Source organism: Anolis carolinensis, chromosome 6 (genome assembly GCF_035594765.1).
Source record: "Anolis carolinensis isolate JA03-04 chromosome 6, rAnoCar3.1.pri, whole genome shotgun sequence".
Classification (NCBI taxonomy): Eukaryota; Metazoa; Chordata; class Lepidosauria; order Squamata; family Dactyloidae; genus Anolis; species Anolis carolinensis.
The window spans coordinates 69656440-69800618 of NC_085846.1; the positions used below are offsets into that span (position 1 = coordinate 69656440).

At 39.6% G+C, this 144179-nt stretch overlaps 1 protein-coding gene across 2 annotated transcripts; it reads right to left on the minus strand.

The window, feature by feature from the left end:
- Nucleotides 1-18252: 18252 nt before the first annotated feature.
- Nucleotides 18253-118152, minus strand: LOC103279150 (collagen alpha-6(VI) chain). Of its 2 annotated transcripts, XM_062958014.1 has the most exons (39): nucleotides 118068-118152; nucleotides 114983-115591; nucleotides 109474-110061; nucleotides 107450-108055; nucleotides 104167-104790; nucleotides 102183-102734; nucleotides 99637-100194; nucleotides 97348-97932; nucleotides 92798-93373; nucleotides 87481-87830; nucleotides 86100-86178; nucleotides 85104-85249; nucleotides 84909-85001; nucleotides 78103-78156; nucleotides 74899-74970; nucleotides 74136-74162; nucleotides 70960-71004; nucleotides 70550-70603; nucleotides 69355-69417; nucleotides 65924-65989; nucleotides 65165-65218; nucleotides 62804-62839; nucleotides 58329-58391; nucleotides 57822-57884; nucleotides 56506-56568; nucleotides 54588-54650; nucleotides 51836-51886; nucleotides 50391-50426; nucleotides 46479-46541; nucleotides 45909-45971; nucleotides 44059-44094; nucleotides 43635-43671; nucleotides 41188-41199; nucleotides 40597-41090; nucleotides 33212-33302; nucleotides 28966-29637; nucleotides 26139-26235; nucleotides 25741-25961; nucleotides 18253-20509 (listed from the first exon to the last, which is right to left on the minus strand). In XM_062958014.1, the coding sequence occupies exons 1-39, from the start codon at nucleotides 118138-118140 to the stop codon at nucleotides 20337-20339; spliced, it is 8208 nt and encodes a 2735-aa protein (XP_062814084.1). In that variant the 5' UTR covers nucleotides 118141-118152; the 3' UTR covers nucleotides 18253-20336. The 2 variants fall into 2 exon arrangements, with proteins under 2 accessions (XP_062814084.1, XP_062814085.1); XM_062958015.1 differs by lacking the exon at nucleotides 41188-41199.
- Between the last annotated feature and the right edge of the window lie 26027 nt (nucleotides 118153-144179).

Sequence of the window (144179 nt, forward strand, 5' to 3'; positions counted from 1 at the left end):
CATGTAGTATATATTTTAACTGATAAGCTATGTAATCATACATACAAGTTCATGTATGTGAGATTCCCATGTCTGTGGCATGGTGAAATTAGTCTAGATTTTGTGTTGTCGAAGGCTTTCATGGCCAGGATCACAGGGTTGTTGTATGTTTTCCGAGCTGTATGGTCATGTTCCAGAATTATTCTCTCCTGACGTTTCGCCCACATCTATGGCAGGCATCCTCAAAGGTTGTGAGGTACAACCTCACAACCTCTGAGGATGCCTGCCATAGATGTGGGCGAAACGTCAGGAGAGAATACTTCTAGAACATGGCCATACAGCCCGGAAAACATACAACAACCCAGTCTAGATTTTAGTCCAAATATTAAAGGAACTATCCAAGCCACCCTGAGTCCCTTCGGGGAGATGGTGGCAGAGTATAAAAATAAAGTTATCATTAATAATATTATTATTATTATTATTATTATTATTATTATTATTATTATTATTATTATTATTATGTAAATATTTTGAGGACAAGCATCAGGACTTTGGATAGCCCTTTAATTCTTGGATTGAAACCCAGAGGAGACCTACAGCTCCACTAATATGGAAACAGTCAATCACTTCTGCTAGCCAGTACAGTAGAGTCTCACTTATCCAACATAAACAGGCTGGCAGAACGTTGAATAAGCGAATATGTTGGATAATAAGGCGGGATTAAGGAAAAGCCTATTACACATCAAATTAAGTTATGATTTTACAAAGTAAGCACCAAAACATCATGTTCAACAACAAATTTGACAGAAAAAGTAGTTCAATACGCAGTGATGCTATGTAGTAATTACAGTAGAGTCTCACTTATCCAACATAAACGGACCGGCAGAATGTTGGATAAGCGAATATGTTGGATAATAAGGAGGCATTAAGGAAAAGCTTATTAAACATCAAATTAGGTTATGATTTTACAAATTAAGCACCAAAACATCATGTTAGACAACAAATTTGGCAGAAAAAGTAGTTCAATACGCAGTAAGGCTATGTAGTAATTACTGTATTTATGAATTTAGCACCAAAATATTACGATGTATTGAAAACATTGACTACAAAAATGCGTTGGATAAGCCAGAACGTTGGATAAGTGAGACTCTACTGTACTGTATTTACGAATTTAGCACAAAATTATTACAATGTATTGAAAACATTGACTACAAAAATGCGTTGGATAATCCAGAACGTTGGATAAGTGAGTGTTGGATAAGTGAAATTCTACTGTATTTATGCATTTGCCATTGTGAAAACTCTGAAAATATTTTTAAATACATCTACTTCATGTGAGCATAGCTGCATGGGAAGAAAGCAAGAAAGAGAGAGCAAGTTTACCATAAAAGTCAACATTTGACCCATCTAGAAAACATGCTGCCCAGGTCAGTTTTTCAAATACAGTAGAGTCTTACTTATCCAACATAAACGGGCCGGCAGAACGTTGGATAAGCGAATATGTTGGATAATATGGAGAGATTAAGGAAAAGCCTGTTAAACATCAAATTAGGTTATAATTTTACAAATTATGCACCAAAACATCATGTTATACAACAAATTTGACAGAAAAAGTAGTTCAATACGCAGTAATGCTATGTAGTAATTACTGTATTTATGAATTTAGCACCAAAATATTACGATGTATTGAAAACATTGACTACAAAAATGTGTTGGATAATCCAGAAAGTTGGATAAGTGAGTGTTGGATAAGTGAGACTCTACTGTACTGTATTTACGAATTTAGCACCAAATTATTATGATGTATTGAAAACATTGACTACAAAAATGCGTTGGATAGTCCAGAACGTTGGATAAGCGAGTGTTGGATAAGTGAGACCCTACTGTATTTATGCATTTGCCATTGTGAAAACTCTGAACATATTTTTAAATACATCTACTTCATGTGAGCACAGCTGCATGGGAAGAAAGCAAGAAAGAGAGAGCAAGTTCACCATAAAAGTCCACATTTGACCCATCTAGAAAATATGCTGCCCAGGTCAGTTTTTCAAATAAACAAATAAAGCTGCAGTTCTATAAAAATAATTGGAAATAAATCCCATTACTTTTGAAAAGACGTAGCTGGGGCTGGTTTGTAAAGCAAGGAAGCATCTTTGCCACATTTCAGCACCAAAGATAGTTGCTGCCACTCACCTGGTAAGAAGAAGGTGCTATTCAGTGCACAACTGCAATCTTTTCAGACCTCAAAAGTTATTGCTACTATCTGTTTACCATCAGATCAACTCCTGCAAGGTTTGCTTGAAGTCCCTAGATTACCTTCCCTTATCTTTTCTAACCTTTCTTTGCTCCAGCATGTCTTCATTGCTGATTCCTCCAGTAGAAAGAAAAGTATGAATTTGCTTCTTCCATTTGTCCCATGAAAATCTTTTACTAACCTGATTTGCTCTTTGGAAGGCAAGCCAATCCTGTAAATTCTTCAGCCAGCAATAGTAGGTTTTTTTTAGGTGGTGCGGGTGTTTTGCAGCTTTTAGCAAGGGCGGGGGAAATAAAACAGCATCCTACTCTAACTTCATCATATCCAATTTATCAGGATCCTCCCATCCTCACCACTCAGTGCAGTTTTGGTTGGCAGTGCAATGCCCACTGAGACGAGCCTCTGCTAAGACAATTTGGACAGGTATCTGAGCAGCGTGTGTCCCTTTCTTGGGTTGCTGCACAGAGACAATAGCTCCAGTAGGATGATCTATCAAGTGATTTTCCTGGTCCACCATTCTTGGCCTCGGACGATGGAGAAAATTAGCTGGATGGTTTCTACCTGGCTCTGTCCAGGAGTGGTTTTGGGCTTGGGGCGAAGGTTCCTTCCTTAATGCTTATATAAATACAATGCATCATGCCGAGATTTATTGAAAAATGAATGCTATGTCCGATTATGTGCTTTAAACATCATATAAAAATATGAACTGCATTTCCATTTCCAACAATAATGTTGGGGAAATGCTATTTTAAATAAGGGATTTTCAGCACAACTTGGATACATTTAATTGCCATGGGGGAAGGGCAAAATGTGTCCATGAGGTCATGCACACCCTCCTGGGACTATTTTTATGACCATCGAATCTTCATACTGGCTGAAATAAGGTGAATTATCTCTTAGAGCATAAAATTGGTCCTTGAACCTGCTGTGGTACCCACATCTGGGGCCGGGCTGTGGCGCAGCTGGCTAGTAACCAGCTGCTATAAATCACTACTGACTGAGAGGTCATGAGTTTGAAGCCTGGGTTGGGTTAAGCCTCCGACCATTAAAAAAAAAATAGCCCCGGCTTGCTGTTGACCTATGCAGCCCCGAAAGACAGTTGCATCTGTCAAGTAGGGAAAATTTAGGTACGCTTTATGCGGGAGGCTAATTTAACTAATCTACAACACCATAAAACTGCCAGCAAAACATGAGGAAAAGAATGAGGAAGAACAGCCACCAATGGACGGTGAAGCAACAGCTCCCCCTGTGGCCGGAATCGTGAAGCTGGAAAGATGTTAAAATGCCTCTGTGTCTGTCTAAAACTGAATGTTGTTTGTCTGTTGACATTGAATGTTTGCCATATATGTGTTCATTGTAATCCGCCCTGAGTCCCCTTCGGGGTGAGAAGGGCGGAATATAAATACTGTAAATAAATAAATAAATAAATAAATGAGTGGATTAAATAAAAGTTAAAATTAAGTAATTACTGTATATACTTGTGATGCCTCATGGGCCTTGTAGTCCTGTTCCTAGTACTATCGTGGCAGATGAAGATGAAAACATGGGGTTTTCGCCGGTTCAACAAGAGCCGGAGTCCCTTCACCTGCCGGATGTTGATGTTTGCCCTCAAGAATTCAGTAAAACAGGCCTTGGGCATTACTCCCCTCCGTTTCCCAGGAAGGAATCTTACTCTAGAGACAGAGGAGTTAGAGAAGCAAATCGGAGGAGTTTACGGATCGCTGCCAAACAACAGGCTGATTAGGCCTGCTTCCCTTGGGAAATTCTAAGGAGTCATGCATCTGGACAGAGTTGGGTTTCGCTTCTCGTTCTCTAGGGAAAGAGATTGTTGGTGGGAAAACGAGACCCAATATAGGTGTTTGGCGCGGGAGATTCTTTGCGGAGTCAACAGATCAGCTTCAGGAGTGAGATCGTGTGTGGACTTCGTAACCCCAGTTCCTTGCCTCCCGGATCACGTATTCAAGTTTATGCATCGCCTTGCTTTCGACCACGGACCTTGTTCCAGGATCCACGGATTACCTTGTTTCTAGTCACGGACCTAGTCAAGAACCAAGTTTATTTCCAGCCTTGTTGTCAAGCTTCATTGGACTTCTAAGACTCTGACATTTCCCCACACTATTGCTTGGCAAAAGTGTGTGTTTCGGTCAAGTGGATTAAAAACTTTGAACTCTAAAATCATTTATTGGACAATACATTTTTGGACTAAATTTGACCTCATTTGAAAGGTCCGCTTCTGAACTATATTCTTCACTTGTTTTTATTGCTTTTATATATTTCCTTAATAAAGATATTGGATAGAGACTGGCCTCCGTGTATGGTTCTTGGTGCCCTGCTGACAGAGGTCTGACAATACTCGAGTATAAGCCTAATTTTTCGGCCCTTTTTTAAGACTGAAAAAGCCCCCCTCGGCTTATACTCCTGGTTGGCTTATATTTGGGTCAGCTTATACTCGAGAATATATTTATTATTTTCTCTATTATTATTGATATTATTACATTTATTATTTTTCTCTATTATTGTTGCTACTATTACATTTATTTTACTCTATTTTTATTATTATTAATACATTTATTATTTCACTCTGATATTATTATTACAGTAGAGTCTCACTTATCCAACACTCGCTTATCCAATGTTCTGGATTATCCAATGCATTTTTGTAGTCAATGTTTTCAATACATCCTGATATTTTGGTGCTAAATTTGTAAATACAGTAATTACTACATAGCATTACTGCGTATTGAATTACTTTTTCTGTCAAATTTGTTGTATAACATGATGTTTTGGTGCTTAATTTGTAAAATCATAACCTAATTTGATGTTTAATAGGCTTTTCCTTAATCCCTCCTCATTATCCAACATATTCGCTTATCCAACATTCTGCCCGTTTATGTTGGATAAGTGAGACTCTACTGTATTGCATTTATTATTTTACTCTATTTATTATTACATGTAGTATTTTCCTGTATTTAGTATTATTATTATTATTACATGTATTATTTAACTCTATTATTATTAAAAGGATACATAAGCACATTTACATTGAAGAAGATGAGAATAATGATTTGATCAGAGTTGGACAGTCTTATCTTAAATTTAAGCTTTATGTAAATATTCAAAAACATTTAACCTACTGATGCCTCAATTAATGTAATTTTATTGGTATCTATTTTTATTTCTGAAATTTACCACCCTCGGCTTATACTGGAGTCAATATGTTTTCCCAGTTTCCCAGAATTCTGTAGATTCTTCTGAAAGTTTTTTTAAGTGCTTTAAAGTGGGAAAGTGCTTTAAAGTGGGAAAAGCTTGGTGCTTTTTGACACCAAGCAACTGTCAAAAAGCACCTCCACTTTAAGGTAAAGGTAAAGGTAAAGGTTTTCCCTGACGTTAAGTCCAGTTGTGTCCGACTCTGGGGGTTGGTGCTCATCTCCATTTCTAAGCCGAAGAGCCGGCGTTGTCCATAGACACCTCCAAGGTCATGTGGCCGGCATGACTGCATGGAGCACCATTACCTTCCCACCGGAGCAGTACCTATTGATCTACTCACATTTGCATGTTTTCGAACTGCTAGGTTGGCAGAAGCTGGGGCTAACAGCAGGTGTTCATTCCACTCTCCGGATTCGAACCTGTGACCTTTTGGTCCGCAAGTTCAGCAGCTCAGCACTTTAACACGCTGCACCACTGGAGGCCCCCACTCCACTTTACCACTCCAGAAATTTGATGGGGAAAAAGAGAAGAGGGGGAAGGATGGAGGATCCCACTTACACAGGGCCCCTGAAGAATGCAGATGTCTCAGATACTTTGCCTTTTTAACAAAGTAGCTAGAAAGGATGGGGAAAATCCACTTGCTTTGCCTATGTCCTTTTCATTCTCTCTGTGCTGAACCCAGGAAGAAGCCAACAGGTCCATTCCATGCTTGTCTTTGCAATCCAGTTCCCCTGACCACCCGAAGTTGGTATGACAGTGCAACTCAAATTTTGAACAAGAAATCATAGTGCGACAAAAGTGGGAAAGGAGGCCAATAATTACTGTTTTGTGTCAGTAGAAAGAATCACTTTTTAAATGCCAAACTGCTCACTGGAGGGAAGGATATTAGAGGCAAGCTTGGAGAAGACAATGATGCTGGGGAAAATGGATGGAAAAAGGAAGAGGGGCCAGCCAAAGGCAAGATGGATGGATGATATCCTTGAAGTGACTGGCTTGTCCTTGTAGGAGTTGGGAGTGGTGACAGCCGACAGGGAGCAATGGCGTGGGCTGTTCCATGAGATCACGAAGAGTCGGAAGTGACTGAACGAATAAACAATAATTAGACAACATCGGAAAAGTGTTTTGGAAAATGGAAATCTCCATAACCTTTTGGAGATTTTATGATCTTTGGAAAGGCATGACCTTGTTAGAAATCATAACTTTTTGGAAAATGATGTCATAACCTTTTGGGAAAATGGCATTCATGTAAGCCGCCCTGAGTCCCCTGATGGGTGAGAAGGGCGGGGTAGAAATGATGTAATAAATAATAAATAAATAAATACATCATGATCAATCATCTGCATATCCTTGCTTCCGCTTTTGTTTCATCACACAATGCCTATTTTCCCCTATTTTCCCTTTCCCTCCTATTTCCCTACAACCACAGTCATACAGTTTTGGTATTCTTGTGAGACCTACCCTCACTTCACAAAATTGAGACTGCAGGGTAAGGATGTTATTGCACAAGGAAGAGTGATGAAAGAATAGCAGTATTGGGCTCATTGTTTTTTTCTTATTAATGAATTAAATTAACAGCCATTTCTCTTCCTCAAAAGGCACACACATGCCTCTTTGTCCATTCCCAAGGCTAGGAAACATAGCAAAGGTATGCTGGCATAAAATATATATCCACAATAAAAGGTTGAAATTGCAAACTTTTTCAACTGGCAAAACATAAGGTACTTTTTCAATTTCAGTTGACATTGCACAGGAGCAGACTGCGATTTTTAGTGATCTCTTGCTGCTGGAATTTTTAATATTCCAAGTCACTTTGATTCTCCAAACCCACACTGTATTACTTTTGTACTGGCTGTACTTGCACGGTGTTTTTCCTTCAGACAGGAAATTCTCTTTCAGAATGCTCATGTCTAGCCACCTAGACAAAAAAATGAATCTCTCAGCAGAGATATCCTTTATTGTACCATCCTTGTTCCTTGTACTGGGGAACTCATGGCATCATGCCACACTCTTGATTACTCAACATTTCATTGGTTGTGTGAAGGGAACCTGTCCTCAGATGACAAGTAGATGTTCAGGAACAGGCACAGGTTCAAAATGGATATGTTTGGGATCTGTTCACATCACAAACTAAACCGATGTGGTTTATTGAGAGGAGAAAACTACTATTTAATCCCACTTTCTACTCCCATCTTTAGGAGTACAATAGAGCCAGGGGTCTTATGAGTTTATTTATTATTTTATTCCATTTTGTTAACCTCCCACCTTTGCCCAGAATGGGAGTTAAGATGGTTTAAGTAAAGGTAAAGGTGTTCCCCTGACATTAAGTCCAGTCATGTCTGACTCTGGGGGTTGGTGCTCATCTCCATTTCTAAGCCGAAGAGCCAGCGTTGTCCGTAGACACCTCCAAGGTCATGTGGCCGGCATGACTGCATGGAGCGCCGTTACCTTCCCGCCAGAGCGGTACCTATTGATCTACTCACATTGGCATGTTTTCGAACTGTTAGGTTGGCAGAAGCTGGAGCTAACAGCGGCCGTTCACATCGCTCCTGGGGTTTGAACCCGGGACCTTTAGGTCTGCAAGTTCAGCAGCTCAGTGCTTTAACACACTTCGCCACTGAAGATATAAGATGGCTTACAACAAATTAAAGTGCAGATATGCTTATGTTAACAAAGCAGATGTGTTCCTGGACTTTACTTTGATAAAGAAGTAGAATTAGCATGGAAAGAATAGGGAAAGATCTCTAGATCACCAAAAAAAAAAAAAAGGCAGCTCCTTTTTTCAGCATGTTTTTATTCTAAACTAAATTTATGCACATGTGAAACAAATTAATCAGGTGCACAAGTTAACAAAAACATTATAAATTAATTAGAGATCACCTAAACACTTTTCCCCCCCCCAAACTCACTCCAGGATTTCCTTTTCTTATGATTTCCATTTTGAGGGTGAATTTTATTGATCTATATATGCTTTTTCAATATGCTATCTAGTTCAATATACATCTGGTTCTGGGTTATTCGCTCCATGCTTTCTCATGTGTGTTTTCCTGCAGTTAGTTCATGGCAAATGGACAAGCTACTGATGAAGCTTTAGGTGGTGACAACTAGCTATGAAGAGTTAGCAATCATCTCAATGAGTTGGATCAATATTACCGTATATACTCGAATATAAGCCGACCCGAATATAAGCCGAGGCACCTAATTTTACCACAAAAAAACTGGGAAATCATTGACTCCAGTATAAGCCAAGGGTGGGAAATTTCAGAAATAAAAACAGATACCAATAAAACTGCATTAATTAAGGCATCAATAGGTTAAATGTTTTTGAATACAGTAGAGTCTTGCTTATCCAACGTAAACAGGCCGGCAGAACATTGGATAAGCGAATATGTTGGATAATAAGGAGATATTAAGGAAAAGCCTATTAAACATTAAATTAGGTTATGATTTTACAAATTAAGCACCAAAACATCATGTTATACAACAAATTGGACAGAAAAAGTAGTTCAATAAACAGTAATGCTATGTAGTAATTACTGTATTTACAAATTTAGCACCAAAATATCATGATGTATTGAAAACATGGACTACAAAAATGCATTGGATAATCCAGAACATTGGGTAAGCAAGTGTTGCAAAAGTGAGACTCTACTGTATTTACATCAAGCTCTAATTTAAGATAAGACCGTCCAACTCTGATTAAATCATTATTTTCATCTTCTTCAATGTAAATGTGCTTATGTATCCTTTTAATAATAACTAGCTGTGCCCGGCCACGCGTTGCTGTGGCGAAGTATGGTGGTATGGGAAATAAAGTATTGAGGAATTGGTGGTAGTTAAGGTAAAGGGTAAAGGTTTTCCCCGGACATTAAGTCCATTATAAATGGGTTATATAGCTGTGTGGAAGGGCCTTGAGTCTACACTGCCATGTAATCCAGTTAAAATCAGATAATCTGTATCTTATAGGCAGTGTGGAAGAGGCCTAAGTGAGGCCTAACTCTGCCTGTCCCCTGGGCTGAGTGGGTTGCTAGGAGACCAAGTGGGCAGAGCTTAGCCTTCTAACTGGCAGCAATTGGATAAAAACAATTATTCCTCTCCCTCCAATTAGGACTTTATTTTTATTTTTCTTTTTGTTGTTGTATGAACGTAGAGGCATGGATGAGGGGTTGTGCTGCCAAGTTTAGTGTTTCTGGGATGTGTGGTTTTGTTGTTTTGTCCTAGGCCGAAATTTCATTACCCTTTTATATATATAGATAGAGTAAAATAATACATGTAATAATAATAATAAGATCAGAGTGAAATAATAAATGTATTAATAATAATAATAATAATAATAATAATAATAATAATAGAGTAAATAAATGTAATAGTAGCAACATTAATAAAGTACAATAATAAATGTAATAATAATAGAGTAAAATAATAAATGTAATAATACCAATAATAATAGAGAAAAATAATACATGTACCGTATATTCTCGAGTATAAACTGACCCAAATATAAGCAACCAGGACCCTCACCCGAGAATAAGCCGAGGGGGGGGCTTTTTTAGAAAAACTAGGCTTATACTCGAGTATATACAGTATGTTAGTTGCCCTTAATTTCTACTGAAGTTGAGTTATGATTTGAATTGGACCTAATCCAACCACTTGTTCGCCATCTGACCTCATGAGCAGGTCCTATTAAGTTCAATGGAGCATCCTAGTCACCTGTATCTTCTGGCCACTACATTGCATTTAGTTTATCTGGTGAAATACCCTTAGCTTCGTGGAATTGAAACCGTTTATGGCTGCATGCTTGACTGAGGACATACTATAAAACAAACAAGGTTGTACTCCAATTCTCATCAGCTCCAGTTGACCTAGCCAATACTGAGGAATGATGGAAGTTGTAATTCAGCAGTCTTTAGAGGGCCACAGATTTGCTATCCCTCTTTTAAAATATCCCCTTCGCTTTGCTGGGTTATGCTCATTTTTTCTCTTTTAGTCAGTAAAACACAGCATATGGAAAAATGATTTTGAGATGCTTTGAGAAATCTGATATCTGGGCTTCTGTGTGCTCTAGACGGTTGGATTTATGAGTTTTAAGCAGCATAAAAATATGAAAAATTCAAGAATTCAGCCTGCTGTAAAAATGTTTATAGGTATCTGCAAGGGATGGTTTGTAAAGCTCATTGATGGCCTACCCATTATGCTGTTATGTGTTTATTTGCTCTAATATTATATTCACCTAAACAGATTTTGATTAGAGGTGGCTCCCCTCCTGAATCATGACTCATGTCTACAGATTTTTGCCTGGGATCCTAGACATTGGGGTAAATGAAGAAATTTGCTCTATAAAAATAGATTCCATTTTTGTTGAATTTACCATTAAACACTCAGTATTTCAGTAAGATTATCAACTATTTAAATAAAGCTTTATTGCTTATTCAGATGACTTGCAACTGAGCACATCCATGTGAAGTAGTGGAAAAATGTTAAATTCCCAGCAAAGCAGTCTCTCCAAGTAATGGAGGGAAGCACATACAGTAGAGTCTCACTTATCCAACACTCGCTTATCCAATGTTCTGGATTATCCAACACATTTTTGTAGTCAATGTTTTCAATACATCATGATATTTTGGTGCTAAATTCATAAATACAGTAATTACTACATAGTATTACTGCGTATTGAACTACTTTTTCTGTCAAATTTGTTGTATAACATGATGTTTTGGTGCTTAATTTGTAAAATCATAACCTAATTTGATGTTTAATAGGCTTTTTCTTAATGCCTCCTTATTATCCAACATATTCGCTTATCCAACATTCTGCCGGCCCATTTATGTTGGATAAGTGAGACTCTACTGTAATAGCTTTCATTTTCTAAATGATAATCTGTTAAGAAATAAATAAATAAATAATTCCAAATGGTCAGTAAGTAAATGGTACCAATATATGGTGGAGCAAATGGAATTTGAAATTATGAATGTGAAACTAAATGTAAAAACTAATGAAAATAGAACAAGAGAAATTGAAGAAAGATGGTCAAGGGTGAAGAACTATATCATGAATTAATCTGGAGATCAAGCCATAAGAAATAAGATACAAATGTTATATAGTATATAGGATGGAAATGGATAAAGATAAAGATATAAAGATTGTCTCACAAAGAAACGAATATGTAAAAAGAAAACAATCCTCGTTTTGGTGGTGGGGATTGTAAATGTTTTGTATGTCTATGGTATGTATTTTTTGTGTTTTAAAAAAATAAAAAAGTATTATAAAAATAATAAAAATCTAATTTTAATTTTCTAACACCAGTTATCCTTTCATAGATATTATTTACACACAATAATTTTACTCACTTATTACACACTTCCATTCAATGACCTTAGATCTCTAGATGTGATTTGCAAAAGAGATTTTGGTTTGACCATTATGTTTTTAGAGGTTCTGAATATTGTTCCAGAAATCTAAAACCACTGTAAAAGAAATGCCTGTAAAAACTGTCATGCTTTTAACAAATCTGCTTCCCCGTTCACTCTAGTCCAGAAAGTTTTCAGTCACACTTACACATATTAACCCTTTCTCACCGAACCATTAAGTATTATGAGACTTTTAACTATTGGAAGCAAACTGTGACAATTTTATCCACATTTCAAAGTAGAAAACCCATTTATTTGAAAGAAATATGCCAGTTTCCTCTAGCTAGGGAAAATACATTTTGCAGCCTCTGGTGTAAAATACTGTCAAACTCAAAGCAGATAACAAGGTAGCTGTCTTATGCATATGTAGACTACCAGGCATATCTAGGAGATTACATCTGTACGCTGCAGCTACTCCACTAGTACAAATTAGGAAAAATTGGGAAAATATCCACATTTTTTACTGACTAAAATGTACATCGTCATTCCATTGAATTCACATATAGCAGTTCCATTGAGTCTTCTCCAGCAGCCCCTCCCACCAACTTTAATTTCTATTCCACTTGACACTGAGTTGGGGGTAGCCAGTCAGCCAGTCACAGCTCCATCATGTTTTATTTTCTGGTCTGGAACTGATGCACCAGCTGGGCTACATGCAACCATCAAGTTGGATACAAGGCACTGCCCTAGTGGGAGTAGTGTTCTGCCAAACTAGCCAACCAACTGGCCTATTCAACTTTGAACATGCTCATTGACTCCTAGGGTGTGTTTGTTATTTTTACTATCTTGTATAACTTTTGGTTTCCCCCCCTTTTTTGTCTTAGGTTGTTTGTTGTTTTAAAATAATAATAATAATAATAATAATAATAATAATAATAATAATAATAATAATAGCATATCTATCTTGTTTGCTGTGTCATAATAAAATAAAATAATAATAATAATAATAATAATAATAATAATAATAATAATAATAATAACCTGCTTTGATTGAAGTCAAAAATCAGAATCTCCTCAAAGCACAGCAGACAAAAAAACAGTACAAGAAAACCGCACTACAAACTAGAGCTGACAGCTGGCACAACAAAACATTGCATGGAAAGTTCCTTGACAAAATTGAAGGAAAAGCTGATAAGGAGAAGACCTGGCTCTGGCTCACAAATGGGACCCTGAAGAAGAAGACAGAAGGCCTGATCCTTGCAGCCCAGGAGCAAGCCATCAGAACAAATGCAATCAAGGCCAAGATCAAAAAATCAGCTGATGACCCAAAATGCAGACTGTGCAAGGAAACCGATGAAACCATTGATCATATCCTCAGCTGCTGTAAGAAAATCACACAGACAGACTACAAACAGAGGCACAACTCTGTGGCCCAAATGATCCATTGGAACTTATGCCTCAAGTACCACCTCCCAGCAGTAAAGAACTGGTGGGATCACAAACCTGCAAAATTATTGGAAAATGAGCACGCAAAGATACTGTGGGACTTCCGAATCCAGACCGACAAAGTTCTGGAACACAACACACCAGACATCACAGTCGTGGAATAGAAAAAGGTTTGGATCATTGATGTTGCCATCCCAGGTGACAGTTGCATCGATGAAAAACAACAGGAAAAACTCAGCCGCTATCAGGACCTCAAGATTGAACTTCAAAGACTCTGGCAGAAACCAGTGCAGGTGGTCCCGGTGGTGATGGGCACACTGGGTGCCATGCCAAAACATGTCAGCCGGCATTTGGAAACAATAGACATTGACAAAATTACGATCTGTCAATTGCAAAAGGCCACCCTACTGGGATCTGCGCGCATCATCCGAAAATACATCACACAGTCCTAGACACTTGGGAAGTGTTCGACTTGTGATTTTGTGATACGATTTTGTGATACGAAATCCAGCATATCTATCTTGTTTGCTGTGTCATACAATAAAATAATCCTACCGCTCCATCTCCTTGAGAGAGCTCAGGGTGTTTTCTAGCATGTACAAAACAGTCAGTTATGAAAACAACATACAATGGCATGAACAAACAAACATAATAAAAACAATATCATAAAACATCAGTAAAAACAGTTCAATCTAAAATGAACACAGTTACAGTACCAATCAACATGAAGGAGTCCAATACAGAAATCAAGGCTGCGCGGTAAAAGATAGGTAAAGATTGTACTTCAGAGTATCATAGGACCCGGGGGTGGATAGTGTGTAGAGCAAGGTCAACATGTTGAACAGCCAACTAATCTTGCTCAAAGACCTTGTGGAAAGAGGGCAATGTAGGGGCTTGCCTGATCTCTTTGGGGAGGGCATTCCAGATCCAGGGGACCACCATCGAGAAGGCCCGCTCTCTTGTTCCCACCAGCCGTACTTGGGATAGTGGTGGGAGTGAGAGTAGGGCCTCCCTGGAAGATCTGAGGCTCGCTCCATATTATAGAATGTACAAGGACATTCTATAATATGAATGTACAAGTTGTACAGGACAGAGAGAGATACGGTGATGGCAGGGTTACATGTCCTTATAGAGCAATGATGGGCAACCTTTTGCGCTTGGTGTGTCAAAATTCACCAAAAAACCTAGCATGACTTGGGTGGTGTGTCACTTCGAGAAAAAAACCATAATTTTGCAATATGTATAGTTTAAATAACAAAAATATATAATTGTAATATATAACTGTATTTAATAAATCAAAAACTATTTACTGCCATTATTTCCATGTACAACCATCTATGGTACCTCTTGCAGTTTCCACGCTGATTTATCTCTATTCTAGTTTTAATGTAGTCATGAATAATGAATATAATAATAATAATAATAATAATAATAATAATAATAATAATATAAAATGATAACATACTACAATAATAATAGAATAATAATGTGCATAATTCCCATGGAGTAAACAACAAAACCAATCACACCAAATTTGGCCACAAAAGACATAGTCATCCAATCAATCTGCATGGCTAGGCGTGTCAGTGTTGACACGCATGTCATAGGTTGGCCATCACTGCAGTAGAGCATCATACATTAAAATTCCAGTTGCAAAGTGTCAGGAAATACCCTACTCAACTTTAAAAGGAAGATGCTAAAGTAACAGGGCCGGCTAGGCGGCTTTACTGCAGACTAGTGGTCCCTGTTCAAGTGGGCCCTGGTCAAAGTGGTCCCTGGTCAAAATAGCCCAGCCAACTTGCATTGCAGTAAACAAATCACTCTAACGTTCCCTTATTTTTTTCTGGTTTTATGGTTCCCTGAACTTAAGCATGCAGCTTGGATTCATCTTTTGATTAGCTCTCATTTTGGCTTTAGACCTGTTTAGGACTAGTTATCCAATTTGGAACTCAGAATGTGTATGACCTGAGATTTGCCTGGTTTTCCACTGTTTTCGCCTGTGAACTGTGACTGCATTTACCCGGACGAAGTGAAGTATCTTGCATTTGTTCCTGTTGAAGGTCATTTTGTTAGTTTCGGCCCATCGCTCTAGTCACTTTGGAATCACTTTGGAATCATTCATCCTTATCACTGAAAATGAATTTTGGATCTCCTAAGGAATCTCAAGAGCATTGTCTTAAGGGTATATGCTTAGAAGAGCCTTCCTTAAGCACTTCTATTGCAAAACGATTGTGCTTCACCTTTATTAGTGTCAGTAAAATCTACAGTCTTTTCAGTTCTTCACCCCTTGGACCTTGGACTGGAACTCAACTCGGCTTATCTCTTTGCTTCCAAACTCGGCTTGGCGTCGTTCCTGTCTTTGTGGCTGTCTACTGTTGCTGACTACTGGCTTTGTTTCCGACCCTGACACATTCTCCTTATCCCAATTTCAGACCGGCTTGACTACGTTACAGCGTTCTGCTCCTTTAACTCCTGGCTCGGCGTTTGTCTCTGCAGCGGTTTGCCGCTAACTCTTCAGCGTCTTCCAGTTTCGCTTGTTTTTGCCGCTCACATCAAAGAGCTTTTTAGCCCGGTTTGGGTTCTTGTTTCAGTTTGAAATCGCTGTTGTACTTCTGGGTTTTGGAAAAGTTTTTGGGGCTTCATAATTGTTTGCCTTTGTTTGTTTTGCCATTTTAAGCCCATTTTGAGCTTTTGGGCTGAGTTCAAGTATTCTATGTTAAATCTGGATTACATCTCTGGTTAATCCGGATTATATGCCAATTAATGCTTTTGTCGTTTTTCCTGTTTTGACTGCCTAATAACACTGAAGATTAAGTGTTTCAAGTCTCTGTTAATTTACTGAACTATTTTTGGACTATTACTTTAATAAACTATATTTTGGCTCTCAGTTGGCGTCTGACCTTTGACATAACCATTCTATGTTTATTTGCTCTACTGGACAAACTGAAGGACAAATTCTATGGAAGCATTTCCCTTATTACCCAATTTTACCCAATTTTAGAAAAGTATTTTTCTTATTTCCCAATGTTACCCAACAAAACATTGATCAGATCATAATAGCAGTGTTCAAATAATACTATTTCTAAAAGATCAATCCTTTCACCTTCTTAATGCTGAATTTAAAATTGTGTTGATATTTTTGGAGGAGGCATAAAAAGGTCTGGATAATAATTATTATAACTTACAGGAAAATGAGAGTGTTATTTTAAAAAATAAACAGATTGATACAATGCAGTTTGATGAAAAATCCACTTTATTCAAATATATATTTATTTCTGGACAAAAAAACAGAACTATTAAGGATCATGTGCTTGAAGTATTTACCACAGCATGTAATCCCACTTCTGAGAAAAAGCCAGAGTTTCTTCTAATCGAGGCAGTGTGTCAATGATATCCCAGATTTAATACAGCAAATATTTGAGGTATTGGGTTGTCGTATGTCTTTCGGGCTGTGTGGCCATGTTCCAGAAGTATTCTCTCCTGACGTTTCGCCCACATCTATGGCAGGCATCCTCAGAGGTTGTGAGGTATGGATAAACCAAGTAAGGAAAGGAAAGAATATATATCTGTGTAGAGTCCAGGGTGTGGCAAGAGTCCTTTGTCACTGGGAAGCCAGCATTAATGTTTCAGTTAATCACCCTAATTAGCATTGGAAAGGTTTTTGTCTCTTGCCTGGGGGCATCCTTTGTTCAGTCCTCTGCCCTCAGAGTGTTGGTTCCCATCTACTGTTCCCATCTACTGTTTTGATTTTAGAGTTTTGTAATACTGGTAGCCAGAGGCAGAGGATGCCTGCCATAGATGTGGGCGAAACGTCAGGAGAGAATACTTCTGGAACATGGCCACACAGCCCGAAAGACATACAACAACCCTGTGATCCCGGCCATGAAAGCCTTCGACAACACATTTGAGGTATTGTGTTTTGTTTTTGCTGTTTTTCCTGCCTAGGGCACACACCTTGTTGTTCTGAACTACTATCAAGTTTTATTTATTGTGTTCTTCCTATTAAATAACAGTCATACCATCACAAAAGCATTAACTTTTGTGGACTATTCTGATATTAAAAATAAAGCAGAGGGGTGAGTGTGTCACAGCACCATTCAGAAATAAATCCCATTGATTTCAACAGGACTTACTACTTTAATGTATTCTACTAGTAAATAAAATATAGGATTGAAGTCTTTGAGCAAAACCCAGTTGTCAATCCCCTTTAGTGGAGACCCATTGAATCAGGGGGTACTTGCTAAAGACATTATCACACGAGGCTCCGAAACAGTTTCTGGCAATGCAAACCCATCGTGCTGAGACTGGAGTATGCCTGGCTAGCCCATGTTTTTATCACACAAAGCCTTTCTGAAAGCACTTCGAGAAAGGTCAGAGTGCTTTCAGAAAGACTTGGTGTAACATACTTTGAGAAAGCTCAAAGTGTGTTTAGCTTGCCACAGCTGCTACGAGGTAAGTCCTCCCGACCTGTGCATTCCCCTTTTTCATTGATGCCCTTCCTTTTTTATTTTTCCCCCCATGAGAATTTCACAACTCCAAAAGTTCCCAGTCTCACAAGACTGAGCTTTTAATCCACCAGAGATACGCTGATGTGCACTTCTTTACTTCTGTGTTTTAAACATACTGAAGCAGCATCGCTGTGAACACTTAACATATTAATTTTAAAAATATCCCCTCCTAATAAATACGGTGTCAGAAAGGATTTTCTACCTTCTGTCTGACACTAACCCTGTGGTCACTCATAAGGTGGCCCTTTTTGCCCTGGCAGCACTGAAAATCCGGGCAAGACTAATCTCCGATATTGCAGTCGACTGTGCTGGGGATGCTTTTAACTAATAGTGGTTATTTATATCCAAGGTGTTCCCTGCTTAAGTTGTAATAATGCTGATCTCAAATGAATCTATTGCACTTTATCTATTTAAAATTTGTAACTCATAATGTGCACTTTGCTTATCCCGCTATTGCAACCTCATTGTTTTAATTCGATGTTTTAATACCGTGTTGTGTTTTTTAAGCTGCTGTGTATATATTATTACTGGTTTTTTATTATTGTTCTTTGATGTTTCATATTTTATTTTATCATTGTTTTGTATCTGATTTTGCTGTAAGCCGCCCCGAGTCCCCTTCGGGGGAGATGGAGGCGGGATATAAATAAACTTATTATTACAGTAGGGTCTCACTTATCCAACATTCGCTTATCCAACGTTCCGGATTATCCAACGCATTTTTGTAGTCAATGTTTTCAATACATCGTGATATTTTGGTGCTAAATTCGTAAATACAGTAATTACTACATGGCATTACTGCGTATTGAACTACTTTTTCTCTCAAATTTGTTGTATAACATGATGTTTTGGTGCTTAACTTGTAAAATCATAACCTAATTTGATGTTTAATAGATTTTTCCTTGATCCCTCCTTATTATCCAACATATTCGCTTATCCCACGTTCTGCCGGCCCGTTTATGTTGGATGAGTGAGACTCTACTGTATTAAAATAAACTTATTATTACTTACTTGGTTTTATCTTGTTTTTAATTATGTTGGTGCTAATTCATGAAATATGTAGTATTTGAAGGGCATATCCTGACATTGATATTTGCAGCATTTTAATGTTTTAATGGTTTATATAGGGGTTTAATGGCATGTTTTATATTGCATTTGATAATCTGGCTTTCATGTACTTGTTTGTTTGTCTTGCATATGAAAGACCTATGGTCTAAGCATCAAATAATTTTTTTGCACACACACACACACTAAAAAAAATTAAAAAATTAAAAAGCATTTTGCAATTAAAAGCATTTTGTGTATTCTGCAAGTGGGGAGGGTAGTTTTGACTTGGAAACCATATTTAGTGACGCCATGCATGATTGTGCGTCAAAATGGTCTTGCAAGGAAAGGAAATGTTTAATTATGAGAGAAATCCGTAACAGCATCTTAGTTCAGCTATAGAGCTGCATAATTACTTAAATTGGCATCCTCCACTTTTTTCTTCTGTATATGTATATTTATACAGTAGAGTCTCACTTATCCAAGCCTCGCTTATCCAAGCCTCTGGATAATCCAAGCCATTTTTGTAGTCAATGTTTTCAATATATCGTGATATTTTGGTGCTAAAGTCGTAAATACAGTAATTACAACATAACATTACTGCGTATTGAACTACTTTTTCTGTCAAATTTGTTGTATAACATGATGTTTTGGTGCTTAATTTGTAAAATCATAATCTAATTTGATGTTTAATAGGCTTTTCCTTAATCCCTCCTTATTATCCAAGATATTCGCTTATCCAAGTTTCTGCTGGCCCGTTTAGCTTGGATAAGTGAGACTCTACTGTATTTATATTTGGATTAGATGTATACTGTTTGTTGTGTTTATATTGTGTATTTTGATATGGCCAATTCACTGATCAATAAAATAGTTTTGTATAGAGCTGCATAGTTACTTAAATTCAAGAAACCAACAGAGTGAGGGGAAGTCATGGCTTTGCAGCCAGAAATTTTCTCTGTCTCTGGAAGTTTAAAGGCCAGCAGATTGGGAACAGGAAACTGTATAGGACAGCCACAGACATAACATGCCTACAATAGACATCACTGGCCGCAAAGTTGCTGCAGAAGTGTCTTGAAATTACTACATGGCTGAGAAACATTGAACACATAACTAAAACAGCCTACACCCACTCCCAAATTTTCTAAAAATGACTTCTTTCCCAATGGTTGCAAATTGGTTTGCTGTGAGGTTAGTGCCATGCAAGGTTTTTTTTTCATTTGTGGCTAAGGATTCCACAATATATGTTACAAGCCTCATGTGATAAAATCTATAGTCAACAATCATATCTGTCATCACCTCAAATAAACAAGCCTGACAACTGAAAGGTAGCATAATTTTCCACTACATATCTGCCAAAAGAAAGATGTGAGACTTCAAGTGCCATCTGTTGTCTTATTATATATACAAATAAAAACCAAAAACAGATAAATATAAATGTCACCTCTGCTTCACAAAATTTGAAACCACTTTGATCTAAAATAGAGACTTTATATTTTGAGTTCTGTTCCTGCTTTAATAGGCAACTAGGAGCACCATTTATGAGTGACACTCTCCACCTTAGGACACCTTTATGCATAAAGCTTCACATTCCGCTCGAGATTCAAACCTATTTTTGTTCCCTCCGCAGCCACCATACCAAAACCGAGAACACTTGGCCAGATTATTATCAAAATACCATTTCAGGGTGTAATCTTCACAATCACCATTGTCCATTTCACCAATGCAAGCATCTAGAAGGAAAACATTTACAGTTAGCAACATGAAATCAAGAATGTTTACGATCATCAGTGTGCAACTGTGTAGACAGCTATAGTACTAGAGATCATGAGTTAGAGATACAGTAGAGTCTCACTTATCCAACATTCGCTTATCCAATGTTCTGGATTATCTAACGCATTTTTGTAGTCAATGTTTTCAATACATCGTGATATTTTGGGGCTAAATTCGTAAATACAGTAATTACAACGTAGCATTACTGCGTGTTGAACTACTTTTTCTGTCAAATTTGTTGTATAACATGTTTTGGTGCTTAATTTGTAAAATCATAACCTAATTTGATGTTTAATAGACTTTTCCTTGATCCCAACATATTCGCTTATCCAACGTTCTGCCGGCCCGTTTATGTTGGATAAGTGAGACTCTACTGTATTCTTAGTGTCTGCCTTTTGTTTTGAAACTCCCTTTAGGATATTCCTGTCCTTGCTATTTTTCCATCAAACAGACAGTGACATGTTTAACCAAACATGCGGTGGAGAATTGAAATTTTTAAAAGCATTTTTAAAAAGTATGTTGTGCACTTTGAAAAAATTATTCTTTTTTTAAAACTGCTTTTATCATTTTTAATTGTATGTTTTAAATTGCTTTAGCATTGCTAGTAATTTAATCCCATTTTAATGCTGATATTTTATATGATTTTACTGTATTTTACTTGTTTTAGTTTGTAAAGTAGCTTGTGTCCCAAATTCACAGGAGATCCAAATAAAATTCATTACAGAAATACTAGGAAGCTAGGGCTGCTAGGAATTGCAGTTCCACAATATCTGGGGTGCCAAACAAGTCTGGCAAATGACATACAAGAAATTGATCGGTCTTAGTTTTGCACCCATTGTCAACAACGATGACATCATGTTTACTGCTTGGAGAAGCACATTCAAAAATGTCAGTGAGCTGCAATGAAGGACCTCATCATACGACTGATTTTCAGTATCGTATGATGCTTTTGCCACAGTTGAGACACAGACCCCCATGCCATCCATCAGTTGACATAGGCTCGTTTCTGACAGCACTTCATGGCACACCTGGAGTGCAAGCATCCTACGACACTGTGCTGGCAACATGGGAGCCTCCCTGTGTTCCATTAAGAATGATGGAGCTAGCGCAAGGGGAAGCCGAATGGTGAGGCTTCCTCACATATGATGAGAAAGTGTCACTGCCAATGAGGCAGTGTGCAGAGTACTGGGATTGCCCTGCTGTCCCATCGGTTCGCCACGGAGGCTAGAAAATTGGTACGTGGGCCCTCATTGATGTGAAGAGATCTGAAGTCTCTCTCTTCTGTGAACTTCTATCACATATTCTTCCTCAATTGGTGGAACAATGAGATGGTCTTATCTTTTCCTCTTCCCTGATCTAAGAGCCCATACAGACATATCCAAAAGCACCAATACTTTAACAGCTAACCAAGAAGCAAGATAGATAATCCTTTTGTAACTGATATTACAAAAAATCAGGGCTCCGTCCTGGGCCCGGTTCTGTTCAACATCTTTATTAATGACTTAGACGAAGGGTTAGAAGGCACGATCATCATGTTTGCAGACGACACCAAACTGGGAGAGATAGCTAACACTCCAGAAGACAGGAGCAGAATTCAAAATGATCTTGACAGTCTAGAGAGATGGGCCGAAACTAACAAAATGAAGTTCAACAGGGACAAATGCAAGATATTTCACTTCGGCAGAAAAAATGGAATGCAAAGATACAGAATGGGGGATGCCTGGCTTGACAGCAGTATGTGCGAAAAAGACCTTGGAGTCCTCGTGGACAACAAGTTAAACATGAGCCAACAATGTGATGCGGCAGCTAAAAAAGCCAATGGGATTCTGGCCTGCATAAATAGGGGTATAGCATCTAGATCCAGGGAAGTCATGCTCCCCCTCTATTCTGACTTGGTCAGACCACACCTGGAATACTGTGTCCAATTTTGGGCACCGCAGTTGAAGGGAGATGTTGACAAGCTGGAAAGCATCCAGAGGAGGGCGACTAAAATGATTAAAGGTCTGGAGAACAAGCCCTATGAGGAGCGGCTTAAAGAGCTGGGCATGTTTAGCCCGCAGAAGAGAAGGCTGAGAGGAGACATGATAGCCATGTACAAATATGTGAGGGGAAGTCATAAGGAGGAGGGAGCAAGCTTGTTTTCTGCTGCCCTGATGACTAGGACACAGAACAATGGCTTTAAACTTCAGGAAAGGAGATTCCACCTGAACATTAGGAAGAACTTCCTCACTGTGAGAGCTGTTCGGCAGTGGAACTCTCTCCCCCGGGCTGTGGTGGAGGCTCCTTCTTTGGAGGCTTTTAAGCAGAGGCTGGATGGCCATCTGTCGGGGGTGCTTTGAATGCGATTTCCTGCTTCTTAGCGGGGGATTGGACTAGATGGCCCATGAGGTCTCTTCCAACTCTACTATTCTATGATTCTATGATCTCTAACTACTCATCTTAGTAGTATCCTGGCAGAGATGTTTAGCACCAATTCTGGATAAATTTCATAATTTCAAGTGAATTATCATAACCCAGACAAGAAGCACTGTTTCTGATCAGCTGCCCATGTCAATGAATGCCAACAACTGGCGCATCTGCTGAAGCTAGGATATGAAGGTCTATTTAACTAAGACAATACAGCTGAATCAAGAGGTACTGTCAGACTATGAACCTTCTGTTCTATAGGAAATGCAGTCCTATTCAGAGTATGCTATCTAACCAATTCGTGGATCCATAGACAACCTTTCATATGGGAACTCTATCTTCCTGGGAACATGTCTATTTGTCCTAATTCCATCCGCAACTGCCTCTAGGCATCTGATTCCTCCAAGTAGCAATGAAAACTATGGCAAAGTGTCACCATCATACAGTGTCACCATCATCCCAATTCCTCTGTTGACGCCTCCTATATGGAATAAAACCATGCAGGATAGATAGAATGCCACAATTGTTATGTCCACTGGCCATTCTGGTTGGGGATGATATCAGCTTTAGTCCACCAGTTACTATCTAGAAGCCATCAGGCTCTAGATTACTCAAAATACAAAACCTCACTACAGCACAAGGCATTAAACGGTGAGTGAAGTCATTTTAAATTTTTGGAAGATCGAAAAGGTTATCAGATGGGAATCAGTACAAGTGAAGCAATCTTCTTGCCATAGTCTTGCTTAATGTTCAAAGAGGGAATCCACATTGTCTTTGGGACTGGCAATGACCTCAAGACTCCCTTTGAATATTTTAGAGTGTCTGCTGGACCTTGGAACATCACAGCATTATTTTATGAACAATTTCATCTAGTACCCGGTCTATGTCCTGCAGGATTTATTTCACAATTACTCCATCTTTGTCTTACAATTACTAGCTTTGGATTTCACTAGAGAAGAATAAACAAATAGCTGCTTGTAACCACAGCTCATAAGTATGTCACAGGCTCATGAAGTCCTTTTCCTTCAGCATTCTTTGTATCCCGGTTAGCTTAATGGAAGTGATTAGAAGCAAAACAAGACTTGGTCAGTCCTGTCATAAAGATATAAAGAAATAAATATATGAGTTTGCAAAAGCTATGGGAAGTCTGAGATGGCAAGCTATCTTTGTGCTGTAGGTTGTTGTCACATAAACAGCAGATATAATCTTGAACTAAACATGGATTAGATACAAGTAGTTTTGTTGTTTTGTTTTTTGGATTTGACCACACAGGTTTCCACCAAAGGAAGGGAATTTTTAGATACAACCCATGATTCCCAATTGATCCAGCCTATGCAGAGGCGGTCCAACAGCGAGGCCAAGTAGGCGGCCACCGCTGGCGCACACCAAGGGGGGGGGCACTCGAGGCGCCCCTGTTAAAACTTGGTGCTGCCGTGGCCCCGCCATCGCCCACTGCCACCTCTATTAAATTTTTCTGCAGGAGAACCCGCTGTGCATGCGCGGATGAGTCCCATTGCCCAAAATGGCCGATTGGACCCTCCAGCGCATGCGCAGGGGTCGCTCGCTCGCTCTTGCGGTGACGTAAGGCACACTGTATGCACAGCGGGTCTCTAGCTCGCGCGGCACGGGTAAGGCACCCAAGCCGCCTGTCCGCGTGAGCGATGGAAGCCCTGTACACCTGATGGGGCTCCTGTGCGCAGGGCTTCCATCGCTCGCGCAGACGGGCGGCTTGGGTGCCTTACCCGTGCCATGTGAGCGGGGGACCCAAAATAGGCGATGGGACCCTTCTGTGCATGCACAGCGGGTCGCTTGCTCATGCGGTGACGTAAGGCACGCAGCATGCTTTACGTCACAGCACGAGCAAGTGCCCCCTTGCGCATGCGCGGAGGAGTCCCATCGGCCATTTTTGGGCGATGGGACCCTCCGCGTGTGCACGGCGGGTCTCTCTTTGCGTGGCAAGGGTAAGGCACCCAAGCCGCCTGTCCGTGCGAGCGATGGAAGCCCTACGCACAGGAGCCCCATTGGGCTCATGTACACAGGGCTTCCATCGCTCGCGCGGACAGGCGGCTTGGGTGCCTTACCTGTGCCGCGCGAGCGAGAGACCCGCTGCGCACGCGAACGAGTCCCGTCAGCCAAAATGGCCGATGGGACTCCTCTGCGCATGCGCAGGAGTTCGCTCACGCGGTGACGTAAGGCCTGTGCTTTACGTCACAGCGCGAGCAACCCCCTGCGCATGTGCAGAAGAGTCTCATCGGCCATTTTGGCCGACGGGACTCATGCGCATGCACAGAGCTTTGCTTACCTCAGTTGAGGCCTTGGTTCCTGCCGCCGCCGCCCCTGCCGGTAAGTGTGGGGCCTTCGGGGGGGGTGCAGCCACTAGGTTCGCCTACACGGCAAAATTACCTAGAGCCGCTTCTGAGCCTATGCACAGTATTTGGGAGTCCATTTGAACAACCACAAGACTAGCAGACACAATATAAAATGAGGCAGATGCTGTGAAATGTGAAATGTTTAGGAGAATGCTCTTCTGGGTGCTGCAATCCACCCAGAATCTTGGCAGAAGAAATGAGAGAAGTGTTAACTTAACAACAGAAATGCTAAAGGAGTAAAGGGATTTGGATTGAGCAGCAGTCTAGATATGCTGAGCAACAGCTCCCAGCATTCTTCACTATTTACTATGTTGACTAGAGCTAGGGCTGTTGAGACTTGCAGTCTAATAACATCGTGAGGACTGCTTTATTCCCCATCCCTGGATTTCATGGATAGATGGATAAAATATGCACACCTGCTATTTTTTGTACTTGCTCAGAACGTTCTTGGTCCTGTTTCCTCCTCCCATCTTGGGCACTAATATTTCTGAAATAATTGTTCTTGTCACGATCATACTCTTCTTCTTTATGTTCCACATGTTGCTTGTGAGCATCCATAATTTCATCTTGAAAGTTTATTTTTGGTAATTCTGATGGCGGGGAAGCATCTCTGTACTCCAATTCTGCGAAAAGAATACTAAAAAGGGAAAAATAGTGTGGAGGTTATACTTCTTGAATATAAGATATATGGAAAATATTATTCTGAATTAATTGATCCAAATGTCAACCCATTTCAAGCTTTCTGTATCTACTAAAGCCAATGTAAATTCTGGCTCTTTATTTCCAGAGGAAAGGAAAAATACTGTGTTGGTACCTATCAGTCTTTGCTGTTAGTTGCTGATAAGTGTCTCCCCGATCCAGAGTCTCACATTCTTCCTGCAGTCCTGGTGGAGGATAAGGGTTTATTCCACCTGTGGAAAAAATGAAGGAAAGAGAAAGAAAAATCAAGATGCCAAAATATTTTTGAAACACTGAATATGGGTCTACCTCCCATTATCATCCCAAATATACAGTGCATTTCCATCCCAAATGTATAGTATTGTATAACCCAAATATCTAGTTCAGTGTTCTAGAGTGAGGGCATTGGCAACATTCAGATGATCTCTCTCCAAATAAATGAATCAAAGTGTGGAACACAACAATTGTCTGCCCTTCCTTTGAGCTTCCCCCATGCCAAATTTGTCATGAAATAGCTAGCTTCTATAAATTTAGGATTTCTGACTTTACAACATGCAATCAGCCCCCCTTATCCACAGATACATCAGTGGTTCTCAACCTATGGGCCGTAGCTCAGCAGTGTGCCGTGAATATGAAAATCCAGTTTGTGAACCTCCTTCATCTTTATTTATTTATTTTAGTAATTTTATTTCCGCTCCTTTCAGCAAAGCTGACGATTGCATTGGATAGACCACATCAGCTCTAGATTATTAAATATGGTTTTCTGTAGGCGAGCAGTTGGCGACTACTGGGTGGCATATGTTCTGTATCAGAAACTAGAGCTGATGTGGCCTATCCAATGCAGTTTTCTGAATCTGCACCCCAAATAACCAAACTGAATCTAAAGTTGGCCAAAAACTGATTCGTAACCCTTTTGGTACTAATGTTGGAGAGCGGTCCCTGGTCAAATGGTCCCTGGTCAAAGTGGGCCCTGGTCAAAAAAAGGTTGGGAACCACTGGTATACATGGATTGAAAGCAAACTTTGATTCTGCCATTTTATTCACCATTTTACTACAATATTGTACATAACGGGACTTGAGCACTGACAGATTTTAGTATCTACAGGAGATTCTGGAACCAAACTTCAGTGGATATTATGGTTTTATTTAAGTTATGCCTTTCTGTCTTATATTCCTGTTTTTTTGGTCACACTGTTATCCAATTAAAGCATAATGGAGAATTCATATTTAAAGCAAGTCATAACCTCTACACTGAAGTCTCTGCAATATTACTGGAATAGGAGAGAAAGAAGAAGAAATCCACCCAATGAGTTCTGAACTGTAATGATTGTCGGAATACAAGCATTGAGAGAGGTCTCCAACTTCAAACAGAGAGGTTCACAGAGTTCAAACTGTTCATAGATGGATGTTTATAGAAGAGGAGTAGATAAAATGTAGCTCTGCCACTCCCGTTAGCACTTGCCGGAATAAATAACACAAAGGAGTTATGGGAATTACAATTTAACAGCGTCTGGATGATCACCCATTTCACCTCCCTCTCAGAAAATTTGGTATCCAAGTTCTTTAAATTTATAATATTTAGCCCTAAAAAACCATACATAAACCTCTTCAACAGTAAATCCAGATAATAGATGCTGCTCAACTAAGACTGTGATTGATGGCTACTTTTTTTTGCTGGGGAATAAAGATTTCACAACAATATAATAAGAAAATATAAATTGGAACCTTGGCCAATGCATGCAAATATCACCCAGGTAATATTTTATTTTGATACTAGCTGCGCCCTGCCATGCATTGCTGTAGCCAATTGGAACTGCAGTGAATAGCCTCGCTGCTTGAAAGCCTGGCCGTTTTCTACATAGGGTATGCTTGCTAGGCCAGGTTGAATAAGATGGAGTAGCCTCGTGTTTTCCAAAGTCTGGCTTTGAAGCTGCAAGGCTGTTCAGTGTTAATCAAGGGGTTGATATATGTGTGGAATAATGTGCAGTGTGGTAGAAAGAACTGTTGTCTGGTTGAGGCAGATGTTGCCATGGATCTCCTTGATTAGCATTGAATAGGCATGCAGCTTCAAAGTCTGCCTGGTTAGTACTTGGAAGAATCCTTTACTGAGACGTGTTAGCTGGGTGTGATTATTTAAGTTGTTTAGCATTGAATGGTCTTGTAGCTTCCAAGCCTGGCTGCTTCCTGCATGAGGGAATCCTTTGTTGGGAAGTGTTAGCTGGGCCTGGTTGTTTCCTGTGTGGAATTCCCCTGTGTTCTGAGTGTTGTTGTTTATTTAGTGTCCTGATTTTAGAGATTATATTGTTGTGTATTGTTATTAGAGCACAGTAATTATTATACATTATATTGATAATGTTATATGATTTGCCTGGAACAGGATTATATGAGGCCCCTTCTACACAGTGGTTTAAAATTCACACTGAAGTGGTGTTTTGTTTTTGTTTTTTTTGCTGTGGCCTAGGAGGCAGCCTGGCTTTGAAGCTGCAAGGCTGTTTAGTGTCAATCAAGGTGGGTCACAAAGGGGTGCATTCCGGTTTTTGGGGTTTTTTTGGCCCCATGGAGGTTAGTGATGTGTAGTTTGTTTGTAAGAACATTGAGACGTGGATGAGGGGTTGTGTTGTCAATTTTCTAGATTGGGGGGGCCTTTAGTTTTGTTGTTTTGCCCGGTGGAGCCATTCTCCTTTTATATATATAGATACTGGAAAATCTTTTTTTTAAAGATAAGGATGAATAATAAGTGGGAGAATCTTGTAAATAAACCATGTGGAAGTCAATTTCATACACAGAAACAGAAAGCAAAACTAAAAATGCAGGCATGAATATGTTTACATACTACTGTCACTAAAATGAACACAACTAAACATGTTTAAACTGCATTATTTAAGCATTAATTGAAAGCAAGGAACCCCTAACATTTAGTGGTATGACACAGAAGGAAGCAAACCAAGTTTCACGTTGCTTACGTTTTAAAAGATTTAAGAAGGCTCGACTAAACTTCAGGGCATATGGCAATTCGGGTTTATTCACCCTGCCGAGCTGCAACAGATGTTGTTCCACGGGCACACTAGACAGTTCTGTCATCTCGGTATCATCAGCTCCACTTCCAAGTGCTAAGGTGAACATGGTGAACCCTTGGCATTTGGCTTCTAGTGACATTTTTCTCAACTTCTCTCTGTCCCAAGAACTTGTCTTACTCCCAAGTAGTGTAACAATGACCCTGTGTTTTCTTGGATTGGGGGCTTCAAGAAACACATTATTAACAGTCCACTCTAGTGCATGACCCACAGCTGATGGCCCTTCTAGCTGGTTTATGGATTCTTGGATATGCATTTTCACCAGGTCTTTACTGCTATATGTAGTCAAGTCAAACTCCAGATGCACTGGGCTTGAGAATCCGTCCACTGTGAAATTTCGTGGGGCTTGTTGCACCAGAGCCACTCTTGCACCACCATCGGACTCTGTGGGGAGGGAGGTTATAACAAAATGATCCACCATGTTGCTCACAAACTCCTTCATGGTCTCAAACTCCTCACTTCCGACATTCGAAGAGCTGTCCATGATGTATGTTATATCCATGTCTATTAAAATAGGGAAATGTGCCGTCATCTCACATTCTGGAGCTGGGTTACACTTATCTGTGGAAGAAACATCAAGCATTCATTAACTTTACAGAGTGACTAAAGGAGTGTATTTATACACTATTTTTTTGCTTTGCTTTACTTTTCAACATTTATCAAACAAACAATTTAGAAATGATATCTCTTTGAGGCAAAAGGTAGACAAAACAAACCCAACCATACTGATTTCCCATATTTTAAGTGATCATATATTGCTGTCCAAATAGTTCCCCCTCAAACTATATCTGGGCTAGTGCAATGATCTGTTAGATGCATATAGATATTTTATTTACCGTATATACTCGAGTATAAGCCGAACCGAATATAAGCCGAGGCACCTAATTTTACCACAAAAAAACTGGGAAAACCTTGACTCCAGTATAAGCTGAGGGTGGTAAATTTCAGAAATAAAAATAGATACCAATAAAATTACGTTAATTGAGGCATCAGTAGGTTAAATGTTTTTGAATATTTACATCAAGCTCAAATTTAAGATAAGACTGTCCAACTCTGATCAAATCATTATTCTCATCTTCTTCAATGTAAATGTACTTATGTATCCTTTTAATAATAATAGAGTAAAAGAATACATGTAATAATAATAATTATTATAATATATAATATATAATATATATTATATATAATAATAATATATTGCACAAGATTTCCCTAGCCGAAAATGATACATTTTAATATATTGGGTTTATGGTTCCCGTCCTCTTGATCTGGTCATGTAAGTGTGATTTATTGTTATAATTGTATTATTTTACGTTGTTTAATAATGTGTATTATTTTGTTATGTAATGTTTGCATTGCTTTTATGACTGTAAACCACCCTGAGTCCCATCTGGGAGATAGGGCGGTATATAAATCAAGTTATTATTATTATTATTATTATTATTATTATTATTATTATTATTATTAATACAGGAAAATAATACATGTAATAATAAATAGAGTAAAAGAATACATGCAATAATAATAATAATATCAGAGTGAAATAATAAATGTATTAATAATAATAAAAATAGAACAAAATAAATGTAATAGTAGCAACAATAACAGAGAAAAATAATAAATGTACCATATATTCTCGAGTATAAGCTGGCCCAAATATAAGCCAACCAGGACCCTCATCCAAGTATAAGCCGAGGGGGGCTTTTTCAGTCTTAAAAAAGGGCTGAAAAACTAGGCTTATACTTGAGTATATACAGTAATCCACAGATTCTTATAGTGTTCTTTTTATAATAACAATTTAAGGAAATAAATGCATTATGTGTTGTCGAAGGCTTTCATGGCCGGAATCACAGGGTTCTGGAACGTGGACATACAGCCCGAAAAACACATAACAACCCCATTAATTATGTTTTTATTAATCATTCTTGTGTTTCTGTCTGGATTTGGCCCTGATGGCAACTCACAAGATTCTTCAACTATATATCATTAAGATGTAAATGATTTCTAAAAAACAGGAAAAAATAAAAACAGAAAAATATGAATATATATATGCTTCCCTCTCCCAACACTTCTGGTGCCTCCATTTTTTATTTAGAACGTTTATAAACAAAAGCTGTAGCCATTTATAGACCAAGGCTTTGTATGCCTGTTCAGTAATAAGGCCCCGGCTGTGGCACAGGCTGGAGAGCAAGCCAGCTGCAACCAGCTGCAATGAATCACTCTGACCAGGAGGTCATGAGTTCGAGGCCCGCTCAGAGCCTATGTTTGTCTTGTCTTTGTTCTGTGTTAAAAAGGCATTGAATGTTTGCCTATATGTGTAATGTGATCCGCCCTGAGTCCCCTTCGGGGTGAGAAGGGCGGAATATAAATGCTGTAAATAAATAAAAATAAATAATAAGACCCACTGAATTCATAACAGTTTCATATTCACAATCACTACTTGGTCACTATCACTAGTAATGTAAAATCTTCTCTTGAGCATTTAGAAGTACAGTTTAGTCATCTAAAGAAAAAGAGTAGGCATCGTAACCAACATAATGAAAACACAGCAAATAGAGAGCTCTGGGTATGAATTATTTTCAGTGCCAGATTCTCTGTAATTCTAGAAATTTGGGGACTGAAAGAAAACTTTACTGGGGACAGAATCCCAACTGGGGGGGGGGGGGGGAGGAGGTTATTTCCTTGCATAGCTACACTTCAGCTTGTACCTAGTTATATTTCATTCTTAATGCATTAATTCCAAGCTCAATCTTACATCTGGGTTCTACAATGATCAAATATTTCTTGATCAAGGCTGAAAATTCATATTAGATTTCTGGGTCACATTCCAGTGGTGCATGAGGCCAGACGCCAAATAATGGGACAAAAAAGGGGGCCGGGCTGTGGCGCAGCTGGCTAGTAACCAGCTGCTATAAATCACTACTGACCAAGAGGTCATGAGCTTGAAGCCCGGGTCGGGTTAAGCCTCCGACCATTAATAGCCCCGGCTTGCTGTTGACCTATGCAGCCCCGAAAGACAGTTGCATCTGTCAATTAGGGAAATTTAGGGACGCTTTATGCGGGAGGCTAATTTACAACACCATAAAACTGCCAGCAAAACACGAGGAAAGGAATGCGGAAGTACAGCCACTACTGGACAGTGAAGCAACAGCTCCCCCTGTGGCCGGAATCGTGAAGCTGGAAAAATGTTTTTAAAAAATGCCTCTGAGTCTGTCTAATGTATGTTGTTTGTCTGTTGTCATTGAATGTTTGCCATATATGTGTTCATTGTAATCCGCCCTGAGTCCCCTTCGGGGTGAGAAGGGTGGAATATAAATACTGTAAATAAATAAATAAATAAATAAATAAAAAAGATCTGGGTATTATAATTTACTCTTACTAAGTCTGAGTTTTGATAAGTTTTTTGGCATTAACAGTTTTTTATGTTAACGTTTTCAAATTGGCGTGGGGGATACAAGAAAAGGGGAAACATTCCTGCTGGTGGTACCATGGCCAAGGGATTGACCATACGGGGAAATCAGAAGGGCAGAACTGAGAGTAAAGAAGAGCAAAATGCCTGAGGTTCTCAACTGTTTTATAGATTTTAATCACCATCTTGACATGACGTTTCTCACAGATGATGATGATGATGATATTTTTAATGCATTGCCTGCCTCTCCATACGGCTCAAGGCAGGGCACAACATACATAAATCATAATACTAAAATAAACTCCATAAAACAGATAGTAAAACATATTTCTACACATATTTAAATACATGGAACAAAAATTAAAACACAACAAACATAGAATATAAATTTATAATTCATAGTTAAAATAAATCTTTTCAATGAAATATAATTAAAGCACTAATGAGACTACTTAATAGAGCCCCCCAAAAGGGGCATTTAATAATAACAACAACAAATCAATCTTTTCAATGAAATATAATTAAAGCACTAATGAGACTACTTAATAGAACCCCAAAAGGGGCATTTAATAACTACTACTACTACTACTACTGTGTTTTTTATTCACCTCTCTTCGAGGCTCATGGTGGGTTACAATATTACTAAAAACACTGATGTGTATATAGAGGGGAAAGAATAATTAAATCTATCACTGATTCAATAACTAATGAGATGAATAAGCTTACCATAACAGAGTGCACAATGTGAAACACTATTCAGGTTTTCTTCCTCCTTGGATCCCCAGACATATAGCTGAAAGTGATTAGTATAATCTGCCTAATTAAATGCAAAAGAAAAAGTTGGGTTGAACATGAGAACATCCATTATAATATTTTTTTATACACATGTACAGACACACATGTATTGATGTTAACTGAGGTCAAGGCAATATTGATTTATGTTAACCCTATGGACCAGAGAACTCCAAGTCATTATTTATTTATTTATTTATTTACAGTATTTGTATTCCACCCTTCTCACCCCGAAGGGAACTCAGGGCGGATCACATTACACATATAAGGCAAACATTCAATGCCTTAACATAGAACAAAGACAAACACAAACACGGGCTCCGAGCTGGCCTCGAACTCATGACCTCTTGGTCAGAGTGATTTGTTTCAGCTGGCTGCTGGCTGCTCAACAGCCTGCGCCATAGCCCGGGCCCAAATGTTCACATCAACAGCCCTGCTGAAAAGTTACAGACTCGGGATCGGGACCTCTCCAAGTCTATATAATGCACTTTTCCTCCCTTCAGTGTTTCTTTATTTTATGCCTTTTGTAATAATAATAACAATAACAATAATAATATAGTAAAGGTAAAGATTTCCCCTGATGTTAAGTCTAGTCGTGTCCGACTATGAGAGGTGATGCTCATCTCCATTTCTAAGCCAAAGAGCCAGTGTTGTCCGTAGACACCTCCAAGATCATGTGGCTAGCATGACTACATGGAGCGCCATTACCTTCCCACTGGAGCGGTACCTATTGATCTACTCACATTTGCATGTTTTCGAACTGCTAGGTTGGCAGAAACTGGGGCTAACAGACCCGGGTTCAAACAGCCAACCTTTCGGTCAGCAAGTTCAGCAGCTTAACTGTTTAACCCGTTGCACCACCATGGACTACAATAATACACTTTATTTATATTCCGCTCTATCTTCTTGAGGGGACTCAGGTCAGATTACAGAACATACATACTGCAAGCATTCAATGTTGTTAATACAACTAAAAAGGACAGGCAATACACAAACAGAGGTAAAGGCATTTCCCATCTTATTTTCTTGACTTCACTTCTAGATTTAATCTAGTTACTAATCCTAGGATTTCATAGGATGGGGTCATGGCAATTCTGTAGAATGGAGTCATGACTATTAAAGTGGTATCAAAATGTTCTTCTAACGGATTAGTGTTTTGTTGGATTTGCATGCACCTCTGTATTTTCACCCTGTGGCGAAGACAAATTTTACTGACTTCTATGGAGGAATGAGAAATTCATGGGAAATGGCTGAAAGGTAAATCAAGGACATGTTATGTGTATTGTACAAGCAACTTCTCTTTCCATTCACCCTAACAATAGTACTCCTTTTCAGAGTTGGCTGAACACCTTTTAATAAGGGTTGCTATTTCGAAACAAGTTCACATACACTTGAATTATGGTTTCCTTTACTGCTCTTTCTGGAGTTTACAATTTGTGAAACCGAGAAGAGGATTAAAAATTTGGCAACAAATCCAAGTAAAATGTGAGATTCTGTAAAAGTCATTACTTTACTGGAGTGGGAGTTAAGCATATGCTTTCATTCACAAGAATGCATGGTATAGCAATTAAGCTCAATAGATTGTATAAGTGTGGCTGTATTATGCCAGGTCCTAAATCCATCAGGGGTTACTTTTCAGTCACTCCGTTGATTTAAGCATTTTTCTATACACAAACAGTACTCTGTTGTTAGAGATGAGGGTAAGCCGGATATGATACTTTCTGAAATTATCATTTTTGATGATGAATGTGATTATAAGCGATCTTAGAGATCCTGGTTGTACATTTAGCCTTATATTTTGAGATTTATTCTACTTTTGTTGATATATGACTATTCCGGGTTCAAGCGCAATTTCACATGCTAAGATTGTGTTTCTTTCTTGTGTTACAGGGGGCGGAGGGAATTGGCATTGAACAATCGTGCTGACGTCCATTTGAATTCATGCCATGACCTTCAACACATCACAAGCACAAGGTTAATAAACGGGTGACCAAACATACTGCAGATGTTTAGCTAATGTGATACCTGGACAGTCTTCATGTGAAGGCACAAAGAGCTGCTTAAGAAAACCATAGAAAAGGGGGTAGGAACTCTATGTCTTTCCAGATGTTGTTGGAGAACAACATCCATCTGCTCCAATCAGTATCCCTGGATCAATGGGGAACTTGTAGTAGTAGTAATAACAATAATAATAATAATAATAATAATAATAATAATAATAATAATAATAATAATAATAATAATAACAACAACTTTATTTTTATACCCCGCCCCATCTCCCCGAAGGGACTCGGGGCGGCTTACATGGGGCCTAGCCCGATAAAACAATCAATATCAGTAACACGACTATAAAACAATTATACCAGTAAAACATCAATAGCAATAAAACAATCGTTAAAATCGGCAAGAAGCATAGTAAAGCAAGTTTAGAAATCTGCCTGTTTCTCCTAATCTGCCATTCTGATTCAGGACTAAAAATGTACATATCTCATTTCCATCATCCAATCAAGGCAATGCTTGGTTAGTGTAATTGGAACTACAGTAGAGTCTCACTTATCCAACACTCGCTTATCCAATGTTCTGGATTATCCAACGCATTTTTGTAGTCAATGTTTTCAATACATCGTGATATTTTGGTGCTAAATTCGTAAATACAGTAATTACTACATAGCATTACTGTGTATTGAACTACTTTTTCTGTCAAATTTGTTGTAAAACATGATATTTTGGTGCTTAATTTGTAAAATCATAACCTAATTTGATGTTCAATAGTCTTTTCCTTAATCTCTCCTTATTATCCAACATATTCGCTTATCCAATGTTCTGCCGGCCCGTTTACATTGGATAAGCGAGACTCTACTGTACATTCTTCCATAAACCAAATCAAATCTTGATTAAATAAATATTACCTATTATGTATTTGAAACTATCCATTCTTGTGGAAAATAGTTAGGTGATTTATGGCAGACCTTGTGAACTGCATATGGTTTTAATCGGTAAGGAATGCTCAGAGGTGGTGTTGCCAGTTCTTTCCTCTGAAATACAGTGTTCCCTCACTATTTCGCGGTTCACTTTTTGCTCCCTCGCTGTTTTGCGAGTTTTCAATTAATATTAATGTACACATTTATAGCGGTATTTTCACTGTTTCATGGGTTTTTGTGGTGTGCAAAGGGTTTTGGAAGGGGGGGAAAGGGAGAAATAAAGGGGAGGGAAGAGAAGGGTTGGAAATAAAAAAGGGTTATTTAGCTTCCATTCTTCTTCTATGCCAGTGTACTGTATATTGTAACTGCTAAAATACAGATTGCATTGTAGTATGTGGTCTGTGGTTTACTCTCCTCCACACATAGAATAAATATAGTGTCCCTACTTTGCGGATTTTCACTTATTGCGGATGGTCCTGGAACGTAACCCCCGCGATAAGTGAGGGAACACTGTATAGCCTACAGCACTTGGAGTTCATTGGTGGTCTCCCGCTCAAGCAGTATTCAGGGCCTACCCTGCTTAGCTTCCACAAGATCAGATGAGATACATTACCTCTGGGGTATTTTAGGCAATGCTGGTAGGATGTGGAGCCAAAATCAGAAAGGAAGAATGTAGCGAGAAAAATTCAATGTGTATCTAACAGAGATTTCTGAAAAATCATCCAAGGTAAAATATTTTCAGTGATTGAAACTAACAGGGTCAACATGCCCCCAGACTTCATAAAGGTTAAGTCCAGTGAAAAGCTTTCTAATTCAGTGCTTTTTCAAAGCATTAAGTGCTGTAAGGAATGATCCCTGGCAAATGGAAAGCAATTAATTTTATTTGCTACATATGTTTAACAAAATACTCCAGTATAGAGTATCTGTAATGAAATTATTGCACACTAATGCTATTCTTCCAAGAATTTGCAGCACTTTATCAGTCACCTCGTGTTTACAATATTTATATGGTGCACCTTACCCAGTCTACTTTTACAACCTCTCCGTTTTAATCCATGTTTTTATTAGTTCTTGTCATTTGTTTTTATTGGCTAATGTTTAAATATTTATCATTGTGCATGTCTTTTGTCTATTGTTGTGTTTTATATTGCTATTGTTTTTATTCGGGCTTGGCCCCATGTAAGCCACCCTGAGTCCCCTTTGGGGAGATAGAGGCGAGGTATAAAAATAGTTATTATTATTATTATTATTATTATTATTATTATTATTATTATTATTTCGTATTTGTTTTTATATAATAGTCCTATCCTGACAAATTCCCTCTCAGTCAATGTGACTAAAGGCTAGTTGTCACAAACAGATGCTGTCATGACAACATTTGTTTCATTGAAAAGGCAAAAAAACCCCTATCCCTACATAAAGCAAACTAGAAATCAAGGGAAACGATATCTAATAACGAATTCTAATAACAATAGAGCTGTTATTAGAATACTTCTTTCTGTTTTAAAAGCATATGGCACTTTATCACTGCTACTTATTTCCATGATACAGCACTTTATGAAACCTGTCCCCACTGGGTTGATTTTAATTACTCTGATTTTATCTGCTTGGATTTTAATGTATTTGTCCATTATTTTATTTTGTGTATTGTTGGAATATTTTAAGTTTATGTTAAATATGTTGTTGTTGTTCGGGCTTGTCCCTGTTGTGAGCTGCCCCGAGTCCCTTCGGGGAGATGGGGAGGGATATAAAAATAAAGTTTATTATTATTATTTATTTATTACAGCCAGAGCCAGACTTCAGTTGGCCTGTTTGGCAGTGCTGCCATGCCAATTACTCATCTCAGCCCTTTTACCTGTATCGCACAAAATGCCATATCTTATCCTTATTTCTCCAGCACTGAATTTGAGGGAAGGCTATTTGATGGAAAGAACCAGTGTGGTGTAGTGACTTGAATGATGGAGCAGGACTCCAGGAGAGCAATGTTCAAATCCCTGGCTCAGCCATAAAAACTCACTAGATGACCTTAGGAAAGTTACCCTTAAGGGAAAGCAATGGTAAACCTCCTCTGAATAAATCCTACCAGGCAAATGCTACGATAGGGTAAGCAGCATTAATGAAAACATGACTTGAAGACCCACAACAACCACAATTTATGATAGAGGCCACCAACTGAACAAAAGTAAACGGCAACTCAATTGAATACACCCAATTTTCTTTGATTTTGGAAATAATCAAGCTTGAGCCTGGTTAGTCCTTGGGTGGAAGCCCATCAAGGAACACCAGGCATCTAAGTAAGGCATGCCTGAAACTGCAAAGCCATTGCCAGTCAGAGACTTACATAAACCAGGTGTCCTACAGATACAAGCAGTTCCCTATGTTCCTAATTCCCTTTGTGTTATGCACTTGGGGCACACCAATTTGGCCAAGATCGAAGCCTTCCAAGTTAAGCAGCTTTGCATTCTCCTGGGACTTTCCAGAACAACACTGATGGCTGTAGTAAGGGCAAGGCTAGGAATGCTCCCAGTAAAAGCTCAAATTTTAATAAGACAATTCAATTACTGGTCAAAGGTAAATCGGATGAATTCCAGTAGACTTCCTTGCCTATGTTTAGAGGATCAAGACCAGCGTGGCCACAAGTCATCATGGGTAGTGGCCTTAAACAGTGAGATGGCTAAAATTGGCCTTCCTTTACAATTTTTGAATGATCTAGGACCTAGGGCAAAACAAGTGCTCATGCTACACACTCATGATATCTATGCTTGTAAAGAAGTGTGTGTTTTTGTTTTGATTTATGGATGACATGTTTGTTTGATTTTGTTTTAGAAGTCATGTTTGGCTATGTATAAAATGGGTAAGTATTATAGTAACAATACATGAGGGAAGGTAACCAGCTCAGCATTCTGAGGCAGGTTACCATAGCAACGGGGGCAGAGCTAACCGCCGTTTGAAGGAAAAAGGAGGGAATGTTTTAAAAACAGGTCAGTCTGTAATGGTAGAATTACAGTGAAGACTGATTCTCAGTTGGAGGGTCAGGGTGACTCAAATGAGGGAATTTGAGTCAATTCTAAAATAAGGTGACTTATTTTAGGCAGTCTGTGATTATTAGTCACAGGAGATAGACTGGTTTCAGGTTTAGGGAAACCAGGGAAGTTCAAATCTGAGTCTGTGATCTGAGAGTCACAGGAGATAGACTGGTTTCAGGAATACGGAAACCAGGGAAGCAGACCTCTAATAGTGCCAGACTAAACAAGTTGGGTGACTTGTTTAGGGTTATTTATAGAGGCTGTGAAGTAAGGGGAAGTGATCCCAGTAAATCCAAGTGATCAGTTAATAGTTTTGAAGGGAGAGGAGAAGGTATTTTGGGAGTTGGAACACCTCAACATCTATTTGTAACAGTTATTTAAGTGCCTTTAAGAAGTTATAATAACCACAAGCTTTGTACATGAAATAAACTTGTTTTGTTCTTTAAACCATCTAAGTCTCTGTCACACCTATATTCAAACTAAGCAACGTTACCATCTGAAGTAAAATAAGTAAAGAAAGATTAAAAAGAATAAATTATCCTCTGCCTGACATCTCCATAACTGGTGGCAGCGGTTATAAAAAAAATCATCGTCCAGACATCTTTACATTTTGGTGGCAACTGTATGGTGGGATAAAAAAAGATTCCTCCCTGCCTCAGTTCTGTGCAATGCTCAATTGGACCCAGCAAGTATAGGTAGGTCTTCTGCCACAAAGTTTTTAGCCTCCCACAAAAATGAATATTCATTTAGAACACTATTTGACTGTTCCAGTTCTGTTACCCTTAAGAAGAATACATACCAGGGCCAGGTTTGAACAACTCTGTATTATGATGCAAACTGGTCGCTACTGTAACATCCCAAGAAATGAGAAATTTTGTGTCTGGGGAGAACAAATAGTGGAAGATATCGAACATTTTTTGATTGACTGCCCAGCATATGCTGAACTTCGACAGAGTTATTTACATCCATTACTATCTAATTTTAGGTCCCTCAACAGAAATGATCTTCTGACAGTCCTCTTGCAAGGACAAGAAAGATCCACCATAATCAGAGTAAGCCTTTTTATCCTGAAAGCTATCAAGAAAAGAGCACATTTCCTGAAAGAAGAATCAGGAAAATAAGATTTTGACGGCAAACAGAAGGTCAGCTGCCTGTCCTCCCATCCTTTTTGCCTTGTTTTTATTAATGTTGCACTTTGAAATAGTCATATGACTGGTCAAACAAATTATTATTATTATTATTATTATTATTATTATTATTATTATTATTTGGTAGACACATTCAGAGTGAGAGAGAGAGGAAGGCATCTCATTGGTTTTAGTGTCCCATAATCTGCCTGATGAAGATTTCCTTTAGATGAGAGTCTGCTTACCAAAAAGGCCTGCCGTACGTTAGGTACTTCGCTGAGGGCAATGACCACCGGCATAATATCTAGAGAACTGAATTCCAACACAGCTGTATTGATGGATGTTGCATCCTGCGATGGGCCAGCGGTGAGAAATATTGCAACTTTCCTCATAAGGACACCTTGACGATGCCGTTTAAAGACATTCCTGGCAACAAACCGCATGATACTTCCAATATTGCGTTGGCCTGAAGATCTCTCCAAAGGAATTCTCTGAACTGCTTCCCTAAGGAGGTTGTCTCTCTGGAAGTCGGAGAATCGGATTAGGTACTTTGGGTGAGTGTTATATGAAAGCACTGCCACCCGAGCACCAATAGGACAGTTGCTGGTGCTTATCTTCATAACCTTCAGCAAAGATGTCATAATGTCTTTCATCCTTCCAAAGGATTCTGGGGTAACATCTGCAGACATATCAAGGGCAAACACCACTTCTGTTGGATATACTGGACACCTACTCATACCTGAAATAAAAACAAAGACAGTAGAATATAACTCTCAGTATGTAAATATCAGGCTTGTCTCTAAACTCTGAAATAAGATCAATGCAAAGCTACTTACCTATACAGCAAGCTAGACGTGATAAAAAAGAAAGTTGTTTTAATTTATCAGATTTGTACATTGAAAAATATCTCAACAAAACCCAAACTCAGCTTGTATAGAGTAGGTAGCTTCTTTTAACATCAAATCAAAAGTCATAGCTTTAGATAAAGCATAGTAACAGCACAGTAAAGGTAAAGGTTTCCCCTGACGTTAAGTCCAGTTGTGACTGACTCTGGGGGTTGGTGCTCATCTCCATTTCTTAGCCGAAGAGCCGGCGTTGTCCATAGACACCTCCAAGGTCATGTGGCCGGCATGACTGCATGGAGTGCTGTTACCTTCCCGCCAGAGTGGTACCTATTGATCTACTCACATTTGCATGTTTTCAAACTGCTAGGTTGGCAGGAGCTGGGGCTAACAGCGGCTGCTCATTTAGCTCCCGGGATTTGAACCTGGGACCTTTCGGTCCGCAAGTTCAGCAGCTCAGTGCTTTAACACACTGTGCCACCAGCACAAGAAGGGGTGAAATTACATTGGTAGTGTTTAGGCCAAAGACTGCTTGGTTCTGAATTAAGCCCAGAATATAAAATCATTAAATCATTCCAAGAAATTTGCCATTAAGGCTTATTTAGTTTTCTTTAATAACTATTTTTTATTCAACAAAACAAAACTACAATCAATCAGACAAAGATGTGTATGGAAAGACAGATTTCACAAAATGAAAGGACCATACCTTTCTTAAAAACATACAACAGACATTTTTTTCTTGATATAAAACACAATCCAAAGCAACAACAAACTCAATCCTACACAATTGTTCTAACCACTAGCATCCCATGCAATCCTACTAAACACATCCTACACATAGAATAATATGTGTAGGATGTGTTTCAGTCTCGCAGTATCTAGCTGTTAGTTTCCATTTCTCCATTTACTATTTCCTTGAAATATTGCTATATAACCGCCTTTCTGCTTTTAATAACACTCTTCTAAGTCAGAAAACCAACAGTAGAATTTTGTCCCCATCTTCAGTGTAAAAAGGTGGTAAATATACATCCCAGTCTTTCTTAAAAGCGGTCAAGGATTTCTCGTTGATCAGCATTGTTAATTTGTCCATCTCAGCTAACTCATATATCTTCAAAAGCCAGTCTTCTTGCATTGGAATAGCTAAGTTTTTCTATCTTTGAGTGAAGGCTTATTTAATAAATAGCAATAGCAACTTGTGCCTAGTTTCTCTGGTTGAATTAGTCTGCAGTGCCTTTCATGTTCTTTGACTCGTGTTTGGGTAGACTCTGCAGGAGTCTACCGGATACCATGCAGCTGTGGACAAGTCTACATAGGGACCACCAAACGTAGTGCCCAAACACGAGTCAAAGAACATGAAAGGCACTGCAGACTCACTCAACCAGAGAAATCAGCCATAGCAGAGCACTTGATGAACCAACCTGGACACAGTATATTATTTGAGAACACAGAAATGCTTGACCACTCCAACAAATATCATGTCAGACTACACAGAGAAGCCACTGAAATCCACAAACATGTGGACAACTTCAACAGAAAGGAGGAAATCATGAAAATGAACAAAATCTGGCTACCAGTATTTAAAAAAAATTCAAAAATCAGAACAGTAGATGGGAAGCAACACTCTGAGGGCAGAGGAGCCCCAAGGACGGCTAATGACTCTGAACAAAGGATGCCCCCCAGGCAAGAGACAAACCTTTCCAATGCTAATTAGGGTGATTAATTGCAACATTAACGCTGGCTTCCAGCTGACAAAGGACTCTTGTCACACCCTGCTCTCCACAGATATATATTTACCTTCCTTGCCTAGTTTATCCATGCCTCACAACCTCTGAGGATGCCTGCCATAGATGTGGGCGAAACGTCAGGAGAGAATACTTCTGGAACATGGCCACACAGCCCGAAAGACATACAACAAATAAGAACCTATTTTGAAGATTCTTCTGAATAAGGCATATACACTCAGATCACAGCAGTGGCCAGGAGTGACTTTGCTAAACTGAGGTCAGAGTGCCAACTATTCCTATTGCTGCAGAATGCAAAATTGGCCAGGTTGACACATACCTAAGTTACATCATGTCTGGAGTACTGTAATACATCTGCCTTTGAAGGGAGCATGAAAATAGTAGTTGGTTTCAGAATGCAACAGCTCTATCGCTAACGGGGGCTGCGTACAGAGAGCTTAAAACTTTCTTGTTGATACAACTATGCTGCCTTCCAGTTGGCATCAGATACAATTTAAGTGGAAAAGAAATGTTTTGAAATATCTTCACATCTCTTTTGACTAAGCCTCTAACTACTAAGGGATCTACTACAGTCAAAGATATTCCAAGATTAAATAAACTCAATGCAAGCACCCTAAACTGAATTAAAATTACATTTTATAGGACACATTGCCTAGTTCCTTAAACTTGTTTTTAGTGCAAAGAGAAGTCATTACTTACGGCAATTTCCTCTAGTAAGGTTAACAAGTTCACAAGGCTATAGATAAGAAAAAAAAAACAAGATGGCTTCATTAACAATGCTATCTTACGATTTTTTAAAAAATTAAGAAGTTTTACTAAATTCAATGTGTTTGTGTATACAAGACAGCAGCTTCAGAACCTGAACATGTGATACGGCTTCCATTGTAAATGTTTATAGCAATTGTCTCACTGGCACAATATCAAATGGAACAAGAGTAGGTTCAAAGTTGCAACTTAAGTTTGCCATTCTTCCCATATAATCTTTAATCCATTGGCTATTTGATAAGAGCTTTTGAAGTTCAGTAGGTAAGACATTCTCTTAGATTTTATTTTGCATTTACTGATTAAGAAATAATCTTGGATATATTTTATACTATATGTGGAAATAGAGTTGATTACATACCGTCATAGCTGTTATGCCTTTTTGGCCTTTAGGGCCCTGAAAAACACGAAATATAAAAACATGAGAATATAAGAAGAATCCTGTTGAATCAAACCAAATGATGATGGAGGCCATCCTTCTATGCTCAAAATGCCCAGCCAGAAATCCACAAATAAGGCACAGGGTAACAGGATCCTCCGGCTCATGCTACACAAATGCTATCACCGAGAAAGCTTTACTAGCTCTGATACTGAGGACAAAACACAGCTATCGTGACTCAGAACTGTCCATGAATCCTCCTTTTAAAATTCATCTAAAGTTGTCCATCCTGCACTAGTGAATCCACAGTTTTGCCCTTCTTAGTAAACTCAGGCAAAGCAAACTGCTGCAGTCTCTCCTCGAGTGTTCTTCCACATTAATATTTTGTGCCATCTTGACTGCTCTTTCAGTCTTATTTGACCATATGTTTCCTGGGGTTAATCTATGAAATATTGGAGGATGTAGCTTTATATATTTACAAAACAGCTACTGATTTTTCTGTATGACTATTTATTAGACTTACGTGCCTTCCTTCTGAGTTATTACTTGGTAAATATGAATAAAAGCAAGCATTGGGAGCAGCCAACTCCCATGTCACTTGTGCAGTGAGTTTGCTCTAATTTTTGAACTGAATTGCTGGATTTATTTTGGGAATAGAGTTCTGACTGCAAACTGAAATTGATATTTATTTATTTATTTATTTATTTATTTATTTATTTATTTATAGTATTTATATTCCGCCCTTCTCACCCCGAAGGGGACTCAGGGCGGATCACATTATATACATATACGGCAAACATCCAATGCCCATAAACACATCGAACCGAGACAGAGACAGACAGACGCAGAGACAATTTAACCTTCTCCTGAGGGGATGTTAGATTCTGGCCACAGGGGGGAGCAGCTGCTTCATCATCCACTCTGACGGCACTTCCTCACTTCCTCATTCCAACCTTGTAAATTAGTTAAACTTGCCTCCCCACTTTTATAAGTGGTACCTTATTTCCTACTTGATAGATGCAACTATCTTTCGGGTTGCTAGGTCAGCAATGAGCAGGGGCTGTTTTTTATTTTTAATTGACGGGTGCTCGCCCCGCCAAGGGCTGGCCTCGAACTCATGACCTCATGGTCAAGGTGATTTATTGCAGCAGGCTGCTCTCCAGCCTGCGCCACAGCCCGGCCCCACTGATTCACTTGGAGTAACTTGGGTCCGGGTTTTCTTCCATACTTTTGTACTGTTACCTGTCCTTTAGATAAAATTCAATATTATTCTCTCATCACAAAAATACCCTTTTTTTAAATTAATTTCAGCGGATTTTTTTCCAAATGCATGTGGATTCAAATATTCTTGAAGAGGTAAACACAATTTGAATTGAACAAACTGTGGAATTTTCTGCCGGAACAGCTCCGATAGCTAGATCAGCTGTTGAAATTTAAGATACAATTGAAGATCTATCTCTTCTGGCAGGCCTACCCAGACAATTTTAATCATGCATTTTAAACTAATGTCTTGTGTCCACTATATTTTCAGCATTGTTCTGTGCATTTTAACATATGTATTTTGTAGAAATGCATTTTAATATTTCTACAAAATACATATATTAATATGATTTTTTCTTCTAGCTACGTTGAAAGCCACCTCACATTACAAGGAGAGGTGGATAAGTAATAAAATGATGATGATGGTGATGATGATGATGATGGTGGTGGTGGTGGTGATGATGATGATGATGATGTGGCTAGATTTATATTGTGCCTTCCTGGTAACTAATATATATATATATAGCATGTCAACTTTGTTTTAGCTATGTTTAATATCACTTCTATATTACCATTCTTCCAAGTGGACCTCGGCTTCCTCGATTCCCTGTTTCCCCTGGCATTCCAGGACTAGCCTTTTAAAATGCAAAGAAATCATTAAAGCTGTCATAAAAGAGTTGGTTAGTTGGTTCAGACTTCATAAAAGACAAGTATAGGAAATGTATTAATCTGGATATTAGATATAGGGCAAAATCTACAACAGATATATGGCATTGCATTAGGTAGAAACTCCCTCCCTATCTTCATTTTCACCTACATACACACTCTGTTGTGTATGTATCCTGAAGATCTATGATTCAAGCCCTAACCAGAATCCCACCAGAATCTTAAGCATGTGCAAGTTCCCCAGTGGAAATGCTTGGAAGCTTTTGTCTGATGCACAATATCAATTTTCAGTTCAAGGTCACTAATGTGATACCATTGTAACGGATTTATATTGCAAATATATTGAGCATGAATGCACATTATGCTTACATATTGTAGGTGTACAATTTTAAGATAATACAGTCTTCAAAATAAAAATAATAAAAATCTTTCTTGAGCAGAAAAGGTCAACATTAATAAGCGCTTATCATCCTCACTCTTTGTCCTCTAGTTCCTTTTGCTCCTTTATCCCCTGGAATGCCAAGGTCACCATCTTCCCCCTACAAAAAAATCAGAAGTAGGATTTTGCAAGAAAGGACTATTTAAGATGTTGTGTATGCACTCAGTGTTCACCATTATATATTTGTTTCTTTAAAAACTACAAAACAACAAAGTTTGAATTGAGGTCATGCTGCAGCCTCACTCCAAATCATGCCTCTGAAACTCCAGTGTTTGCTTTCCTTTACACCAGTGGTTCTCAACCTGTGGGTCCCCACATGCTTTGGCCTTCAACTCCCAGGAATCCTAACAGCTGGTAAACTGGCTGTGTTCAAGTAGAGATCCTACTAGTTGTATTAGAAGAGGCAGGAAGACGACTCGTGAGCAAGACTCTGATGGGGAGCAACAAAGGAAGAGAATCCGGGAAATACTTATGGAACCCACTGATGATGATACCTTTGAGGGTTTTGAAGGAGATTGTGGGGCTGGGAGTCAGGAGGATGGGATGTCAGACTCTGGGAGTGAGGGGATGGAGTGGACTAGGGTTCAGGAGATCCGGGAGATTCTTGAGGAACCCACAAGCAGTGGTACATTTGAAGGATGGCACAGAGAAGATACAGATGGGTCCTGGGGAGTTATGGGTTCAGATAGAAGGTGGTCTGGCTGGAGAGATCGTAGAAGGGCTGTAGCTGGAAGTGGGGCATTGGGCGACTCCAGCTCTGATGAGGATTTGCAGCAACCAGCTCAAGTTGGCTGGCTCAAGTTTGGAGGAGGATTTGTAGATAAAAGTAAGTTTGTTGCTAATGTAACTTTGCAATCGGCAAGGTGTTTTGTTGGGCGCTTTTCGGGATCTCTGTTTCAGAAGACGTGTTTGGAAGACTGCTTTGGGACGTAAGTGTTAACCCGGGTTTTTAAGTGGCAACATGGGCTGGCATTGTGTGGGTTTGTGCTGGATTGTCCTGTGTTGGTTTTATGCATTAGCTGCCGGCTTGCCTCCGTCGCTTTGACTCTTTGTGTTTACCTTGGACTGAAATTCTGTGACTCTGGCTTCTCCCTGATGACTTGGACTGGAACTCGATGCCTGTGACTCTCCCTAATGACGCGGACCGGATGTGGCGGCTGTGACTTCTCCTTTACAACGCGGTTTAGCTTTAACTACGTTTTGGGGCATTGCGTGGCCATTAGTCACTGTGGGTAACTGCTGGTAGCTTTCCTGTGTTTGTTTAGCTCCAATCATGTGATGTCCCATGGACCCCTGGGCCGTGAACCTGACTCCATTGTGGACAATAATGAGGAAACAGGTTTAGTGCCAATTCAGCAAGACTCTGCCCCGTTCCAGATGTTCCCTATTGACAATTCCAGTTCAGTGCTCATTAAAAAGGACCTTGGAACGGAGTCTTCTCTTCCCAGCTCTCCCCCCTTTGATCGGAGAATGTTTGTGCAAACGGACAGACAGGAGAGAGCGGGACAAAGACGAAGTGCGAGATTAGCAGCAAGGGAATCTCTTGATTAACCTATTTTCCCCTGAGAACTCTCGGGGAGGATCACATCTGGTGGAGATGTTTGTTTTAGCTCTTTTCCCTTGGGAAAAGAGTAGTTGGACACCTGCTCTGTGCAGAGATTTGAAGTTCCTTAAAAGTTCTGTGCGCTGGCTAGTCAGCGCAGAGTCAACGAGTCAGTTCAAAGGATTAGCTTCGTTTACAGCCAAGTGTGGACTGCATTTAAGTCCGCTACCTTCCAGTCTTGTCATGCCTTGCCTTGCCGTGTTCCTTGTCTTGTTTCGCCGTGATTCCAGCCTTGCATCATCGTGTCGAGTATCTAGTCTTGTCTTCAATTCCTTTGAACTCTAGTAAAATCTTGGACATTTTCCCCACTCAAACTGTTTGGAAGTTTGAGTGTGTTTTGGTTTTGGATTATAACTTTGAACTCTAATATTATATACTGGACAATATATTACTGGACTATATTTGACCTTCCCTGAAAGGTCTATTGATGAACTATATTTTCTGCTTATTTTTGTTCTAATTTACTAATTCCTTAATAAAGATATTAGACTGTTATTGGCCTCAGTGTATTGGTTTCCAGTGCTCTCGCAGCCAGGGGCGTGACAAACCAGCAGGTGGAGCGAGTTTCCAGCTTTTTCAACTAAATTTGTTTTAATCTGGATTATCTCCCAGGATATAATCTGGATTATCTCCCAGGATAATCCAGATTATATCCTGAGTTTGGATTTTTTGAGTTCTTTTTGGACATTATAATCTCACACTGAAGAGAAAGTGTTTTTAAGCCTCTTTTGATTGTTTCTTAGGCTCCTTTGTGTTGTTTTTGCAATAAACTGAGTTGTTTATATTGGCTGGCGTCTGACTCTTAACAGACTGTGATTTCTGGGAATTGTAGGCCAAAACACCTGGGGACCCACAGGTTGAGAACCACTGCTTTACACCTTATATCCCACCCCATCCCAGAAGTTATTTCATAGCAACTTACAAAATAAAGATTATGTATCAATAAGCAACAATGACTTAAAATTCATTAAAAACTGTCAGTTGGATTGATACTTTGCCATACAAGTTACTTAAGTCCTATTAATTTCACTGGGTCTACTGTAAGATCTCAGCCAAGTATGATTGATAAGAACATGAGAGAGGGCCTCCCCAGTGGCTGCCAGTATTTCCCGGGGATGGGGGGGACTCAGGGCGGCTTCACAACTGGCAATCATTAGATGCCAAAACAACAATTATAAAAACATATTACAATTAAAACAGATAATTAAAACATCAATTATAAAACATCATTTAAAATTACACAAGTCTAGGTCACAGTCCAGGGTCTGGCCATTATCAGACACATAAATAGTTCTTATTATTATTGCTGTATTTGCTGCTCAAATGCCTGGTCCCAGGGCCATGTTCTGAGTTTTTTTCCAAAAGGACAGAAGGGAGGAGGCCAATCTGATTTCACTAGGGAGGGAGTTGCACAAACGAGGGGCTACCACTGAGAAGGCCCTGTCACTCATTCCCATCACTCGTGCTTGCAAACTCCTTTGACAGAACCAAACTACAAACAAAAGGTTTTGAAAACAGCTAGAGCGGATATGCCTAATTTTAAGATGAAGAGGACATGTAAAACAACACCATCTTCATAAACTTTAGAAACACAGAAGGGATGGAACTAGTCTAATCTCCCTCAGGTGGGAGACTTCATGTGCTCTCCGTGTAAGAGTTAGTAAACTCCAGAAATAGGGCCAGGAGATGCAAATATATGGGAGTGATAATGAATGAATGAATGAATGAATGAGTGAATGAATGAGAAATGGGTTTATAAAAAATTATACACCTCTTTTTCTTCTCTCTCAAGTTCCAAACAGGGACAAGGGCATGGGGGATGCAACCATTAATTATATTCTGATAAATATTTTCTTTCTGATAAGGCTTTTAGTATGTCCATTTAGATTAAATTTGAAGGGCCATTGAACATAAATGTAATAGTTATTTTCATCCTTTTCAATGTAAATTGATTGAATTGAATACAGTAGAGTCTCCCTTATCCAACATAAATGGGCCAGCAGAATGTTGGATAAGTGAATATGTTGGATAATAAGGAAGGATTAAGGCAAAGCCTATTAAACATCAAATTAGGTTATGATTTTACAAATTAAGCACCAAAACATCATGTTATACAACAAATTTGACAGAAAAGGTAGTTCAATATGCAGTAATGCTAAGCAGTAATTACTGTATTTACGAATTTAGCACCAAAATATCATGATGTATTGAAACATTGACTACAAAAATGTGTTGGATAATCCAGGACGTTGGATAAGTGAGACTCTACTGTATATAACATATAAACAATTAAGTAAAAACATGAAGCCTTTTCTAGTAACTTTTCACTCTCTAGTGCAAGTATACCTGTGGTCCAGGGTTTCCAGGAAATCCAGCTAGTCCCTGGTATTGGAGATAAAGAAGGCATTTGGTTTAATGTTACCTACATGTGGCTTGTTTCACAAGATAGCTGATTTTTGTGGTTTTTTAAAACTTATTAACTAAATATATTAGCAGTGTTGGCATTGCCTTATCCAAAAGGCTCATTCGCCAATGCTCATTAGCAGTACTGAGGTTTACAGTCTTAAACTGAAACCTTGCTTCTCTTCTAGTCACAACCATTTATCATGACTTGGACGTATTGCAACTTTCATACACAAAGAAATGGTGTGGTGAAGCTGTTTGCTTTGGGTACAGAAAAAATAAGAGGCAAGTCCAAAGAATCTCCTGCTGTTTACCCAAGTTCAGAATTTAAGCACCCCATCCCAGTGCATCAGTCAATTATGATTACACAGCCCAACGCAAAATAATTTTCTTGGTATCTTGGTTTTTAGGCTTATTCCTGGGGTTATTTGGGGTGCTGATTCAGAAAATTGTATCCGATAGAGCCCATCAGCTGTAAGTTTCTTAAGTTATCATGGTTTTTTATGAGTGTGCAGATTGAGACTGGTATAATGGAATATGTTCAAGCTGATAGGGGAAAACTGGTGCCATTTTCGGAATCGGACAGTCAAATATACCCAGAAACAAATTTAACATTTAAGCCACCAAAATGTGTGTTGGCCAGTGTTATTAGTTGTCACAGAAGTTCACTGAACTGCTATAACCACTTGGCTCATGGTCCACAAGGAACATCTACAGAACCTTAAGAGAAATTGATTAAATATTTTCAGAACAGATTGCAATGCTTATTCATCCCTTCCACTAGTTCAGTGATGGCCAACTTATGACACGCGTGTCAGCACTGACATGCCTAGCCATTTTTGCTGACACGCTGCCGTATGCAGATTGATTGGATGACTATGTCTTTTGTGGCCAAATTTGGTGTGATTTCGTCAAGTGGTTTTGTTGTTTACTCTATAGGAATTATGCACATTACACATTTTATATATATATATATATATATATATATATATATATATATTACTGTAGTATATTATCATATTATTACTATTATATTATTATTATATTATTCATTATTCGTGACTACATTGAAACTAGAATAGAGAAAAATTAGCGTGGAAACTGCATGAGCTACCATAGATTGTTGTACATGGAAATAATGGTAGTAAATAGTTATGATTTATTAAATACAGTTATATATTACAATTATATATTTTTGTTATTTAAACTATACATATTGCAAAATTATGGGTTTTTTCCTCGAAGTGAAACACCACCCAAGTCATGCTAGGCTTTTTGGTGAATTTTGACACACCAAGCGCAAAAGGTTGCCCATCATTGCACTAGTTAGAATAGGGTCATTGTACAATGTGTAGACTGTGTCCCAAACCTAATAATCGCATTCCCACCTTTGCTCCCTTCCTTCCTTGTAGACCATATCCATGGTTACCGTCTTGTCCCTGAAAGGAATGAACAAATGAAAAGAAAGTGAATTGTAAGATTTAAGGCATGATAATTATGTAGCATAAGGCAACGGCTTCAAGCAGAAAATTTGAGGTAGCAAAGGATGTTGATAATGATGTTGAAACCACTGACTTCTACCAGGAGTGGCTTTTCACCTCAGGCAGAAAAATATCTTGAGATAGCTCTCCTGCTAAAATTTGTTGGTTTGTTTGTTTAAAACCTGCCTTTCCACTAAGAAAGGGAGTTCAAAAGGGTGAGTATAGGGCATCACAAGTATCAAAACAGTTTATTTATTTATTTGCATCATTTCTATCCTGCCTTTCTCACCCAAGGGGACTCAAGGCAGCTTACAGATCTGGCAAGATTCAATGCCGATAAAACAACAATACAATAGATTAAAACATAGAGCAATTAAAGGCAATTAGGCATTAAAACACATGAAACAATATACAAAACTTTAATCATAGTGCATAAATCCATTTGTCCAAAAATCTTGCACATAATCCATGAACCAGGCCATGTTGAAGCCGTGAAAAATTTATTTGTGAAACGTTTGTGCGCATAACCAGGTCTTTAGCTTCTTTCTAAAGCCCAGAAGGGATGGAGCCTGCTGAATGTTGTTGGGGAGGGAGTTCCACAGCCGAGGAGCCACCACTGAGAAGGCCCTGTCTCTCGTCCCCACCAGTCGTGCCTGTGACGTAGGTGGAACTGAGAGCAGGGCCTTCCCAGATGATCTTAAAGTTCTAGTAGGCTCATAGGAGGAGATACATTCGAACAGGACAGTTGTGAATAAAAGCACTTTAACTTTAATAAGTGTGTATATGGGAAGCAGATGTTTGCATAAATTAAACCCATGAAGAAACAAGACCTACAAAATCTCCCTCCCACAAAAGGTCCATTTCATCCCTTAAATAATATAGGAGAATTTGTTTATTCCAAATGTGAGCAAACCACACACCATAGACATAACATCTTTAATTCTTCCCAGTCTCTAAGTATAGTGCTGAAGTCAGTAACAAATTGTTTGTATTAGAGATAAAATTTGTGCTGGGTTAATAGTTGCAAATTTGGAGACACCCATATTTCATTTCCTCAAAAATGGATTCAAACCAAGTTTTAACACTGGGTCTTTCTACCGGCAGACCTGATTTATTTATTTTGTATCAAAAGCATTGCATAAATAAACAAGTATAAAACTGATAGAATAGAGAGAACACAAGCAGCTAAATAATTTTAGACCAAAAACAGGCAACAGCGACCGCTTTAAAAAGTTCTTCCTCTGTGCATGAGACCGGGCATTGTGGGCAAGCCTACAGATGCTGAGTTGGGGTTGTTGTGTGTCTTTCGGGCTGTGTGGCCATGTTCCAGAAGCATTCTCTCCTGACGTTTCGCCCACATCTATGGCAGGCATCCTCAGAGGTTGTGACCTCACAACCTCTGAGGATGCCTGCCATAGATGTGGGCGAAACGTCAGGAGAGAATGCTTCTGGAACATGGCCACACAGCCCGAAAGACACACAACAACCCTGTGATCCTGGCCATGAAAGCCTTCGACAACACAGATGCTGAGTTGTTTGTTCTGCTCCACAATCTCACAAGGTGGAAGATTTTTCTAGGTAGTGCCATTTAGCTAGGTTGTCTTTTGATCTCCCAACACAACTTCTGAATTTGTTCAAGGATTTCCAAGTTGCCCATTCTTGGTTTGCCCCTGGACGCAGGCCTGTACCGAAGGGGCGGTTTTAGGGGTTCAACCCCCCCCCCCCCCCCATTTTTCAGGTTATAAAAAAAACCTGGTTTACTCATGAATTTTAACTGGTTAGCCAAATCCCCATGCTAAGTCTATGAGACACAAAACATTAAGAGCCCCTCCAGGCACTATCACAAGCAGATATTGACAGGTTTGTAGCGGGTAGGGGTGTGTGCTAGGGGTTAAACCCCCCCCCCCAAATTTTCAACCCCCCCCCCCCCGAAATTTTTTTCTGGCTATGGCCCTGCCTGAGGTAAACCCTCGTGGGGGACCATTCAATTGGGATTTCCTGGTTTAGCTGCCCAGAGGGATAGTCTTGCTGTTGCTGGGGGAACATGAAGAGGAGTGGTGGTTCTCATGAAACTTTCCCTTGATTTGAGTCTACTGGAAAGAGACACAAATCTACATGTAGTGGATGGCTTTCATAGTGTTCAACCTTATTTTTCTCATAGTTGGCAGCAACTTCCCATCGCACATCAGGGAGGAGGGGCAATAGCAGCTAGCTTATAGAGTCTACCAACAGGTAGGTTTAAGATATTCTACATGTTTTGTTCAGTGCTATCTTCACTTGCTTCGCATGGGCAGACTTGTGCCAAACAGGGCAGGCATATTCAGCAGTTGAGTAGGACAAGGCCAGAGTTGATGTTCTTATTAATTAATCTTATTAATCTGTACCCCATGCACTAACAGACCTGATTTTTGGTTTATTGTGGATAATTCAGTCAATTGTTTTAACATAACTTTGCCAAATAGTTTAGCAAAGTGCTACCTGTTCTGATCTCAAAGACTTGCCTTTTCCCTGCATCTTGAAATACATTTACCTGCGTGGTGGGATAGTCCCCAAAAGGGGCATGTATATACTCCTATTTTGAAGAAATATATAATGAATGAAAAGTTAAATCAATCTAGGTGATCTAGTACAGAGACAAAATCAGAAAGGTGAAACTCACAGGTAAGCCTCTTGGTCCAAATGACCCCGATAGGCCTTTTGCTCCAGGATCACCATGTTCACCCTTTTATAACATAAGAGAGACTGAGATTAGTAGCCTGTCAACATTACTAGAATTCCTGTGGACTTACTAAATCAGTTCTCAATGAGATGATAGACTATTTATTTGAATGGAATGGTTTATTTGTACAACACAATGCCTTTCATTCAGAAAAACAGATATCAGGAGGAAAGAGTCTAGTGCTGCCTTCTCCTGACATACTGTTGATGATACTGAATGGTGTTCATCTTTTACATGGGACTAAAAGGTTGACAGTAGGAATAGAGCATGGCAGCTCTTCATTCTAGCATAAACCTACCATAGCTGTGAAAGAAGAATATATTCCTATGAGAAAAGGCAAAAAGGGCGGATCTAGAGTGGCTCATTGTGACGGCGCGAGTGGCGCCATCTATATGTTGGAACTATAAGTTTCAAGATTTGAATTGTTGTATCATGCCTGATTTTGCCCTTACCCTGTAAATGTAGTTGGATTGGTTATTTATATCTGTCAATCAATGTTGTTTGTACCTGTTATATTGCTTACTCAGCTAAACTGTTGGCTCCACCTCTTCCTGAAGTAGGACAGTGTTTCCTCTTTTCATTCCATCAGCAAGTTCTCTTATCGGATGGACGTGAAAGAGAGGCTTGGCTCAAAAAGCCCTTCAAAAGTTACCTCTCAGCATCAATTCTGAGGTTCTTACCCTTGGGACTCACACTTCATGTTCAGGGCCAACCTGAACAACGTTGAGGAGTCTCAAGCGCCTTCACATCAGTCCTTTGGCAACAGAGGAAGACGCTTGTCTTCAGACATAGGTCATTGGACTGAGGCTGGGTTTGCTCCGGCATTCACAGCCAGAGAAAGAGGGATCTGGACAAGCTTCATGGACTTAAACAATCAAAGACTGTAATGTATATTTTCTTTTACCCCCTTTGTGAAGAATAAACCCAGTTTTTGAGTTATCTGCAGTGTTTTGGTCCTTGGGAGTTCCAGTTTCCCTAAAGGAGGGCAAGAAGCAATCCCCTGGGGAAAGATGTCACGTCCATGCCTCTTTCACTAAGAGTACAGCCCCAGGTGCGACGGCACACTCATTGTGTGCGTCCAATTTGAGTGGCCCTTTGAACCCCAAATCCCACAAAGCCCCCCACAATTTTCAGGAAATTCTTGTCCCAAAATCTTACAGAACCCACCCCGGAAACCACAACCACCTCAGAACTGTGTATTAACTCCAAATATCTTCATCTCAAAATGGTGACAGTGCATCACTTCCTGACACCATATTCAAATATACTACAGAAGGAAGCAGAGGTATTTGGTTTGCTATAGAGTGATTGACCCTGGCTCCCATTCAGTTCCCTATCCTCATTTATGTCATTTGAATGGTAGATAATAAAAACAGAATATATATGTTAGCCCTGATTATTTTTCCTAAAAATGCAAAGCAGAATGAATGAAATCTGACAGAAAAGGTCACTGTTATTAGCTCCACAATTTGCCAGCCATTTTGTAGAAGAGCTGAAAAAACTGTTTTCACTCAACATCAGTTTGGTGAGTTCCAGACAACTAAAAGTTGCTGTTTTTATGGGATTATATACCCTAAAAATCCCAAGTAATTTAGGGCATTAGAGTACTTTGAATTGCGTCCAGTTAATGGACTAATAATAAGTGAAATTCATACCAAAATAACAGCTCCAAAGGACTGACATTTTCCAAGTATAAAAAAAGTATTTAAAGCTTTGATCAATTGCTACTCACAGATATTTTTATACCGTTCTCATATTACGGGCGAAAAAATGAAGGCTACATTTTAGTTCACAAGTAATTCATTCAGACAGTTTGTCAAAAGCACGAACGAGTCTTTTTAAAAGAAGGAACTTTTACCTTGTGACCTGTGTGTCCTAGTTTCCCTCTTGCACCAGGTACACCATCAATTCCTGGAATGCCCTCCAATCAGAAACACATATTGAAAGTCATATTTATAAAAAGCAATTCCTGGCTTCTTCTCAAAAGACAAAATTCTTGGCAAAATCTCTTTTCACGGATAATGGCCTTTCTGACCACAACAATCACTGGCAGCCAGTTAAATAGCTTTTATGTTTTCTCTATAATCATATCCAGGTTTCCAACTGCCCCGAATGATGCCTGTTAAATTCACCACGCAGGAAAACAAGGATATGCACTCATTATGGCAGGGATTGAAGTTATTCATTCGTTTTTAAAATTTTAGTCCACATCTGATTAATAGGTTCTCCCAGACTTCAGGGTCTGCCCCTCATATCTGATTCTCGGGGCAAAAGCAGGAGGGAGGGGGAAATGTAATGGTGAGAATGCTGTTTTGAAAAGTATATTGTATGTCTGTTTGCACTTATGAAAGCTCATTTATTTGACTTGTATAACCTCCAACTGTCCTGATTTGTCTTGAATGATCCTCTGCTATTGGAAAAGTTCCACTTTCGCTCTTCTTCTCCCACTTTCCTTCTTTCCTCCTCAGCTTATTTCAGTTACTACAAACTGAGTTCAAAATACAAAAGTAGTTTGCAGTCTGTTAATTTAGGGCGCATCTACATGAGCCATTTAATCCACAACCAGTTTAGGGGCCCCTGGTGGCACAGTGTGTTAAAGCGCTGAGCTGCTGAACTTGCGGACCAAAAGGTGCCAGGTTCAAATCCCGGGAGCGGAATGAGCGCCCGCTGTTAGCCCCAGCTTCTGCCAACCTAGCAGTTCGAAAACATGCAAATGTGAGTAGCTCAATAGGTACCGCTCCGGTGGGAAGGTAACGGCGCTCCATGCAGTCATGCCAGCCACATGACCTGGAGGTGTCTATGGACAATGCCGGCTCTTTGGCTTAGAAATGGAGATGAGTACCAACCCCCAGAGTTGATCATGACTGGACTTAACATCAGGGGAAACCTTTACCTTTACCTTTTTAGTTTAGAGTAGCAATACTCCAGACCAGCCCCCAGTGTCTCCATATCTTACATTGTTCCTTTTATAGCAGAGTAGATTTGGGAGGAAATCTAGTTGTTGCACAGTCAGTACTGGTTTCTGACCTCCACCATGACCAGAAAAGTGAGTTGCAATGGTTTGGTCTGTCTTATATTATTGTATGTCATCAACAAGGTGACAGCCTATGTGCATCCTTGTAGGAAATGATGAAACCTATTTTACACACAAAACAAAAGCATTTTAATACTTACTCGGGGACCTGGCAAACCTTCTGGTCCAGGTAATCCCGGTACTCCTGGACGGCCCGGAGAACCCTGGTAACAAAGGCAAGAATGAGTCAAAGTGTAGCAGATGTTTTATTCGCATTCATCCGGATATGGATCCAAACTTAGTTTTGGAACTCTGGCCAACTGACAAAACTGCCTCAGCTCATAATGCTCAACAAAGCCTATCTGTATGTTATGGTTTAAGAAAAAATATGTTCCAAGCGATTTGTTCTTAGATCTTGAAATGTAGATTGTGTCAGGTCCAATAGTACTTCTAACAAAATGGCCTCTACTGGGCTCCCTTCTATGCTGGAAGGCCTAGAGAACGCCTCAGGCATGCCTAGTACATTAAAACTAAAAATAAGATACAGTAACATTGCAAATATAATAAAAAGAAGACCCTAGCTTGGCAAATTTGGACTCTGGATCTCAGAATCCTCCAAAGGTCTATGCATGTTCCAAATGTTACAACTCAAGACAGTTTCATATTACCTGTGGACCTTGTCGCCCAGCATCTCCAGGAACACCTGGCTCCCCCTCCTCTCCTTGTGCACCCTGTCAAGTAAGACATGAAGAGATGGACAAAATGTGTCCTTTTACAATCTCCATTAAATTCTTGCCAACATGGGAATGTTATGGAAGCCCAAAATCAGCTATAGTCCATGGTATAAGTCCCACAAAACCTAGCATTGAAGAGTCAAGAATGCCCCAGAGTGGGCAGTAATAATTGGGACAGATAGTTTTAGGTGACCCAAAGTTTCATCTCTCCTTTTATATTTATTCTGACTGCTCTGTGTTGTAAACTGATAATGATTAGGAACATTTTTATTTATTTATTTATTTATTTATTTATTTACAGCATTTATATTCCGCCCTTCTCACCCCGAAGGGGACTCAGGGCGGATCACATTACACATATAGGCAAACATTCAATGCCTTTTAACATAGGACAAAGACAAACAACATAGCACCGAGCGGGCTTCGAACTTATGACCTCCTGGTCAGTGATTCATTGCAGTTGATTGCACTGGCTTGCTCTCCCGTCTGCGCCACAGCCCCGGACGCAGACGGGGCTGTCTTCTCTTTCTACAAGATCTCTTTCTGCGCTTCCCTAGGTTTGCTACTTCTGAATCTGGAGACTTTATTTAGGCAATGAAAAGTTTCTTCTCCATTCAATTGCTTCCTCTTAAAGCTACGTTTGACAGCTAAAGTAACAACATAGGAATTCCATTACATTCATTCTGACTTATGTGAATAGACGTAATTCTTTACTATTTGCTTTTTCATTTTCCAAGGAATGTGAATTTTCCTTCTCAATTTTTTCAGTTGAAGAACTACATGGTGATCACTTTCATTACATATATAAGTTCATTGACTTGTTCTTAGATCCTGAAACATAGTTTGTGTCAGGTCCAAAGGGACTTCTAGCAGAATGGCCTCTATTGGGCTCCCTTCTATGCTGGAAGGCCTAGAGAATGCCTCAGGCAAAAGGTAGGTAGTGACAGAAATGTTGCCCCATTCACCACAGTGGAGCATGATGTTGCCTTTGTAATTTATCACAATGCCCTCTCACTATAGCATTTCACCTAGGCATTGTGGGAAAATTAAATAGTAGCTCCATTTATATGGAAGGATTCATGTTTGGCAATAATGATTACAATTTTAATAGAAATTCGGTACAGTGTTCCCTCACTACTTCATGGTTCACTTTTCGCGGATTCGTTGTTTCACGGTTTTTCAATCAACTCTAAAAGGCTATTATAAATGATAAAAAATACAATTTACAACCTAAGGAAGGGAGGAAGGAGAAGCCAAAGGGAGAGAAAAGGAACCCAAGTAGCAACGGGAGGAGAAGGAGGCGATTTATCAACACACGATTGGTTGATAAAGACTTAAAATGGTGTATAACTACTAAAATAATGTATAAATATTAAAATAAATATAACATCCCTACTTCGCAGATTTTCACTTATTGCGGGTGGTCCTGGGACCTAACCCCAGCAATAAGTGCGGGAACACTATATACAGCACCATAGTGGGACACATTACCAGGTGACATCTCAGCCTATTATGCAGTCTTTTGTCCTAGGGCTGTTAATGGATACTCAGAAAGTTTCAAGCCTCTTTATCACTAAATTACTTTAAACTGGTCTTGGGCTAGAAAACTACTCAATTAGAAGATGGGTTCAAACAGAGGACAATATGGGCCACTTATCTACTTTGTTGAAAGAGTGTATTTTTATTCATTGTGGATTGAGCAATGGAGATATAAAAGAGAGAACTTGTATTTCAGGAGAAAATGGAAAACAATGGCCAACAAAACAAGAATCATCATACTTTATGGAGTGATGATCTTTTTTTAAAGCCCCATGAACCTCACAGGTTATTCAACTAATGAATTCTGGCTGAAGCCCTAAAGTTAAAATTAATGTGAGCTGTTTTGAAGGTTTTTATTTAATGACAAATGAGAAAATTAGTAGGAGAAGCCATATTCGTAAATGTTTATTGACACCTAAGGCTATCATTACTCATGGAAATATATGGAAATAAAGAGAAGCAGAGCAGTGCTAAGAAATGATGCACTTTTGATACATGTATAATATTTCAAACATGAATTTATCACAGGTCAGGAGAGTTAAATACTGAAAAATGTCAAAGCCCACAGGGCCATCTAGAGCTCTATAAGAATACTGTCAATGTATGGCAGATCTGCAAACCAGATCTTCAATAAAGGGAATATTGTGCTAATGTTGGCCGAGGAAGAGAGGTAAATGGTGTGCCAAGAGTCCAACCTGGCAGGAAATGTTGGTTTTTGAGGCCAACATCCCTTCATCTCATGACAAAAATTAAGAACTTGAAGTGACTCCTGCTGAATCATACAATAGGTCCTCTGGACCAGGATCATGCAGGACCTTTTACATTGGCCAAATGGATGCTTCTAGGGAACCTAGAAATGGGGCACCTCCAAGGTGACTCATTATATCCCCTGTCAAGTACATTAGCCAGAAAGGTTGTGGTTGTACTTGAGATATTTCTGCCAAGAGAACAATCTTGCTAGCATTCTAGCCCAGTGTGTACGCGAAGCTTCAGAATGGTTGAACTTTGCATCTAAATAAGTGTAGCCAACCTTGGTTACTTTTTAAAGTTCTAATAATTTATGGTTTACCAATTCCTACTTAATATTTTAGCCATAAATAATAATAATAATAATAATAATAATAATAATAATAATAATAAAACTTTATTTATACCCCGCCACCATCTCCCCAACGGGGACTCGGGGCGGCTTACATGGGGCCATGCCCAGAACAATACAATATAACAAAATATAAAACAACACATCATAACACAATTAAACAATACAATAGATAATAATATACATAATACAGCATAAAATCAGAAAAGCAATAAAAACCAGGGCGGGCCACATGAATACTAAGTTAAAACTTGGGGTGAGAGAGAAATAAGAATAAAAACCACGGGGAACAGGGTCATAAGATAGTGGTACAGTCTAGAGGATAGATATAGGAGGGTAGCAACAAAAAGAAGTATATGACAGTTACTCTCCAAAAGCACAACGGAAGAGCCATGTTTTTTTAGACTCCATTTAAATGGCTAGTAATGTGGGGGCTTGTCTAATCTCAATGGGCAGTGAATTCCACAGTCGGGGGGGGCACAGCAGAGAAGGCCCTCTCCCTTGTTCCCACAAGGCGGGCCTGAGATATAGGTAGTGGCAACAGGAGAGCCTCCCCTGATGATCAAAGAGATTGGGCAGGTTTATGATAGGAGATACGGTCACGAAGGTAGGTGGGTCCCAAACCGTTTAGGGCTTTATAGGTGATGGTCTGTACCTTGAATTGGGACCGGAAAATGAACGGCAGCCAGTAGAGCTCCTTGAACAAGGGAGTGGATCTTTCCCTGTAGCTTGCCCCCGTTATTAATCTGGCAGCTGAGCAATGGACCAATTGTAGTTTCCGGGCCGTCTTCAAGGGAAGCCCCACATAGAGCGCATTACAGTAATCCAGTCTGGAGGTAACTAAGGCATGGACCACCGTGGTCAAGTCAGACTTCACGAGGTATGGTCGCAGTTGGCGCACAAGTTTAAGTTGTGCGAAAGCCCTCCCGGCCACCGCCGACACCTGCGCCTCAAGCGTCAGCGCTGAATCCAGGAGGACCCCCAAACTGCGGACCTGTGATTTCAGGGGGAGTGCAACCCCGTCCAACACAGGTTGCCACCCAATACCCCGATCCGACAAGCAACTGACCAGGAGGACCTCTGTCTTGTCAGGATTGATCCTGAGCTTGTTCCTCCTTATCCAGTCCGCCACAGCGGCCAGGCACTGGTTTAGCATCCGAGAGGCTTCCTTGGAGTCAGATGGAAATGAGTAGTGGATTTGCGTGTCATCTGCGTAGAGATGGCAACACCCTCAAAAACTCCAGATGACCTCTCCCAGCGGTTTCATGTAGATGTTAAATAGCATGGGGGATAAGATAGACCCTTGCGGGACTCCACAGGTCAAAGGCCAGGGGTCCGAGCAGGTATCCCCCAGCTTCACCATCTGGGAACGACCCTCCAGGAAGGACCGGAGCCACTGCAGAACCGTGCCACCGAGCCCCATCCCGGAGAGCCTCCCCAGAAGGATACCATGGTTGATGGTATCAAAAGGCGCTGAGATGTCCAAGAGAACCAGCAGGGTCACACTCCCCCTGTCCAGCTCCCTTACTGATCAATTACTGCAGGTAATTTATAGCTGAGAAACAATCTTCTTAAAAACAACTGTTTAGAAATGTCCTTATTTTCACAAAAGCTATTGTTTCCCTTTCAATTACTAATTTCATAGGCCAAGAACAAAATACATCTTTCATACAGTTTTATGTAGAATGACAATGTGAGTTTCCCAATCAAGTTCCAGAAATAAGAGGCCCATAGGAATACATTCAGTAGACTGAGTGTAGTGACTACTCACCTTTAAGCCAGAGGGACCTCGATGACCTTCTGGGCCCTAAAGGAGTGGGGAATAAACTGTTACAGTATCCCAAACTGGAACAATTTTAAAAATAAAGACACAGTACATCTTATATTTGGGGAACATATAAATCTTACAGTCTACTTGCAAATTGTAGAGAATTGTAGTCATCCACTGACTCAATTTCATTAGATACTTTTTATTGATTCACCCTGTATTTTGTACACAGACCACCCAACACATAGATCAACTTTATAGGTTAGAGTGAATCCAAAACAAGAAGGTAACTAAATAAACCTCAAATGACCAAAGAGCTGGGTTTCCTAAAAACTTGAAGATCTGCCTTAAGTTGTAGACACTCTACTTTTCCCAATCTTGAATACCTACCCTGTTTCCCTGAAAATAAGACATCTCTAAGACCTAGTAGAGATTTTGCTGAATTGCTAAATATAAGACCTCCCCTGAAAGTAAGACCTAGCAAAGTGTTGTCGAAGGCTTTCATGGCCGGGATCACAGGGTTGTTGTATGTCTTTCGGGCTGTGTGACCATGTTTCAGAAGTATTCTCTCCTGACGTTTTGCCCACATCTATGGCAGGCATCCTCAGAGGTTGTGAGGTATGGAGAAACTAGGAAAGGAAAAAAAATATATCTGTGGAGAGTCCAGGGTGTGGCAAGAGTCCTTTGTCACTGGGAAGCCAGCATTAATGTTTCAGTTAATCACCCTAATTAGCATTGGAAAGGTTTTTGTCTCTTGTCTGAGGGGATCCTTTGTTCAGTCAATAGCCGTCCTTGGGGCTCCTCTTCCTTCAGAGTGTTGGTTCCCATCTACTGTTTTGATTTTAGAGTTTTTTAATACTGGTAACCAGATTTTGTTCATTTTCATGGTTTCCTCCTTTCTGTTGAAGTTGTCCACATACTTGTGGATTTCAATGGCTTCTCTGTGTAGTCTGACATGATAGATGTTGGAGTGGTCCAGCATTTCTGTGTTCTCAAATAATATACTGTGTCCAGATTGGTTCATCAAGTGCTCTGCTATGGCTGATTTCTCTGGTTGAATTAGTCTGCAGTGCCTTTCATGTTCTTTGACTCTTGTTTGGGCGCTGCGTTTGGTGGTCCCTATGTAGACTTGTCCACAGCTGCATGGTATCCGGTAGACTCCTGCAGAGGAGAGAGGATCCCTCTTGTCTTTCGCTGACTGTAGCATTTGTTGGATTTTCTTTGTGAGTCTGTAGATAGTTTGTAGGTTGTGCTTCTTCATCAGTTTGCCTATGCGGTCAGTGGTTCCCTTGATGTATGGTAAGAACACCATTCTTCTGGGTGGATCTTTGTCTTGACTCTCATGACTTGTTCTTGGCCTTGCAGCTCTTCTGATGTCTGTGGTGGAGTATCCATTGGCCTGTAGAGACTGAACAAAGGATCCCCCCAGGCAAGAGACAAAAACCTTTCCTATGCTAATTAGGGTGGTTAACGGAAACATTAATGCTGGCTTCCCAGTGACAAAGGACTCTTGCCACACCCTGGACTCTCCACAGATATATATATTTTCCTTTCCTAGTTTATCCATACCTCACAACCTCTGAGGATGCCTGCCATAAATGTGGGCAAAACGTCAGGAGAGAATACTTCTGGAACATGGTCACACAGCCCGAAAGACATACAACAACCCTGAGACCTAGCAAAGTTTTTGTTTGGAATTATGCCTGTCAAACAGAACACCAGAGCATGCAGGATTGGTAAATGTACGTACCATAGATTGCTGTACCTGAAAATAATGGTAGTAACAAGAAAATCTTGATAGGATTCACAGTTTGTCTAGTTATGCTGGTTTGTGATGACAACTACTGTACAGTATATAATAAATGTTGGGGGGTTTTGTTCAACAATAAAAGTGAATTCTTCTTCATGGAAAATTAAGACATCCCCTGAAAATAAGACCTAGCACATCTTTGGGAGCAAAAATTAATATAAGACACGGTCTTATTTTCAGGGAAACACGGTAGTAGAGATCTTACCACAACTACTGTCTTCCTTAGGTGTGCTTGTAACCAAACAACATCTGAGGAATTAGGGTAGGAAAAGGTTGCAGCAGACAACTAATCCTCAATTTCTTGATAAATTAAATATAAACAGGGAAAATTACCATAGATCCAACTTTTTAATCTTGTAGCCAAATTAAAGAAAGGAAATAGAAAAATACATCAAGTTCTAAATGGAAATGTTTATTATGTTTAGTAAAGCTTTCCATGTGTTTCTTTAGGCCCCTTCCTTTTTCTGCCCAAGAAATCACTTTGTCTAATTCTAGAGGGTTTTTTAGCATTTGCTTGAAACATCTGCTTCTTCGCCAATAAAACTTTTGCTTACGATTGGACCATCCTCGCCTGGCTCTCCTTCCACACCATCGACTCCAGGTTCTCCCTGCAAAAAAAGAGTGAGATTACTAAATTACATCTGTGTCTTTCCTATATTCTGGCATCAGATGTCTCTAATGAAACCTGACATATAGCTGAAGAAACTCACATGCATCCAACATTCATCATGCAACATAATGTTGTATTCAGTTGTATCAACATTTCTAATTAGAAACAATGAAAACCGTAAAGAGTTGTCATGTTTCAGATTCTAAGTACATTCAATTCAATGTTCCTATGACCCCCACAGATCTGCCAAAATGTTCCTCTGACCCCCATAGATATGCCAAAATCCACACATTGACAGAACATTATGTTTGTGTGCCTCTTTTCTCTCCAGCAATAATGGGACTCATATTGCACCTTCGGGCTGAAATCCAATTTCTGCTCACAGCTAGAACGGACCCATTAAGTTAATGGAAAGTATGTACACTTTGCCAACACTTTGATTCAATGGGTTTATTCTTGTTGGAACTAACAACTGGATTTTAGTCTAAATCACCAGGATTGGGAGGGGAGAAGGCTCTGTTATTTTTATTTCTTTGCTTTTTTTCACAAAGTTATAACCCCAAAACCAAATATTAATATTAATTAATACAGTAATAAATAAGCCAACAATCAAGTACACTATGAGAAAAGAACATCACGTAGTCTTGGAGAAAAGTGCATTATTCTGTTCAGAGTAGTCTTTGTCCTGATTTGGTTTGGATACCTGCCGCCCTGTGTTTCCTTTTGGACCCGGAGAACCAAAGACATTGCTGTCAATTCCATGAACTCCCTGAAAAAGAAAAGAGATCAACATCACTGAAGTGCTTTCAAAGGCCTCTGCTTTACTTGCACAGCAAGAAAAAGGTAAATCACAGAAACAGAATGAATACTCCTTTTCATTTGACCTTTCTATCAAAAACTGCACATTACATCCATGAAGCAATGGAAGGAAATTGTCTTAGAAGGCAATGAATTCAAGTATGTCATCTGTGTGGGTGGCTTGATGACTGGAACTGTAATTTTAAAGGGTGGAATTGTAACTGGTCTGAGACAGTGAGAACAATTGCCATTTAAAATAAGATTTCACTCATGTGACTTTATAGAAAAATACAATTGCAGCTGTGATAATAGAGCATACAATTGTATTCTAGTTCCTTGCAATTTCCAACAATGGGCTAAAGGAAATGATCTATTAGATCTTAAGCATTTCATATGCATCCATGCACTGGAAAGACAGTATCTCTTACAGCCTAGTCATGAAAATATTCAGAGAAATAGCTTGCCAAAGAAAACATGATCTCTAAAGAAGGAACTTGACAGCTTTCTGAGAAGTTGCCCCATATGACCTGCTGCTGGTTCCTAGGCATCCTATAGTGTGATAGGATGAGGTGAAGAAAGTGGAGTCAATGGGCTCCAAGCATTCTTACCATCCCCATCACTGTTTTACAAGGAGTCTCCCAATGACTATCTGAAGTACATTTTACGTGTTATTTTCAGACAATTTTTGCCTGAAAACCAGGGCAAAATATGTGAAAGTGTGTGAATTTGCTCTCCTAGACACCACAACCCCCTCAATCCCCCCAATATATATCTTTTTAATAATCATTGTTGCCCGTACATTAATCAAAAACTATAATAATAAATTATATGTCACTTCTGATTGCCAGAAATGGTCAATACAGTGTTCCCACACTTATCGCTGGGGTTAGGTTCCAGGACCACCCTCAATAAGTGAAAATCCGCAAAGTAGGGACACTATATTTATTTTAATATTTATACATTATTTTAGTAGTTATACACTATTTTAGGTCTTTATCAACCAATCGTATGTTGATAAATTGCCTCCTTCTCCTCCTGTTGCTGCTTGGGCTCCTTTTCTCTCTCTTTGGCTTCTCCTTCCTCCCTTCCTTAGGCTGTAAATTGTAATGTTTTATTATTTATAATAGTCTTTTAGAGTTTATTGAAAGACCATTAAACAGCGAATCTGCGGAAAGTGCACCGCGAAGTAATGAGGGAATACTGTACACACTTTGAAAAAGAAGTAACTGAGTAGGATAGGCCAATTGGAGAGTCAGAGGGTCAAGCACTAACCATTAACTTAGAAACATGGATATCTTATGGGGAGGTGAATTGCTTCCAGACACAGCGGATCATGGTGAAAAGAAAGGTGCTGGTATTTTGGCTGACACATTAATGTCTACCTGTGGGAGAAAGCAGACCTCTACAAAAAGGACAGGCTTTACTTGAACTAGGATGATATGTAATAGAAAGAAAAGAGGTAGAGGACAAAATCAAGAAGAATGAAGGGTTGTAACAATGTTTCTTCAAGTGGCCATCTGTGAAATTTGCACCTGTGATAGTTTCCTGCATCCACACAGGGTGGGCAGGGCTGTAGCCCTATAACTTCAGGACCTTTCTAGAAAAGTTCCGACTCAGTTGTGTGGATGCAGGAAACTATGACAGGTGCGTATTTCACAGAGACCATGAAGAAGAACAATGATAGGATTGTGTACTGATATTGTTCTCTATCTTCCACCATCACTGAGTATGTGTATCTCTTGGGAGATACATGTACTTACACATAGTTCTTATCCCAAAGTCAAAGAAAAACATTCCTTCTTCCCTGCCGTGTCAATCTAAGATATTCATTAAACCTTCAGCCTCCAAACAGAGATGTTATCAGAGCAGAAAATGATCCAGAGGTGTGAAACACCGGGCCCTATAATTCAACTACAGCTTCCATCATCGCCAGTCAGTGGGAGAACTATGAGGAATTGGAATCCAAATCTCTTCCTTTTATTAAAATAAACACAATGGAAGCATAAACTATAACCCATTAGACCTTTTCTTCTGCATCCACTTTTTGTAATACAGATACATTCCAAAAAGGCTAAGACAGGCAAAACAGTGGACTGTAATACAAAGTCTCTCTCAAGAATCCAAGCCCAAAACTAGAGTAGAGAAATTTTCAACTAAAACACCCAGTCCTCTCAATTAGCTACATCTCTTTCAAATTTTCACTTTTGTGACCAATTTCAAAATAGAAAGGAAATCTTGCATCGATTAACTCCTTATGAGACTATGTATGTTACATTTGAACATACATTTAAAAGATGAATATCTGCTGTTGATATATGGCTAACTGGGGATTCTTTTGGGAAAGATCTGGGCATTAAGGCAGGATGGGGGACAGATAGCTCTCATTCTCTGACTGACTTAAATGGAACCCATCCCCATTTAAGTCAAAATCTTCCACATTAAAAGAAAACATTAAAAATGATTTATAAATAGCATATTACTCCTCTCTATATAGCACACTTACAAAATCCTCATCACCCAATTGTTGGAGGGGTTGTGACTATGAAGGGACCAGTATTTAGCCATGAAAGAAGGAGGAGGAGGAAGAAGAGGAGGAGGGGGAGGAGGAGGATAATCTATGTCCCCACTGCATATAATGTGGACTTTGTCTTTGCACAAGGGACATGGTGCTATAGCACATATGGTTTCCTGGGACACTGTCCAGCAATTTAACAAAGTTTCAGCCACAAAAACAAAGTTTCTGTAGTAGAACAATGGCTTTCAAAGTAAAGACAACCCAAGGAAACTGGAAATAAGACTTTCAATCCAGGAACAGATTTCTGTAATTATTAAAAATGGTTTTTATTATAAAAGCTATACAATTTTCCAAAAATCAGAAGATAAGGGAAATGTTCTGAATTTTTGTGAGCTAGCAGTGTTAACTGCTTTCTACCACTGTACCAAGTTGGAAGAGGATAGCTCAAAAAATGAGGGCAGGAGAGTCCTGTAAAGCCCCCCCCTGCTGTTTTTTGCCACTGCGCATGCGCGTTCACCATTAACGAATTGTTTTTGGATATTCCGAATATTCTTAAGTTTTGAAACTTTTTTGGGCCAAATTTTGGAAGTAGTTTCAGAAACGAAGCACCAGCGCACCCTACTTTTAAAGCGAGTTTAGAAACATTTTTTTCATGGATCGCTCAAGTCTAATATTTAATCATAAAGCTAGTTGTAAACATTTTTAATTAATATACTGAGAAATAACTTATCGTGTTAGGGTTTTTTTTTACATTGTTGATATTTATTGATTTTTTTTTAAAAAAACGAATTAAACATAAACATATATAAAACTCCACTCACGATATCTCCTCTTATACCAGGTGGTCCTCGTTCCCCTGGGTGTCCTCTGGGGCCTTCTCTACCCTACAATTGTGCAGAAGAAAGAAACGACAGATGTCATGCACAGAAATATATTACCTGGGGAGAGTATTTACATCCTCCGAACTTATTTATTTTATTTATTTATTTACAGTATTTATATTCCGCCCTTCTCACCCCGAAGGGGACTCAGGGCGGATTACAATGAACACATATATGGCAAACATTCAATGCCAACAGACAAACAACATTCAGTTTTTTTTAGACAGACACAGAGGCATTTTTTAACATCTTTCCAGCTTCACGATTCCGGCCACAGGGGGAGCTGTTGCTTCACCGTCCATTGGTGGCTGTTCTTCCTCTTCTTTTCCTCGTGAGCAGTTTTTTTATGGTGTTGTAGATTAGTTAAATTAGCCTCCCGCATAAAGCGTCCCTAAATTTTCCCTACTTGACAGATGCAACTGCCTTTCGGGGCTGCTAGGTCAACAGCAAGCCGGGGCTATTTTTTTTTTTTTATGGTCGGAGGCTTAACCCGACTTGGGCTTCGAACTCATGACCTCTCGGTCAGTAGTGATTTATAGCAGCTGGTTACTAGCCAGCTGCGCCACAGCCCGGCCCCCTTAATAGTTGAACTTGACCTTCAACTATTAAGATGAGTGGCCATAAACCAAGAAGCCGTACTTCTGCTCAAAGATTATGAGATACATTTAATGCTTACTGGAGGAGTGGCCAAATTGCAGCCTAGAGGCATAAGTGGCTCTCAAAATTATTTCTGGGCTCCCAGAAATATAGGCACCATTAAAAAGTTAATTCTTGATCCTGGAAACTATGACTTGCGTTTTAAATAGGTTTGAGGGATCCCCAGCACCCTTTAACCAAATGTATTAGTGCTTTAAAACCAGGAGTCATGTTGTATATACATTTTATCTTGCTATTAAATTGTCTTAATAAATAGTTCTTTGGGGGGGGGGCATGGGGGGGAGGTCTCAGGCCCACCAAAGTTACCCATCCTTGTTTCTGATGCCTTTCTACAAATGATAACTAGTACAAAGTAGCCTGTTCAGAGAATTAATGACTAATTCACAACAGTTTCCAACAGGTTTGGGATTTTACTTGAAAAACTACATACTTTACAGTGGAATTCAACAAAAGAGCTTAAAATTGGGACTGGTTTTACCCTCCGTCCTGAACGGCCCCTTGGTCCTAGCGATCCAGGAGATCCTCGCTCTCCCTAGGCCACAAAAGAAAAAAGAGAAAGGATATCAAGCGTTGCCTCCAATAATCTAATTTTGAGGAATATGCTCCTCACAGCAATGCATCTCAGACAGAGCCCCCAACAGTTCAGACAACAAAGACAGTATTAAGACATCTGGAGAATGTTTGCATCTGGTCTTCTCTTCAAGCCATTTTGAAACATTCACAAGGTTTAATGCTTCAGAATATTGCTGATTGCCAAGCCTATTCTAGCTATTATAACTTTTTATTATTCAATTTTGCATTCCTTTGAAAATGATATGCTTCCCCAGAACATCTCGAAAAGTGGGCTATACATAAGAATCAAAATCAAAGCTACTGCTTAAACAGTACCTCCTGTCCATCAATCCCATCCAGTCCAATGTCACCATCATGACCCTGTTGAAACATTTTAAAACATGTTTATTATGAAGTTCTTTGTAGCATCAATTGTAAATATAATTTCTGGCACATTGCTGCTGTTATAAATATAGAGAGCACAAAGGCTATTTACGTGTAACTAAACATTCATCACCCAACCAATGGACATTCGGTAAAGTACTGCCAAAGGCCAACATTGTCTCAACCCACCACTAACAGTGATCATAAATAATTGTATTTAATTTAGTGGTACAGCTAAAATAATGTGCAGAAAAAAATGAGGTTCAACATCTGGGATCTGAAGATAGACCGTTTCCTGAAATCCTAGAAAGCCACTGTTCACCAATGTAGAAAATCCTAACCTAGATCAGTGGTTCACAACCTGTGAGTCCCCAGATGTTTTGGGGTTTACCAGCTGTTTACCAACAGTTTACCAGCTGTTAGGATTTCTGGAAGTCGAAGGCCAAAACATCTGGGGACCCACAAGTTGAGAACTACTGATCTAGATGAACCATCCACACTGCACAACTATTGTAGCTGGACCTCAAACAACTTCCATGACTCCATCATATGGAATTCTGGGATTTTAGTTTGGTGAGATATTTGAAATGTTCTGCTAGCAAATTCTAGTGCAACCCCTAGACTATAGGACTAGAACTCACTAGGAAAGAATTCTAAATATCCTTCATCAAACTGTAAATCCCAAAATTCCATAGGAATGCCAGAGCAGTTAAAACAGCATCAAGCCACTACAATTAAGTAGCATAGAGGCACCCTGACATAGAAAGATGGCTTCTTATGTCCCCATTCCATAACAAATCACATCAGGGAGAATATCTAAAGCTGCCAATTTTGGGAAATGCCGTTGTTGGGAAATGATAAAGCACATGTTTTGCAATGCAAAAAAGGCCTAGGTACTACCACTAAATTCTTCAGACAAGCTGAGAAAGGTTCTGCCTTTGTATTAGGCAGTTTCCTTGTTTAAAAGAAACTCTTTATCTGTCCAAAATCATCCTTGAACATCTTCATCATCATCCAGTGCTGCATTTTTAACTGGATACTTCAGGCAAGTTGGGAATGATTCTGCCTTTCTCAACCTGGGGGCCGGGACCCCTGGGGGAGGTCGCAAGGGGGGGGGGGGTCAGAGCGGTTTCCAAAAAACAGCATTTTCTGTTGGTCATGGGGATTCAGTGTGGGAAGTTTGGCCAGGTCTATTGTTGGTGGGGCTCAAAAGGCTCTTTGATTGTAGGTGAACTATAAATCCCAGCAACTACAACTCCCAAATATTTTCCCCAAACTCCACCAGTGTTCAAATTTGAGCATATTGAGTATTGTGCCAAGTTTGGTCCAGATCCATCATTGTTTGAGTCCACAGTGCTCTCTAGATATCAGTGAACTACAACTCCAGAACTCAAGGTCAATGTCCACCAAACCCTTCCTGTATTTTCTGTTGTCATGGGAGTTTTGTGTGCCAAGTTTGGTTCAGATCCATCATAGGTGGAGTTTAGAATGCTCTTTGATTGTAGTTGAACTATAAATCCCAGCAACTACAACTCACAAATGATAAAATCATCTTCCCCCAACCCCACCAGTATTCAAATTTGGGTGTATCAGATATTTGTGCCAAATTTGGTCCAGTGAATGAAAATACATCCTCCATATCAGATATTTACATTATGATTCATAACAGTAGCAAAATGGCAGTTATGAAGTAGCAACGAAATAATTTTATACAGTAGAGTCTCACTTATCCAACACTTGCTTATCCAACGTTCTGGATTATCCAATGCATTTTTATAGTCAATGTTTTCAATACATCGTGATATTTTGGTGCTGAATTCATAAATACAGTAATTACTACATAGCATTTGTTCTGTCACGTGCTGGGCCTGTAACTATTGTCTTTGTATAGGATGTATACTTTATGCCCAGCGGGAAGCCAGGGTGCCTTAAAGAAAGGTTCTTGAGGATTTTCCTGAAAAGGATAGTCATTGAGTCTTTAATGAGATAACAAAATCTTTATTGTTGAACAAATAACAAATCTTCAAGGAGTCAAATAACACTTCAAGGTTTCTTTAATAGACTGTTGGCCCTTTTAGTTTTGTCCCCAAGGGACAGGTGATTAGCTTTGGATAACTGTGAAAACCCTCTTATAACCTCTCTCAGGCTGTCTATCATATGGGCCTAGCTGATGTGGGACCCACTACCGATTCCAAATGCGTCTGGGTATCGAGTGGACCTACCAACCAAGGCTTGTAGATGTTTCAGCTGGGGTTCCATGGATCTGTGGTGCCGTTCTCTCTCCGAGGTTTCTTTGGAAACTCTAGGGCTGTTTCCCTCAGGAGTTGTGAGGCTGAGAGGCTGTAAGCTCTCAGCCAGAGTGTTTGGGACCTTTTCCCCTGGAATTTCCATTTCTGTTTTCTCGGATGTTCTATATCCCCGGATGTTATTGAGATATGAAGCTTTTCTATGGGACGAGGTGATCTACATCCTATAGCTTAGCTTCCTAAGTGAGACTAACTTAAAAATGGCTCTTTCCCTCCCAGAGCCCTGAACAAGGGGCGGAACCAAACTTGATGATTGACAGGCGTCCTGTCCTATGATTGCAAACATTAGCAGCAAGAAAATAAAGTCGGAGCTTCTGGTACAGCCATACCAGCACAGCATTACTGTATATTGAACTACTTTTTCTGTCAAATTTGTATAACATGATGTTTTGGTGCTTAATTTGTAAAATCATAACCTAATTTGATGTTTAATAGGCTTTTCTTTAATCTCTCCTTATTATCCAACATATTCGCTTATCCAACATTCTGCCGGCCCGTTTACGTTGGATAAGCGAGACTCTACTGTAGTTGGGGGTCACCATAACATGAGGAACTGTATTAAGGGGTTGCAGCATTAGGAAGGTTAAAAACCACTGATATAAGGCACTTTCTTTGTCTAAAAGAAAGTCATATCTGATATTCATCCAATTCATCCTTGAACATCATCATCACCATCATACAGTGCTGTATATTTCATGATGTTGGTTCATTTTCCACAAGGTTGCACCAATAGCAGTATTATTGGCAGTATTCACAAAGTGAAATATTCTAGAGCATTTCTTAAGCAGAAGGATAGTGTTTATGTTTTAAAAGAGTACATACCCTGTTTCCTCTGAATCCTCTTTGTCCCTGAAATGTACAAAGAAACTTGTTGAAATCACACCCAAATTCCAAGACAGATCTAATTGAACAACTTTCTTTCTTTCTGTACTGATGCTTGCAATAGAAGAACAAAAGCTGATTCATGCTACACCAACACTATTTCAGTATCTTTCCTAAACATCATTGCTCAGAGAACCAAAACGGAAACCAATTATCTCTCCCCACCACCATCATCACAGGAGCTATATTTTACCGTTCCCCTGGATGTATGACATGTGGGCATCCCCTCCAGGAGTGAAGCATTGCATTCACATTGCATTTATATGCTATATTCACTGGAAAAGGGATATTAAGCCGTCTACTTGTCTCCAAGATGCAAACTAACAAAATGTAATAAGCATATTTTGCTTGTTTGTTTGTCACTATTTTTAAAATTGAACAATAACAAACATACCACAATTGTGGCACCGTAAAGACTAAGCAGCTTTATTTGGCATAAGCTTTCATGGACCACTGTCCACTTCATCCAATGGACTGCTAGACTCTTCAGTATAGATGCATGGAATCACTCATGCAAATGTATGAGGTCTATATTCACTGGGAAAGGAGTATTAAGCCCTCAATCAGAGGGGAATGCACGGAACCAGACAGAGATTCATACTAAAATTGTAAGGAAGAAAATGGAACATAAAAATAAAATGTGATAGCAGCATCAATCTGTATACCTCCTGATAAAACTTCTAATTCATGGCTATTTACTTGCCTTCGGTCCCCTTGCACCAGAGCACCCTCTGTTCCCTTGTATCCCACGGATCCCCATTGTACCTTGGTCTCCCTGATAAAGAAAGAGAAATTAATGGGAATTATTCAGTAAACAGGGATACAATTTTATCATTGCTATATATCATCTTTGAAAATGTGCCTTTAATATATGCATGTTTCCTACCACTATAAAGATGCATCTACTTAATTATTTCAGCATTTATCTCATTGCCTCCTATCATGCAAGTAACTGTCATCTATATAAAATAATTAAACCAAAATATAATGCACATAAACAACACAAAGGGATACAAAAATCATTTTAAAATATTCCATTAAAAAAAAAGAAGTTGTTTCTTACTTGTCAGGAAATGCTTATAAGAATCTTGAACTGAGAAGAATTTAAAACTCGTTCTGCACAAAATTTGTGCGTGGTTATCTTACTCAGAAAGACCTTTGCCTCTGTCTATGTATGCTGTGATGCGGCAGCTAAAAAAGCCAATGGGATTTTGGCCTGCATCAATAGGGGAATAACGTCTAGATCCAGGGAAGTCATGCTCCCCCTCTATTCTGCCTTGGTCAGACCACACCTGGAATACTGTGTCCAGTTTTGGGCACCGCAGATGAAGGGAGATGCTGACAAGCTGGAAAGCGTCCAGAGGAGGGCAACTAAAATGATTAAGGGTCTGGAGAACAAGCCCTATGAGGAGAGGCTTAAAGAGCTGGGCATGTTTAGCCTGCAGAAGAGAAGGCTGAGAGGAGACATGATAGCCATGTACAAATATGTGAGGGGAAGTCATAGGGAGGAGGGAGCAAGCTTATTTTCTGCTGCCCTGCAGACTAGGACACGGAACAATGGCTTCAAACTACAGGAAAGGAGATTCCACCTGAACATCAGGAAGAACTTCCTCACTGTGAGGGCTGTTCGGCAGTGGAACTCTCTCCCCCGGGCCGTGGTGGAGGCTCCTTCTTTGGAGGCTTTTAAGCAGAGGCTGGATGGCCATCTGTCGGGGGTGCTTTGAATGCGATTTCCTGCTTCTTAGCGGGGGGTTGGACTAGATGGCCTTTGAGGTCTCTTCCAACTCTACTATTCTATGATTCTATTGTATGTTGTTGTAAAAAAGGCATTGAATGTTTGCCGTATATGTGTTCTGTAATCTGCTCTGAATCCCTCCAGGGAGATAGAGCAGAATATAAATAAAGTGTGTTATGTGTGTGTGTGTGTGTGTGTATATATATATATATATATATATATATATATAGAGAGAGAGAGAGAGAGAGAAAGAGAGAGAACATATAGAAATATTCTGTACAAAAAAGGGGGAAATTTTGCACAAAATAAGTCCCGAACTGCAAACTAACAAATATATAATACTAGCTTGGGGACCCGGCGGTGCCTGGGTATTTTGAGAAACTTGTGTAGCAAGTTTGGTCCAGATCTGAAGTCGGCTGGGTTCAGTGCTGTCTGTATAAGGGTGAACTACAACTCCCAGAGGCAAAGGACAATCACCCTGAAACCGTGCCTGTATGCTCAGTTGGGTATGATGAGGCAGTGTGCCAAGTTTGGTCCAGATCCGAAGTTGGCTGAGTTCAGTGCTGTCTGTATAAGGGTGAACTACAACTCCCAGAGTCAAAGGACAATCACCCCGAAACCTTGCCTGTATGCTCAGTTGGGCATGATGAGGCAGTGTGCCAAGTTTGGTCCAGATCCGAAGTCAGGTGGGTTCAGTGCTGTCTGTATAAGGGTAAACTACAACTCTCACAGCCAAAGGACAATCACCCCGAAACCCTGCCTGTATGCTCAGTTGGGCATGATGAGGCAGTGTGCCATGTTTGGTCCAGATCCGAAGTCAGGTGGGTTCAGTGGTGTTTGTTTAAAGGTGAACTACAACTCCCAGATCCAAAGGACAATCACCCCGAAACCCTGCCTGTATGCTGAGTTGGGCATGATGAGACAGTGTGCCAAGTTTGGTCCAGATCCGAAGTCGGATGAGTTCAGTGCTGTCTGTATAAGGGTGAACTACAACTCCCAGAGCCAAAGGACAATCACCCTGAAACCTTGCCTGTATGCTCAGTTGGGCATGATGAGGCAGTGTGCCAAGTTTGGTCCAGATCCGATGTTGGCTGGGTTCAGTGCTGTCTGTATAAAGGTGAACTACAACTTCCAGAGCAAGAAGTGAGTGAAGCTACTTGGTCCATCCTACCCCAATCTGCCCCAGGACAGAAAGGGGTTCATGGGGGTTGTGTGTGCCAAGTTTGGTCCAGTTCTGTCGCTGGTGGGCATCGCAGTGGCCTGTGGGAGTCGTAGTGATTGAATCCCATCACCCATGGTCCATTGTCCCACAAATGGCACGAGGACAGGACATAAAGCGCATCATGGGGGTTAAGCATGTCAAGTTTGGGCCAGGTCCGTCATTTCTGGTGGTCACAGTGGCCTGTGATAGTGGCAGCCAATCAGTAAGCTGCCACATATTCCACCGCATACATACATACCCGCATACAAACACTGACTTTTATTATAGATATAGATATAGATAACCAAAAAGAACCATCATCCCAAACAATCCAAACTCAAAGGTATATGGCATAGAACAAAAGGCATTTTGCACCTATTCTGTCTTTCCCTCTTTAATAGGTTTTTGGTGGAAATAAAAATTAAAGAAGCACTGAAAAGATGAGTGATGATTTCAAGTGATGCCTTGAGGACACCCCGTAAAAATCAGCAAATTACACAATGATCATTTTATCCAGGGGCACTATTCTGCCTATTCTTTCTTTAACAATGGATCTAGGGTGAGGAAAAAAGAGGTGGATTTAACAATGGGAAAATATGAAATGATCACATACAGGACACAACATTATCATCCAAAAAGGCAGGGCATTTGCTTCACCCACAAAATATCTACATTGACAAAATCTGCAAAACCTTTCTGTGTCACACAATATGAAACACATACTAAATGGCTCCCTTATAGAGGAATGAGGTCAGGGGTGTTCAGGGACTTCCATATGAGTGGTACAGTGAATCAGCTCTGGGTTTTATTTCAGATTTTTTTAAAAACAAACCAAGGTGCTGAAGCTATTTTGAAGACTCAAAACACTGAACAGATCCTTTAAATTCCGGGATTCACCACAATACTCAGATGGGTGCTACAAGCCATCTCTTGTGGGGAGTTGCTTCATACATGATCTATGTGGTACTTACAATTCCTCCTTCCTCACCAGGATGGCCTGGGGATCCTGGATAGCCCACACTTCCCTGAAAGATAGTAATCAGAAAGAAATTTAATTTCATTTAAATGACACAAGTCCTTTCCATTTATTTTGAAGATGGGAGGTTTTTTGTGTGCTGAAATACACTCAGCTCTTCACTAACCATAGAGTACCCAAGGGGATACCCTTTGGAAAAAAAATGTATATTTCCACCTTACCCAACCATTTATTTATTTATTTATTTATTTCCAGTATTTATATTCCACCCTTCTCACCCCGAAGGGGACTCAGGGCGGATCACATTGCACACATATAAGGCAAACATTCAATGCCATAACACAGAACAGAGAAAATAAGAACAAGAACAAGAAAACCAAGATCATAGTAACTACACCTATTGATAACTGGCACGAACTATATTTCTAGGCGCGAAGATCACTGCAGATGCAGACTGCAGCCAGGAAATCAGAAGATGTTTACTTCTTGGGAAGAGAGCAATGGCCAACCTTGACAAAATAGTGAAGAGCAGAGACATCACACTGGCAACAAAGGTCCGCATAGTCAAAGCAATTGTATTCCCCATAGTAACCTATGGATGCAAGAGCTGGACCATAAGGAAGGCTGAGCGAAGGAAGATAGATGCTTTTGAACTCTGGTGCTGGAGGAAAATCCTGAGAGTGCCTTGGACCGCAAGAAGATCCAACCAGTCCATCCTCCAGGAAATAATGCCCGGCTGCTCACTGGAGGGAAGGATATTAGAGGCAAAGCAGAAGTATTTTGGCCACATCATGAGGAGACAGAAAAGCTTGGAGAAGATCATGATGCTGGGGAAAATGGAAGGAAAAAGGAAGAGAGGCCGACCAAGGATAGATAGATAGAAGATAGATGGACGGTATCCTTGAAGTGACTGGGTTGACCTTGAAGGAACTGGGGGCGGTGACGGCCGACAGGGAGCTCTGGCATGGACTGGTCCATGAGGTCACGAAGAGTCGGAGATGACTAAACGACTGAGCAGCAGCAGAACAGAGACAGAGACAAACGCAGGCACGGGCTGGCCTCAAACTCATGACCTCTTGGTCAGAGTGATTTGTTGCAGCTGGCTGCTAACCAGCCTGCGCCACAGCCCAGCCTTTCAAATGTACCTTTCAAATGTGCAGCACCACCATACCTTTTAATCCCAATGCTGACTTTGCTGGCTGGAACTGATGGAAATTGTAAGCCTACATACATGGAGGGTGTCAAGTTGGAAAGTCTAGTAAACAGAATGAACCTCGTATTGGGGGGAGGGGGTCCAAGACATTCTGTGGCTATTTGAAGCCATGAATAATACTAATGTGTTTTAAATATACCTGGGCTAGAAGCTTACCAAAGAATGACATTGGAGGACCTAGGAGCATGAGTAAGAGAAATCGTGGGTATCAAATTCATGGCTAAGGGGGTTATACTGCATTACAAAATATTCAGGTAACTGTTGTATTCATGTACATCTGACTGGAATGATGCAGTTTTATAAAAGTGGAGGTTGGGGCAAGAAAGGTCCAGATAAATAATTTATTACAGGTTGAGTATTCTTTATCCAGATATAACATTTCCAAAATACTTCAAGATCCAAAATTTGTTCGCATTGGTAGCTGAGATAGTGACACCTTTGCTTTCTGAAGTTTCAGTGTATACAAACTTTGTTTCATGCACAAAATTGTGTAAAATGTTGTACAATGTTCCCTCACTACTTTGCGGTTTGCTTTTTGTGGATTCGCTGTTTTGCGGTTTTTCAATAAACTCTAAAAGTCTATTATAAATCATAAAAAATTAAAATTTACAGCCTAAGGAAGGGAAGAAGGAGAAGCCAGAGAGAAAAGGAGCCAAGCATCAACAGGAGGAGAAAGAGGCGATTTATCAACACACGATTGGTTGATAAAGACTTAGAGTAGTGTATAACTACTAAAATAATGTATAAATACTAAAATAAATATAGCATCCCTACTTCGTGGATTTTCACTTATTGAAGGTGGTCCTAGAACGTAACCCCTGCGATAAGTGAGGGAACACTGTATAAACTTACTTTCAGACTATGGGAATAAGATACACACTAAATATACATGAATTTTGTGTTCAAACTTGAGTCCCATCTCCAAGATATCTCATTATGCATGTATATACAAATACAGATATTCCAAAACCCAAAACACTTCTGGTTCCAAGCATTTCTAATTAAGGAAACTCAACCTGCACCATTCTCTATATATAAAAGAGTGATGGAATCCCGGCGACTGACAAAACAACAAAACTAAAGGCTCCCCAACCTCGAAATTTGATAACACAACCCATCATCCATGCCTCCAGGTTGATACAACAAAAAGAAAAGAAAAATAAAGTCCTAATCAGAGGGAGAGGAAGACTTGTTTTTATCCAACTGCTGCCAGTTAGAAGGCTAAGCTCCGCCCACACATGACCTTGGAGATGTCTACGGACAACGCCAGCTCTTCGGCTTAGAAATGGAGATGAGCACCAACTCCCAGAGTCAGACACAACTGGACTTAATGTCAGGGGAAAACCTTTACCCTTTACCTTAACTACCACAAATTTCTCAATACTTTATTTCCCATACCACCATATTTCGCCACAGCAATGCATGGCCGGGCACAGCTAGTCAAAATATATGATACAAATGGTTAAAAAAAGCCGAAATGTTTTGTTCCAACCAAGTCAATGTTTACTTCGATTTTCAAGGAAAATCTGTGGTACAGAAACAATGTTGTCCCATTATCCTTATGATGCCTATGTAATAACTTCGAGAGACACACAAAGGATTGGGGTCTTCTCTAAAATTAGAACGACAGAGTTGGAGATTCGAGTCTGCACCTATCACACACATAATACAATATCTCAAACCACCTGCTGCCTTAGACCACTCTCCTACACATTTTTGCTGTGTAGAATAGCTTTCAGCATTCAACTTTTGAGTGCCTCTTTTCCATTTTACAGCCAAGCTTTCTTAAAACTTCATTAAATCAATAAGTAGAACGTATAAGAAGAACCCTTCTTCCTTAGCTGGAAGATGCTACAAGAGCTTCTCACAGAGGACTGCAATAATGATTAGTGATTCATGACTTGTTTCATTTTCAAATTGTAAAAATTTACAAGCAAAACTGACTAACTAATGGGATGTTTGGAATGACAGAAGATTTATGCCTAGCGAAGCTGGAGTTTTGATCCTTATTGCACATAGGAGGTTTGAAAAGTTTCTTACATTTCTGTCTGAAGTATTTAAACTTTATAAAAGTAATTGAATGAACTATCAAAATTGGTCTTGGTCCATCTTCTCATTGTCCCTTACTTATTTTTTTTCCTCAGTTAAATATTTTGCATTCAGATCATCACCACGTTTGGTTGACTTATTTTTTTCTCCTTTCATTATATCTTTGAAAAGTTACAAAAATTAATGCCAGAATTGCTTTGCTGTACACCCAATGTACACCTCTGAATTCTGTTTAAAGAAGCTGGAATAGAAATATGGTAATTAAAAATATTGTTTCGGGCAAGGCAGAAAGAGGCAACCACCCCAAGCAAGTGATACTGGGGGACAGCAGTAGAAGCCCGAAACCCTCTTGAATCCCTTGGGGCATTTCCCTCTTGTGGAAGAATTTTGCTTCCTAATCTAGTCTCAACTGCAGTGGTGGAATATTTTATCCTGTTAAAAATAAGATGTAAGCAAAGACATTATAATAAGACTGAACTGCCAATCCACACAAGAAAAGTGTATTTTTTGCATTTCATCTCTTCCAGATCAAAGTTAGGCAACATCTTCTCATTTGGTTCAGGCAACAAAAAGCCTTAGGCTGACACTGAATTCAGGGATTTTCCCTCCACAGTTAATGCACTATGTCATGAGATCTTGTTGCCTTCTATTTTATCTTAAAGCTTGGAAAAATTACTTTCATGGATACAATTCCCAGAATCTCCCAGCAAAGGTGAGCAATGGACATACTATGCTGATTGGGAATTCTTGGACTTTGGTCCAAAAAGTAACATTCCCAAATTCTGCTTCCTCTATTGGAATTAGAATTGCATAAGACCTCTCAATCAAGAAGTCAGTGTAATGCAGTGGTTCCCAACCTGTGGTCCTGGTCCCCAAGCATGAAAATATGGTTCGCAGCCTCACCATTACTACACCGTAGCAACAAGAGCCACTGGTCTCATGAAACCCTCTTATAGTGCCGAAGCAACGGGAATGTCAAGAGGGGAGAGGCTGACTATCCACTAAAGGCGCGACAACAAGCCTCCTGACTGCTGCTTCTCCTCCTCAGAGCCATTCCATGTGGCGCCTAGAAGTGGGGGCGACTTGGTGTCTTCGTTTTTAGGCCTCTTCCTGGGGTTATTTGTGGTGCTGATTCAGATAATTGCACATCAGCTCTAGATTATTAAATATGGTTTTCTTTGGGCGAGCAGATGGCGACTACTCGATGGCATATGTTCTGTATCAGAAACTAGAGCTGATGTGGTCTATCCAATGCAATTTTCTGAATCAGCACTCCAAATAACCAAACCAAATCTAAAGTTGACCAAAAACTGTTTTGTAACCCTTTTGGTACTAATGATGGAGAGTGATCCCTGGTCAAAGTGGTCCCTGGTCAAAAAAGGTTGGGAACCCACTGGTGTAATACCCAATAGTGCAGTTTTCTTCTAACAGAGATTACTCATATAATCAGAGTTTTTGTCTTCACTCGTATGTATAGTATTTAAGTCCTGTTGGTAAACTCCTTGTTGAGGTAGTTCAAACTGTCAGAGTTATATCTTCACTCTTCTGTTTGTCTTATAATTGGTTGACAAATATTGAGAAAGAAATGTGTTTTTAGAAAAGTCTCTGTAGTAATGAGTAAGACACTTGAGGTATCTATAGGAAAGTCTCAACAAAGATCCCCGGGTTTGTAAATCTTTGTTTCGGGCAACTCCCTTCTTCAGAATTCTACAGTATCTTCACAAGTATTATTAAACTAAAAAAAAAATCCTAAATAAGTGGTAACAGACAACACAATAGATATGCCAGCGGCACCCGATAACACAAAGTGGCAATAAATTAATTATACATATTTCAACAGACAGGGTTGCATGCATGTTATTTCTTACACATCTCTAATGGCTCTACAGATACAGCCAGCTTTCAGAAGTGAGCAACGTAATCTCAAAAAGGAAAGTATTTATGGCCTAAGCTTGTTACAGAATACAGCTGAACTACCTCCACAAGAAGTTTACAAATTACCAACGGGACTTAAATACTAAATGTACAAGTGAAGACAAAAACTCTGATTATATGAGTAATCTCTGTTAGAAAAAAACTGCATTATTAGGTATTGTACATCTTTGTTCAGCTATTCATTTCTAGATTAAACTGACTCATATGTTTAAGTGCTGTATAACTGTTATGGTTGAGCCTTCTGGCTCTGATACTAGGAGACGAGGTCGTAAGACTCCTCGAGAGTCAGACTCTTTTGAGGAGCGCGAAAGGAAACGGCTCCGAGACTTATTTGCAGAACCAACAGACGAAGACTCCTTTGAGGGTTTTACCGAGGGAATGGCGGAAGAGATGGTTAGCTCAGAGGAGGATGATATGGAATGGACTCGTGGGAGGGAGGATTTGGGAGTCACCGGCAATGATAGTATGGGAGGCGACTGGCGGGTTGCAGGATCGGACCCATGGACGGGCTGGAGGGATGGAGCGGGATCCACAGCTGGGGATGCTGTGGGGCGTAGTCAAAGGTGTTTTAGCTCTGATGAGGATGAGGATGAGGAGGCACCTGGAATTAGGATAGCAGCTGACAGCGATGAGGAGTTATGAACTGGCATAAAATGGGGTTTAGGATCAATGGCTAATTGCGTTGGGCAAGGTAATCTGGACGAACGCTTGGGCTCTTGTTGGGGAACTTCCTGAAGACGGGTGTGATTCGTTGCTGGATACGTAAGTTACCAAGGACACTGGGCATAGACGGCGGGAGGAACTGTGTGGGGTTTTTCTGTGCAACTTGTGTTTAATCTTGATAGCTTGGACCTCCGTCGTCTTTTTGACGGACATTACTGCCTACTCTGGATTGACGTTGGACTGACTGACTGACTACGACTCTGGACTATCCCTTCTGTGGCTATCGGTGGAACTTGTGGAACCTTAGACGTCTGCACTTGGCTTTCGACCTCGGACCGGATTGGGACCCTGCTGACCGCCGTTACCCTGATTGATGTGCCTGGACCTGGATTTCGCTCGTTGCACGGAGGAGTAAACAGCCTGAGTTACTCATCTGTAGCTCTTGAGTAGCAGAGAGGAATCTGCTGCTAGGTTTTGTGTTCGTTTTGACCCTTTGTTTACCAGTATTTGTTTGTTTAATTGCCAGGCTGAAGTAAGCACTTTTGTTTTAACCCGGATTAAACTTCTGTTTAATCCGGTTTACTCTTTTGAACTGTTTAAACTCAAACGAAGCTATTTTTGTTACTTTTCACACTGAAGTCAAGTGTTTGCCTAGTCTTTTGTTTCTTACGGGCAATTTTCAGTTCTGTAACCTCAATAAACTGTGTTGTATCCTATTTGGTGGCGTTCTGTCTATGACAATAACACTATTGTGTATAACAGTTGACAACCTGTTGTTTTGCTATTTGGTATTTGTTATAGACATCTGTGTTTCTTGGAAACCACTGGTGTAACCCATATGGTGATGTTATTTTCTTTTAAAATGCACTTCAATCTCCACTTGTTCATTTATGTGCCCAGCACATAAATGTGCTTCCGTGTTTCCGCTTCTCTAATCTTACCTTCTTTCCGGGAAGTCCAAGAGCACCTCGAATGCCATCTTCTCCAAAACATTTACAGCAGACATTGCAGCATTCCCGTTCCGTAATAGAGTCCTAAAAATAACAAAGGCCAACCAATCATTCTTAATGTACCCTTCATGAACTCAGAAGGATGTCTTTTTCTATTTTTTTTTCTTCTTTCATGAAACAACTTACAAAAGCTCTCCATAACATGCTGGGGAGTTCTGGGTTTCCTATGTGCAAAGGTTCCCGATATCCAAATCCTCTACCAAACTCAATTTCCTGCAATTCATGGAATTCCTGGAAGTTTTCCAGACCAATCATTAAAAATGCATTAAGCCCTGTAAAACAAAGAGTATTTTAAACAATTCCTTCATTTTTCAAAGCTTTTTTTTCTGTTTTGGACTTCTCAAGTTATATTTTTAATTCCCAAAGAAAGGTTTTGAGAAGAAGAAACATTTCTGAATACTCAATAAGATAGAATTTGGATTATGGTTTATTTTGCCCTAACAAGCCAGTGTTAAACAAACAGTTTCAAAACAGAGTTTGTTATTTGTTTATGCATTCTGGTTTATTTCCCTCAATCATAATCCTATCTTCAGGCATCACACGTAATTATCTCTGATTCATTTGTTTACAAGTTTTCATGAAAGGAAAAACAAATGGGAGGAGAAATGTATCTATACTACCATTGTGGATAAATACACCAGGATTCTTGGCTTATTGTTATGTATGAACATAGCCATTTCTCTACTATGGAAATGCCAACATAGAATATTTGCTGCAAAATGGCAGTTTTGATCTAATTATTAAAATTACAGTGGAAAACTAGAATTTATGTATTCTTATTGCAAGATAACTTTAATGAGAAGATTTATCCATGTAACTGATTTTCGCCTTTGTCACACATTATTATTGTTTTGCTGTTGTTGTTTCTATCCCACTTTATTGCTCTAAAAAGAGTCATATATCTATAAATGTGCATGGAGTGTAGGAAATGACTTATTGTTATAAAAGGAATTATCTGTAGGGAAAAAACTGCTCCTTAGCTGGTAAAACTACCTCAGCACATTCTTGGGCAACCAGGCAAGCAAAAAGTAGTAAAATCATTCCTTGATTCATTCCTGGATTTGCCCTACAGAAAAGCACAACCTTGCTTTTGGATACAATGTCTGCTCAGTATTCTCTTACCTTTCCGGCGAAGAACATCAACTGTTGTTTTGAGCATTTCAACACTGTCATCTGGCCCATCAGTAAACACCAACAGGACCTGTGAGAACACAAGATAGGTGAGGAATCCGCACCAGATACACTGGAGACAGGAAGAAAAAGCTGAAAGTTGTAGCATTGCTACTGAATCTCTCTTCGTCATCCCAAATCCAATCTGGCAACCTATAACAATCAAGAGCTAAGTCGAAATAAGCACACACTCTTGTTCTATCCCCATTCACAGGTTCAGTTCAAACTTAAGTCACTTTCACTCAACATTATTATAGCACTTTAACTGCCAGGTTGCCTCTTATGAAATCCTGGAGTTCATTGTTTAGTGCAGTGATTCTCAACTTGTGGGTCCCCAGGAGTTTTGGCCTACAACTCCCAGAAATCCCAGCCAGTTTACCAGCTGTTAGGATTTCTGGGAGTTGAAGGCCAAAATATCTGGGGACCCACAGGTTGAGAATCCCTGGTTTAATGAGACTAAAGCTCTGCAGCTGAGTCTAAAAGCCCAGTTTTCAAAGGATGGAGTCTTGCTAATTAAAATGATATCAAAAAGCTGCTAATTGTGCCGTGTGAACAAGACCTCGGACTCTCCTGACTGTAACAGCACACTGTGCTCATCTTGGAGAAGAATGCTGACATAAGCCACTGTATGCGATCAAAGGTAAACTTGTTTATGTGAGCCTTGGTTATATGCCAAGGGCTACAATAGACCATAAATAATATTGCTCATTGACAAGAGGATAATGATAATGGTCTGGTCACGAGGTTATTTGTGGGCTGAGGGATCAGTTCCACCTCTACTCCCTCCCCACCATTAGGCAATTGGAGCCTCCGGTGGCCTAGGGGATAAAAGCCTCGTGACTTGAAGGTTGTTGCTGACCTGAAGGCTGCCAGGTTCGAATCCCACCCGGGGAGAGTGCGGATGAGCTCCCTCTGTCAGCTCCAGCTTCATGCGGAGACATGAGAGAAGCCTCCCACAAGGATGGTAAAACATCAAAAAACATCCGGGTGTCCCCTGGGCAATGTCCTTGCAGACGGCCAATTCTCTCACTCCAGAAGCAACTCTGGTTGCTCTTGACACGGAAAAAAAAAATAGGCAATTTCCCAGTAGACACTACTGAATTCCCTAGTTCACTTTGGTTGACATTTATTGAGCAGAACCCAGTACTGTCACCATAGCACTAGCACAACCAAAGGACAAGGTTGTGGTCTTTAACATGTTTACTTAGACTTCTCTTTTCACAGTATATAAATCCTCAGATGCTTGGAACAAAGTAAAGAATGATTCCATTGAAACTGACTCATAACCGGATGCCTTTTCCATCATTCAAAACCACAAAAGACACATGCTTACCTTCACTTTGGCAGAGGCCAGACTCAGAGATTGATCCCAAAAGGACTGGAGGAAACCTATATTCAAGTAAGTATCCACCGTGGTTTGCACAGCCAAGAATTTCTGAATGATCTCATCATTATATGGTTCAAAGTCAGAGTCAAACAAGGACTGGCCATTTCTTGCAAACACTTGATACCTGAACCTGATGGTAATGGAAGACGCAAGGCTGCAACTGATATTGATAATTGGAGCCATTTGCTGCATAAGCCAGGGCAAGTAGGTTTGCATTTTCTGCTTCAAATGGAATGCAGGTGGAGACCCCACATGCTCAGAAATATCAACTCCTACTGAAATGTCTATGTTGCAGTCTGTTAAGAGGGAACAAAGAAAATGGGCAACATGTCATTGCGAAACATATTCCATGAAGCAAAAAGCTGCCTTGAGTCTAATTATTGAGAGAAAGATGGGATTTAAATGATAATAATAACAATTTGGGGTGCATTATCTTTACTAAGCAGTCATCCCATGATCATGGTGTAGCTATGATGGGTTGGGGGAGGGGAGCTTTACCTTCCAAAATAAACATTATCTTCTGCATTGAAAGTTTTCTTTAGTCCCCAAGTTTCTAGTATTGTCGAGAGTGAGGCACTGAAAATCATGCACATTTATGTTTGCATTTACATAATATATTTGGATGCCTAAACTGGATTTCTAAATGCTAAACCAACATTTTAACTCTTTGCAATACTAGAAATTTGCAAAATGAAGGACCATTCCATAGGAGCTGAATTCCTAATTGGATTGGCAAGGCCTTCATGCTCGCCAACAATAGCTACTACTCTATGCAACCACATAGCAGGGGTTTTAAAGTTGTGTTGTATTGCAGTTTTAAAAAACAACAACACCGCTCTGTATGTTTTACGAAGAGTTCATGTAACCACGAGAAAACATTCTAAAAAGGAAAATACTGAAGAGCAATCAGTAATGTGTACCCAAGTGCAGATGTTTTGCTTACATTAGGTGAAGAGGAAAGGAAAGTATTGCCAGATTTAATAAACACACATTGGTACATTTTCAAATTTTTCCATGTTTTGAAAAGAAATGCACAGTGGTTAAAGCTACAAAAGGTAAAGGTTTTCCCCTGACGTTAAGTCCAGTCATGTCTGACTCTGGGGGGTGGTGCTCATCTCCATTTCTAAGCCGAAGAGCCGGCGTTGTCCGTAGACACCTCCAAGGTCATGTAGCCAGCATGACTGCATGGAGCGCCATTACCTTCCCGCTGGAGCGGTACCTATTGATCTACTCACATTGGCATGTTTTTGAACTGCTAGGTTGGCAGAAGCTGTGGAGCTTACAGTGGACGCTCACTCCGCTTCCGGGATTTGAACCTGGGACCTTTCAGTCTGCAAATTCAGCAGCTCATTGCTTTAACACACTTCGCCACTGGGGCACCAAAGGAGTCAGTTAAATGCCTCATTGACCATCTGAAACCTCGGCAATACCGATTTGCTGTCTAAAACAGTCTTGGGTTGCTGTGAGTTTTCTGAGCTATATGCCATGTTCCAGAAGCATTCTCTCCTAGGAGAGAATGCTTCTGGAACATGGCCATACAGCCCAGAAAACTCACAGCAACCCAGTGATTCCAACCATGAAAGCCTTCGACAAGACATAAAACAATCTTGTTTGTGTCTTTATTCACAGGTTTAGCGCAGATGCATTGAAGTTTAATTTAATTTGGAAATGTAGGGCAGCAATAAAATGGCTATTGTTTTCTTAGCATTTAATATCTGGGAGGAAGGAAAAGAAAAGTGAGAAGAATGTGTTAGTTGTCTACGTCTTGCTTTACAAACAATCAGATACATATAGATAAGTTTTGTTCCAGTAAGGAAGTTCAAAATTACATCTCTTAGCCACAATTCTGCTTCTTGTTATGCTTCAACTCCTATACAAACTGTACATATTGATTCCTAGAAACCATAAACTTAACCACTCCATGCTTTTGACAATGTTGTTTGTATTACCTCTTTTGTAAATTGTGGACAAATAAGTACTTACTTGCTTGCTTGTTTTGTTGGCCTGTTTGGAATATAGCTCTAAATATTTTCTTTATGGAAAATTAAGATAAATAATCGTATTAAAGTTGGAACTGTTTAGGATGAATCATTAAAGACCAAGTTAGTGGAAAAAATTATTGATAGGGCAGATATCAAAACTATTGATATTGATACCTAAATATATGTGTCTTTGGGAAAATAAAGCACCATGTGTTTTGTTGAAAACCATGGCCTTTGGATAATCCGCAAAGTAATCTGCTTGGTATTCCAGAGACCAAGAAAAAGCCACTAGGAGGTGCTGCTGTGTCATTTTCCTATTCATATTTTTTATTAATGCTTGGTACAACAAATAGCCACTACTGCTTCTGGTTGCACTTTCTGGAGGGAGGAAGAGAAGAAGGAATACATCTGGGTTGTACATGTGCTTGAATATTCCACACTTGCAACAGACTCTATTTATCATGGCTCAAACAGCTCAGCTAAGAGCAACCAGGATCATGGGAGGGAAAGATGCCTAATCTAAAAACTTTCCAGCTGCTGGCCTTTCTGGGACTCTTTTTAGTTCCACATCTGTTTTACCAAGGCCTGTGTAATCTCCTATTTGCCCTCACTATCCTTGCCTACCATAAAAAGTAGTTTTACTAGGGGAGACTGGAATATCCGAAGAATACTACAGAAGTTCATCTTGTCACTTCTTATAACAAAGGGTTCAGGGTAATTTCCACTTATGATACTATGGACTTCTAACACAGAAAAATCCCAAAGTTACTTTGTTTCAGTAAAACTCACAGAATCCCTCGATTCTGGGAATTATATTTATTTATTATTTATTTACAGTATTTATATTCCGCCCTTCTCACCCCGAAGGGGACTCAGGGCGGATCACATTATGTACATATAGGGCAAACATTCAATGCCCATAAACACATCAAACAGAGACCGAGACAGACAGACGCAGAGGCAATTTAACCTTCTCCTGAGGGGATGTTCGATTCTGGCCACAGGGGGGAGCAGCTGCTTCATCATCCACTCTGACGGCACTTCCTCATTCCAAGTCGTAAATTAGTTAAACTTGCCTCCCCACTTTTTTTATATAAGTTGTACCTTATTTCCTACTTGATAGATGCAACTATCTTTCGGGTTGCTAGGTCAGCAACAAGCAGGGGCTATTTTTTATTTTTAATTGACGGGTGCTCACCCCGCCACGGGCTGGCCTCGAACTCATGACCTCATGGTCAGAGTGATTTATTGCAGCTGCTCAACAGCCTGCACCACAGCCCGGCCCCCACTCTAAAAATGACTGTCCCATGCTCTGCAAAAGTTACTCCTGTGACAGTGTAATACATCGGGATTTGCACATATGTCTGCTTGCATCTTCAGTGCTTTTCTGCTGAGAATCTCAAAGGTTTTTAATGTGATGCAGAAATGCAATAGGCATAATGGCATTTCAAACCCATATCGGTTTGAGCTGGAACACACCAGGAGAGTCGCTCTTCTTATCACACCAACCCATTCCTAAAGCGCTTCAAAACCCTGCAAATGCTTTCAGCTTACTGCAACTGCCGTGACATGCCTCAACTAAATCCGTGAATTGTCCCTCTTCATTCATTTTATTTATTTATTTATTTATTTATTTATTTATTTATTTATGTAGTTAGTTAGTTAAAACATTTATATTTTGCCCTTCTTGCCCCAAAGGCGACTCAGGGTAGAGCACAACATATATATGGCAAGCTGGGACATAAAATAACTATAAAAATACACAAACATTAAAACCACTTATATCTACTCTAAAATCAGCTGTTCGAGATACCATTCATCCAACTCGAGATACCATTCATATCCTCCTTATTTCCCCAGAGCAATTGTGGGACTCTGTGAGATCAAAATTTCATGAGTCTAGGGTTTTGCATTTAATTATGTCTCTATTAGTGATGTGCGCAGTATTTGTTCCATTTGTTTCATTTGTATTTCTGTTTCGTACCATCCATTTGGATGGCACGAAATGGAAAGGCCCCCCATGGAACAAAAACCAACTCGAAACCCAGCAAGCGGTCCTTACTCTACAATCGGCTGTAGGCCCAGCGAGGCCCGGATGCGGAGACCTGGGTGCTTTAGGCCGAAAGAAAACAGCTCTTTCAGCCTGGAAGACAAAACAGAACAAATGTCTGACCTCCCAATTTCGGGAGGTCAGATGAATGCAAAACAAGGCCGCACCAAAAGCCTGGCCACGAAGCGGGACAAGGTAAGTGCCGAATGCACATGACTAATATCCATTAGTGCCTGGGATTAGCAGCAAAACTTCACAGTTTTGCAAAAAAAAAAAATAATAATTAAGGAAACAAATGGGGTGAAATAGGAAAGTCATGGCTTATCCACCAGATGTTAAATGACTAGCACTATGTCCATTTAGAAGTGAAGCAGCTCAAAGTGACACCCCAATACATCCACAATGAAACATCAGAGTCCCCCAAATCACTGTTGAAGTGCTTTTGGATTATCACACTACATTTGAACACAGTTTCAAACCACTTTCATCTGGCTAACAATGGACATTCCCCATTTTCTGAAAAGTACTCCTTTAACACAAGTTGAAGACTGGTTTGATGTAACTCCACAACAACAACATGCAGTAGGAAGCACTTCCGTTCATCACTGTGGTAAGCTGCCAGGCAACAAAATAGCTACAATGTGTAAACCAAACGATTTATTTTCTCAGTGCACAATTCTAGCTTTTATTGTATTGTTCACCAGATTGTTTTAAAACTATCAACAATATAGCTGATATATATTTTGTATTTAGTTGGTTGGCTGGGTGGCCAGGGCCAGTCAATAAGTAGCTAATATTTTGTATTTCTTTGTTTCGTTGTCCTGCTTATCTTGAACTACTTTATCTGGATTTTTATTTGTCATGCTCTTAACTGATGGCACGAGCTGCCTAATAGAAGACTCTGCTGTCTTGGAGTGTTTGGGAGTCTCTTCCTCTGGAAGTTTCTAATCAGAGGTTGGATGGTCATCTGTTGGAAGTGCTTTGATTGTATTTTCCTGCATTCAGGGGGTTGAACTGGATGGCTCTTGTGGTCTCTAAGAAATCTATGATTCTATCATTTTAAATTATCAGTGGCTCGTTCTGACTAGATGTGTTGGCTTGGACTAACCTCATGTCCTCTAGCAGCACACAGACAAAAGTTGGGACGTGTATGGCCAAGGAACTCTTGTGAATAATAATAACATTCATTTGAGAGAGAAAATACATTTTTAAAAATCTGATATTTATATACCTTGACTGGGTGGATCTCCAGGATCACAGATCTCCGAAACAATCTTCCTTTCAATATTCTGCAACCCTTCAAAGTTCTCCACCACAAACACACGACGGGGGTCTCCAGCAATGTGAAGGAGTTCAAAGGAGTTTGGAGTGGCTATTCCTATTGCAAAGACTTGGATCCCATCTTTCCGCAGCACAATGGCTGCCTCATCTACACTGTCATTGGACTTCCCATCTGTAATGACTATGAGAGACTGCAGCACTCCTTTGTTCTTCCGACCTCCATTCTCAGGCTCGAAGAAGCTCCTGACAAACCTCAGTCCCTTCCCAGTGAAGGTGGTGGTTTTTAACTGGACAATTTCATCAATCTTCCCCTTTATGGCAATATCAGTGTAGAACTCGTTGAGGTAAAATTCTTTCTGAGGATCTTTGCTGAACTGGACTACGCCGATCCGGACTTTGTCCTGAGCAATAATAAAGCTGTCTACAACTTCCTTCATGAAGGCCTTCATTGCGGAGAAGTTACGTGCAGATATGCTTCCTGAGCCATCGATCAAAAACACAAGGTCTGCCTCTTGAGTGCCACAAGCTGCAGAGAGAAAAATCAACTCTGTTATATAGATCGACACTATATAGTCTTTCCTTGTCATAGCTAGTATGAACTAGCCGAGGCGTTTTAAAACTTCGGCCTTCCAGGGGTTTTGTATATAATTTTTATTATGGTATAGGGAAAAAATATACAATCTTCAAAATTCAACAAATGAAATACACATATTTTTTCTCTAATCTCACCACCTCCCCATTCCCACTCATGAACCACCACCCATGACTTCCGACCCCACACCACATGGAATTAGTATCTAACAAACCTCTATCCTTATCATTACATTAATAAATTCCTTGTGCGGCTATTTCAAAATCTATTTTTGTCTTCTTTTTTAAATACCCAAAGCCAAGTCTCCATTTTCTAACAAACTCTTCATTGTTTCTTCCCTTTAAGCCATTGGAGAGCTTGGCCATTTGGATAAACTCAACTAATTTTCTTCTCCAATCCTTAATGAGTAGGTTTTTTTTCCCCCTTTCCAAGATTTTGTTATTGTTATTCCCACAGCCACAAAACCATATTGGCAAATTTCTACATCTTTATTAATTCTCTCTTGAGCCCTCCAGGTGTTTTGGACTCCAACTCCCAGAAATCCCAACCAGCTTACCAGGTCCAAAACACCTGGAGGACCGAAGTTTGCCCAAACCTGAACTAGCTCTTAAATACTTTGGTTGATATTTACACATGGACTCATAGCACTATGAAGACTATCACATTTATTGTGAAAATATGTGGACACTTTGGTCTATTAAAACTTTTCCTATAAGAAACCTATATTTAACAAGCTCCAAAACTCTTCGGTATTTTCTAAAATATATGATTTCAAGAGTGAAGCATTTGACATGTGACACTTTCTTGTTTCCTTGCCTTACATCTCCTTGTCCTTTCTAGAGATTGCTGCTTTTACTCTTTAATAAGCAGTCAGCACAAACTTGGAAGACAAAGTAAATGGTCCAACTCTATCTTTCTAAAAACTGCAAACTTCTTACATTGCTTATATACTAAGAAAAAAGCATTGGTCCCTCTAAGGTTGACTCGGGGTGCATCTACAACTATAGGAATAATGGAGCTTAACATCACTTTAATTGCTACGTCTCAATGCTACAGAATCCTGGGGTTTGTATTTTGGTGAGGCACGAGCACTGTTCAGTAGAAAAGACTAAGCTTATATATATAAAACGGTAATGAAATTTCGGCCTAGGACAAAACAACAAAACTACACATCCCAGAAACACTAAACTTGGCAGCACAACCCCTCATCCATGCCTCTACGTTCATACAACAAAAAGAAAAGAAAAATAAAGTCCTAATTAGAGGGAGAGGAATAATTGTTTTTATCCAATTGCTGCCAGTTAGAAGACTAAGCTCCACCCACTTGGTCTCCTAGCAACCCACTCAGGCCAGGAGACAGGCAGAGTTAGGCCTCACTTAGGCCTCTTCCACACTGCCTATAAAATACAGATTATCTGATTTTAACTGGATTATATGGCAGTGTAGACTCAAGGCCCTTCCACACAGCTACATAAACCATTTATAATGGACTTAATGTCAGGAGAAAACCTTTACCCTTTACCTTAACTACCACCAATTCCTCAATACTTTATTTCCCATACCACCAGACTTCGCCACAGCAACACGTGGCCGGGCACAGCTAGTGGCCTTATAAAACTACAGCTCCTGGGATTCCATAGCATCGAGTCATGGCAGTTAAAATGCTGTCAAGTTGCACTAATTCTATTGTGTAGATGTACCCTAGGACTCACATAAAACACATTATCTGGAGATCAGCTGTCCTATTCATTAATGACAGATTTATAAGGGTTGGGTCACATATTCACTCAAAGATTGCTGAAATTGGGTATAAATATATTATATAGGTATATTAATGAAATATGAAAAAACATGCAAATTCTGCTTGTCCCCATTTTGGCAAAATGCTCATAAGTTTCCTGTTCAAATAAGCATATGAACCAACTTTAATGCATCGTTTATATAGGACCATATTTGCATAATCTCATTTTCCTGCAATCTAGAAAAGCTGTCATTTAAGTCATGGATGAAAGTCATATGGCCATCCAAAGGTTATTGGACTGAAATTCCCATCAGTCCTAAACTACTATAGCCAATGATCAGGAATGACTGGACCTTCAGTCCAACAACATCTGCAGGGCCATAACAGTGCTTTAAGCATATAAAATAACTGTTAAGCTCCCTTTCAGTTTTAAATGCCTTTTTCATCTTCCAGCATATATATGTTTTCCACCCGGAACTTTTCATTGTTTAAAAAAAAGCCAAAGCGGCAGCCAGCAAATGTATTCATGCATGACAGAACCATAGCTTTTTGGCAGAGTGTCTTTTTTGCAAAGAACTCACAAAAGCTGCTCTTGGGAGATGACAGCTCCAAGAATCCCTGAGACAATATGACTAATATCCATGGGGTAAAAGATTATGTGAGGTGATTTCCCAAGAGCAGGCATGCTTGCAAAACATTGCTTGGTAGGTTTTATATCTTAATTTAGTTCTCCCTTACCTCTGCATCCTTTAGAACATGGGGTTGGCTAAAAAGTCCATGTTTTCTCCCCAAAGGACAACAAGGTGAAAAGAATCTGCTTTTCAAGAGTAGTTCTTGGTTTGTCATCACTCCCCTTTGTTCCCTTATGGCAATTGTTCTCAACCTGTGGGTCCCCAGATGTTTTGGCCTTCAACTCCCAGAAATCCTAACAGCTGGTAAAATGGCTGGGGTTTCTGGGAGTTGTAGGGCAAAACACTTGGGGACCCACTGGTTGAGAAACACTGCCTTATGGCTTGACTTCAGTAATATTTTGTTGCAAAGGTGATTATCCCTGAAGTCTTATACTGACTTACCTATGATCCATCATCACTAAACTCATTGAGACTTACTTATGAGTAGACATATGCAGGTTTATGCTTTCCTTTATGGATTGGCTTTGATATATGTCTCTAAGAGGACTGAGGAATTTGAAAAGCGCAGAGACAATTTTTCCAGCCCTAAGACTCTTTGAAAGCTACATATATAGAATGTATGATAAAATGGGCAAAAGACATAGGCCATAGTTTGAATTTGGAACAATGGGAAAAAAATTTGGAAAGAGAAACTAAAATATACAGCTGCAACGGATATTAAAGAAAACTGGTACAGTAGAGTCTGACTTATCCAACACTCGCTTATCCAACATTCTGGATTATCCAACGCATTTTTGTAGTCAATGTTTTCAATATATCGTGATATTTTGGTACGAAATTCGTAAATACAGTAATTACTACATAGCATTACCATGTATTGAACTACTTTTTCTGTCAAATTTGTTGTATAACATGATGTTTTGGTGCTTAATTTGTAAAATCATAACCTTATTTGATGTTTAATAGACTTTTCCTTGATCCCTCCTTATTATCCAACATATACGCTTATCCAACGTTCTGCCAGCCCGTTTATGTTGGATAAGTGAGACTACTGTATTATATTTGGCAGAAAAAGTGGTTCAGTAAGCTGTAATGCTATGTAGTAATTATTGTATTTATGAATTTAGCACCAAAATATAATGATATATTGAAAACATTAACTACAAAAATGCGTTGGATAATCCAGAACGTTGGATAAGCGATTGTTGGATAAGTGAGACTGTACTGTAATACTAAAAAAAAGAAAGAAGCTACATATATTACCAAAAATTACCTCTAAAATGGGAATTGACTAGGAATCCACTTCTTTTTTTAAAAAAAAATATGGGAAAATGGCCTCCAAAACTTATTTGCAAGGTGAATTATCATTCTTAGAGGCTTCAAAGAAAATGGTGGCCTGAGAAAACCAGATGGTATCAAGGGGCATAAAACAACCTTGGGATCACTATTTTTCAAAGCAGTGTCATAGGTTATTGCAGTAACAAAAATGCTAATAAATGTACAAATAAAATAGTGTAACCAAAGATTCTCATTACCTGGCTTTGATTCATCACATATAACATGAGTGATGTTATCATGTAAATTTTCCAGCGCATTGTAACTTGGGCTATAAAACCAATTTCCACTATCACCCGCAATTTCTTGCAGTTCTGTTTGACTGGCTCCATCTATTCCAATGGCGATGATCTCGATTCCTGCTTGCCTCAGAGCCTGCACTGCTGCTGGGAGATTGGGCCTATCTGTTGGGGTGGTTGGCTCATCAGTGATTAGCACAATCATTCGTGTGATGCCGAGAACGGACATTCGGCCACCGTACACTGCGTCAAACCGTTCCCTTGCAAAATTCAAAGCTCTCGCTGTAAAAGTGAACCCTCTCGAAAGCGTCAGCTTTTGAATGGCTTCCCTGACTTGCAGCTTTGTGGAAAACCGATTCAGTGGGAATTCCTCTTGGGGGTCAGTACTGTAGACAACAACCCCAAATTGGACATGGTCTTTTCCCACCACCGAGTCATTCACAATGGACTCCATGAGCCACTGTATCCCCTTGAACTGCAGTTCTGTAATGTACCGTGATCCGTGCACAACAAAGACGATGTCAGCAACTTCTGTCCGTTTGCACTCTGCAATTGACAGAACACAATGACAGTGTGTTAGAAGAATTTCGTTTCTCCCTCTTCCTTTACTATGTGTTTCCAGGCCCACTGTTCTAACAGTTCAGCAGCTTGTTTAAGTTTTAAAATTGCAAATAAAGTAAGAGCAACTAAAGAAGCATGTGATGAAAACAAAACAGGACTCAAGTATTTTTAACATGAATTATGAGAAATATTTTTTGCAAATGCAGCGTTAGAAGAAGCTGAACAAGCAAAGTTATCTTTTCTGCCTGCAGGGCTAGCAATAAGCAGACTGAGGAAACAAACATATTTGTTTGTTTGTTTGTTTACAGTATTTATATTCTGCCCTTCTCACCCCAAAGGGGACTCAGGACGGATCACAATGTACACATACAAGGCAAACATCCAATGCCATATGAACATAGAGACAGACACAGACACAGACACAGAAGCAATTTAATTTTCTCCAGCTTCCTGAGGGTATGCTCGATTCCAGCCATAGGGGGAGCAGCTGCTTCATCATCCACTGTGATGCCGACTTCCTCATTCCAAACATTGCTGGATGATTTTTATGGTGTCCTAAATTAGTTAAATTAGCCTCCCCACATAGTGGTACCTAAATTTCCTACTTGATAGATGGAACTATCTTTCGGGTTGCTTAGGTCAACAACAAGCAAAGCTATTTTTTATTTTAATGGTCGGGTGCTCACTCCGCCACGGGCTGGCCTCGAACTCATGACATCTTGGTCATAGTGATTTTATAGGCCCTCATCCCATATAGGACTTCATCCCATGCAGTAAAATCAGCATTTCTACACATTTAAGAAACAGCAACCCACTGTGTCCTTCACATGACGTAAGCTTCAACAATGGGGAAGAGGTATTTTATGGTTTCTACAGTGTTGGTTTCCCCAACAATTCCTAAGCTGGTTGGCAATCAACATATTTTTAAGTTCCCTGCATAGAGACGGGCAAAATGGCCAATTTCACTTTGTAATGTTAATTTCTGTTGCCTGCTTGTAAATAAAATAATGACATTGTGTGTGGGAGGTGCCAAAATGCCAATTTACCTGATTATCACAAATGCAGAGATTTGGGGAAAGATCCATCTAAAACCACTTCCTATGATTCAGGGAGATTTTAAAAAAAGATAAATAATCAAAATCCTGGAGGGACAATGGGAGGAAACAAATCTCTACCGTGAGATGGCAACTCAAATGGATAAATGCTAAAGAAAGCTGAGCAAAGGAGGAGATGTGATGGAGGTAGAAAAATCATCAGTTTAATTTCCAAACGAAGCATTGCAAAGCTTAAAGGAAAATCAATTATCCCAAATGCTTTACTTATGTGATGAGATCAGTGGTTCTCAACCTGTGAGTCCCCAGATGTTTTGGCCTTCAACTCCCAGAAAAACCTAACAGCTGGTAAACTGGCTGGGATTTCTGGGAGTTGTAGGCCAAAACACCTGGGGACTCACAGGTTGAGAACCACTGCCTTAGATGAAAGATTGAGAGAGAATTATTCCTTCCAAGTCCCTGTCCATTACTCTTTCCCTAAGACAGATTTGTGTGCAATCCCTAAACTTGCAGCCCTATCCCATTTCCAGTCTTGAAGTAAATATCTACTGTCAGTTCAACTGGTTTTCATGGAAGAAGGGAAGCCGAATTAACCTCCTGAGATAGACAATGCTGTAGTTTAAGCAGTAACACTTACCTTCCTCAGGATTGCAAATTTCAAACAGTATCGGCTTTTCCAAATACAAGAGGGCTTCAAAAAAATCCTCAGAAAACACTTTTTCCTGGGTGCCAGCAATTTCCAGAAGTTGGGAGTTGCTTGCTTGTAGTACTCCAATGGCATAGATGGTGACCCCTTTATTCCTAAGATGTCTGGCAGGATTTCTTACTTCATCTTCAGATTTACCATCTGTGACCACTATCAGATACTGCTTTGCTCCTGGCCGTCCTCCTGTGGATAGGTCAAAGTAAGGAGAGGCAAAATCTAGTGCCTTCCCCAACTTTCTTCCTTTTTTCATTTGCCTCATTGCAGATACTGCTTTCCTCAAGTCAGCCTTATTATCATATCTGTTGAGTGGAAATTCCTCTTGTGGATCTGAGCTGAACTGAAGCAGTCCAATCTGAATCTTCTCAGATCCAATATCAGACTTGTTCACAATCAACTCAATGAATTGTTTAGTCAGCTCAAACTGAACTTGATCCATGGTTTTGGAAGTGTCAATCAGCAAAATAATGTCAGCTTTCAGGTTTTTACAGGCTGAAAATGAAAGGAAAGAATTAAGAGACAAAGAAAAAAGGACAAATAAATCAGACAAATATGCTAAATCACAAATGGTGTGTCTGTAATTTTCTATTTCTTGTTGGAGTGCAACTCCAATCATGTCTCAGCAGTGTCCTCTATTGGCTAGAGCTGGTGGAAACTGGAATGTAATAACAACTGGAAGACCAGAGATTCCCCATGTCAACATTGTCAATTGTGGCACTAAAGGACTGCTATGACTCATTTACCTTCCATGTTTCAATCTTTTTTATTAATGTTCTAATGCAAGCAAGAGTCTGGGACAACTCATTCAACATACATTAGTAGAAAGTGATGGGATTTGTTCAGGATCTAGGCAACAGTTCAATTTTGCTTTTTTATTTCCACTATCTAAACAATATGGGATTTTTTTTCCACCAGCTTCTCTCCAAATGCACAAAATTAATGGTATCATGTTAAAGCAATTCTTTCCCTAATATGATACAAATTGTCCTCATTTACACTTTCCTACTTTCTCTGTTGGGTTTTGTTTCAGGCAATATATGACGAATAAAATGTATACATTCTCTAAATACCTGGCAAACACATTGCATAGAGCAATGATGGGCAAGCTTTTGCGCTTGGTGTGTCAAAATTCACCAAAAAACCTAGCATGACTTGGGTGGTGTGTCACTTTGAGGGGAAAAAAACATAATTTTGCAATATGTATAGTTTAAATAACAAAAATGTATAACTGTAATATATAACTGTATTTAATAAATCAAAAACTATTTACCACCATTATTTCCATGTACAACGATCTATGCAATTTCCACGCTGATTTCTCTCTATTCTAGTTTCAATGTAGTCATGAATAATACTATAATAGTAATAATATGATAATATACTACAATAATATATATATATATATATATATATATATATATATATATATATATATATATAAAAACATAATTCCCATGGAGTAAACAACAAAACCACTGGACCAAATCACACCAAATTTGGCCACAAAAGACATAGTCATCTAATCAATCTGCAGGCAGCAGCGTGTCAGCAAAAATGGCTAGGCGTGTCAGTGCTGACACGCGTGTCATAGGTTGGCCATCAATGGCATAGAGAAACAGATAACTTTGGCTTCCTGGTTTGCACAGCTGAATGGTTCGGGAAGCACGACCGTCCTTGGATTCATTCACATTTACTGGGGCAAACACTCATGAAATCCAGTTGCTGCATGAAATGTCCGGTATAACTGAACAACTGCCATTGGCTGAGTCCACATTGGGATTTCTCATTTGATAAGGCATTATTTGCCAGAGAAGACTAAAGACATTGTAAAAATACAATTCCTGTGATACCATTGCACTAAGCCCCAGCAGTTAAAATGATGTTAAACTGGATTAATTATCAAGTGTAGAAGCATCCCTGGAATATTTAGTTTAGTGAGATACTTAGAATGTTCTAGTATATTCCCGTCCCTTGAACTGTAGCATTAATGGTCTTTGGTAGGGGACTCTAAGTATCTCACTAAACCAAAGAATGCCAGGCTTCCACACAATGGAGCCATGACAGTTGAATATTTGTGTAGTATGTAGCATGGAAAGAACTGAAGAGGTGCTATTATAGGAGCCTCCGGTGGCTTTGGGGATAAAAGCCTCGTAACTTGAAGGTTGGGTTGCTGACCTGAAAGCTGCCAGGTTCGAATCCCACCTGGGGAGAGTGCGGATGAGCTCCCTCTTTCAGCTCCAGCTCCATGCAGGGACATGAGAGAAGTCTCCCACAAAGATGGTAAAACATCAAAACATCCGGGCATCCCCTGGGCAACGTCTTTGCAGACGGCCAATTCTCTCACTCCAGAAGCAACTCCGGTTGCTCCTGACACGAAAAAAAAATTAATGTCAATAATATTTGCATATATTATATATGGCGTCTTCAGAATACTAGTTATGACAGAACTTGAAAACCTCTAATCTGAGAGAGCACCTTACCCTCAGGAGAGCAGATATCCCTCACAACATCATGCTTGATGAGATCTAAGGAATCAAAGTCATTCACAAAAAACATTCGGTCCTTGGTCCCAGCAATATCCTCCAGTTCGCTTTGGACTGCACTCTTGACACCAATGGCATAGATCACAATCCCTGCCTCTCGCAGCTCTTCTGCTGCTTTGGTGACATGGTCTTGGGATTGTCCATCCGTAATTATGATAAGGAACTGCGGGACTTGGGCTCTGACCGAACTGTTAAACAGCCTCTGCATATATGTTAAAGCATCTCCTGTTCTGGTGCCACCTCCGAGTTGTTGAATCCCCTTGATGGCATCTTTTAATTGTGCCACGGTGTTATACTGGTGAATCTCAAACTCTGTTTGGGGAGTACTTCCATACTGAACAACCCCGAAACGAACTCTGTCGGTGCCAACTTGGAACATACTGATCAGTTCATTCATGAAGACTTTCATGTCATGGAAATCATCAGGGTAGATACTGCCTGACCCATCAATCAAGAAATAAATGTCTGCCTCCTCTGTTTCTTCACAGCCTAAAAAAGGAGAAGCAAGGAGTGAGAAATTTGTCATCTCATGTGACAAACAAGTAATGCCCAGTTCCAGGAAACAAACTCAAGCATGCAGAATGTTCCATAATGAAAGGATGCATCAAATAATTCCTTTCCTGCCCTCAGCATGAGGTCAGGGAAGCTCTTTGTTTGTTTGTTTGTTTACAGTACTTCTACCCCGCCTTTCTCAACTCTGAAGGGGACTCAAGGCAACTTTACAACATAGGCAACAATTCAATGCCTTTAAAAAACAGTGTACAATAAAATAAACATTTAAAATGAAGTTAGAAAATACAATAGAGTCTCACTTATCCAAGTCAAACGGGCCGGCAGAAGCTTGGATAAGCGAATATCTTGGATAATAAGGAGGGATTCAGGAAAAGCCTATTAAACATCAAATTAGGTTATGATTTTACAAATTAAGCACCAAAACATTGTGTTATACAACAAATTTGACAGAAAAAGTAGTTTAATACACAGTAATGTTATGTTGTAATTACTGTATTTACAAATTTAGCACCAAAATATCATGATATATTGAAAACATTGACTACAAAAATGGCTTGGATAATCCAGAAGATTGGATAAGCGAGGCTTGGATAAGTGAGACTCTACTCTACAATAAAAACAATTAAAAGCATTTAGCATACTACTCTTATAATAATTCATGTGATCCACAATTGTAGTCCGGGCCATTCCAATAGTCAATTGCACATCTTTCATATCTCTTATTGTACCAGATCTCCAAATGCTTTGTCGCAAAGCCATGTCTTCACTTTTTTACGGAAGGTCAGGAGAGAGGTGAAAAATAGTCCCACCCAGGAGTTGTTATGAGTTGGGTTGGGTTGCATCTGGGGACTGTGGTGTCTCAACTATTGTTCGAGGATAAGTTGGTCTCTGATGGCAACTGCCTCATTTTATTACACAACAAATTCAACTGTAAATCCAAATCCAAGTTCAAGTTCATGTACAAGTTCAAGTTCATGTTCATGCCCTTAAATTGGTTGCCATATCACACAGAGACTGATTGGTAATATATAATAAAATTTGTTCATACTTAACCCACAGAATTGTGTTGTCTCATGATTTCACTGGTGGGAGAGCAATTATCTCAGGAGTGAAATGTAAAAATATGGGAAGCAGCATGTGTTTTTGAGTTGTCTGTTGAAGTACGGCAGCACCATTCATTTCATAGGGTTTCCTAAGACAAGGACTTCTCAGAGAAGGTTTTGCCAGTTCCTTCCACTGAAATATAGCTGACATCTGGTAGTGGTTTCCCATCCAAGTACTAACCAGGGATGACCCTGCTTAGTTTCTAGTATCAGATGGGATCTTGTGTATTCATAAGTTTTTTTTATCATTTACTCACGTATATCGGGACAGTTTCTAGAGGATGATAATAATACATGTTCCTTACCTTCTTTCACAATTCGGGAACGGGCTGGAACCGCAAATGTTTGGAAAACAATCTCATTACAAAGCCGTTTTTTAATAATCCACTCAATGTTTGATAACTGCAAAAATGATCCCAGGTTGGTAACATGTTTCCTTGGAGGGTGAGATGCAATTTTGTAGAGCTGGTCACTTGCTGAGACATTTTGGATGCCCACAGCATAAACAGTAACACCTTTACGTCGGAGTTTGGAGGCAGGTCCTGTGAAATTATCTAGCGATTCACCATCAGTGATCACCACAGCCAGCTGCTGCACCCCTTGGTCCTTCCTGCTCCCCATTTTCTTGGAGAAAACCTTTTTCCGTACAAAGTCTATGGCCGCGCCAGTGTATGTTTGCCCACCTCGATACGGCAGCTTGGTCAGATAGTTCAGAACCTCTGGCTTTTTTTCAAAGGTATCCAGGCTAAATTCTAACCTTGGTTTATCACTGTAAAGAACCAAGGCAACCCGTACATTATCTGGACCAATATCCAGAGCACTGATAACCTTTAGGAGAAAAGTCCTAATTAGGTGGAAATTCCTTTGGCCAATTCGGCTGGATTCATCCACAAGAAAGACAATGTCTGCCACAGAAGCACTGGAGCAAACTGTGAACAAGAAAATTGGCAAAAGTTAGAAAGATTACAGTACATTATATACAGGAAGAGATAGCAAATGCTCAGCTCTGTAGACAGGATGCATTCAAATGAACCAGGCAAGTGGTGTTTAGGACTGTGGCCTGAATCCTTCAGTTTCTAAGAATACCCAAATGCATCACAATACTAGCAAAAGATAGGGAGAGGAAAAGACAAAGGAGCAAATTTCCCTGAAGCCAGGATGGGGAATAACATACTCTCCAGATGTTATAGGACTTCAGATTCTATCATCCCTTATCACTGACAATACAGCTAGTGCTGATGGAAGTTGCAGCCCAACATCTGAAAGAACACATTCATCCAACATTTGGTTTCTAAGCAATGTATCAGAATGGACATTGGTAGTACTTTGAGAGATCCTAAAGAAAAGGTGGAGTAATGGTTCTCAACCTTCCTAATGCCATGACCCTTTAATACAGTTCCTCATTTTGTAGTGACCCCCAACCATAAAATGATTTTCGTTGCTACTTCATAACTGTAATTTTGCTACTCTTATGAATCGTAATGTAAATATCTAATATGCAGGATGCATTTTCATTCACTGAACCAAATTTGTCACAAATAACTGATATGCCCAAATGTGAACACTGGTGGAGTTTGGGGAAAATAGACCTTGACATTTCGGAGTTGTAGTTGCTGGGATTTATAGAGCCCCTTGAACCCCACCAATGATAGACTTGGGCCAAACTTCCCACACAGAACCCCCTTGACCAACAGAAAATACAGAGGGATTTGGGAGGAATTGACAGTGATTTAGGGGAGATGTAGTTCAACTACATCCGGAGAGCACTGTGAACCCAAACAATGATGTATCTGAGTCAAATTTGGCATAAATACCTGATTCTCTGAAATGCGAATACTGGTGGGGTTGGGGGGGGGGGATTGATTTTGTCATTTTGGAGTTTCTGGGATTTATAGTTAACCTAAAATCAAAGAGCACTCTGAACCCAGTCCACACTGGATCTACATCCTTCAGCCTTCTCTGTCAAAGGGGTTCCTAAGACCATCAGAAATATGTGTTTTCTGATGGTCTTTGGAGACTCCTCTGATACCTCCTGTTGTGACTCAGCAGCAGTGCCAGAGTGAAGATGAGGAAGGGGATTTTGGGTTACAAATGCAGGAGTCAGATGATGGGATGCAAGATTAATTCCAGGATGATGTCATGGGGAGGGGGAATCATGGAGTTACACAGGCTGGTTCAGAAGTGCAAGAAGCGCAGCCTGTGGATTAACTCCTGAACCAGCCTGTCATAGATGAAAACCAGGGAGACATTCCCATGGGAAATAATGAGCTTGATTTGTCTCAGGCTCAGGTGCAAGATAATGAACTGTTTGGCCTTGACAGTCAAGAAGCTCCATTGCTATCTCAGACAGATCGTTTGCAATGGAAAGGAATGCCTACGCGTAGCCTGAGATTAGCCGGAAAACAGGACGCCACTGAAGGGAAGAGAAATGCATTTTTGGGTTGCTTTTAAAACTGTGTGTTGGAAGACAAATCTCTGTCAAAGCAAATTCTCGCTTCATCAGAGTGAATGGTCTATGTCTTCATGCTTTGGAAATTCTCCTGCTCGTGAATCCTTGTAACCTGTGGACTATTGTATCTTTGGGAATACTTTTGCTTTTTGTCTATGGATCATTGGATTTATTGACTCTATGTTACAACTACTTTGGGAACTATATTTTTGCCTGCTTTGATTTTATATATATACTGCTTTTGCTCAATAAAACTACAAAAGACTATCTTCTGTGTGTGGCTTGGTGTCAATAGCAAGGTGAACTATTCTGAGGTGCGACACCTCCCTTGAGACTCCCCCCCCCCCGGGGTCCTCACCCCCAGGTTGAGAAATGCTGAGGTAAATAATAACATATTGTGAGGATGGGTTATACAAATTCCTCACAATGAAGGATTTGAGAATTCAGTTACTGAAAGATTGGAGTCATCTAGTGGACATTTCCTGTTCTGCGATTCATTCCCTTCATTTCAAAAATTGTCAAGTGGTCTGTTAATACTTTACGCAGATGAGCATTTTCTGCTCAAAAGTAATCTTGGAATGGGACATATATCCCTGTAAACGGCCAAGAATAGGCAGATTGGGGTGGTGGGCTCCTGAAGTGTGTCCACCTTGTCTTTGTTAATACAGATACCCTTATCTTAAGATTACAGAAAAACATGATGGGCAAGAAGCAAATCCAATTTCTGCCTGTGAATAAAATATGAATTGATTCCAAGAAAATAAAGAGAAATTGAAGTGTGCACAGTTTTAATTTTATACTCAGAGCAGACAGAATTTAGACATGGAATTTAGACTATTCACATTGTGCCAATTATCTTTATAATGTAAGCAATATCATCAGAGTTACTGAAACTAAACCACAGCGCCTTGGGTCTTTATGATACTTTGCTTCGTTGTATTCCCATTTCTCTACAACCTCTTTTTAAAAATTCATGACATTCAGGTTCAAGGAACGTGATTAAATGAGGGATATTCACAATAGTAACAGAGAACCATATACTACCACAAAAACAGCAATTTTGCTGGAGGTTGAATTAATTATAGTGTTTGCCTCCTTTCATACAATGTAATGACTTCTCTTTCATGGCATAACGGTACCTGCGGGCGCTTCTGCATCTATGGCAACCTCATACTGCTGCTGAACTGGTACTTCAAAAACATCAAGTATGCTCTTGTGAAGCTGATTGAGGTTTTGCACATCATTGACCTGGTAAACCAAGGGAGAAGTAGCAATCCTTTCCATTTCTTCCTGATCAGAATTTAAGACGCCAACTGTTACAACTTTTATTCCTGCATCTTTCAGCACTTTGGCAGCATCCGTGACATCATCCTCAGATTTGTCTGAAATGACAACCACTGTAAACTGCGGCGTTCCTTGCTTAAACCGGTTTCCAGCTTCTTCAGTAAAATAGGTCTCATGCAAAAACTTCAGGGCCTCCCCCGTATGCAGAGGGCCCCCCTTGAATGTGATATTGCTCCGAATATGGTTAAGAACATCTTCCTTGGACTCATACGTGTTCAGCAAAAATTCTACTTGCCCTTCTTCACTGTACTGAGCAAAGGCAATCTGGTATTTGTCTGTGGCGACATCCAGTTTTTCAACAATCTGGGCAATGAATTTTTTAACTTCTTCAGAGTTTGAGGGTCCCATTGTTTCAGAAGAATCCACAAGGAAAATAATGTCAGCATATTGCTTCGTGAATGCTATATAAAAAAGATAGAAGAATTTTTAAAATGCTAATATGAAGTTAAAGCCATTTGTATGGTCACATTTTTTGAAATTATGCTTTCCATTTATTACAACCATTATTATTGTGCGCTTTTGTGGTGAAATTATTACTATAAATTAAGAACAACTACAACAATTTTATATATATATATATATATATATATATACACACATACATACACACACACACACACACACACACACACATATATATACACACACACATATACCGTGTGCGTTTTATATTCATAATATTTTCTATTTCCCTTATGACCAATTCCCAAAAACCTTTTACATGTTTACAATCCCACCACATATGCATGTAGGTTCCAATTTCCTGGCACCCTCGCCAGCATTTTTCATTATTATTCTTATTCATAATATTTAACCTTCTTGGTGTTAAATGCCACTCCCAAATTAGTTTGTAATAATTTTCTTTTATTCTAATTGACATGGTTTTTAATTGTCTTGTTTTCCATATCTCCTCCCATTCTTTTCCCGTTATCTTTGTTCCTAATTCCTCCTCCCATGATTCTCTTAATGTTAATCTTTTCTTTTTTTTTCTAGGCCTTTAATTAGTATTTTATATATTTTACTTGCTATTCCTTTTAATGGCTCACTATTTTCTCTTTTTAATGCTTTTATTATTAATTCCTCAAATTGAGTTATTTGTTTTCCAGTTTTATTTCGGGCCCACCAGTTTTCATTCCATTTTTCTAATTGAATCCAATGAATCCAAGAAATATTTATTCCTCTCAATTCTTCTCTCATTTTTACCTTGTCCATTTTTTGTTCTATCCAATTTCCTACCCTTTTTAGTTCCCTTTTTTCTAATTCTTTATCTAGTGTTTCTTTTAGTTCCTTTGAGAAATCTTTTTTCCATTATTATTGGCATTAAAACTGAATTCTTATTAATTAATTGTCCTTTATATTTACTCCATATTTCCATTATATTTCTTAATGATATATTTCCAATTTGTTTTATCTCTTTCTTTGAGATTTCCTTAAAGAATATGTTATCCTTTCTCCACTCAACTGCCTTATTCCCCAATTCCATCCATTCAAAACTTTCTCCATCCATCATATTCTCTACTACATATCTTAATTGGTTTGCCTCATAATATTTTTTTAAATTTGGAAGGCCCAATCCTCCTTCTTTTTGGAGGGTTGTACCAAATGTGTTTGTTTAATCTGTTCTTTTTACCATTATTGCAATAAAAGAGGGGGAAATGTATAGAATATGTTTATATAATTGTAACTTTTTCTCAAATAATAATAATAATATATATATATTTTAAAAAAACAAATTATGTAGATTGCACCCTCAAAGCAAACTAAACACTTAAAAAGCAAAGACACTCCTCCTTGCATCACAAAAGACCAATTCACTTACCTTTAATCTGACTCTCTACTGCAAAACACACCATTTGGAGAAGACTGCTTGAGAGTTCTTCCAGGATATCGAAATTATCAATATTAAACAGAAACTTATTAAAAGGCCTGCTGGCAATTTCTTTAAGCTCAGCAGTGTCTTGGACACCAATTCCCACCACATACAGTGAGATTCCTCTTGCCCTAAGTTTGCTGGCTGGAACTTTGACATCATCATTCGATTCCCCATCTGTGAGTAGAATGAGTATTTGTGGGATGTTTTCTTGTGCTCTGCTTCCAGCAGAGTCAATGAAATAGCCTTCCATGATGGAATTCAAGGCAGCCCCAGTGTAAGTTCTTCCACTTCGGAAAGGCAAATCCTGTATTTGCTCCAGAATATCATTTTTCAACGAATATTGGTTTAGTAAAAACTCCATAAAGATGTCATCACTATATTGGGCCAGCCCAATTCTAATCTGGTCCTGGCTGACGTGAAGGCTAGAAACCAGTGTGTACAAGAAGTTTTTCACTTTCTGAAAATTCTCCAGGCCAATGCTGGCTGAGCTGTCCACCAAAAACACAATGTCTGCAACAGTGGCTTTTCGGCATACTAAATAACAGAGACATTTTGGGGGGAAAGAGGAAAAAAAAAAGATTAGTCTTTTACTATCTATGTAATTTCTAGTTTCTCCAAACTGAAAAACATTCTAATAGCTCCTTAGTCAACCCAAATTAGACTTTTTGTTTAGATGGAGAAAAGTTGTTAGCTACGTTTTAGACCAAAGCTACCCTGTTCCCCGAAAATAAGACATCCCGTGAAAATAAGACCTAGTAGAGCTTTTGTTGAATTACTAAATATAAGGCCTCCCCTAAAAGTAAGACCTAGCAAAGTTTTTGTTTGGAAGCATGCCCACTGAACAGTACACCAGAGCATGCAGGATCGGTAAGTGTACATACCATAGATTGTTGTACATGGAAATAATGGTAGTAACAAGAAATTCTTGATAGATTTCACAGTTTGTCTGGTTATGCGGGTTTGTGATAACAACCACTATACAATATATGATAAATGTTTGCTTTTTTTGTTCAACAATAAATGTGAATTCTTCTTCATGGAAAAATAAGGCATCCCCTAAAAATAAGACCTAGCGCAACTTTGGGAGCAAAAATCAATATAAGACACTGTCTTATTTTCAGGGAAATATGGTAGTACAGTAGAGTCTCACTTATCCAACACTCACTTATCCAACGTTCTGGATTATCCAACGCATTTTTGTAGTCAATGTTTTCAATACATCGTGATATTTTGGTGCTAAATTCGTAAATACAGTATTACAACATAACATTACTGCGTATTGAACTATTTTTTCTGTCAAATTTGTTGTATAACATGATGTTTTGCTGCTTAATTTGTAAAATCATAACCTAATTTGATGTTTAATAGGCTTTTCCTTAATCCCTCCTTATTATCCAACATATTCGCTTATCCAACATTCTGCCGGCCAGTTTTGTTGGATAAGTGAGACTCTACTGTACCAAGGAAATAGCTGTGGGGAAAAATGTGGGAAAGTTACTTTGTGTGGATCTAAATCATATTGTTAGGGATGGGAAAATGTCCAGAAGTATTTTAAAATATCCTAAACATGGATTTCTCCAGAAGTGCATCTTAGTCAAGCTAGAATCTTTGCAGATCAGGAATTAATCTGAATTAAAAAGTGAATAATTTTTGAAAGAAGGAAATGTTGTTTTTTGTTGATTTTCTGCATGCAAAATGTGGATTTTTGCACCGAATAAGTCTTGAAGTGTGAATAATCTTTGAAAACTACATAGTTTTTGAATGACTTTCTCAGTGTGGGGATTTAAGCAGTAAAAATTATGAAGATTGACATCCCCATTCTTAGGCCCAACTAAAATATATCCACTACCCAAGTTCAGACAAACACTGGAATTGGGCCTTGAGCCACAGTATCCAGAAACCTTCAAGCAACGTGACTAAATTGACTGCAGGATTCTGTAAACTTTAGTGCAGATTTTTTTTAAGATTTGAGTTAAATAATAGTGATTGCTTAATACACACCAAAGTACAAGAGTGGGATGAAAGAGACGCCTAAACACTCCGTCAAGGTTATATAGTAACATGCAAGGTATTAAGATATTTCCACTGCTTTTTGCATTCCCAGACAGAAAGTAAAAAAAAATAACATTTGTCAAACTGTCATATGTGGCTGGCTCTTCAATCTGATGTATCACAACTTGTGCAGCTGGCAGATCTGATACAGATCTTGAACATTTTATTAAACATCAGATTAAAATATATGTCCCTGTGAATCTGTTACAATATGACTTCTCCTTACTCCCACTTCGATGGAAATAATCTTGGAATGCCACTGGTGGAAAGTCTGAAAAGAGTCGAGATTCTTTAAAGAAAGATACATGAACCAGAGCAGCCAGCATCACTCTAGTACCTTTCTCACAAATAGTTCTGAATAGCTGCACAAAGATTATTTCCAGACAAATAGATCCACAAATAAACCCATATGTTGAAGGAAAAACATATGATGAAGTCCTTTCATATATCTACAGAGAACTATGCCCTATTGCAGGGGTCCTCAAACTTTTTAAGTGGAGGGCCGATTCACAGTCCCTCAGACTGTTGGGGGGCCGGACTAGGATGAAATAGTCCAAAATTAGGATTGTTGGTGTTGTGTGCCTTCAAGTCATTTCAACCCTAAGTCTAAAGTTTAGGACAAGGGCCAGGTCAATGACCTTGGAGGGCCACATCCGGCCTACGGGCCTTAGTTTGGGGACCCCGATCTAGATGGTCTCATAAGACCATCGGTAAGGAAAGGGACCTTCAAAGGTCGTCTAGATGATCTCATAAGGCCATCAGAAGACCATAGATAAGGAAAGGGACCCTCAAAGACCATCCAGATGGTTTCATAAGACCATAGGTATGGAAAGGGGCCCCCAAAGGCCATCTAGACAATCTCATAAAACCACAGGTAAGGAAAGGGACCCTCAAAGGCCATCTAGAAGGTCTTATAGGACCATAGTTAAGGAAAGTGACCTCCAAAAGCCCCCTAGATGGTCTCATAAGGCCGTAGCTAAGCAAAGAGACCTTCAAAGACCATCTAGACGATCTCATAAGACCATAGGTAAGCAAAGAGACCTCTAAAGACCAGGTAGATTTAGGTCAACTCTAAGTCTAAAGTTTAGGACAGGGTCCAGGTCAATGACCTTGGAGGGCCGCATCCGGCCCACAGGCCTTAGTTTGGGGACCCCTGCCCTATTGTATTTGATGGGATTCCCTCTGAAGGGGGAGTGTGTAGAATTGGAGTCTTAAAGACGTCCTCAGTTACTGTAAGGCTCAAAATATCTTCTGCACTTTTTACAATTCTTGTTCAGTGAAATATTAAGAAAAGACCTTATATATGCATTCATCAAAAAATCAACCTTTGATCAACATATCTACGGTTCAACGTGGGTACATTACTTTAACCCTTATGAAAAAAGGAATCCATCCCTTCTCTAAGTAGAGTGGCAAAAGGCAAGTGCTTAGTCCATTCCATGAAAAACTAAAAGAAGCACTATCCCTACTTTCTTCACCTTGGCATTTTAAAATTCCTGTTAAGGAAATTACAATGGTGGTCAGGGGTGGTTTGTCCTCTGAGTCAACGCTGGTTTTTCCCAGTGTTTCTTCTTTTTCCCTTCTTTGTTAATTTGTGCTCAACTTATCAATGTGTCATACCAAAATCCATAAATTTGGCCCCAAATGTCCAAATATGGTAGTAGGGGGAAACACTTTTCAAAAAGAATTAAAAATAGGAGATATTTTTGTTTGTCCCTTCTTACACACATCCTTGCCCAGAACTTTGTTGTGAAATGGCTGAATGGCATACATAAAGTTTTGTCTTTCATGCAAAAAAAGACAATACCCCTATTTATGCAGGCCAGAATCCCATTGGCTTTTTTAGCTGCCGCATCACATTGTTGGCTCATGTTTAACTTGTTGTCCACGAGGACTCCAAGACCTTTTTCGCACACAGACCTTGGAGTCCTCGTGGACAACAAGTTAAACATGAGCCAACAATGTGATGCGGCAACTAAAAAAGCCACCAGGATTCTGTCCTGCATCAATAGGGGTATAGCGTCTAGATCCAGGGAAGTCATGCTCCCCCTCTATTCTGCCTTGGTCAGGCCACACCTGGAATACTGTGTCCAATTTTGGGCACCACAGTTGAAGGGAGATGTTGACAAGCTGGAAAGCGTCCAGAGGAGGGTGACTAAAATGATTAAGGGTCTGGAGAACAAGCCCTATGAGGAGCGGCTTAAAGAGCTGGGCATGTTTAGCCTGAGAGGCTGAGAGGAGACATGATAGCCATGTACAAATATGTGAGGGGAAGTCATAGGGAGGAGGGAGCAAGCTTGTTTTCTGCTGCCCTGCAGACTAGGACACGGAACAATGGCTTCAAACTACAGGAAAGGAGATTCCACCTGAACATCAGGAAGAACTTCCTCACTGTGAGAGCTGTTTGACAGTGGAACTCTCTCCCTCGGGCCGTGGTGGAGGCTCCTTCTTTGGAGGCTTTTAAGTAGAGGCTGGATGGCCATATGTCAGGGGTGCTTTGAATGTGATTTCCTGCTTCTTAGCGGGGGGTTGGACTGGATGGCCCATGAGGTCTCTTCCAACTGTACTATTCTATGATTCTATAAAAAATATCTCTGTGATGGCCTACAGACTTCATGGCTTCCCATGTTTTTTAAAAAGCCCATGGAGCATTTTCTGGTCAGGTCTACTGGGGAGAACTGAGAGTGAGAAGGAAATGTGGAACAGAATCAGGAGGACTCACACATAACACTCCAGCCTTGTTTTATTGGTGGTGTGTGCCTTTGAGTCGTTTCTGTTCTGTGGTGACTCTATGGTGGCAGTGTAAGGGGTCATACAATCCAGATGATCAAAGCAGATAATCCATATTATCTGCTTTGAACTGGATTATATGAATCTACATTGTTATATAATTCAGTTCAAAGCAGATAATCCGAATGTTATATGACACTGTAGAAGGAGCCTAAGACTGAACTCTAAGGGTGTGATAATCTCAAATTGAACCACCATGATTAGGGGCTTATAAGACACTAGCTGTGCCCGGCCACACGTTGAGGGCTTTTTTTAGGTGGTTCCGTGTCTTAGAGGGGGGGATCCTTTGTTGGGAGGTGTTAGGTGGCCCTGATTGTTTCCTGGATGGAATTCCTTTGTTTTCAGAGTATTGCTCTTTATTTTGTGTTTTGAGATGAAAGAGTGATGGGTTTGGACCTTCAAAGAGTGGGTGTTTCCCTGTTTGAGGGGAGGGGAATCCTTTGTTGAGCGTAAAAATGTAAAGACGTGGATGAGGGGTTGTGTTGTCAATTTTCTAGGTTGGGGGGCCTTTAGTTTTGTTGTTTTGCCCAGTGGAGTGACACCATTATCCTTTTATATATATATATATAGATAGGGAGACTCTATTCACACAAACACACACTTGCTGATTTACCTGGAGAAACCTGGGTGATTTGTCGAGACACTTCCTCTACAGTAGTGCATATCACCTGAAGTATATTTTGGGAGATCCCTTGCAGACCCGCAAACTCTTCCACACTATATACATGCATTTCATCTGGATCACTAGCGATTTCTTGAAGTTCAGAGAAAACTGCATCTTTGATGCCTACAGCATAAATCATAATGCCTGCGCTCTTGACTTCCTCTGCTGGTTCACGAATATTATCTTGGGCTTGCCCATCTGTTATTACAATGGCAATTTGGGGAACACCTTCATCACGTCGACTTCCAGCTTTTTCACTGAATTGGTGATCCAGCATGAATTTCAAACTCTTCCCAGTTTTGGTGCCTCCTCCTTTGTAGCGTAGAGCCTGTATCTTTTCTAGAATGTCATTTTTGTGCCAGAAAGTGTTCAAAAAGAACTCATTGTGGGGCGCATCACTGTACTGTATTAGCCCTATTCGTACTTTATTCTCTCCAACATCAAAACTGTCAACTAGGGTGTACAGGAAATCTTGAATGGTTTTGAAGTTCTTCACTCCTATGCTCCAGGATCCATCCACCAGGAACACAAGGTCTGCGATGGAAGCTTCTCTACAATCTGAAAAAAAGAAAATACATTATTCCATGTTTCCAAGGTATTGATAAAGTTCAGAGTATACAAAAAGGAATACCTATTCAAGTAACACATAACTCATGGAATGTACTGTTACTCATTGTGATATCATGGTTATGGCCACTGACTCAAATAGCTTTTGCACAGATTTAGTCAAATGTATGAGGAATATGTTTATAAAGGGCTGTTGGCAGAGAAAACTAGATTGAACCACCATGATTAGAGGAAATATACGTCTGAACATGAAGTACTGGGGATAAAAAAATAGAAAACTGTTTCCTTCATGATTATGTACTGTCTTCAGGCCTTGGAAAAATTACTTTACGGAATTCCAGTTTCTAGAATCCCTCAGCCTGAACGGCAACTGGCCATGTTGGAAAAATCTAGACATTGTAATCCAAAAACGTAATGGAATTTTTAAACCTTTTCTAACTTTTTCCCCCACAGATTTTATTAAAATGTTCTCTCTAAGAATCTTAGGTCTTTCAGCATGACTCTGTGGACAACTTTAAGACAACATTGATCATACAGTTGCATTGGAGGACAAGAAATTTCTAGAGAAGGCATTTTAATCAAATCCATGAATGGGTTGCTGTGTGTTTTCCAGGCTGAATGATTAAATCCACAAAAGTCAAATCTTCAAATGTGGAGCCCTGACTGTATCTATTATTTCATTGTAATCAGTGAAAAAAAATTGAATGGCAAACAAAGTTCACTCAAAGTTGAAAGATAATTATTATTTTCTTTCCCAGCACTTTCCCCATAAGATTCTAAGTATTAATCAGCACTTATTGTTTTGCTGAATATTGTATTTGCTTCTCCATTATTGTTACCAAGCAAGCAGTATTATTTATCTGAGACAGTAATATCCCAATTGTTATGTAGAGGTGCATCTGCACGACAGAATTAATACATTTTAACAATATTTAACTGTATTGTCAAAGGTTGTCACGACTAAAACCACTAAAGTGTTGTGTTGTTTCTGGGCTGTATGGCCATGTTCTAGCAGCAACAAACAATTCAAAGGGAACAAAAGCCAGGCTAATTGCACCCTTCATATTAGTTCAACAGGCAATGGTTCTTTCCTCCCACCCTGGACATTCCACTGGTATATATACTCCACTTACTTGACTACCATCAGATCCTCTGAAGATGCCAGCCACAGATGCAGGCAAAACGTCATCTGTGTCAGGAGGAAATGATGCTAGAACACAACCTTACAGCCCAGAAACCACACAACACTCCAATATTTTAGCTATTATTGTTAATGTAGGATTTGTGTATTGATAGTGTTTAAATGCAATTTGTGTCTTGGTTTGTATTGCATACTGATTGCATCATCCAGAGTGTAACATAGTCTGGAAAGAGTTAATTACTGAGAAGCTGTGATGACCTTGATGTGTGGCTGGAACTGGGGAGTGTCCAGACACAAGTGTGTATGCTTTTCTGATTGCATCTGTTCAGTTCAGTTCTGTTCTGCTGTCTGCCTAGAGTGAAAGTCCTGTGTTTGTCTGCAAGTCTGTTTGTCTTGTACAGTAAAACTTGTATATAGTTTTACCAAAGTCTCTGGATGTCTCTTTGTGCTGCGTTCCTCTGACCCCATCCAACTGCTGCTGCGCTGCGTAAATTACTCTGACAATTATGACTCAATGATATGGAACTGTAGTTCTACAAAGTCTTTAGCCATCTCTGCCAAAGAGTAGTAGTACCTTACCAAGCCACTTATTGCATGATTCCATAACATTGTTTCTACAATGTAGAATAGATGCACCTTTCAGCTTCCACTATTCCTCACCATGTTGGCTGGATATAATGAGAGTTGAAATCCAACTCCATCTGTGCCCTCAGGTGGAAATCCCTTGTGTTGTAGAAAAATTGCTTTTCATTTTTATAACACAGCTATGAAATTTATGAGGATTGAGAAAAGGGAAAAAAACACCATTCAAATCTAGGTCTCCTTAATTTTGGAATAAATTCTGACACAGCTCCTGTTGTTTTAACAGCCTTCTGGCAGCAGATTCAATGGTTGAGGTCTGTTCTGACATGGAATGCAGTGACAGAAGTCAGATGTAAAGAAATCTGACTTATTAGTGGGTGAAAATAATACGTATTCTGATCTAAATGAAGAACCATCATGCCACTTTCAGAGAAGATAAATTATGTTCATTTCTAGTGGCAACTGGCTTCCATGATAGTACTCTCTTTTCAAGATAGAGTTCAGTACCTTGTATGTTTGTGTGTGTACCTTCAAGTCATCTCTCAACTGAGGGTGACCCCACGAATATCATGTTGTATAGGTCCTTGAATTGAAATCCGGAGTGGATTTACTACCATCCCTTGGCATGGAAGCTACAGCTACCAGCTGTCAATACTCACTACCTATCACCATTTCCTCTTGGAGACAACAAGAGTCTTGTAGTGGATCTGACTAGGTTTCAAAGAACTATAGATATTACATTACCAGTAGTTTGGGCACTGGTGGTACACAAAGTCGTTAAGCACACAAGAACAATAAACTGGTTCCAATAATCCATCCTGAGGACATTCCTGGAAAAATAAAGAATACTAATTATTTACACCACAAAATATCACTACCTGTATTATTATGCATTTAATTGTGGTCTAAATGACCAAGTGTTTCCTCAACATTATGGACTTCAATTTGTGGGGGGGGGGGGGGGGAAGATGACTCAAATGGATCAAACTGGTTGGTCATGTTTCACCAAGACATCACTAGATCTTTAAATAGTAGGTCCCTCCCTCCCAAGAATATGCTAATTGAGCCAAAAGGAGAGGCGGGCAAAATTATTATTATTATTATTATTATTATTATTATTATTATTATTATTATTATTTTATTGTATGGCACAGCAAACAAGATAGATATGCTGGATTTCGTTCCACAAAATCACAAGGCGAACACTTCCCAAGTGTCTAGGACTGTGTGATGTATTTTCGGATGATGCGTGCAGATCCCAGCAGGGTGGCCTTTTGCAGTTGGCAGATCGTAATTTTGTCAATGCCTATTGTTTCCAAATGCCGGCTGAGATCTTTTGGCACGGCACCCAACGTGCCGATCTCCACCGGGACCACCTGCACTGGTTTCTGCCAGAGTCTTTGAAGTTCAATCTTGAGGTCCTGATAGCGGCTGAGTTTTTCCTGTTGTTTTTCGACAATGCGACTGTCACCTGGGATGGCAACATCAATGACCCAAACCTTTTCTTTTCCACAACTGTGATGTCTGGTGTGTTGTGTTCCAGAACTTTGTCAGTCTGGATTCGGAAGTCCCACAGTATCTTTGCGTGCTCATTTTCCAATACTTTTGCAGGTTTGTGATCCCACCAGTTCTTTACTGCTGGGAGGTGGTACTTGAGGCATAAGTTCCAATGAATCATTTGGGCCACATAGTTGTGCCTCTGTTTGTAGTCTGTCTGTGCAATTTTCTTACAGCAGTTGAGGATATGATCAATGGTTTCGTCAGTTTCCTTGCAGAGTCTGCATTTTGGGTCATCAGCTGATTTTTCGATCTTGGCCTTAATTGCATTTGTTCTGATGGCTTGCTTCTGGGCTGCAAGGCTCAGGCCTTCTGTTTCCTTCTTCAGGGTCCCATTCGTGAGCCATAGCCAGGTCTTCTCCTTATCAGCTTTTCCTTCAATTTTGTCAAGGAACTTTCCATGCAATGTTTTGTTGTGCCAGCTGTCAGCTCTAGTTTGTAGTGCGGTTTTCTTGTACTGATTTTTTGTCTGCTGTGCTTTGAGGAGTTTCTGATTTTTGACTTCAAAAATTTTGACATTATTATTATTATTGTTATTATTATTATTATTATTGGGGTGGTATAAAATAAAACAGGTTCATTAGGCTATAAATTTCATTATTCCTCATCAGATTGGCTAGGGACGATGAGAATCATCCTACTGAAGTTACTGTAAAGAGAAATAGAGAAAGAAATGAATCCACTCTGAGTTGTACTCTGAATTTTAAAGGAGCTATTCAAGGTGTTGAACACTGACCTCAAAACAGGGTAAGCATGTTAGATAGCTTCCTTAATGTTCAGAATCATGATGGCCATGTATAATTATGTGAGGTGAAGTCATGGAGAGGAGGGATCAAGCTTGTTTTCTGCTGTCCTGGAGACTAGGATGCAGAACAATGGCTTCAAACTACAGGAAAGGATATTCCACCTGAACATTAGGAAGAACTTCCTCACAGTGAGAGCTGTTCAGCAGTAGAACTCTCTTACCCGGACTGAAGTGGAGGCTCCTTCTTTATAGGCTTTTAAGCAGAGGCTGGATGGCCATTTGTCAGGGGCACTTTGAATGCAATTTCCCTGCTTCTTGGCAGGGGGTTGAACTGGATAGTCCATGAGTTCTCTTCCAACTCTGTGATTCTATGATTCTAATGAGCAAATTCAACACTCATCGATATGAGAATACAGATATTTCCTGTATGACCTAATGCTGCAGGACCAAGGAGATTGAATAATAATCCTGCTTACTATGTCTGATACTGTATAATCTTAAAGTTTGTCACAAACTATAGTTAGTGAGAGGCCAGTGAAACAGAGTAGCAAAACATGGTTTGGGCCTGAATAGCAAACCACAATTTGTGCTGACCAACTATAGCTATAGCCATTGCTCCATCTCAAATAGTTGGTGTACCAGGAAGATGGAAGTGGATGTATGAGACTGTGGGCTAATAGAGAAAAAGGAATGCAAACAAATTCCTCTAAAACACGTTTATATGGATGGAAGCTCAAAGCATAGCATGGGTGCTTTAACTATGGCTACTATACACCATGGTTTAACATATTGTCTAAAATAAGCCACTGTAAAAAATTAGCAGAGTTATAGGAACTGCTTTTATCCTTGTGCACCGACAGAGCAGCTGGAGAAGATCAATATTTATAGCAAGTATTTACAACATTTCATAACAAGGCATCAGCATTTTCTGAATAATTATGACAAATAAAACCTTGCTGATAAGATAAACATTGCTTTTGAGAAACCATATGATTATAATCTACCTCAAAAATGTAAATTTTTAATGAAAGCTATAAAGTCCAGCAGCTGTAGACCTCACTGGACTTACCATACAGTCAAGTGGAATTAATGGATTTCAGGTGACCTTCTGGAACAATTTGTTACTTATCTGTGCTGAAATTTTCTGTTCTTAGTGAAAACCAAACAGAGAAACCATTTCCAAAGAAGACAGGGTCAAGGAAAGGTTAGCCCTTGACTTATAACTCTTGCAGGAATCCCTTTTTCATATTCAAAAGCTGCAATGCCTTGTCTGGAGAACTGAAAGGTCTATAGCATTATCTAAATCTAATCTAAATCTAAATCCATTAAAAAAGCAAAAACCCCTATGTGTGTATGTGGCATGGATGTCTGCTCATACAGACAACCTCCAGCCTCCACAAACAGGCTATACTGTCCAGGCTTAAAAATCTAGCAAGTCACTCTTTTCCACTGACTTTATGGTTATAGCGAGTGCCATGAAAATGCAGCCCAAACCCTGCCAATGTTCTTCCCAAACACTACAGCCCACCACCCAAGGAATGCTTTCATTTGGGGACAATTTACTCCTAGATTTTGCTTTTTCTTCCACCACAGGCAGGCATCCCAGGGTTCTCCATTGCTGTTGAATTTGCATGGCCCCGCCCACTGCCCTTTCCTTTCCAATCTCTCTGCACAACAAACAGAGCAGAACTGAGCTGCAACTAAACTTACTGGAGGAGTTTAGGGATTGACTCCACATGCTGGAAATTGTAGTTCACCCTGCATCAAGTCAGAGCACTGTCACTCCTACTGGGGAATATAGAGGAGTTGTAGTTCACCTACACCCAGAACGCTATGAACCCAAATAATGATGGCTCTCGGCCAAACTTGCCATGCAGACCCGATATGCCCAGATTTGACTACTGGTGGGTTTGGAGGGGAACTGCACTGGAAATTGAGGAGGAGTAGGTACTTGGATTTATAGTTCACCTGCAATGAATGAGCATCACACTTGGCACAGAGAGCCCCCATAACCAATACAACCTATTGGACAAGTTTAGGAAAAAGGGAGTTATAGTTCACCTGCAACCAGATAAACACTGACCCCCACCGACAATGCACTAGGACCACACTTCACACAGAGAAGCCTCATGACCTACTGAACATATTGTAGGTATTTCTGGGAAGAGGCCTTGATTTTGGGAGTGGTAGTTCACCTCCATCCAAAGACCACTGAACCCAGCCAATGACGGATCTAGACTTGGCACACAGACTGAATATTGCCTGCTGTGAATACTGATAGCTATTTCGGGACAATTACCCCAGGAATCTGAAAATTGCAGTAGTTCACCCCCATCCACAGAGTACTGCACCACACGATTCTGGGAATTGTAGTTCACCCACTCCAAACAGAATACATAACATTAAAAGACAAATAATACCATTATCAAATGACCCGGGCATCGCCGGGTCCCCAAGCTAGTACTTTATATAATTCAAAGGAAAATGAGAGAGGGCTTTGGAAAGCAAAAAGGTGGCAAGAAAGGTATGTCCAGAGAGACTGTGTTAGCTAAAGCCTAGCAACCTGCAGGACTAGCGAAACCTGATCCTAAGAGGAAAAATGTTGGAAGATACATTGAATGAACACACCATTGTGAATCAATTTGTTTTATCTGTTTATCTGGTCCTATCATTAAGTTTTGTAGTGTACTTTGCAAGTTTGAGTATCATGAAAGTGCAACAAATTCTTAATTATACCCTTTGATATAATTGTATTATTCCAATCAAATTTGGACCTCATCACACTGAGGTATTTGTGAGACATCTTCTGTCTCAAATGGCAAGATAACTGTCATGTATCATGTTCCGCAATTGATGGTGCTTGGTGGTGTCAGGTCTAGCAGTTGGTGATGGAAGGGATTAATGTAAGTCTTAAGTTTAAAGCTCTGAGTAATCTGTAAGTAAGAATTACAGGTGAAGGTAATTAAGGGTGGAAGCATACAAGAGATAAGTTGCAGTTGGGTTTTGCAGGTTATAAGAAACTAGCCTGCAGACTGATCTTCGGGTGAAAAGTATTTGTCCTATTTGGCTGTGGATGCTGCTGGTTTTTCCCTCAGGTTTGTGGATTTTCAGTATCCTGACCTGTCTCCTGAACTCTTGGAGCCCTGGAACCTTGAATCTCTGGACTGACTATTGACTACAATATAGACTTTGATCATTGAACTCTTGGCATTTGACTATTAGACTGGACATTTGACTACGGTGTTTGTCTGAACCTGCATCGGCATTTGCTATCTTTCTTTGTTTTATATTCTTGGCTGAGTACTATCTTTATGTTTTGTATTTGGACTATGAAAACAGTCAGACAGTAAGTGCTGCTTTAATTAAACTGTTTGACACAAGCTAGGTGTTCGTTTTGGTTCACTTCTGCCTGCGTACGGGCAGAGCCCTGGCATCGTGACAATAACAGGGCTAGCTTTGGATTCTACAAACGTTGACCAAGCAGAGTCATGTCTAGTTATTAAATTTAATTAGTCATTTCTACACTCTCACAATAAGCATTGCCAACTAACACATTTACTGAAAATCTATATATATAAAAGGGTAATGAAATTTCGGCCTAGGACAAAACAACAAAACTACACATCCCAGAAACACTAAACTTGGCAGCACAACCCCTCATCCATGCCTCTACGTTCATACAACAAAAAGAAAAGAAAAATAAAGTCCTAATTAGAGGGAGAGGAATAATTGTTTTTATCCAATTGCTGACAGTTAGAAAGCTAAGCTCCGCCCACTTGGTCTCCTATCAACCCACTCAGCCCAGGGGACAGGCAGAGTTAGGCCTCACTTAGGCCTCTTCCACACTGCCTATAAAATACAGATTATCAGATTTTAACTGGATTATATGGTAGTGTAGACTCAAGGCCCTTCCACACAGCTATATAACCCATTTATAATGGACTTAATGTCAGGGGAAAACCTTTACCCTTTACCTTAACTACCACCAATTCCTCAATACTTTATTTCCCATACCACCATACTTCGCCACAGCAACGTGTGGCTGGGCATAGCTAGTGCTTTATAAAGTGCTACACATTCATAGCATTATCTTATAGCATCCTGGGAATTGGTGTTTGGGGAGGAACACAGTAGTGCTGCCATTTTCACAGGGGTTAAAGGTGCAAAACCCCTATGAAAGGGGAGGGCAGTAAATTAAAAAAAAACCCCTATTTTTAAAACCTACCTCTCTAGGCATCCCCAGGTCCTCCACTGGAACTCTATGATTAGCTTCCACTGGATGTTGACCATAGAACGGTGCTGAAAGACTCAGATATTCCCAGAGAGTTGTTCTTTCTAAGAATCTCTAAGTCCTCTAGCACAACTTTATGGTCAACCTTGGAAGGAAGTTTACCATAGAGTCCCAGTGGAAGACCTAGAGATTCCTAGAGAGACCATATAATCAAATCTGCAAAAGTTAAAACAACAAATTAAAATGCCAACTGTTTAGAATTATTGGCCAAAAAACTGTAATGCGGTGGTTCTCAACCTGTGGGTCCCCAGATGTTTTGGCCTTCAACTCCCAGAAATCCTAACAGCTGGTAAACTCGCTGGGATTTCTGGGAGTTGTGGGCCAAAACATCTGGGGACCCACAGGTTGAAAACCACTGCTCTAGTGCCTCGCAAATTTGAAATTCTAGGATTTCATAGGATTCAACAGTTTTAATTAAAATGGAAGCACAGCACTATAATTGTATATTGTAAAAGACCACTCATTAAACCTCATCAGGAGAAAGGGGTGACTAATTCGGTACAAATTTAATTTAATTTATTTCAATCCAAGCTATAGTCAAGCAACATGGCAACATCCTGATAGAAGTAGGAATTCAGCCTATCTTTCTGGCTCATTGCTCTCCCATGTTAAGCGCACCAGATTGGAACTTAACACTCTTTCTTAGGAAATCATTCTTTAGTTTAAAGCTAACCCCATTTGGTTTGATTCCAATCAGACAATCTACAGCACTGAATTACATTTGATAAATGTGGCATTTCTGGACAGCTTTCAGAGCAACAAAGCCACAGAACAAACATTGGGACAGCGGGATGTAATCATCTAGTTTAGAAAAATAACCTGAATTAGTAGCTCTATTTCCTGTGGATAGAAAGTTTAGGACCACACAAGTAAGTCAACATTATATATAAGCCAACATCCAGATTTCAGAACAGATTTCAGTGCATTGAAAAAGAAAGAAGATGAGTTAGTCATGAAAAATTCACCAAGTGAAGTGAATGGAAATCCCATTTCTGTTACAATTGTTATTTAAGAGAAGCCAGTTATTGTTCAAAAAATTGTTACCACGTGGCATTTTGGTGTCCTAAAGTTCATTAAAATTAAATAATAATAATAATAATAATCATCATCATCATCTTTATTTATATCCCAACCCATCTCCCCAGAAGGACTCGGGGAGACTTACAACATACAGAAATACAATGAATAATATGCGCAAAATAAATAAGGTAGATAATAACATGACATTGTTTGAGATAACCATTTGAATCCCCCACAAAAGAGTGAGGGCATATAACACTAACTCTATTGGTTTGGTGGATTGCTGTGTTAATATTTTTGATCAATACCACCAAATTATGAAATTATTAAAGGTATTTGGTATTTCTAAATGCATTTTTGTCTCACAAATCTCCCATTTTAAAAAGGAGAAACATAAGATTTCTATTAGAAAAGAAGACTGTAAAGATTTTATTTCAGGGTTAATTTATGTTAAAGTACCATGAAGTAAAATGTGAGACTTTAATATTTCAATAAGGATCTGGAAAAACTGCCTATGAGTATTCCTTTTTAAGAAAGCTCTTTAACATTCATGGGGTCACCATAAATCAAGGTATATACATACAGAGATCATTTAAGTCAGGGGTCCCCAAACTAAGACCCGGGGCCGGATGCAGCCCTCCGAGGTCATTTACCTGGCCCCTGCCCTCAGTTTTATAATAGAATATATTGTATATACATATAATATTGATGATAATATAATGTAATACAATATAACACTAAAAATAATATCATATAATAATATTAATTATATATTCTATATTACATATAATATTACTAATAATAGTATAGTGGTATAGTTCAATATAGTAATATATAATGCTAATATTGTGCTATGCTAATAATATAATATATTGTATGTACATATAATGTGTAAGCCACTCGAGTCCCCTTTGGTTTTTTTTTTGGTTTTTTTTGTGTCAGTAGCAACCTGAGTTGCTTCTGGAGTGAGAGAATTGGCTGTCTGCAAGGACATTGCCCAGGGGACGCCTGGATGTTTTGATGTTTTACCATCCTTATGGGAGGCTTCTCTCATGTCCCCGCATGGAGCTGGAGCTGATAGAGGGAGCTCATCCGCGTTCTCCCCGGGTGGGATTCAAACCTGGCAGCCTTCAGGTCAGCAACCCAACCTTCAAGTCACAAGGTTTTTATCCCCTAGGCCATCAGAGGCTCCCCCCTTTGGGGTGAGAAGGGTGTGATACAAATGTAGTAAATAAATGCAATAAATAAATAAATTTTAGACTTAGGCTCACTCAAAGTCTGAAATGACTTGAAGGCACACAACAACAACAACAACAACAATCATAATTAACTTGACTATCTCATTGGCTAGAAGCAGGACCACACTTCCCATTGAAATCCTGATAAATGTATGTAGGTTAAAATTGTTTTTATTTTTAAATTTGCACTACAAATAAGACATGTGCAGTGTGCATCGGAATTTGTTTGGTTTTTTTTTTTCAAATGATAATCCGGCCCCTCAACAGTCTGAAGGCTTGTGGACCGGCCCTTGGCTTAAAAAGTTTGAGGACCCCTGATTTAAGTTCTCACAAAGTCATATTAATATAACGTTGCCGGAGAGCTTCTCTATAGAAATTATCACCCAAAAATGATGTCAAATGATAAATGTTATTTCACGTGGTCCAAAATAATATTCAAAAATATGTAATGTTCATATCATCAATTCCTATAAGTAACAGAAACATACACTGTATCATTCATGTGTCACAACACTGAACCTAGGATGCTTGCAACACAGCCCCATGCCACCCATTACACGATAAAGGCTGACTTCTAGTGGGACTCCATCACTAAGCTAGGATGCAAGCATCCTACGATGGTTGGCTCAGAACATGGGAGGCCTCCCATGTTCCATAAGGGTAAGGTTCCTAGTAAATCTATTCTTGAGTTTTATTATTTCCAACTGTAGATAAGAGATATCTACAGATATTAAATCTTCCTCAGCTATTAACATATAGAATAGTTGCTATCATGGAAAAAGTTCAGGGTTAGATTTCTTCCTGACAATATATATTTCTGTATTTAATTGTGTGTTGGTGGGGCATAGGGATTGTCCACAGATAAGCAGCTATGTACCTATGCAAACTGGAGTAATACATGCATTCATTTCTTGAATGGTTTACTAATTCAGTAATACAGACCTCATATAGACCACAGTGATCTTATTCCTTTTCTTAAAATAATCTTTTAGGTAAAAGTAAAGGTTTTCCCCTGACATTAAGTCCAATCGTGTACGACTCTGCGGGTTGGTGCTCATCTCCATTTCTAAGCCAAAGAGCCGGCATTGTCCAAAGACACCTCCAAGATCCTGTGGCCAGCATGACTGCATGGAGCGCTGTTGCCTTCCCGCCAGAGCGGTACCTATTGATCTATTCACATTTGCATGTTTTCAGACTGCTAGGTTGGCAGAAGCTGGGATTAACAGCGGAAGCTCTCCCTGAGGATTCGAACCGCTGATCTTTTGGTCAGCAAGTTTAGCAGCTCAGCGGTTTAACCCGCTGTGCCACCGGGTTATGCACATGGAAATCAAGAGCTTCAAAGTATGTATTTAATCACAAATTGAGCAATAGTAATTCATTTCCCTTTCTCATAAATGAAAGTTTAACTACCATATATATTCATCAGTTGACATCATGTATAAGTCAAAAACACATTTGGGGCCAAAATTGTAGATTTTGATATGATCACAGGTAGGGCATTCTGCAGAGAGGGGAAAGCAGCAATATCACCTGAAGAGGTCAACCACTTCTACCTTCTATCCCCATTTTTCCACCCAGGTATTAAAAAAAAAAAAGCAAGCACCATGGCAGAAAGAGAAGGCTGATGTACTTTTCAGGTTGCTTGACCAAAAATAAGATTACACCCCCTTGGGCTATTGAACTCACAAAAGGCAAGGCCAAGTTGAAAACATTTCATGATATTTTTTTAAAAAAAAACACTCATAAACTACCATAAATTCCCATATAGGTGATGTTTGGGAGCCAAAGACACAAATTTATATATGACCCATGGATAAGTCTAGGGGCATTCCATGGAGAGGGGAAAGCACCAGTGTTTCCCAAACCTACATATATACTTTCTTTTATAAACATATTGCTCCTCTTGAAAGTCTAGTTGATTCCTCCCAAATGGGCTCCTGCAGCAAGAAATTAGAGGATATGTTCCTCCTTTATTTGCAGTCCATGCTCTTGCAATTTGTTTCTGATCCTATTTGTAATAATCTGATAGATATACAGAAAGTTAAATTTATTTAACTGTTCCGATAAGTACAGTAGAGTCTCACTTATCCAAGCCTCGCTTATCCAACGTTCTGGATTATCCAACACATTTTTGTAGTCAATGTTTTCAATACGCCGTGATATTTTAGTGCTAAATTCGTAAATACAGTAATTACTACATAGCATTACTGTGTATTGAACTTCTTTTTCTGTAAAATTTGTTGTATAACATGATGTTTTGGTGCTTAATTTGTAAAATCATAACCTAATTTGATGTTTAATAGGCTTTTCCTTAATCTCTCCTTATTATCCAACATATTCGCTTATCCAACGTTCTGCCGGCCCGTTTACGTTGGATAAGCGAGACTCTACTGTACTTTTAACTGGGCAGTTAAATAAATGTGCATGTGTAATTATCTAATTGACATCTATGGGACCTGAAGGATTTAGTTTTAGCTGAATCATACCCAGTGCAGTTGGACCAATGGAAAATATGGTCTCCAATAGCAGTGTGATTGTTACACTGTGTATTCTGTCTTCTCGCAATACTAAGGTCAACCATGCCCAGAGATTGCAATGCTCATCCTCACTGGGCTGAGTGAGGCAGTTGCCTCTGATGGAAATATTATGGGGATCATCCCACCCCAGTTTTTGGTGACGGTCTCCCACCTGTTCTCCTCTGCTGAATGAAAGAGATATAGCTTTTACTTATTTGGATCATCAGCAATTTTGCTGCCTTCTGTGACTTATAAGAAGCGCTGCTTGAATATCAAGAAAAACTGGGTACTAGAAATAAAACCATACAAAAGTTGACTGGTACAACCTGGGGATCACAACCAGACACAGTGAAAACACCAGCACTTGTGGTTTGCTACTCTGCTGGTGAATACACATGCCCAGTGTAGAATACATCTCACCACATTAAAACGGTGGATGTGGCTCTTAATGAGACTTGCCACATTATCACATGATGTCTATGCCCTGCGCCACTGGAGAAATCATACTGTTTAGCCAGTATTGCACCACCTGACATCCATCGGGAAGTAGCAATCAGTAATGAAAGGACCAAGGCATTGACATCTCCAGCCCATCTTCTGTTTGGATATCAGCCAGCATGCCAAAGCCTTAAATCAAGAAACAGCTTCCTATGATCTACAGAGATACTTGCAGGAACACCTCAGCAAGCGAGAGTCCAAAAGTGGCAGGCTAAAACCTGGAACCTCAATCAGTGGCTGAGACTCCCTTCTGGGCACATAGAAGACTGGATGACTTGGAAGGTGCTGAACAGACTGCGCTCTGGCACCATGAGATGCAGAGCTAACCTTAAGAAATGGGGCTACACATTGGAGTCCACGACATGTGAGTATGGAGAAGAGTAAACCACAAACCACTTACTACAATGCAATCTGAGCCCTGCCACATGCACAATAGAGGACCTTCTTACAGCAACACCAGAGGCACTCGAAGTGACCAGCTTCTGGTCAAAGGCAATTTAGTACAATGCCAAGTTTTTAATTTTGCTTGTGGTTTTTCTATACATTATAACTGTATTCTCAATGTGCTTCTAACACAATAAAGAAATAAATAACCAGTACTGAAGTTAAAGTCAGCTACCAATCCAGTTTTGGGAAGAAAAGGGTTGCTATCACTTTGCCTCAGGCAGTAGAGTGTATTGGGACAGCCCTGCAAATGCCACATCAGAGAATTCATTTCCTATCTTAATTGTAAGCATTTCTCATTCCCAGGGTCAATACAACAATATTCCAAATCTTTTGGCGTGCTATAAAGCTGAATTGTATAACTTACTAATAAAAATGGAGGAGAAAAAAAACATTCTTAGTCAGCATCATTTCAAAACAGATTTGCTTTGTATAATAGAGTATTTGAATTAGCAATTTTCTATGTGTAATCACCGAAAATACTCCCTGCTTTTACAAGTATAAACAGCCACTATTAAAAACAGTAATTTTCACATAATACATTTAAAGGAGACCTTTATGGTACAGCTGGTTTAAACCACTGAGCTGCTGAACTTGCTGAACTGAAGGTCCAGCGATTTGAATCCGGAGAGTAGGGTGAGCTCCCGCACTTAGCCCCAGTTTCTGCCAACGTAGCAGTTCGAAAATCCTACTTTTAATCCTGCTTGCATCCTACTTTTAAGTGTTGGATTTTACAGTGTTTTGTATAGATGTTTGTTTGATGTTGTTTCTGTAAATGCATATGACCATTGGTCGGAGCATTAATAAATTGATTGATTGATTGATTGAAAATATGTAAATATGAGTAGATCAATAGGTACTACTCCGGCAGGAAGGTAGCACCGCTCCAAGCAGTCATGCCAATCACATGACCTTGGAGGTGTCTATGGACAACGCCGGCTCTTCTGCTTAGAAATGGAGATGAGCACCAACCCCCAGAGTCGGACACGACTAGACTTAATGTCAGGGGAAAACCTTTATTTTTACCTAATACATTTAAAAGAAAAATATCCATTGTAGCCCAGTCTTCCGCATATAGCTGAACATTTCATCCAAACACAGTGCCTTTTTAGAATTACATTGAAGATTCTTATGTTAACATACTTGCATCTTTTATCTTCTGGTCCAGCATATACTCATGTTGACATGTCTCAAATGAACTTGATAGTGTAAACTTTAATCCCATACTCTTTTTTTCCAATAAAACAATAAAGAGGTATTGATCAAAAATAACTTTTAGGGTTACATTTAGGCTAGAGATAATATCACAAGACTGAGCACTAATATTTCTTTTGCAAAATTCTGCAGACATTCTAGCTTTTATAGTCACTTTTATTCCCCTTGTTAACTTTGAGTCTCCTTGTGGAGAGAAAAGATATAAATAATAATAATAATAATAATAATAATAATAATAATAATAATAATAATAATAATAATAATATAAAGTAAAACAAGCAGTCAAAGAAGAAGAACATGCCCTGGCAGAATATGTAAAGCAAAGTGAAGAACCTGCTTTGATTGAAGTCAAAAATCAGAAACTCCTTAAAGCACAGCAGACAAAAAATCAGTACAAGAAAACCGCACTACAAACTAGAGCTGAGAGCTGGCACAACAAAACATTGCATGGAAAGTTCCTTGACAAAATTGAAGGAAAAGCTGATAAGGAGAAGACCTGGCTCTGGCTCACAGATGGGACACTGAAGAAGGAGACAGAAGGTCTGATCCTTGCAGCCCAGGAGCAAGCCATCAGAACAAATGCAATTAAGGCCAAGATCGAAAAATCAGCTGATGAACCAAAATGCAGACTGTGCAAGGAAACCAATGAAACCATTGATCATATCTTCAGCTGCTGTAAGAAAATCGCACAGACGGACTACAAACAGAGGCACAACTATGTGGCCCAAATGATTCATTGGAACTTTTGCTTCAAGTACCACCTCCCAGCAGTAAAGAACTGGTGGGATCACAAACCTGCAAAAGTATTGGAAAATGAGCACGCAAAGATACTGTGGGACTTCCGAATCCAGACTGACAAAGTTCTGGAACACAACACACCAGACATCACAGTTGTGGAAAAGAAAAAGGTTTGGATCATTGATGTCGCCATCGCAGGTGACAGTCGCATTGACGAAAAACAACAGGAAAAACTCAGCCGCTATCAGGACCTCAAGATTGAACTTCAAAGACTCTGGCAGAAACCAGTGCAGGTGGCCCCGGTGGTGATTGGCACATTGGGTGCCGTGCCAAAAGATCTCCGCGGCATTTGGAAACAATAGACATTGACAAAATCACGATCTGCCAACTGCAAAAGGCCACCCTGCTGGGATCTGCATGCATCATCCAAAAATACATCACACAGTCCTAGACACTTGGGAAGTGTTCGACTTGTGATTTTGTGAAATGAAATCCAGCATATCTATCTTGTTTGCTGTGTCATAATAATAATAATAATAATAATAATAATAATAATAATAATAATAATAATAATAATAATAATAATAATTGCAAAAGGCCACCCTACTGGGATCTGTGAGCATCATCCGAAAATACATCACACAGTCCTAGACACTTGGGAAGTGTTCGACTTGTGATTTTGTGAAACGAAATCCGGCATATCTATCTTGTTTGCTGTGTCATACAATAAGAATAATAATAAGAATACACTCCCTGTGAACATAAAGGGCAAGAAACACTATCCTTTTTGTTCAGGTTCAGATATTACCAAACTCTATGACTGTGAATAATAATTCATTCTCTTACCTGGAGAAACTCTCCCTCTTGCTTTTCCACTCTGCTTTTCTTCCTCAGGCTGTCATAGACCAAAGCTGAAGTTCTGGACTGTGAAATGAATGAGCCACACAAGCTCCAATACATATGTTTTGCTCCTCTATAAAATATGTTGAAATCTAGACTACCAGACCGTGTGTTTTCATATCAAGCAGAAGCTCAATTGGGAAAGCTTGTACACCACCTCATCCCCTTCAAATAATTATATTTTAATTTTAGATTTAATCCTGAGAACCCAGCAACCTTTTACTCACAGCGCATCCCAAAGTTTAAACATTCTACAAGATTAGATATCTTACTGTAACTAATGTCATTCTTTATCTACATAGGAAATTCTTAAGAGACTGTTACAAGCATATTAAAAAATCTTTAACATGTCTCTGTGAATCAAGGCACCCATTCTTTTGAACTGCCAACGTAGAGCTATGTTTCCTCTCTTTCCAACAAGCATCCAAAGAGAATGGTGGTGACACTGGACATCCTAAACTCACCTGACTTCTTAAAGATTCTTTGAATCAAGTCGAGTGGTTCAGTGACATCTGAAACACTGAACAGTCCAGCTGTGTGAAGGCAGACATCCTACTGGAAGCTGACTGGGAATTCTCCTCCCAAGACATTCCCTGCATGGTCAACTCCTTGGATAACGCACCCTCCCTGGTGTAATTCTTTCACTCTTACATAAACAGAATGTAAGTTCCAGAATGGAAATGTTTCTCTAACAGGCATCTAGGATTAATTTGAAAACCTTGCCAATAACGGAGGTTCTTAAGAAATGGCCATGCTGGCTGAGGAATTGGAGAGATATGATCCAAAAAAGTAACTTTTCCACAACACCGATCTAGAGTGTGTCCTATTATCTATGCACTCCATCAAGCTTTTTCTCAGACTCATTTAATCATCTAAAAAATTGAATATTACCATTGGTCAACAAGGTGGGCCCGGGCTGTGGCGCAGGCTGGTGAGCCGCCAGCTGCAACAAATCACTCTGACCAAGAGGTCATGAGTTCGAGGCCAGCTCGGAGCCTGTGTTTGTCTCTGTCTTTGTTCTATGTTAAGGCATTGAATGTTTGCCTATATGTGTAATGTGATCCGCCCTGAGTCCCCTTCGGGGTGAGAAGGGCGGAATATAAATACAGTAGAGTCTCACTTATCCAACATAAACGGGCCGGCAGAACGTTGGATAAGTGAATATGTTGGATAATAAGGAGGGATTAGGGAAAAGCCTATTAAAAATCAATTTAGGTTATGATTTTATAAATTAAGCACCAAAACATCATGCTATACAACAAATTTGACAGAAAAAGGAGTTCAATAGGCAGTAATGCTACGTAGTAATTACTGTATTTACGAATTTAGCACCAAAATATCACAATGTATTGAAAACATTGACTACAAAAATGCGTTGGATAATCCAGAATATTGGAGTGTTGGATAAGTGAGACTCTACTGTACTGTAAATAAATAAATATTAGATAAGGGCATTTAAATAACCCCTGTATATGTTTCTGTGGGAGGAGGTTTCACTGTGACTATAGGGGTTTATTCCCAATGCGGTGTGTAGAGCAATTGAGCTGCTTTCAGCTGGACTCAATTCAGATTCAGGTTCACGGGGAACACAATCCAAGGATGAAAGGATAAAACTAATTGTACCAGCATATTTTCGACTACTTAAGTTATTATTTGGGAGCCCCTGGTGCTGCAGCGGGTTAAACTGCTGAGATGCTGAACTTGCTGACTGAAAGGTTGGAGGTTCGAATCCAGGGAGCAGGGTGAGCTCCTGCTGTTAGCCCCAGCTTCTGCCAAACTAGCAGTTCGAAAACATGCAAATGTGAGTAAATCAATAGGTAATGCTCCAGAAGGAAGTTAATGAAACTCCATGCAAGTCATGCCGGCCACATGACCTTGGAAGCGTCCACAGACAGTGCCAGCTCTTTGGCTTAGAAATGGAGATGACCACCAACCCCCAGAGTCAGACACAACTAGACTTAATGTCAAAGGAAAACCTTTACCTTTACCTATGTTGTTATTTAGTTGATTTTTGTCCTGCTTCCTTCCAAAATGGCAACCAAAACAGCTTACGATAAAAGCTAAAACATGATTACTAAAACAGTATGTGATATAAATATTTCTCAAAACTATCAAACAGCGCATCCAATTAAAATGTTAGTTTTATCACATTAATTTGAAACCATTAAAAGCACACACTATTGATATGCTTTTTAAAAGCATCATGCCCACTGCTCAGCTTCCTATCCAAACCAATTAAAAGCTGAAGTTTTAGAAAAGCTCATATGGGAGACCTAAAGTTTTTACAGGTGAGATATCACCGAGGAACAGAGGCTTAGGAAAGGCATCATGGTTCTGTGAGGAAGCTTAGGGGACCAGACCACATTAAGGACCTCATCACATTGATAAGGTCCAGCATTGTGATTCGCCAACCTCCATGGCAAATCTGGGTGGCAGCAGGGCAATCCCCGTGCCCTGGCCACCAGCTGATGCTTTCCCATCCCACATGGAAAAGCATTGCCACTCTGCCAAAACCCTTTTGTTCCTAAAGGAACACAGAGTAGCTTTCATGTTGACAGTGGCAGCATTTCACCACCCTGCCACCCCAGTTCACCCATGGAGCCCCACCAGAAGTCACCATACATCATATGGTGGACGGAGTGGGGCTCCGTGGATGAACTAGGGCAGAAGCTTCTTCCACACCATGTGATAATGCTGTAAGACTGAGATTCCCATCTATAGTTTTGGTTTGCAGTTTTTAAAATATACAAATTGAGATACAGATATGTTTTTACAAAGGTTTTCAGATTCATTTTAAAACCAACTTTTTACACATTTTTCTACTCGCAGATTCTGTCGCACCTCAGAATAGTTCACCTTGCTATAGACATCCAGTCACACACAGGAGAAAGTCTTTTGTAGTTTTATTGAGCAAAAGCAGATATAAATCAAAGCAGGCAGTGATAAGGTTTTCAAGATTGCAGTAAAAGAGTCAATAGAAATCCAATAGTTCATAAGCCATAAAAATCCACAAGTCCATAGGCCATAACAGTAGACGAAAGATCCCAAAGAACAAAGGCCCAAAGGTTTCAAAATTCCAGGAACAGGAAACTTCTCTTAGGCATGAAGCAGGAACATCCACTCAGATGAAGCGAGAATTTGCTTTGACAAAAATCTATCTCTAAACACACACTTTTAAAAGCAACCCAAAAATGCATTTCTCTTTCCTGCGGAGGCCTCTCTCTTCCCCGCCAATTTTACACTCCTACGAGGCTATACTCCCTTCCATAACAACTGGTCCGCCCTAGATAATGATGGCGCCCCTTCAAGGTCCTCATTATCTTGCACCTGAACTGGGGCTGAAGACACTGGGGCTTCAGACATCTCTTGCTCATTAATTCCCATGGGAATGTCATCCTGGCTGTTATCCATGGCCGGCTGGGTCAACAGTTCATTCTGCTCAAGCTGCATTTCTTGAGCCTCTGAATCAGCCTGTATCATTCTCATTCCCAAGCCATCATCCTGAAATTCATCCTGCATCCCATCATCTGGCTCTTGTATCTGAAACCCAGAATCCCCTTCTTTATCCTCACTCTGGCTATGTTGTGGCTGAGTCACAACAGATTCTGTATACTAGTTGTTGCCTACCACATTGTATTATTTCAAGAAAATCTTTTATTTTCCATTACGTGTCATACAACTCAAGACAAGGAGGGGAAATGAGAGCAAAACAAGAAATGAGAGTGGGTAACAAAGTGAGCTTATTTGGTGTAGCGTTGGTGTAGTGGCCTATGACTCTGGAGACCAAGATTCAGTTCCCCATTCAGCCATTGAAACCCACTGTGTGACCTTGAGTGACTCACATACTCTTAATCCAAGAAAACCACACAATAGAGTCACCTTACAGTCACCATAAGTCAAAAACAACTTGAAGGCACACACCACTACTACAACTTGAGAATGACCTACAGTAATTGAATTTCTATGCTTTTTTTCTGTATCAGGAGTGACTTGAGAAACTGCAAGTCGCTTCTGGTGTGAGAGAATTAGCTATGTAATGAGCTATACAAAACACAATAATGGTTCAAAACATAAGTAGTACACAATATGTATATTAGAGCATCATATACATATGACATTCACAAAATCAATGCTCAGTCCTATGGTATATAACACAAAAGTATCTAACTCAGTATTATAAATCAAACAAGATGAAATAAGTCTCTGCAGTCCTAAAAGGATTTGATTGGCTTAAAGGCAAACTGATTCAGAGTCTCTGCAGTTCTGGAAGGATTACTCAGGACTCCACAGGTTTAGAGAAGCTGCAAGTCGCTTCTGGTGTGAGAGAATTAGCTGTCTGCAAGGACGTTGCCCAGGGGACACCTCGATGTTTAATGTTTTACTATCCTTATGGGAGGCTTCTCTCATATCCCCGCATAGAACTGGAGCTGACAGAGAGAGCTCATCCATGCTCTTCCCGGATTTGATTTGAACCGGCAACGTTCAGGTCTGCAACCCAACCTTCAAGTCAGCAGTCCTGTCGGTACAAGGGTTTAACCCACTGGGCCATCGGGGCTCCATCTCTATGCTGAAACTCAATGAACAGGCTTTCTAAAAACTTCATCACATGGGCTGTTTTAACCGTCATAATAATAATAATAATAATAATAATAATAATAATAATAATAATAATAATAATAATAACCTTTATTTATATACAACCCTATTTCCTCAGGCGATCAGGGCGGTTTCCAGCATGATAAAAACAATACAATACAATACAGTACAATACACATAATAAAACAAAACCATACAACAATTTAAAAATAATACAAGTAATAAATATTTGTATTATAATATTTGTAATATACACAACAGGATGCATCCAGCACAGTACAGAGATGGAGCCTACCGAATCCTATCAAATGATGTAGAGGTACTTCTGGCAGGGCTCCGTCCCTGAACTGTGCTGTATAAGAGGCAAGGATAACATAAGACTTGTTGCCAGCAATGGGGAGACCATGGGGAAAGCCAGGAAGCAATGCTTTCTCCTGTGTGATGGGAAAGGCTTTGCTGCAGACGATGTGGAGCATATGGTGACGGATTCACCTGCTGCCCACAAGATTCACCACGCTGCCTGGTGAATCCCCCTGCTGTCACCTGCATTAGGTGACTTCATATGAATATATTTATTTATCTAGTGCCATCACTATAAATGGTATTTTACAGGAAAGAAACAAAAAAAAAGTCTAGTTTAGGCTTACAATCTAAAGAGACAACATACAAGGAAAGACGTTGGTATTGGGGGAGACTGTTAAGTCATTTACTCAGGTCCAGTGCTCACTTATTTTTAGTTAAATTATATTGCTAAAATTGAGGCATGAATTAGATTCATTGGTGTGTTAGAATCACACACATAGATCCATCTGTGTAAAAAGACCCAAACCCCAGAGGCTGGACAGGGTGGCAGGGGGTGCAAAGAAGCTTTTTCCAGCAATGTGCAAAGATGATGTGCAAAGAAGGAAGAGGGTTGTTGTATGTCTTTCAGGCTGTGTGGCCATGTTCCAGAAGTATTCTCTCCTGACGTTTTGCCCACATCTATGGCAGGCATCCTCAGAGGCTGTGAGGCATGGATAAACTAGGCAAGGAAAGGAAAATATATATATTTCTGTGGAGAGTCCAGGGTGTGGCAAGAGTCCTTTGTCACTGGGAAGCCAGCATTAATGTTTCAGTTAATCACCCTAATTAGCATTGGAAGGGTTTTTGTCTCTTGCCTGGGGGCATCCTTTGTTCAGTCATTAGCTGCCCTCTGCCCTCAGAGTGTTGGTTCCCATCTACTATTTTGATTTTAGAGTTTTTTAATACTGGTAGCCAGATTTTGTTCAGTTTCATGGTTTCCTCCTTTCTGTTGAAGTTGTCCACATGCTTGTGGATTTCAATGGCTTCTCTATGTATTCTGACATGATAGTTGTTGGAGTGGTCCAGAAGGAAGAGTTCCCAGCTGGTGACTCAGTCAGTCCTGCCTCTTAGCTGTTGCTCCTACCTCCCTGGACTTTACTATACAAACATGCTATTCCACTGCAGTCATGTTATTATTGATAACACTATCATTGATACCAGGATGAGCACCTCTGCTCTCACAGCTCTTTTCAATTGTGCAATTGCAACAATTCAGCAATTCATGGTCCCACAATTATACTTCTGCATACTTTCGTAACCCATCCTTCCCACACTTCCACTGTTCTATAAGGTTTTTATTTTAATTTTAGAGCAATTTTACAATTGCTACAATGAAAGAACTATAACTGTAAAATACAAAATAAACAAAAACGACATCTTGTGAAAAACGAGGGAGGAGAAGAAGCCTGCCCCCTGGTATTACTTTACTGCCTAAATGCCGACATAGAAATGGAATGGATACATTGCACCAAAGATGATGACAGGAATATCACAGGATTGTAAACTATTGAGGAGTTTTCTCCATAATGCGCTTTTCCTGCATGGCAGGAGGTTGGACTCATTTGCCTCATGCAACAAAATCCTACATCTGTGGGTGTAAGGTAAGTTGTTAGTAGTAGAGTTAGTTCTGTTTTTCAACACCTTTCCTTTGCTGTCCATCGCTCCGGATCTGCCAATTGAGGTGTTCACTTCACTAAATAGCAGAGTCAAGCCTGGATATGATTTATTTTACAGGTTTTTTTTTTTTTTAAGAATTACATCTAAGAATGTATAAGCTGTCAGCATCTCAGATGGCAGAAGCTGAACATGGGTTTCTGTTTCAATATTCCAAGCTGGTGCTTGTACATTTTCATGGCAAAGTTATCATTGTTAGTCTGCATGGAAGAAATTTGAAAAAATTATTTATTTACTGTATTTTTGCCCCACTTTATCTCACCTCGAAGGGGACTTAAATGGCTTCCAATTGGCAATACAGTAGAGTCTCACTTATCCAACATAAATGGGCCGGCAGAACCTTGGATAAGCAAATATCTTGGATAATAAGGAGGGATTAAGGAAAAGCCTATTAAGCATCAAATTAGGTTATGATTTTCCAAATTAAGCACCAAAACATCCTGTTATACAACAAATTTGACAGAAAAAGTAGTTCAAAACGCAGTAATGCTATGTAGTAATTACTGTATTTATGAATTTAGCACCAAAATATCACGATTTATTGAAAACATCGACTACAAAAATGCGTTGGATAATCCAGAACGTTGGATAAGCGAGTGTTGGATAAGTGAGACTCTACTGTAATTCAATGCCATACAAACATACATATACAAATACAATATACACATTCATTAAAATCAGTAAAAAGTTAAAATCATAGCATATCAATACATTAAAACCACGGAAAAATAAAATTTTGTTAATAGCAACAAAAAAGCTTGGAACAAAGTAATATCCCCGGTCATTTCTAGTTATAACAAACTCATTAGGATCATACTTTAGGATGTATAAACAAGATTTAAGAGGTTGTTCATAATTGTGATTAGACTCTTCTGCATGTCTGTTGATTCTTATCCTCTTCAAAGGTTTCCTTATGTATATATATAAAAAAACACAGACTGAGGTAGTCAGCTTGCAGCATTCCAAGGTCAGCTTGAAAGAAAAACCCTGTCATTTGTAAAACCTCACTTAATAACTTAAGATCAAAAGCAACATGAGGGCGTCTGGAGATAATTTGTTACCATCATTCAAAACCAAGCAGGAGAAATGGAAAAGTCATAGCCTGGAGAAAATGCACGTACTGGTATTTGTCATATTCATGCTGAGCAAATGAAAGCACTTTGGCCAAGAGCTAAAGGAAAGTTACTTTTGGGATTACAAATACCACAAATCCCGACTGCCACTGGATATTTGTAACACTTTGATCGGGGGTTCTCAAACTGTGCTCTGTGGAGCCTTTGGGACTCCACAATTGATAGTTAGGGGATCCACGGTGACATGTCTCCTCCTCTTTCTCCCTCCCCTCCTCCTGAGAAATGCAGGGAAATTAAAGTTTGGAGCTGCCAAAGCAGCAGCAGCATCCTCCTGGGGCAGACTTTTTCTTCCCCACCTCTCTCATTGCCCACTCTCTTTTCCTTGCCACCCAGACCCTCCCCCACTCACCTTCATTGCTTCCAAAACAATTTCCCTAGCACCACTCAGGAAGTTCTTTGATTTTGCTTTTCCTATATTCAATACACAAGATTAGTACAAAGCAAACAAGATCACTCTGCTGGCTGTTGTGTTGGATCACACGTCGGACACTTCCCAAGTGTCTAGGACTATGTGATGTATAGGCGAATAATGCATGCAGATCCAAATAGGGTGGCCTTTTGCAGCTGACAGATGGCAATTTTGTCAGCACCAATTGTTTTCAAGTGCAGGCCAAGGTCTTTAGGCACTGCGCCCAGTGTGTTGATCACCACTGTGACCAACTTGACTAGCTTGTGCCAGAGTCTTTGCAGTTCAGTTTTTAAATCCTTGTATTGTGTATGTTTTCCCAGTTGCTTCTCGTCAATTCTGCTGTCACTTGGGCTGGCAACATCGACGATCCATACTTAATTTTTTTCCATGATTGTGAGGTCAGGAGTATTGTGCGCCAAAATTATTATTATTATTATTATTATTATTATTATTATTACAAAAGCTAAGTGGCCATCAGTTGGAGATCCTTTGATTGTGCTTTTACTGCATGGCAGAAGGGAATTAGACTGGATGGCTCCTGGGGTCTTCCACTGAAATAATGTTAAGTTTATGTTAGTTAAAATCAGAAGTGGCCCTAGGTAATTTTGCCTTGTAGGTGAACCTAGTGGCCGTGCCCCCCCCCCAGAATTGCGCCCCCCCAAGGCCCCACACATTCCTACAGCGGTAGCGGCGGGGACCATCGGGTCCCTCCTCGCCGAATGCGGAAGGCCTTCCGCGTTCGGCGAGGAGGGACCCAATGGTCCCCACCGCCGACAGCGCCCCTGGTGAAATGCGTCGCAAACGGATGCTTACATTGGCCGCTACGTTGGGCCAGCACTGGTTAAAATTCACTCATCAGCTGGAATTTCCCAGAAAACATAACAACTCTGTTTCAACATTGCCTCACTACAAGCTACTTCAAGTGGGACAAAGAATTCTATGAACAGAAAGATGGAGTAGCCACGGGGAGCGCTCTCAGCCTGGTCATAGCAAATTTCTACATGGAACATTTTGAGAAACAAGCTCTGGAAAAAGCAAACAAAAAAGCCCACTATATGGTTCAGATTTGTGGATGACACCTTCACTATTTGGAGCCATGGAGACGAAGAACTAAACAAGACCACATCGACAGCACCCACCCAAATATCCAATTTACCATGGAAAAAGAAAACAACGGAAAACTACCATTTCTAGATGTCCTAGTCATTCGCAACCCAAATCAACAATTGGGCCACACAGTTTACAGAAAACCTATGCACACTGACAGAAACTTGCATAAATACTCCAACCATCACCCAGGGCAAAAAGGAAGCACAATTAAAGCCTTGGCAGATCATGCAAACAGAATTTGTGAACCCCGTCTCTCCAAGGTGAACTGAACCACCTAAACTTGGCTCTATAGGCCAATGGGTATTCTACGACAGACATCAGAACTGCAAGACCAAGAACAAGCCACAAGAGTAAAGACTAACACCCTCATCAAGGAAAAGTATTCTTACCATACATCAAGGGAACCACTGATCGCTTAGGGAAACTGATGAAGAATGATGAACCTTTAAACCAGGGGTCCTCAAACTTTTTAAGCCGAGGGCCGGTCCACAATCCTCCAGACTGTTGAGGGGCCGGATTATCATTTGAAAAAAAATACAAACAAATTCTGATGCACACTGCATATGTCTTATTTGTAGTGCAAAAACAACAACAACAACAACAACAATGAAAGAATAATACAATATTTAAAAATAAAAACAATTTTAACCAACATACATTTATCAGGATTTCAATGGGAAGTGTGGTCCTGCTTCTGGCCAATGAGATAGTCAAGTTAATTAGGGTTGTTGTTGTTGTTGTTGTTGTTGTTGTTGTTGTGTGCCTTCAAGTCATTTCAGACTTTGGGTGAACCTAAATCTAAAATTTATTTATTATTTATTTACTGCATTTATTTACTACATTTGTATCACACCCTTCTCACCCCAAAGGGGACTCAGAGTGGCTTACAAATTATATGAACATACAATATATTATATTATTAGCATAGCACAATATTAGCATTATATATTACTATATTGAACTATACCACTATACTGTAATATTATTAGTAATATTATATGTAATATAGAATATATAATTATTATTATTATATGGTATTATTATTAGTGTTATATTGTATTACATTATAATATTATTATCAATATTATATGTATATACAATATATTATATTATAAAACTGAGGGCGGGGGCCAGGTAAATGACCTTGGAGGGCCGCATCCGGCCCCCGGGCCTTAGTTTGGGGACCCCTGCTTTAAACAATCTACACACCCACCAAGAAAATTCAACAAATGCTACATTCAGCAAAAGATAAGAGGTATCCTCTAACCACTATAGGAGTCTACCATATACCGTGCAGTTGTGGACAAGTCTACATAGGGACCACCAAATGCAGCACCCAAACACAAATCAAATAGCATGAAAGGCACTGCAGACTAATTCAATCAGAGAAGTCAGCTATATCTGAACCCTTGATAAACCAACCTGGACACAAAATGGTGGACCACTCTGATAACCATCATGTCAGACTACACAGAGAAGCCATTGAAATCCACAAGCATGTGGACAATTTCAACAGAAAGGAGAAAACCATGAAAATGGACAAAATCTGGCTACCAGTATTAAAAAACACCAGAATCAAGACAGTAAATAAAGAACACAACTCAGGAACAGGGAAATTCTAGACAGCTAACAGTCAAGTGCCAGTTAACACCACCCAAACAAAGGATGCTTCCAGGCAGCAACAGACAGGCTTTGCAGCTGCAAGGCTACTCAATGCTAATCAAGCTGGCTAATTGCAACATTCACATTTGCTTCAAACAGACAAGAGTTCTTTCTCCCATCCTGGACATTCCACAGATTAGATAGATAGATAGATGATAGACAGATAGATAGATAGATTTCCCAAAGGTAGATTTTTGTTTCCCCAAAAATAAGACAGTGTCTTATATTAATTTTTGCTCCCAAAGATGCTCTAGGTCTTATTTTCAGGGGATGTCTTATTTTTCCATGAAGAAGAATTCACATTTATCGTTGAACAAAAAAATGAACATTTATTATATACTGTGCAGTAGTTGTCATCACAAACCAGCATAACCAGCCAAACTGTGAATCCTATCAAGAATTTCTTGTTACTACCATTATTTCCATGTACAACACTCTATGGTGATACATTTACCGATCCTGCATGTTTTGGAGTTCTGTTCAGCGGGCATGCTTCCAAACAAAAACTTTGCTAGGCCATACTTTTGGGGGAGGCCTTATATTTAGCAATTTAGCAAAACCTCTACTAGGTCTTATTTTCTGGGGATGTCTTATTTTAGGGGAAACAGGGTAGATAGATACCCCACTTGCCTCATTCCCTCAGATCTCTGAACAAACATCTAAGGATGCCTACCATAGATGCAGGCAAAATATCAGAGGAAAATGCTACTGGAACATGGCCATATAGTCCAAAAAAAACTCACATCAACCCAGTGATTCCAGCCATGA

Excerpts from the sequence above, each read along its gene's own strand:
- LOC103279150 (XM_062958014.1), bottom strand. The coding sequence starts at position 118,140 with ATGGATTATTGGAACCAGTTTATTGTTCTTGTGTGCTTAACGACTTTG. Across the intron at positions 87,831-92,797 it reads TGGAGATCCACCCAGTCAAG|ACTGCAACATAGACATTTCA; the intron begins GTATATAAATAT and ends CCCTCTTAACAG. Across the intron at positions 58,392-62,803 it reads GAGGTCCCTCTGGCTTAAAG|GGTGCACAAGGAGAGGAGGG; the intron begins GTGAGTAGTCAC and ends CTTACTTGACAG.